Here is a 144,179-nt window from a genome sequence, read left to right on the forward strand (position 1 = left end):
CAAAGTTTGGATATAGTAAGCAGGTACAAAATACCTTTCTAGAGCACATAAAAAATACATGGAAAAGGAGACATAATGTGTTTGTTAGGGAAAAAATGAATATTGAAACATTAGCAATGTACTCTCCATCCACATCAAGAACTATCAACCTAATGAGGAACTTTGAGAGTTATTGCTCTTTCCCTCTTCTTTCTTCTTCCTTGGCTTGATTTTCTCCATCATCCATTTCCTTCTTTGCCTTTGTTTTCTCCCCTTCCTTCTTATTAGTCCCCTCTTGAATGATGATAGTCCCTATAGGCTTTCTTGTGGGGGGGAATGCTGAGGATATTGTAGGCCCTTTTATCGATAATATGAATCACAAGTCGTGTAAAAAATTATACTAGATAAGTTTAGATATGTGTATATACTTGTCCATTAGGGTGACTCTTTGTGAATGGGTATCACACACATAACTATGTGGAATGAAGTTTGTAAGATGGCCCATAGGAACCTCTTGAAGGCAAGCCAAGCATGTTGTTTGCTACTTTATTTTCAAATTTCATCTATTGCAAGTAGCCTTAATAAGTTTGAAAGGTCTTGCCCTATGTATGAGCCTATGAATAAATTTTGTGCATCTTGATCTCTGTAAGAGCATGTAGCTACTAATTCATACTACTTTTGATAGACTACTAACTCATCAAGGGCTAATCTTTTGCATGCGCCAAAGTACCTTGCTTTTCCTTCCCTAAGTTTCCATCCTTTGGGGTTGCTTGGGTAGTTGTGCTTGACATAGGAGGGGAACCCTCAATAGAGGGTTGGGATGCTTCTTTACATGGGAAACACCCCTTACTTTCCTCTCCCTTGATTGCCTTGTTGTTCCTAACATGAATGGGTCTAAAGCCACAACAAGTTTAGGGACCTTGTAGGAGGAAGGTTTTTATAAATTATGATTAGTTGATTATTTGTGGAGTAGACATATTCTAACATTTCAAGAGAGGATGATATATGGTAGGTCTAACAATCACACTAGAAGGTTTGGGACACATGTTGGAAGCAACCAGGTAAAATTACCAAAAAAACCATAGACTAGTCTTTATATACCCTTGTTCACATGTGGAAGGTGCCATATGGCAACATATTGTTAGGCGGCTTGACAAGGGCCAATTCTAAGGGCTAATCATGCATTCATGGTCATGACAATTGGGCATACATAAGGAGTTTCACTCTTAGAAAGCCTCATGATCCTTAAAATTGTCCTTGATAATCCTTTATAAATGATGACCCTAGAATCAAAATGATTAGTTGCTTCTTGGGATTTCCTTATTTCCTTGAAGTATCTTTGCATGTAATAGTAATACCATCTTTGAGTTTCTCTTCCTTTTCATAGGTGTAGCTTTGACAACACTTAGGCCTCCATGTTTTTCCTCCTTAGAATTTGAAGCTATAGCAATAGTGTGTTCTAGTAATATTTTCTCATCAATTGCTCCCTTAAAATATAGCTTCAATGTTAGTCAGGGGCTTTCTTGTGTTTCCTTAGGAATATAGATCTTATGGGATGTTTGCCTGGAAGATAAAAATGACACATTTTTGGGGGACTTGATGTGCTTGGAGTGGCTATATCATGCTATTATGTGCTCGTGGGTTGGTAGACACATAATAGATGAAACACACAAAAAGTAAAAAATGCATGTTTTTTTGGGTGCTTGACTATGATGAATGTGCTAAATCATGTTGTTATCACACTTTCTATGGTGGGAGTTGGAGAGGTCAAAACGGTGTGTGTTGGGGGGTTTGGTAACCTACCATGAAGGAACACTATTAGGAATATTTGTATGCTATGGACATCACATATTGCATTGCTACAACTCTTTTTATGGTGGGAGTTGGAGAGGTCGAAAGGATGGACTTTTTGGGATTTGATGGCCATGGACAACACATATCTTGCGACTTCTTGCCATTACAATACTTGTACTTGCAAAACAAGGCAAGACAAGCAGAGATGACCTTTATATATCTTGATCCACTCAAGGACACATGTTGTCCACCTATTCATGTCCTACTAATGGGTGCATTCACCAGTCACTTCTAAGGGCTAGCCCATATCCACCTGCTTTCAAATACTTTTTAAAAATTCCCCTACCTTGGGTGCCCTCTTTTAAGGCTATTGTACTAATCATATGAGCCGTAGTTTCTCTCTTTATTGGATTTTTTAGAGGTTGTAGTGGCATGATATAGATTTTCGAAGATCTTGTGACCCCCAAAAAGCCTGATGTTTTAACCTATTGGAGGATAAACCTTTTATGCCTTCCTAATACTTTTTCCAACCTTCAACATGAAAACCTCCCAAGTTCCAAACCCTAAAGTCCACCTCTAGACCTTATAAAAGGTTCCAATACAAAAATATTTTCAAGTGCATGGAAAAGATAGAGACAACCAAACCCAAGGCCTCTAAAAAGGGTATAGAGCACTAGATTAGTCCCTAGAGTAGCAAAGCTACCCCCTCTCCTAGCTCTCCAATAGGTGCAAGAAAAGAAAAGAGAAAACCCAAGAAAGTGCATGCCTCTCCAAAGGTCCTAGAATTCTCTCCATCATAGAGGCTTCTTGAATCCTTATTGAGCTTGATATTGACTTGTCCTTTTCCCCAATAGCAACGGACCTGCTTAATATTGAGTGGGACCTTGACCAAATGATAAACCATTGCAAGGAATTTTGCAAAGAGGATTACGTTGAATTTGAAAAATTGGTGGGAACTATTGAGTAGGTGGATTCCAAGGATCTTCTACACATACCAATTGGAAGCTTCCATATGGACAAGTCAGCATTTGTAAGAAGACGTAGGTTCTTTTCCCTTGACAAGTTTTGTGCATAGGATGCACTTTGCCCTCTTCACTCAAAGAGATGTAAGTTCATGAATAAATATGTTGCATTCATTGTTTTTGATATTGTGAAGTATCCACTTAAAGGTGAGGAGCTAGAGGAGGTGATGTAGTCTTCTAGTTCTTGTTTAAGATATGGAGGAGATCAAGGACATAGAGGAGGTAGCTATTACCAATGGATGGGGAAAACTTCAAATCTCACACCATTTTTATTGATGGAATCATTGATGTTGAAAACGATTATGAGGAGGAATTCCTTAAACTAGATACCCAAACTTTAGATAATAAGTTCATTAGTGCATCTAGTGTCTTATCAATTTGTATGAGCAAAGCTAAAAAGAAAGAGAGCTTTTGATGCCAGATGAGGAGTACAACCAACTTCAAGAGAGGCTTGAAATTTCCAATGTTGGAAGGAAGAAAAGTGAACGTGAACAATTGAAAGGTACCAAGAAGATAACAATAGACTTGTTTGGATAAAATATACTTGAAGGTGTTTAAAAAAAATATAATATTGTGTTAAGTAGAAATACACAATTATGTCTACAATTACAATTACATTTTTCTTACACTTTTTTTTCTAGTTGGAGATAGCACATGTTGAGAACTTCTTAATAAGAAGGTGAAATGTATCAAGGAGTGGTGCTACTTCCAAAGACAAAGCTCTTGAATATTAGTTGTCCAAAATTGATCAAGATGTTTTCCTTATACTCCCGAATAAGCTACTTGAAAGAGGCAACTTAACCTATACTATGTATATGTTGGAAATGTCACATGTGCCTAATCGCCTACATTTACTCATATAATGTACCCGCACACTTTTACATTGCAAGTGGTGGGTGCCTATCACTATCACTTTATTATTTATTCTTTTAGCAATAGAATAAGGGAAGGCATGTCACATATTGTGATTGTTGGAGTTCCCACAATGCCGGTCTCTCTCCTCTTGCTTGAACCTCCATAGCTCTTGCTTCTGCTCATCCTTCCACTTCCGCTTCACCTTTCAAGTGGCTTCATGATGGGAATTCAAAGAGCTTCATCATCATTTGCTTCAACCTGTGAAGAGGAGCTTCACTTCAAGCTTTCATGCCTGCCCACACCCTTCATCCATTTGAGGTACATATTGAGTCTCAACTTGCTCTAGGCCTCTCAAGGCTTGTTCTAGGACTTCAAAGAGATTTTTTAAATCCCCATTGTAGTCAAAAGCTTTTGCCATTGCCCTAATTTTCTCAACATGATTTGTGCATGTTGGAAAATTCTCTATCTTTCACACTCCAACTGCTCTAGATCACTTCTTATTGCTCTTCAACACTTGGCAAACTAATTGCTAATCTCCCTATCACTAAAGGACTTCATCTTGAGCTCTATTTGAGGATTTCTTGCTTAGTCATACACTCATAGTTTGGAATAGACCTGCTGTACACATAGTGGACAACATACTGTGAGCTCCATAATGCTTATTTAATGCTTTGATGATGCTATTTTGATGCCCGAATGTTATGGGGACATTTTGTGATGCTATTTGGATTTATCGAAATGAGAGCTCACTACATTGGTCATTAGCCTACTAAAATATGGTCATTCACTACAATTTTATGGATAGCAATGGTGAATACTGCTTATGAGAAGTTTTTTTAAGCACATACAACTTGTTTGAGCACTCTATTGTTGCCTATTCTTTGTGGAAAGCTATATAATTTTTTGTTCCCCATCTCTTGCCCTCTCTTTTGCCTCAATTTTGGGCTATTTTATTGTAATTACAACAACCCATACTCTTGTACTTTCCAGTCATTTGTAGACATAATGGCAAATACTTCCAATGCATCAACCTAATAGTACTATTTTCAACATTGAAAAGATAGACGGAAACAACTTCCAATTTGGCAAGTATTGATGCAGAAGAAGTAGATTAGGTCATTGAAAGCTAGAGGCATAAATCTAGAAAATTCACATAGAGATGATTAGGATAAACTAGATGAGCTATGCAAGTGTAGGGTCATACTCTCTTGGTCCAAGCAAGTGTATTTCAATGTTATTTCTACTTTTGGTGGTGCATATGATTTATGGAAGAAATTATGTGACCTCTATGAAAAATAGAGTCTTGCATCTTAGTTGTATTGGTTGAAGAAGCTTTTGGAGTTTCGTTTGAAGGAAGGCATCACTATGTCTACTCAATTGAATGAGCTCCACTCTATTTTTAGTCAAGTTATCTTGTAGGGCATTAAGTTTGAGGATAGCATAAAGTCTTTGTCCTTGTTTGTCATACTCCTAGAGTCATGGGATACATTTCATACCACTATGGATGCTAATTATCCTAAGGATAGTTTTAAATGCAATGATGTAGAGAGTGCTTTACTTATAGAAGAAGTAAACAATAAGAATATTGATATAGTCCACACTTCTCATGCACTTACAATTAGAGGAAAAAATGATGGAAATGGTAATAATAACTATGGTAGAGACTCATAGGGAAATCGGTGCAAGTCTCGGTCTCATGGGAAATCACATAATAAGTGTCACGGCCATAAGTCCTCTTTGACATGTCATTATATTGGATAGTAGAGTTTGCATTAAGTTATAGTACCATAAAATGCATAGCATAGGGGCAATGAGAAAGGAAAGGGGAAAGTATAGGAAAATGCAAAGTCCATTGAGATCATGTTTAAGTCTAGTGTGAAGATAGAGGAGATAAATGCCTTAGAATACAACTCCAATGAGTACATTCTTGCTACTCTATCTCTTGATGCTACTCACACGATGCATTGTCTTCTTACTCTTAGTGTTGGCTTCTTGATTGGAGGCTTGATTCCATGTTACCGTGCATTCCCATTGGTTTCATGGATATCATATTGTTACAGGTTTTGTTAGACTAGGAGATGACACTACATTGGATATCAATGGCATAGGTGATATTAGACTATAGTTTGATATTGGTGCTTCTTTTGTGCATAATATCCTAGCTTTGACTAAAAGCCTTATTTCAGTTAGACAATTGGATCATGACACGTATCATATATCTTTTGGCAATTCTTCATGGAAGATCATATGTGGCAGTCTTTTTTTGCTAGAGGTGTCAAGGTTGATAGCCTTTGCTCTTTGCTAGTTTCTAAGTATGTTGACCATGTTTTGAATCTATGAGGCCGATTTTCCACATGTAACTTTATGGTATTATTGCCTTGGGCACATATCTTTGAAAGGAATGAAAGTATTGATTCGTTTGTGATATTTCACACCCTTGGATCGTTCTTGTGATCATTATTTGTATGGTAGGGACTTGTAATTTACATAAGAAGTTTGGTTCTATGCATGTGGGTGAGCCTTTGGCTCTTGTGTATTCTGATGTTTGTGGCCCCATGCCCTATCAGTCCTTGGTTAGTGTGAATTACTTTGTTATATTCATAGATGATTATTCACATAAGGTTTGGGCCTATTCTATTAAGAAAAAATTGGATGTTTTGCCTACTTTTCAACACTTTCTTGCCATGATTGAGAACTAGTATGGGTATAGGCTAAAATGCCTATGGTCTAACAATGGGGATGAATATGTTTCTAAAGCTTTTGAGCAACTTTGTGATGAGAGGGATATGAAGCATTAGTTGATTGCCTTGTATATCCCACTCGAGAATGGTATTGTGAAGTACATAAATAGGACTAGTTATGAAAGAGTGCATAGTATGCTTAGTCAGATAGGCTTGCCGTATAACTTTTGGGTTGAGGCAATCATCAGTATTGCTGTGCATCTCATTAATACATTCCCATGTGTTTCTCTTGGTGATAGAGTTATAGAGGAGGTATGGTCTAGTAAACCTCCCTCATATGCACACTTGCAAGTCTTTGGATGTGAGGTTTTTTTTCATATTCCCAAAGACAAGTGCAATAAGTTGGGTTCGAAGTTCGTCAAATGCATCTTTCTTAGTTATGGTGATGCAAGTGAGGTGGACTATCATCTTTGGGATCCACAAGCTCGAAAGGTTATCTGCAACTATGATGTTATTTTCCATGAGGAAAAGATGCATATGAGACAAGAGTAGGTGCATTAAGGTACACATTGTGATCTTTTAGGAGGAGCCTTTTGTTACAATATATCCAGCCCTAGTGAGACAACCTACTATAGTTGTTGATGATGTAGTGGCCAGGATTGCTGTTCGTTATGTAAGATCATGATCTTGGACAGGAAGGACATGCCATATAGGCCCCACAACGAGCTTTGAGATGCTCCATTAGAGCTTAACATCCTCTTGATCTGTATGAGACCTTTATGGATTGTGCCATGGTGACAGACTTTGCTAAGCCACTTATGAGGATGCAATGTGTAGAGGCGATTCTCATACTTATGAGAGAGTTATGTTGTCTAAGTTTGATTTGTTGTAGAAGAACCATACATGGGACTTAATTTTCTTACCTCATGGAAAGCATGCCTTGCCATGCAAGTTGATGTATAAGTTGAAGAGTACCCTTGGTCACTTTAAGTCAACATATAAGGTCAGATTGGTTGCTAAGTGTTTTAAGTAAGAAAAGGAAGTTGATTTTGATGAGATCTTCTCTCTTGTGTGGGGTCAAGATAACTACATTACCCTAGGTCTTGGCCTTGATTACTTAGTTGGATTTAGATATTTATCAATTGGATGTTACGATGGCTTTTCTATATGGGGACACACAGGAGAACATTTATATGCAGCAACCTAAGGGCTCTATGGAAAAAGGCAGGGAATACCTAGTGTGCAAACTAAAGAAGAGTCTTTATGGGTTTAAGAAAGCACTTAGGGAATGGTACCATACGTTTGATGCTTTCATGCATTCCTAGGATATTCCCATAGTGATATGGATCCGTGTTTATATATGAAGAAGGTTCATGATGGCAATATTATTATCTTGGTGCTCTACATTGATGATATGCGTATTGCTGGGAGTGCTCATATTGAGCTAGATGCTATAAAGACTTAGCTCAAGAAGATCTTTGAGATGAAGGACATGGCGAAGGCCTTGCATATACTTAGTATGTGTATTATACATAATCACTTTAAGGGACTTCTCTATTTGTCCCACAAGGAGTACATTCATAGAGTACTTAAGCAATTCCATATGCTGGATAGTAAGCCTATTGGTTGTCCTTTACTTCTCATGTAAAGGTTAGTTGAGCAAGTTGTCTCCATTTAGATGATGAGAGGGATAAGATGGACAAGGTTTCGTATGCATTCACAGTGGTCAGTTTGATGTATGTTATGATAGCCACTCACCCTAACATAGTATTTGCAATGGGAGTTGTGGCATGTTATATGGCTACACCTAGGAGGCAACATTGGAATGCTATGAAGGGTGTCATGAGATATCTTAAAGGCACTACATATATATGCATTTGCTATGGTAGCCAAGATGTAAGAGTCATGGGTTCACTAACTTGGATTATGCAATACATGTAGACAGTAGGAAGTCCACCTCTAGGTATGTCTTTACCTTTGCTAGAGGTACTATCTCTCGAATGTTCAAGGTGCAAAAATGCACAACCTTGTCTACTACCAAGGTTGGGTATATTGTAACCATTGAGGCTTGCAAGGAGCTCCTATGGTTAGGCCATCTGGTTGCAAATCTTGATATGACTATGATTTCTACACTGTATTTGGATTTGATGAGCGGCATTCAGTTGAATTGTAATATAGTATTCGATGTGAAGACAAAGCACATTGAGGTGCACTATCACTTCATTAGAGAGGTAGTAGAGGACAAGTCCATTTAGCTTGTCAAGATCCTTATTGATATAAATCCTACACAAACCTGCTCACTAAAAGTCTCTAAGTGGAATGATGTGCCTTCCTTATTAGGAAGCTAATGGGTGTAGGATGAGGTGCTGTCTTTCCTCATCTTGTTGTAATCTATGTACATGTTGCACTTTTCTCTTTTTTCTTTTACTCCACACTTAGGCACATTTTCCTTTAAGTAGGAGGTTATTAGGGGTTAAATGCTACATGTGCCTAGTCGCTTACGTTTACTTGTATATTGTACTCACACACGTGTACACTATAGGTGGCAGGAGCCCATCACTATCACTTTATTCTTTATTCTTTTAGTGGCAATGTACTAAGAAAAGGCAGATCACACATTGTGACTATTTGAGTTTCCACATATCGGCCTCTCTGTTCTTGCTTGGACCTCCATAGCTTTTGCTCCCTTCTCACTTCCGCTCATGCTTCCACTTTTTCTCTACCTTTCAATATAAAAGTTTTCGGTAGGCTTCTTGGCTACTTTGTACAATTTAGCACTAAAAAATTCATGCTACTAGAGAAGAAAATTGCGATGGGATTTTTTGGTATAATCTTAGCTACTTTACATGAGTTAGATTTTTCATGCATATTTATATTCTCTCATACCTCCAATTTGAAAGGCCAAATTTGGAGGGTCCATTCTACTAGAACCTAATTAACTTTATTATACTAAAACCTAAGCTAATTAAGACCTTAACTATTTTCTTTGAGGGCTCTCTTTTTTATAATTTGGCTTTAATCTTAATCGAAAAATCAATAACATTACTCAATAGATTGTTAGTTTTTGCTTTGACACGTCATGTAACATATGTGCCATGAGCTAGGTTAGGAGAGGTAATGTTTGCCAATCACTTGAACACCTTTTCATAAGGGGATGCCATCTAGATTTGATGATAGGACACATAGACTTAGTTAGGTGGTTTTTGAGTCTATTTTGCAATGAAATATCAAAACCACAATCCAAAAGGATCGGTCTATGAGTTACTATACTCCTATGGTCACCCTAAGAACAATTTAATAGGTATTTGGATAAAAGCATGGTTAGGTGGTACCAAAATTTTGCCATAATGGTGGTTCTGGGAAAGTGCTATGCATGGTCAATGATGAAGGTGAACTAGAAAAAAAAAAGTAAATAAAATATTATCACTATACAAATTTTCAATTTTGAACCTCAATCTTTTCAAATGGTGGTTATTCTAGTCATGATTAGTGAAAATACAACTTTTCTCTATCTCTTCTTTCTAGTTTGGATTGGATGTCATTCTCTTTGCCTATCGTACTTTCTTGTGCATGGGAATTGCCTTTGTTGCTTCAATAGGTAAAGCTCTCTCTCTCTCTCTCTCTCTCTCTCTCTCTGAGGGACAAAATCAGTCTTCTAGCAAGTGACACTCTCTCTTCACTCTTTTTTTGTGCATTCAAAAGAGCTGCAGAGCTTTCTCTCTCTCCCCCCCCAACCCACTTTAGCATGAGGATCCCACGCAAAAAATCTATAGATTCCTTTGCCACTATGAAGTGAGACTTTGAATATCCCTAGCTTATGAGGTTTTGCCTATTTGTTGAGGAACTGTATGCTATTTACGCTTTAACCCTAAAGGATAAGCTCCCACAAGAGATGCCTCCAATTAAAGATAGTGATTGGTTTGTGTCAATGTTCATTGTGGGGCATAAATGCAACATGAGGTTGTTCTTCTATATGCTTAAAGAAAAATAATTGGATGAATGCTGATTGCTTTACTAGAAAATATATTGGGACATCCATGGTAATGGGAAGATACACATAAAAATTTCTAGGTGCTTTGTTTACGAGTGAATGCATTTGGCAAAAGGAGAACCCATATGAGCATAAGGTGCCTAAGCCCAATTCAGAGCTAATGGCAGGCTTTTGATAGGGGGACTTGACCAAAATATTGCTAAGTGAAGGAGGGTGAATGGGCTTACCTGTATAATTGGTAGTGTTGTGTTAAAGTCTGGGAGAACTTAGGCTAGAAGAGAGACAATAAAATTTTGGCTAGGGTGAATGGGCTTACTTGTATAATTGGTAGTGTTGTGTTAAAGTCTAGGAGAACGTAGGCTAGAAGAGAGACAAGAAAATTTTGGCCATTTTTTGTGGATTCAAAGCTAACGCTAGTTAGAAGTGCTTCTAATATTGAACAAAGTTTCTACACATCTCAAAAGTTCTTTACCATGTCTAAAATTTTCCTTAAATTTTCTTTGAATCTTAGAGTTTTCTGAAATGTTTAAATGATTCAAAAGCACTTTTAAAAATGTTTAAAGTGATTTCTCTACTTAATTCTTCTTTGATTCTTAAAATGCTTTTAAAATATTTAGAGTGATCCAAAAGAACTTTTTGAAATGTTCAAAGTGAATTTTCCACTTACATTTACTTTGAATCTTAAAGTGCTTTTTGAAATGTCTTAAGTGATTTAAAAGCACTTTTCAAAATGTTTGAAGTGCTTTTATAAATTCACCTTATAGCTATTTGCTTTACAATATTTCCTTTACAAGAAATACAAAAATTAATTGCTTTTTGGTATTTGCTCATAGAATTTGTGAGAAATGACATCTATAAAGTTGATGATGTAGCTCGATTTGTCGAGTTGGTTAGGCCATAGTAGATCAGGTGAGGAGTGGTGTGGTGATCTTGGATGCTTCTAGGGCTAATGTTCATTTGGTTGGAATATGTTCTAGGCGTGGATTTTTTGTAGATATGCTACATGTCACTGGGATGTACATGCTTGCAGCACTGTAGCTATGCCCAGGAAATTTCTAAAATTGCAAAAGTGTGGTTCCCCACAATCGCAAAGGATAGTAAGTATTCAAAATGTCTAGTTTTTAGGGTACTTCTCATTTTCTTGTAAGCAAGAGAAAGACTTTAGAAAGGAAAAAAGCTGGGACCTCAAGGTAGGCATTTTTTTGGTGAATTTTTATAGTGGACTTGTATGGTGAGAAGAAGCAAGCAGTCCCTAACAAAATCTTAGTAGACTTGTGTGGTGAGAAGCTGATAGTCTTTGAAGAAATTTCAATGGTGAAATCAACTCAATAAATCCCATAAGGATATATGGGATCTACATTGGAATCAAAGGCTAAACTAGTATACACATTCCATTAAATGAGAGCACACAAATGGATAATGGAGGAGGAGAACACCCACCTACTCCTAGGACACGTGGTGTAGATGCAAAAGAAAAAGTTGGAATCAATGAAGTTGTAGAGAATGTGAAGGGTGCACAGAAGAGCATTGCATAGACCAAGGGGAAGGATACAAATGAGAATTGCATAGTGATAGAGGAAGGCTTAGATGTAGACATGGATGGCAATTGCACGTTGATGTAGACGAGAAAGAAAGTCAAAAGCATGTTGGGGTAAACAAAGACTTGGATGACCCAATAAAGAGGCCAAAGGTTGCAATAGACAAAGTGTGAGGGGGTGTTGTTGCTAATGAGTAAGGAAAAGTTGATGTTTCCACAAAGCCAACCATGGAGATGCCCTACCCAAAAAAAAGTAATGCCCCAACTCTTTCATTGTCCACACCCTCTCATATGCCCAAGTCAAGGGCTTTTATGAAGCTTTCATACTTCCAATTATTATTATTGACTTCAATACCGAGATCGTTTGTGTTTGCATGGCTCTATCTCCCCTCAATCATTTTAATGTTTTTTATGCCATTGCATTATTATATAAATTTGTAGTGATTTGTATTGATTTAGGGATTCGAAGGGTGTCCTTGGTGAGATTCATAGAAGATATATACATTGATAAGAATGTTGGATTCTGCATTGGAGGAATGCACGTACACAACTTGGAGAAGAAGAAGCTTGAGAGAGCATAACTCAAAGTGTATTAAGAGATATCCATAGATAAGAGTTACATGATTAACTATACCCTAAAAATGAATAGGCATATATACAAGGTTAGGAAAAAGAAACCTCTTGAAGAGAAAAAAAAGTGCCCTGGTGGTCCTAAGTATGTTCACACACTATTATCAAAACATAGTAACAAAATCCCCTTGTGAGTGATGTAGTGAATGGGAACTGGCACTCATGTGTAGGGAAGTGCCATGCTTAGTGGACTAGATCAATCCATAAAGGGGATTAAGCCCAAACCTTTGTGGAAATCTTTGAATTTCTCAGAAGGCAAAGCCTTTTTGAAAAGAACTACAAGGTTGTCTTGTGTTGGCACATAGGCCATATTGATCTCTCTTAGAGTCTCTCTCTGACAGAATGATAGTGTACCTCAATGTGCTTAGTATATACATGGAACACTAGATTCCATGCAACTACCAATGTGCTCTGACTATCAATGAAGATAGTGGTGGTAACAGGGCTGTCCCAACACCCAAATCAACCAAGAGGCATATGAGCCTAAACACACTTAACTCTAGTTGTTAAAGCTGGCATATACTCAGCTTCACAACTAAAAGTGGCCACAATGAGATACTTCTTTCTCAACCATGATATGCATAAGCTACTAAGCATCAAGCAAAAACCACTTGTAGATACACGAGTATCATAACAATCAACCTAGTCAAAATCTAAGAAGACATGTAAATCTAGCACTAATAATTCCCCCTTGGGATAAAATAGCCTAAGGTTTTAAGTACCATCGAAGTAATGAAAGATTTGCTTTAGTGCTTGCAAACACTTAGTACATGGGCTATGCATAAACCTACTCATATTTGAGATTGCAAAAATTGAATGTTAACCCTCATAACAAATCAAGCATTCAACAACTTGTTGATATAGAGGAAGACATCAAAACTATCTTTGGCATCATGAAGGCTCAACTTCAAACTTGTGTCCATAGGAGTAGCAATAGGCTTGCAATGTTCAAGACCAAATCTTTGCAATAATGTCTCAACGTACTTTGTTTGACACAAAAGCAATAGCAACATATTCACACTACTTAAATTGAATGGCCAAATAATGATGCAATGGCCCAGATCGGCCATATCAAAAGCTAAATTTAGCTTAGCCTTAAATTCAATAATATTTGTCTTATTAGGACTAGTGGAGTAGCTTGTCATTAACATAAACCACAATTGTCAAAGGCACATTACCCTCACATAGTAACATATACTATGAAATTAGTGGGACTATTTAAAAAACCATGTGCAGTCAAGTATTTATATGTCTTCTCATACCAAGCCTAAGGTGCTTTCTTTAGACCATACAAAGCCTTTTTCAATATGTACACTTTGTTTTCTTATCTCTTTTGTAGAAAATTATGTCTGAGAAATATACACTTCCTTATATAAATTACCCTTCAGAAATGAAGTTTTGCTGCAATTTTTGTATATTCAACCATTATAATATACAGATGCTACGAATAGTTATCATATGACAAGTGGGAGCAAAGGTCTCATCAAAATCAATGCCGCAAGTCTAGCTTTGTAGTGATTGACACTAGCACCTATCTTATGCTTTAACTTGTAAACCTACTCGGTACCAATGGTGTTCTTGCCGAGAGGCAAATCACATAAGAACCAAGTACCCTTTTTGATAATAGCATCATACTCAGATTGCATAGAAACTATTTAATTTTCTAAGTTTTGTGCCTCTTCACAAAAGTCACAGGCTCGTTCTCATCAACAAACTAGAAATAGCCACATACATAACAATTTGATGCATAAGAGGCACTATAAGAGCCCGAACGAGTAGCAACTATTCGATTTTCTAAATTTTGTATCTTTTCAAAAGTCACAAACTCATCCTCATCAACAAACTAAAAAGAGCCATATGTATAATAGTCTAATGTATAAGAGACACTATGAGATCTCGAATGAGTACAACTAGTCAATATTATATCCAAATTAATATCACACAATATTATCTCTAGTTTCTCATCAAGAAGTATATTATTCACATCTCCATTAGAAATATGCAGATCTGCATTATCATGAGATACTTGCATAGGTTGAAAAAGCACCTCATTTGGCTATACATGTGACTTCACACCACTTAAAAAGAGATAATAGAGTGTCATAGATAGTGTGTGAACGTATATTTACCTCTTTTTTACATGAGAGTAAAGGTTGAATAATGTCTTCCACAAAGACAACATCACGATTGACCAAGATACACTTACTTTGTGGATGATATAGCTTATACCCTGTGGTTTCATCACTATATCTAACAAAAATACATTTTACCACCTTGTCATCCAACTTCTTGCATTGTTACATTGAAATCAAAGCATAAAACAAGCAACCAAAACCACAAAAGTGAGCCAGAGATAGTTTTTTACCATGCCAAGTCTCATACAAAGTTATAGACTATAAAGCCTTAGTGGGATACTTGTTAAGTACATAGACTACACATAAAAAACTTCAAGCCAAAAACTATGTGGCAAAGTTTAACTCTTAATCATGCATTGTACAATTTTCATGAGTGATCAATTTTTCATTTTAGCTATACCATTTTGTTGTGGTACATATGGAACTATACATTGGTGTTTTATCCCACATTCAACTAGATATGCATTATATTCCTTAGACATATACTCCCCTTAATCAAAATGGAGGATACCCACTTTACATCTTGACAAATTTTTAGCCATGATAAAAAACTACTTAAAGTACAAAAACACTTCAAACTTTGATTTTAAACCATATACCCATGCATGCCGGAGTAGTCATCAATGAAAGCCATGAAGTACATGTAGTTGCCAAAAGATGTTATTTGCATTAGATCACAAATATCATTGTATATAAGCTGTAATTTACAAATGGCTCTCACTAAAATAACTTTTAAAAATAAATTACGCTACATTTTACTCAATATATAGTCTTCACATATGTGTTTTCTAGATGCCTCAAGACTAGGCAATGAAGATACCATATTAGATTTCTACAAACACAGCAAACTAGCAAAATCTAGATGTTAAAAACAGATGTGCCAAAATTGTGCATCTAAAACTTCTTGCAAGTCTACAATAGCATATGCCATGTCTTTCACGCATTTTTCATTGTTATCCTGCTTATATAGCTCATGACATAGTGAACCATGTGCAATAATCATATAACCATATGAGAGATCATGAACTGTACATCTGTCATCACCAAGCTTCATAATCAGAACACTCTTGGTAAGGACAAAAGTTGACATCAAATTCTTCTTGACCTTTGGTATATACAAAGTATCAGTAAGTGTGCCATTAATAGTAGTCAACACAAAATTTCCAACTCCTTTGACAAGCTAAGAAGAGCTATTGTCATATATCAAAGTACTACCCTTAGGGGTAGGCACAACAAAAGTGAACAGAGACTGCATAGAAAAGCAATATGTTTCGTGGCTCCATTATCAAAGTACCATGTGCATAAATCCACAATATACATGCAAGAATCATATAAAGAAGGGTCACGACTACATTGCATACTAAATACTTATTTTTTATCCTACACAACATTTGCAAATTTTGACTTAGAAGGAGAGGCATTTTCAATAACCATACCAGCCTCTTTCTTCTTAGTCTCTTTTACAACCAATTTAGAGCAATCCTTCATGACGTGATGTCTTGCCTTACAATATCTGTAAAACATCTAACTCTCTTTTTTATTCTCATCCTTATTAGTCTTCTTTATTTGAGCACTATTTGTAGATTTTTGCTTACTAGCGGAAAAAGAAGTTGTCCTTTACCTTTCTGACTAGCCATATAGCTTGGCCTATAACACACGTAATGGACATACTTTGTCTGGATTATTCTTATTGTAGCTAAATAGAAACCAACTCATCAAATGACAAAGCATTTGGATTTCATTTCATAATCAAATGAAGAGTACATGCAAAACTCTGATAAGAATCACAAAGACCATTAATAACAATTTGCATAAGTGAACTATTTAGCAAAATCTCATTCCCAGCAATCGATTAATCCTTAAGATCTTTGATCTTTGTCAAAAAATAGTCCATGGAGTCCCCTTCATCCATATGTTCATTTTCTAACTACTTTGCATAGGTAAGTAACACAAGACAAATTTCTTCCTTGGTACAAATGTGCAAGAGTATCCCAAGCATCCCTTGTTGTCTTATATGATCAAATATATGGGATCATGGTATGTTTAATAAATGATGCAATCAAAGAATGAGCCTCTCCATCTTTGCCATCCCGATGACTTTGCTTAGGAGTAGGTGGTAGGCCGGTGCTCTAGGAGTAAACCTAAACATGCATTAGCCTCAACATCACGTGTTTCTGTTGCTTCTATTGTACTTGCAGCTTCTGAAACCCCACCAATACTTCTTTCAATTCCATATATAATGTTCCAAAGCCCCTTTGCAACCAATACATGACGCATAGTCTAAACACATATAGCATAGCTAGTTTCATCCAACTTGTCCTTAACTACCAACATGTAGAATATTTAATTGTTTCTAGCCATGACCATCTTCTATATTTGATGGAAAAATTGCATATATATATATATATATATATATATATATATATATATATATATATATATATATATATATATGCCAAAACCAATCTATGAAATGTAGCATAGTAATAAGAGAATTGTAAGTGCTCTTACATGCACAAATTTCATATGTAAATTGTTTTTACACAAAAGGAAGAAATAGCATATGTAGTACTAGTCGTACTACAAATGAAGGCCAAAATGAACCTGAATAAAAATATGGCAACCAAGCCCTAATGGACTTACTACAATACTTGTTGACCTACAATATGCTTGTCAATTCTCATTCCAATGTGAGAAAATCAAGTAGAGGGCATTGATGACTCTGCCCAAGAGGTTGAAGTTCACTCTGATACCAATTGTTGGATTTAGGGTTGTAAAAACGCAAGTATATAGCTTGCAAAAAAAGAAGCTTGAGAGACTACAACTAACATTGCATTGAGAGGTATCAATAGAGAAGAGTTACAAGACTAAGTATTCCCTAAAAGTAAATAAGCATATATAAAAGGTTGGGAAAAAAAACCTCCTATAGGGATTCAAAAGTGCCTCCACAATTTTGTGTGTTTACACACATCACTACCAAAATATAGTAACAAGAAAGCCACTTGTGGTTGATAGACCGCTTGGGTTTTGTGAGGGTCACACAAAGAATTACCTAGCTTGGAACATGGACTTGAACGATGTGCTTTGTTATTCCAATGTTGGTAGCCCAACTTTAATTTGAATAATATAATACAAATCACACTAATATGGAGCAATTTATGTACTATGCAAGTCTATGTGCAAACTTGTTTTTATGAAACTATTCAAAGCTAACTAATGTTTTTAGGATATTGGATTAATGCATGCTGCTGAGTAGAAACTTTTTCCAAGGGATTTTTGGGCAAGAGTTATGTAAAGTAGTGAGCATTCACTTTTCAAGAAAGAAGCTAGTTTTTTCCAAAAAGTTGGATGATTTCTTAAAACATCATTCTACCTATACCAAGTGCAACACTTTGATAGTGGATAATACAATTGCAAAAGTATATGTCAATCCTAAAGGCACCTATTTGGTTATTCAAGGAATAGATGTACTTGCTAATAAGCAAGGGAAATATACAATTAGCCCTAGTCCTCTAACCCCGTGCAATCCTACGGGGGCAATGAATAAATGAGAAGCAAGTAAGGCAGATGGAGTTGGTAAGATAGGTATTAAACAAAGGAAAGATGTAGACTTATGAGGATTGATATGTAGGCCATATAGTCCTGAGATACATCAAAGGACTTGGTTATAAAGAATAACTAGGCGCTCCGTGCCTAGGCGCGCCACGGCGGGCACGATTTTTGCGGGGGCGGGTGTTGGACGCGTGGCACCCGCCCGTGCGGTCTCTTTTTTTTCTTGTGGGGAAGGTGGGGGCTGCCATGTGGCACCCACCCCCCACCTTTCCTTAACTAATAGTATAGATGAAATATACTAGATTTTCCTTATGTAGAAATTTACAAACTTGTTCACTTTTTGTATCCTAATTTGTATTGGTTGATGTAACACCTTAACTTTTTTTAATACTACTATATTACACTTGATGTACAGCTTGAAGTTGTAGATATCATAATGATAGAAAATGATATATTTTACACTTTATCCACCTTTTGGTATCCTTCTTCATTTAGTCATGTATATCTTGAAGAATTGCAAACTGAAATTGCCAGAACACTATAAAGCCTTGCTATCAAAAGTAGAATTCTTCTTTTTTTTCTTCCATAATTATGTTCTTAAGTAAGTTATGTTACCTGAAATTAACTTGTGCAACCATGAAATTGTGAATATGAAAGTTCTTATGTGTTGATATACTGTCAAATTACCTACTAAAATGCATGCTATTATAAATATTTTCTTCTATCTCTTTATCCAACATACATAGGTTTGCATGACCATGTATGGGCTCCATATGGAATTGAATGGCCTGAAAGAAGTGTGAATACATGAGAATAGGGGGATTGTTTACAAGCAATGGTCAAACATCTTGTGCACTCATTTGTAGTAGTGCATATCAATTACCTACAAGTGTGCCAATAGTGTTGAAAAACACGGATCTAGAGCATGGCAGCTATAGAGGTTGGAACTCAAAGTACAAACTCATGAAGACATAGACTAGACAAGACCAATTGTCACACAAGTGAATTAGGTTCCAAGATTGAGACTTGGACTCATAAAGACATTATTGTGTGTAAGGACAATGACATTGACACTTGATTGAAAGGACAATAGCATTACTTTAAAAGTGAACCAAGTACATGTCTTTATAGCTTTCCAACTTCTCCACTCTCCTCACTGTGCTTATGGGATACAACACCTCATCCTGCAGCATACATCATTTGTCTATTTCTCAACACCCCTCCTCAAATGATGAATCTCTACCCTTGCTGGCTTTTGCCCCCCCTTCATACAAAGATGGACCAGGAGACTTAGCTCTATGGTAGCCTAGTCAAGTTAAGGCTTGAAATTGTACATTTTTGGTAGGGTTTTTACAAAGTCAAATCCAGAAAGATCCACTATGAAAAAAAAAAACATATGAAAGATACAATAAAAATTCTTCAAAACAATCTGTAAGAGTTGTTGATGGTAGCGGAAGTATCTTCTTCTTCTTCTTGTTCATTCATGAACTGGTTCTGGTGATGATCACTTTGCACTTGTTGGGATCTTTTCTTGTGGAAACACTCACTGGCTACATGGCCAGTCTTACCACAATAATGGCATGTCATCCGACTTTTGTTGTCGGTGTTGAATCCTTGACCTCTTCCTTTGGGTCCAGTAGCTTCTCTAGTGTATAAGAGGTTTTCCCTTGAGCTGGTCTCTTTTACATCTTTGCTTTTAAATTTGCTTTCTTCATCAAGGCCAAAAGACAAGCTTTTCAAACTCCCCCAAATGTGCAAGGAGCCTTTTTGAAGGTAACACGAAAGTTTTTGGTGCTCACGCAAGAGCCAAGGGTGGAAACCCTGGCCCTTCCATATAACCCCCTCACCTCTCAACCCAAGAAGAAACTAAACCCCCCCTCTCACTTTTCACTCAAGTCACTCACCTTCCCTCCTATATTTTCTGATGGGATGCCCTGAGCCACTTAACCATGCCCAAGCGTGACGCGCAAGAGCCCCGTGCCGTGTCGCCACCAAGGAGAGCCAAGCCTCGAGTAGGGTACCTCCCATATACACTCCCCCCCTACAAAAAACTCGAAGCCCACTTCGAGTTGGCGGGCTAAGGATTGATAATATTTACACTCTTATTTCCCATATTCCTAGAAAAATTTGAAGGAAGTTGAATATACATATAAGAATGCCCCTACTTAGTTATGCTCTCAAGGGTATGTACATTTTGTACAAACGGGCCAAGGAGTGCATCTTCAATCTCCGTTGAAAAATTCGAGCATCAAATCCCGTGCCTTCTCCAGCACATCCGGTTCCTTGACCCATGTCGCCTCTTTCAGAGGTCTGCCCTTCCACTTAACTAGAAATTTAGGCCACTTGGAGACAAACCTTGATTGGAGGATTGCCTCAGCTTCAAAAGGCAAGTTCGCATGCGAAGCAAGAAGGGGAAGTTGCTGTCCAAACTTTGTATCACCATGAAAGCGCCTCAATAGAGAGACATGAAATGCATCGTGAATGCATACTCCTCTAGGTAACTGGAGCTTATAAGTGACATCGTTGAGTTGCTCCACCACCTTATACGGCCCGTAATATCTGTGATTGAACTTCGGTGTTAGGTTTTTGGGTAGAGCCATATTTTGTGAGCTCACTAGCACCAAGTCGCCTGGGAAGAACTCAAGATGACGCCGTTTCATGTTGAAACGTCTTGCCATGATGACCTTGCTTCCCTTTAGGCTTTCTTGGGCTGCCTTTAGCCTATCCCTCCACCTGTTCAAAAACTCTTCCGCATCTGGGTCTTCCACGCATGGAACTTGTTCCATTGCCAGTGCCAAGTATGTGATTACCTCCTTCCCAGTCGCGAGCTCAAAGGGTGTGAAACCCGTTGCACTATGAAGTGAGGAGTTGTAATGGTACTCCAACACATCTAGGAACAAGGCCCAATCCTTTTGAGATCAGCACGAACATAGGCGCGAATATAATCTTCAAGACCCTGATTCACCTGCTCTGTCTGCCCATCGGTCTGTGGCGGGTGATATGCAGAGGAGAACCTAAGTTGAGTGTCTAACAATTTGAACAACTCCTTCCACATATTGCTCATCAACCAAACATCCCGGTTAGAGACTATGGCGAGAGGCAACCCGTGATATTTGAAGACCCGACTGAAGAAGAGTTGTGCCAGTGTCGCTGCTGTGAGTAGAATGGATGTGGGCACAAAATGGGCTTGCTTCGAAAAGTAATCCACTACCACGAAAATTGCATTGTGCCCATGGGACTTTGGCAACTCCAAAATGAAGTCCATACTGATCACGTCCCATGGGCGCGATGGTACTGGCATAGGTTGTAGTAGACCGGCTGGTTTCAGCCGTTGTGCCTTCACTAGCTGGCAGATTGGGCATGTTCTAACATATTCTATCACCTCCTCCCGCATCTTTGTCCATAACAGATGTTGTTGTAATCTTTCCAGTGTTCTTGTCTGTCCTGTGTGCCCTGCCATCTTACAATCATGCGCTTCTTTAAGCAACGTCTTTTTGAGCTCAATGTCATTTGGAATGTAGAGTCTCTCATGTGTGTATAGCAATCCATCCTTAATCTCATACATTCCTCACGGTGTTTTTCCCTCAAGCACATCTTCCATCAGCTTTTGCATCTCATTATCAACTTGAGTGGACTGCTTTACCGCAGTCAAGAATTCGCTGCGTGTTGAGAAAGTTATAGCTTGTAGCTCGGCCTTGCGGCTTAATGCATCCGCCATCTTGTTGGCCGAGCCCGGTTTGTGCAGGATTTCCACATCAAAGTCAGCCAAGAAATCTTGCCACCTAGCTTGCTTGGGTGACAACTTTAGCTGCGTCTGAAAATATTTCAAAGAGATATTATCAGTATGCACCTTGGTGTGCTTATCCTATACATAGTGCCTCCACTTCCGTAAGCAATGAACCACTGCCAACATTTCCTTTTCATGGGTAGACCATCTTCGCTCAATGGGAGTAAACTTTTTGGACTCATAGTATATAGGGTGACCATCTTGAATCAAGACTCCTCCCAGGGCATAATTTGAAGCATCCATATGAATTTCAAATGGTTTGGTAAAATCTGGCATCTTAAGTAGTGGCGTTGAGCTCATAGCCCTCTTGAGTGTCTCAAAAGCCTCTTGCTCTCTCTCTCCCCATGAGAACTTTGTGTTGCTTCCGGTCAGTGCTGCCAATGGCCGTGATTCCACTATACCCTTTGATAAACTTGCGGCAGAAGACTGTGAAACCCAAGAACTCTCTGACTTGCCGCGGTGTTGTCAGCGGGGTTGCCAATTCTGTACTGCCTCCACCTTTCTGGGATCCACGGCTACTTTTCCCTCCTTTATGATGAAGCCTAGAAACTCCACCTCCTTCACCACGAATTCACACTTTTCCGGTTTGGCAAACAACGTATGTTCTCGAAGTCTTTCCAATACTTTCCTTACATGCTCCTTATGCTCTTCGAGGGTCTTGCTGAAAATCAAGAGGTCATCAATGTATACCACAAGAAATACATCCAAAAAATCACCAAACAAATTATCTACCAATGTGCAAAATGTCGGTAGGGCATTGGTCATTCCAAATCCCAATACTAGCCACTCAAAATTTCCATAACGAGTGCGGAAAGCTGTCTTCTCAATATCTCCATCTACTATGCGTATTTGGTGATACCCGGAGCGTAGATCAATCTTCGTGAAGTATTTTGCTCTAGCCAGCCTATCCAACAAATCATCTACTAGAGGCATCAGATACCTATTGAGAATGTGATCTTGTTGAGTGCACGGTAATCCACACACAGCCTCATCGTCCCATCCTTCTTCCTAATGAACAACACTGGTGCCCCGTAGGGTGAACGACTTCTCCTAATAAACCCTTCTTCCAATAGTTCATTAAGCTGCCTTTTCAACTCCACCAATTCTTCATTCGTCATAGGGTATGGTGGGCGCGCCGGCGGGGTAGCCCCTGGCACCAATTCTATCATGTGATCTACTGAGCGTTTTGGGGGTAACCTTGGAGGTAACTTCTTCTGCATGACATCCTTGAACTCCTCCAAAATTTCCCTAACCCTGTCATCTCCTACTACAGGCTCTTTTTCTTCCTCTTCTAATTGATCCATTGCTCTCATGATGCATAGGTGCACTGAACTTCCTCTCTGCAACTCCTTCTCTACTTGCTTAGCATTGCACCACTGTGGCGTCTTGCCTTTGTCCTTGTTTGTCTCCACTAGTGTAGTCATGACATTCTGCTTGCTCCCACTACTGACATTCTGCTTGCCCCCACTACTCTCCCCCTTAGTTGTTTTAGCCTCCATCTATGCCATCTTCCCTTTTTCTCCACTTGTCGCCTCTACTCGCTTTGGATTAAACTGCGGTTTTGGTCTATAGTAGTTTATCATCACTGTTGACCCATTCATGTCTAATACAATCTGATTTGATCCCTTCCCAAACATAGCCAAAACATACTTGTCATACCATGCCAACCCCAAAATTTCCTCAAAATCATCCATCGGCATAATCACAAAGTCCATCTTGGCTTTCCAATCTCCTAACTGTATCAATACTCCATAGGCTATGCGTACATTTGAATCTTTGCCTTGTCCAAAACTTACAGTGCAAGTCTCCAGATTTGACCACTTCTCTACCCCAACCTTCTTTGCCAACTGCGGTGTCATGAAATTATGAGTTGCCCCCATGTCTATCATCAATCTCTATTTGTGAGCATTCACTATCCCATCCACATATAAATGTTGTACTGTAGGTAACTTAGCTACCAATAAACTCGCTTGAACTTGTAGTACTCCCACTTTGGGGCGCTCTGCCTCTCCTCATGACCCCTTAGACTCGTCCTCTTCTACTTCTGTGATTCTCACTCCCTGATTTGATTCACTCCTATAGTCTTGATCCATTGCACTAGTCGCTGCCACCCGTGTTCTTCCCATTCCTTGCGTCTGTGGACAATCTCTAGCAAAATGTGATCCCCCACATGTAAAACATCCCCTTGGTGCTGCATTCCAGTTTGAGAAGCCTCTTCCTTGATTAAACCCACTCCTTTCATTATTCCACTGTGATGAAGTACCCCCACAACACTGATGGTGATGAAGCTACACTTTTTGCGCCTTGATTCATTTCTCCACCTCGACCCACTGGTGGTGTTCTCCACGAATTGGCTTGAGCTTGATTCGCCATGTTGAATGATGCTCCTCTCCCCCCTCCCGTAGACCTATGTAACTCCATGTCTGCCAACCTCTCTATCATCTCAAAAGCTACCTTGATATCTTTAGGTTCCTGCTTTTCTATCTCTCTGCAAGCCCACTCTTGCAATCCATACAAAAATCCATGTAACTTGGTCACTACGTCCATATCCTGTACTTAAAGCATGTATGCTCTATATTGCACTATGTACTCCCTCATCTTACCCGTTTGTTGCCTCAAAGCACGCCACTCATCTCTCACTTTGAATTTTTCATTCTTGGGGATAAAATAATTTCTGAGTTCTGTATGTAACTCTTCCCAACCCATCACCCGTGTTTTTCCTTGCTCTATTCTATCTTTCTCTTTTGCCAACCACCAATCATATGCTTGATCACTCAAATGTTGAGATGCCACCTCCCCCCGTCTTTTTGTGCGCACTTTTAGAATGTTCATGTATTGTTGCATGAGGTTCAACCATCTCTCAAGAACCAAAGAATCTCTTTCCCCTTTATACTTCTCCGAAGATGTCGGTTTGTATTTTCCATATTCTGAGTCTAAATCTTCAGTTTCGTATCTTGCCTCTTTTTCTTCCCTTTACTCTTCCTTTGTTGCTCTCGGTTCATATTCATCAACAATTGGGTTATTTGCACAAACGCGGCTTGAAAATCCATGTTGCTCACTCCTACTCCACCTGCCATGCTTCCTTCATCATCTTTGTATTCTGTAGGTTCATCCAAGTATGGTGGTTCCCGTTCTTCCTCTTCCTCAAACAGTCTTGATGTCCCTTCCACTTCCTTTCCTTTTTCTCTATCTCAGTCCCAGACCTTCGGCATCTTGCCGCGCTCACGCGTGATGAAATTTGCTTCTCATGAGGTATGCTCTGATACCAAGTGTTAAGATGGAACAAGCTCTCAACTCAACTTCGGGCCAAAAGACAAGCTTTTCAAACTCCCCCAAACATGCAAGGAGCCTTTTTGAAGGTAACACGAAAGTTTTTGGTGCTCACGCAAGAGCCAAGGGTGAAAACCCCGGCCCTTCCCTATAACCCCCTCACCTCTCAACCCAAGAAGAAACTAAACCCCCCCCCCCTCTCACTTTTCACTCAAGTCACTCACCTTCCCTCCTATATTTTCCGATAGGATGCCCCGAGCCACTTAACCATGCCCAAGCGTGACGCGCAACAGCCTTGTGCCGTGTCGCCAAAGGAGAGCCAAGCCTCGAGTAGGGTACCTCCCATACACTGAGTGCTCAATATCTTTGAGTGAGAGACTCAGAACATTACTTAGAGTGGACACAAGGTTCTCATATGGATCCTTGTTTACACTTGCAAGTAGTACGGCTATTGCTTCATCTTCATCAATATTCTTTTTAAGAGTTGCAAGCTGGGTTTTTAAGCTCGTAAACTTATTAATGTGTATGGACATGGAAGCACTATCCTTTATATCCAGCTTATAAAATTGCATGAGCAATTTTACCTTTGAATTCTTTGCTTGAGTACCAAAGATATTGTCAAGCTCTTCCCAAGCCTTTGTAGCATCTTTGATGCCAGAGATATGATGCAGGACATCATCATATAGTCCCCATGCAATGATGCCTAGAGCTTTGTTGTTCATCTTCTTCCATTCTTTGGTTCTTGGTGGAGCTACTGCAAGTATCTCGATTTATGTGTCTTCCTCCTTGTCATCTGTATCTTCTTCCTCATCTTCAAATAGGTCCCACAAATCCTTCCGCATGAGGTGGTACATGGTCTTCTCCTTCCAGGCATGGAAGCCTTCTCTATTGAACTTTGCTATTTGCTCAAGCTCTGCCATGTTGAGCAGCTCCAATTATTTGAGAAAAGACCAGCAAGGGGGATTTGTGAAGTGTCACAAGGAGGTTAGTGTCAACTGACACTAGTTGAGTATCAATAGATACTATTCTTGAGCTTAGTATTGAATCTCGGTGCTTGATCTTCTTCTTGCTTGTTTCTTGAAGTGTTAATCTTGCTGGGAACTGAGTTCAGACTCAGATAAGAGTGGCAGTGTATGCCCTAAGTTTAAGGGAATGAGAAATTGAAGAAAAAATGAGCTTGGACCTTGATGGCTATGGCCTCCTGGATTAGGGTTTTGACCCAGGCCTGGTTTTTTCCAGATATCTAGAGCTAGAGTTGATCATTTTGAAAACTTTTTTTAATGGAAATGTAGCTTACTCCATGCTCTACAAGAGCCCCATGAAAATCATCAGGATCGGCTACAACAGTATATGCGCGCAGATCAGTGAATCGTAAACAGGTGCAGTTATGGCAGTGACATCGAATTTCAACAATGCCAGGCTTGTGAGTGCCCGATGTCAAGCTTAGATGTGATAGGAAGAAGATCCTTGAGTGAACAATCCTCCAAAAGAAAGCGCACTGAAATATTGCCTGGTTTGAGAGATATGAGAGCTCAAAGTGAGGTATGTCGTGTAGGCCACAAACTGGGGCTATGGCAGCAACTGACAATAGTGACAATGCTGAGGTCCAGATAGCCAAATCTCATGGATTGATGTGATACAGGGAAGCTTAGGTGGGGAACACCTCTCCAGAAGGAAGCTCAGAGAGATTTGGTATGTGGAGTGAGATACAGGAGCTTCAAGATGATAGGGTGTTGTTGGCTATGGCTGACATGGAAGCTCAAGAGAAGGTAGAGTTGAGAGATGAAGTCATGGACTAGAACTGAGTTGACTAGAGTTGAAGCGGGATTGAGAGAGAGTAGAGGAGAGCTAAACCATGCTCAACTGAGCTCTGATACCATGTTGAAAAACACGGATCTGGAGCATGGCAGCTATGGAGGTTGGAACTCAAAGTACAAACTCATGAAGACATAGAGTAGACAAGACCAATTGTCACACAAGTGAATTAGGTTCCAAGATTGAGACTTGGACTCATAAAGACATTCTTGTGTGTAAGGACAATGACACTGACACTTGATTGAAATGACAATAGCATTACTTTAAAAGTGAACCAAGTACATGTCTTTATAGCTTTCCAACTTCTCCACTCTCCTCACTGTGCTTATGGGATATAGCACCTCATCCTATAGCATACATCATTTGTCTATTTCTCAACAAATAGTGGGGCATTGCACCACTTATTTGAATGTGCTTGATTAAGCTTCTCCTTGCTAGAAATCTATTGAATGATGAAAGTTTCTACCCTATTGAGACTTTCCTCTATATTCATAGCAAAATTGTCCCCAATAGGCAAGGCATCACTCAATGCATATGGATGCCCTACATACAATGGAGTAATTGTGTAACACTCGTGATTGGAGTTATTTTCTTCTTGTATATCATGAGCAAGGGGTTCAATGTTGTGGCATTCCCAATTCTGTATAATTTGATTGATTCTGCATCTTCTCTAACATTGATCCATACACTAATCAACAAAGCATGATAATGCTTGATATCTTATGGAAATTGTACTGATTGACAAACTTCCATTCCATTAAGTGCATGGAGTAGGACACTTATAATCACACTACTAATTTTCTCTGTCAACATCACCTACCTTAAATTCCTAGAAAACCCAGCACGCACCATTGTTAGAAGACCTTGCCTTCAAGAAAGCAACACAATCCAAAGCATATTTTAGCACACATTCATTTTGTTTTAGCTATTCATGTATCAACTCTCACTCTCCCTTTCCATGTCTTAAGCATGGATAACACTACCACATATTTAGACTAGTCATAGCAAAGTATCTTACCTTGCCTCTAATTGTGTTGCACAATCATTGGACCACACCCAATGACATTTCAACTTGTACCCCTTGATCCTTCAGCCACATATCATGTAAAGGAAACAATGGCAGATCAACAATGTGCCATGTATTTTGTTACTAAAAGTGATAAGTCTTTTTCATATATTTATTGTCACAATATAACTTATGTGTACCAATACTGTGGCTGGTCACAATATTAGTGCATTGACTATGTTTCATTTTACTCTTTCGAGGAGTCATTATTTGCAAACTCAATAATTGAGACAATCCTCAGGTAACCTCACTAAGCAATCTTTAAATTGCTAACTTTGCCACCTATAGATGAAGTGACACACAATGAAGCTTCTAGTAAGGGATATGAGTTTTGGACATCCCAATTTGCACCACTAAGAGATTCTTTCTCTTTAGTTTCTTTTTACCACTCTCATGGACTCCAATTATTGTGTCTTGAAAGGTCTTAACTGATACAAGAATTATAGTTTGCTAATCTCTATGAAGGGAGATGAAACCCTGAAGTGGAAACACGAGTGGGAGCAAGAGCCGTGGTGGAAGGAGCAAGAGCAAGAGAGAGAGACACACACAATAAGGAAACTCCATTAGTGACAATGTGTGACTGACTTTCCCTTTATTCAAATGTCACTAAAAGAATAAAGAATGGATAGCGATGGATGCCCATCGCCTACAGTGTGCAAGTGTGTGAGTACTGTTAGTGTAGTAATACATGGGCAGCTAGGCAAAGGCGCCTTTACCCCCAACAACCTCCCACTTAAAGGTGAATCTGTCTTAGTGAGGAGTGAAAAGAAAAAAGAAAAGACAGTACAACATATACATAGGTACAACAGGATAAGGAAAGATGTCATCTCATCCAATGCCCATCAACCTCCTAAGGCAAAGCACTTTGTAGAGAGGCTTTTTGTGAGCAAGTCTGCATGATTCTAGTCAGTTGAGATATTGACAAGGTCAATAGACCTATCCTCAATGACCTCATGAATGAAGTGATACCTCACCTCAATGTGCTTTGTCTTCACATGGAATACTAGATTCTTGGCTAATTAGATTCCACTCATAGAATCCGAATGTAGTATAGGGATAGCATCTGCAATACTAAGGTCAGTAACTAAACAACCAAACCAAATGGCCTCCTTGCAAGGCTTAATGGCTGCAACATACTTACTTGGTCTTTGTAGTAGAAAGGGCCATGCATTTCTACACCTTGGACATCCATAAAATAAAACCTCCAACAAAAGTGAACACATAGCCAAAAGTGAAATTCCTACTATCTACATGTCCTGCATAGTCAGAGTTGGTGTATCCCACAACTCCTGTATTGTGGTTGCCATAACATATGCATATATTAGTAGTGCCTTTTAAGTACCTAATGATAATCTTCACGGCATCCCAATGCCTCTTGCTAGGTGTAGCTATATAACATGCCACAACACCAATTGCAAATGCAATATCTGGACATGTGGCTATCATGGTATACATAAGACTACCCACTACGGATGCATAGGGAAACTTGGCCATCTCGGTCCTCTACTCATCTATATGCAAACAATCGGCATGTGATACCTTTGCATGAGAAGGTAATGGACAACTAATAGGCTTCACATCTTTCATACAGAAGTGCTCAAGGACTTAATGGATATACTCCCTCTATGACAGATAGAGTAGTCCCTGAGATGTGTCACGCATAATGCGCATACCAAGTATATGAGAGGTCTGTTCTAGATCTTTCATCTCACAACTCTTCTTTGAGCTAAGCCTTAAGAGCATCTAGCTCATAATGAGCTTTTTGTGTTAAAAGCATGTCATCCACTTAGAGTACCAAAATCATTAATGAGCCATTACAAGCTTTCTTTGTGTACAAGCACAGATCCATAGCACTACGACTATAGCCTTGTGACTACATGAATGCATCAAATTTGTGGTACCATTCCCTAGGTACTTACTTCAAGCTATAAAGACTCTTTCTCAATCTGCATACTAGGTGTTCCCTGCCATGCTCTGCAAAGCCCTTAGGCTGCTCCATGTATATCTCATCATGCAAGTTCCCATGTAAGAAAGCCATCTTGACATCCAACTAAGACAAGTCCAAGTCAAGCTGTGCAACCAAAGACAAGACTAAGAGTAGGGCGGTCATCTTAACCACAAGAGAGAAGACCTAATCAAAATGAATATCATGCTCTTGCTTAAAACCCATTGCTACCAATCTAGCCTTGTATGCTAGCCTAGGGTGTTCAAGGATACTTTTCAAATTGTACACCCACTTGCAAGGCAAAGCTCGCTTGCCACTAGGCAAGGAAACCAAATCTCATATACAATTCTTATGCAACGATTCAATCTCATATTGCATAGCCCTCTCCTAGGAGGAGTGATTGTCGCCTCTGCGTATAGCCTCATCATTGGTGAGAAGCTCTCCTATGTAACCAAGACATAATTTATGGAGGGCTCATAATAACGGTCAGGAGGTCGTCTATCTTGAGTAGAACACCTCAATGCAGGCTATGCTGCCTATCCAACATCTTGTCTAACATCCTGGCCCCATGCCTAGACTGATTCTCGGCGAGAGCAAGCCGATACTGAAAGATGACCAAGACATCAGATTTCTACTTAATGGAAGAAGCCCAAACCTTACGTGAATAATCGTTAATAAATGTGACAAAGTACTTCGCATCCCCTAATGACTGACAGGGCAAGGGTCCACATACATCTGAATGCACAAGAGCCAAAGGCTCACCCATGTGTGTAATACAGACTATTTATCAACAACATTATTGTGGACCTCTTCAGAGAGTGATAAAATGATAGTGGATTTTCATAGTGCATCTAAATCAACCCAGTCATCATCATCATCCATGTTCTTGGGTTTAATACCTTTGTTTCTTAGTGGCTTAATATGCAATTTTCTATACCAAATCCTGCCATATTTGAGACTTCCAATAGCCATAGTTGGTGCGATCATCCAACTTGGCAATGTTAAACAAGGCCGTACCTTTGAGATGCAAAAAACAACATGCTGTAATTAGTAGTAATAAATTGGCCAAAACAAGCTAAAAATTAGAGAAACTACTAAAATGACCAGTTGTCCACCAAATGGTACTAAAAGTACATCAAAATAAAAAGATTAAGCTCGATAAATACATCACAGTCTGCATAAAATAGCTTATTGTAATAAATCACAGTAGTGAGAAAAAGAGAACAAACATTGAGCTAATAGTGATCCAAAGTCGAGTATGATTGCCAGGTCGGATCTTGCATAAAGCGGGCATGTAACAAACACTATAGTAGCCAAGAACGATGAGCCTAACACCCAAATGTGTCAGAGCAATCGATATCAGTAGAAGGATACAAGCAGTGGCATAAAGAACTTAGAGAGTAAGCCAAGCTAGGTGTATGCCTAACTAATAGGACCTGACAAATGATGGTGTATGCTCAAAGAGAAGATTGATCAAATCAGCCCAAAAGCATCCAATGCAAACAAGTATCTATCAAGAGCATTGACATGTAAGAGATCCCAATCTCATCAACTCAAGAAGCTCAACTGCATAAACCATAAGCTCTGCAATATTGAGAGATAGCATGAAGCTCCCAGTGGCAGAAAGACCGATGTCGATCAAGCAACCAAGCTCAAAGATATCATGTGAATACATAAGGCATCATGGAGCCAAGACCGTATATCAAGGGAGCATCCAGAGCAAGGGATCTGTCAAGCATCACCTATAATATCTAGTACATCATATAACACTCAATCTCAAATCTCAAACAAATCTCTAACAACCCAAATAAGCATCCAAGAGCTCCAAAGTATGCAAACGAAAGGCCAATTGAAGCTCTAAGTGGCAGTCAAACACATACAATATAAGAAGCATGCATTTCTAACATATGCATCAAATCATGTATCGAAGGGCATAGACCATAGGCATGCATTTCTAACATATGCATCAAATCATGTATCGAAGGGCATAGACCATAGGCATAATCACTATCACAAGGCATGCCACTGTAGACCAATGTCAATCAAATGCCAACCAAGATGGAGCTCGATCAAAGCTTAATAGGAATTCCAGAGCAATAGAAGACATATGCCAACCTCCCTATACATCCATATAGTCATATGAGTCACCAAGGAAGCACCCGTCACCAATAGGTAGAGTATACATTGACCAAATAGGCTTCAATCCTAGTTATTACAATAGTAAATTCACTATCAAAATTGAGCAAATCAATCCTCAAATAAAGCTCAAATCCACCTCAAATCATGGGCATATGATATACCAATGTACTAGCATCAATGGTACACATTGGTAGTGCATATAGAACACCCAAATCATGGCCGAGAGCAATAGGCATATAAAATCCTTGTTAAAAGAGGTTTATCCCTATTGTATATAGCAATGAACACATTGTCAAACCAAGCTATTTTGGTACCGAAATCAGCTCCAAATCCAATCCATAACATAGGCATAGCATTCCCATATATGTAGACATCACCCTAGCATAACCGAGCATCATAAGACCGACAAAGCTGCCCATAGAAGCATCAAATAGAATGTTGCCCTATATTTTCAACCAGCAAACCTCAACCAATACATAGTAAATGAAGTGATTAAATCAATCCAAAATCAACTCCAAGCAATGACATAGCATCCCCGAATATATAAGCATCAACCAAGCATCATCCAACCAATGGCAATGAGTATGGACATCAAAGATAAGTGATGCCCTGTGGATTGTTATAACAATCCAAAACTAAAGCTTAGCACTCAGGGGAAGGATGAATGCCAAACATCAAAACTAAGTGTATAAGTGCTTGTATAGTTGCCTAATGAAGAAGATATGTTGTAGGAGATGAAAAACGTGAGCTATTGCAAAAAAAATGGCATGTTTCACACAACATGATGCTGCACCAACATGGCGAGGGCTATGGGGGGCTACTCCAACTTACTCGAGAAGGCTCAAAGAGTGCCCAAGAAGAATGCAACCGATAGGAAGCTCGAACGGAGTGGCTATGGCTGCCAGCAAAGAGATAATTGTTGTAGGTATTCGAATGGAAGCTGAGAGTGTGCCACCAAGATCGAGCTTGCGAAGATGAAGGCTCTGATACCAATTAAAGGGAGATGAGTCTTGAAGTGGAAGCACGAGTGAGAGTAAGTGCTATGGTGGAAGGAGCAAGAGCTAAAGTGGAAGCACGAGCAAGAGTAAGTGCTATGGTGGATGGAGCAAGAGCAAGAGAGGGAGACACACACAATGTGGAAACTCCAATAGTCACAATGTATGACCAGCCTTCCTTTTATTCAAATGTCACTAAAAGAATAAAGAATGAAGTGATAGTGATGGACGCCCATTGTTTGCAGTGTGCAGGTGCCGATATTGTCTATGTAGTAATACACAGGTGGCTAGACAGAGGCGCCTTTACCCTCAACACTCTATTGAGCATAATGTCAAATTTTCAGTGCCACGTTGAGAACAAATCCCAAAAATGCATTTTCTATCATGAAATCCCAGCCCTTGAGCTTAGAGGCAAAGCAAAGACTCCCAAAGAGATGTGATCCCATTGTAAACAACGTGCCTTGCTGTGCAAATACAACGCTCTATACCCTTGGCACATAGAGAGCATACACATATGGAACTTGTATGATGAAGCCTTTGGTGCATGGAATTAAAAGCATCCCTCGAAAACATCATTTGAAGTGAGCGATGCAACAACAAGTATGCTTGTCTTTCAATTATTGTACAAAGTATACTTTGTATACCTTCAAGCCCTCAAGTCATCCTGAAGATATTTAATCCATGTTTTCTGGAAAATAACAAGTGTTTTCTATTAGATTTTTCCAAGAGAAAGCTATCATTATGATTGAGCTTACTATAAATATACTAAAAATTAGATTAGAAATTGAAAAAGTAAGTATCAAAGTGAGAAAATGTTGAAGATTAAAAAGATGTGACAAGTGCCTTCTAAAATGTGAAAGTTTTTTTCTTAAATGTGAAAGTGCTTTCATAAATAGATAAGTACTTTGGGAAATAAACAAGTGCTTTTTGAAATGAAAAAGTGCTTTCTAATATAAAGAAGTGCTTTGTGAAATAGAGAAAGGATTTCTCAAATAGAAAAAATCTTTCTAAAACATGCAAGCATTTCTAAAATAAACAAATGCTTCCTAAAATAGACAAATGCTTATTGAAATAGACAAGTGCTTTTTGACATAGAGAAGCAACACTGCTTGAAATAGAAAAGAACTTTCTAAAATAGGAAGACCAATAGCCTTTAGTGCAAGGAACCTTTAATGTTTTTTAAATCGGTCAATAATACTTGGGATATTTGTGTGAGAAAAGATCCAATTCAAAAACATATCTCTCATTAGCCACTCATATCTCACCTACCTAGTATAAATCATTTTCAGATGAACGTGTGGAGCCCCCATCTTCCATGGGTAAAACCATTGCATATTACAGTGCTATGTTAATGAATTCAATGTTTATATACTTCTTTTTGGGTATCTTAATATTTGTGTCTCATCTAGCTTTATCATAAAAATGAGCTTTTTATGATTTTCTAGAGTCATATGATAGGCATGCATCATTCCCATTTGTACTTTTCTCAAATTCATCAAGGTATTGGTATACTCAATGTATTGAAATGTCTTTGTATCATCTCAATTTTTCCCCCTCAATGGCATATATTGATGTACTCGTAGTCACTAATAGCTTCGCTTCTACTGATAGGTCTTATCGACGTCTCTCTTTTGCATCAATGTATGGTCTTGGAAGAGCAAAAACATACATCATGTTGGTTAAGATTAGTTACTAAAATTTTGGGGATTGCTTGATAGCCTTTCCCACTAAAATTGAAGCATTGTTAGCTGGGAATAAGGATTTAGTGTAAAAATAATATTGATGTTATGCCATGTCACATTGACATTGGTATAAAAGGAGAGGACATGTAATTTTTCATATCTTTTGATACATTAATATAATTATTGTCATTCTCTCCCATCTTGCTCACATCTTCTATGGCTTCTCTCTCTCTTTCCTATCTTTCTCACTCCAATTCTAGTCTTTCTCTCTCCTCGTCACTCTCTTTCTCTCTCTTCCTGCAGTCTTTCTCTCTTCTACAGTATTCTCTCTCCTCTTTCTCTTTCTCTAGTTCTCTCTCTGACAAGTGGTATCAGAGCATTGGTCTTTGATCCATTTTTCCTTCTATTTTCAGTCCTATTTTCTTCCATCAAAATCAATTTTAGACAAGTATTGTACAAGACAGTGACTAATGGAGTGTTGCAGACCATCTGCAGTTAGTAAGAGACTACATCTGGAGATCTCCAAGGTCAGATATGGCGGAGGATGGCTAAAGTGGTAGGTCGTCATCAAATTCCATGCAAAACTGGAGGTAGCTAGGGTAAAGGAGAGTTAACTGGGCTTTGTTTGGGGTTAAAGTGTGGTTACTTTGAAAAGAGAGGGTTCTCTTTTCCTTTTCTTGGAGCTTCCTGCAAGTTTCTTCAGCTTTCATGGTGGAATTCCTTCAAGATCTTTCTTCTCAGGCATCAAGAGTATCAACCATGGTTCTTTTTGGATTCCCGTTCAGAAGTCACAATGATTACCATTGTTGCTGGAGATTAATGCCACATGGACAATAGACTGCTGGCGCATTTTGTGCTGATTTTCAGCCTAGGAAAACTTGTTGAGGTGTCATCCTTTTTCTCTCTTGAAACCCTACATGAACAATCCATGGGCAGCCATGAAAGCTTCGATCCAAGCTTTCATTTCTTGACAATTTCTTGAGGATTACTCATCAATTCAGCCCGTGGCATCATGTGAGCGAGGATTCTTCAACAAATTGCAAAGATTTCAGCCCATGGAGGACATTGGAGCTCATATTGAATGTTTATTTTGGGGCTTTTCTTCAAGAGGCTTGAATATTTGGTATTCAAGTGTTCAAGCAAGCCCGGGGCATTAATTCTTCATGGATTTGAGCACTTTGGAGCTCATAGGGACTAATTTAGTGGATATTTCAAACTTCATGGTGGATTCATGGTGGATTTTGAAGAATTCTTCCATCAATGGGATTGGTACTAACATTTATCCTTCAAGCTTAATCAAGGTATTTCTCTCTCTTAATCTCTAAAATCTCTCAATAATCCACTTGCTAATGCTTTTCCACTTGTTGATGAGAGATTATTGATCAATTAATTCTCTGAATTGATCAATAGATCAGATATTAGTGTTATTTTCCATTAATCTCAGCCTATTCCATTGAATTTCAATATTGATTCAATCATAATCTCATCATAGATATCATAATTGTAAAAGGGTAAGTACTAAAGCAATCAGTGAGTCATTGAATTGCATTTGTAAGACCCTTTCCTTATCCAAATTTTCTAGATTTCATTCAATTGCATCTCATGAAAGGGGCTGAATGAATATTTTAGCAATGCATTTCATACTGGTTGATTAGAATAGAATGCCATTGCCATATTGATATACCCACCGAGGAAAAAGGTGGATACCGGGGGAGATAGTGAGACAAAAGAGAGGTGACCCTCCCTCACTATCAAAGATCCCGAAAGGGTGCAACCAACCGTCCCGGGGGGAACTTTGCCCACCTCTTGGTGATTTGGAGCTCACGTAGGGAGCTTGTCATGCCATTTTATCCCTCACATAGGTATAGCGAGTGGAGAATTGAAGATTGAAGAGTTTCCAAAGGCTCAAGTATCTTCGGGATCAAAAGAGGGTAAAACAGGGATTTTATAGGGCACTACAGGGCATTTACAAGTTGTTACAAGTACACCCTTCATTACTGAAGTAGAAGTGCAGGTACTACAGGGTACCCATAAGTCCTACTCAGACTTCTACAGGGTTTGGTAATCATTTGGGGTTAGTATTTTACCTTACAGGGTCAAAACAGGGTGTAGACCTAGACAGTTCAGACTCAGAGATTGAGTTGTAGAATTTTATATCCTAAATCTATTATAGCATGCTATAGCTCATCTTGAAGAGGGAATTCTTGGATTTGATTTGAACTAAAAAAATTTAAAATCGGAGTTCCCTAGCAAAAGTTATAGCCATTTTTCTGACAGGGGGTACTGCAGGACTGCACTATTATGGCAGGGTATAAGGGTAACAATAAGGTCCAGGATGATTATGCTTAGCAAATCAAAGATTCCATGTTGGATAATGTACCTCGAGAGAGCCTTGAAGATCCTCAAAAACAAGGGGAAATCAATATACTCAATGATACCTTATGCGTACATGAACGAAGGCATAAAGAACATCATGAGGCCCTATTATCAAGAGTGGAGCAAATGGTTTTGTCTACTGATCAAACGAAGTCTTCCATTGAGAAGTTGGTAGATTCAACAAATCAAACAAAGGCTTCTATTGACAAGTTGGTGGAATCTAATTCTCAAATTATGGCTCAATTCTCCCAATGGATGCAGATGCAAATGGGATCTAAAGAAGCCAAGGAGAAAGCCTATTCAAACAGTGAGCCTTCAATCCCACTTCAGCCATCTAACCAAAATGGTCATGGTCATGGAATTATTAGACGAAGAGGCTTTCCAAATATCCAATATGAAATAGGTGAGACTTCACAAAGGCATCCATTTGGGCAGTTTGAATGGAGCCAACTCAAGCTTTTGGGCTAAATACTCAACTTTCTAGGGGTCCTCTATCAACAGGAAGATTGCATAGTGATTCTCAACCACCTATTGGGAGATTTTCATCTCAATTTGGGGGTTCAATGCATGGTACTCATGATCAGCCTATTTTGGGACAGCAACCATTCCATGAAAGAGAGCTGAAGGACAATATCATTTTAGCCAAGTTTAATGGTCAGTCATCTTCACCATCTGATTCAGAGGAGTGGACCTCTAAGATGGAATCTTACTTTGACATATTCCCCAAAACTGATGACATGAAGATTCATTTTGCTTCTTTGCATTTGGAGGGATTTGCCCATACTTGGTGGAGGTATATAAAAAGAGAAAACATACTTGCAGAGAATTGGGAAGCTTTCAAGGCACTTATGGCTGAAGTATTTGTCTCCCTTCTTGAAAAAGAGAAATTGACACGGAGATGGTATGGTTTGGAACAAGGAGTCCTAAGTGTAAGAGAGTACACTAACCAATTTCTCAACCTAACCATGTATGTAGAAAGTATCAGTGATGAGGCTAAGCTCCACAAGTACGTGTATGGTTTAGAGCCATCTTTATCAGCTGATGTCATGGCACAAAACCCTACTTCTCTCTTTAAGGCTATTGGGCTTGCAGAGCACTATGGAAGGAAATATAGAAGAGAATCTTCATTTCAACTTGGTTTTGGACAGCCAAGGACTGTTTTTAAACAGGGGCAAGTTGGTAACACTTATGGCAGCAATCATGTGGAAGCTTAAGGGTGCCAACTTATCAACCATTCAATGCTTCTAGACCTCAAAGTAATTTCAGGACAACAAACAGTCCTAGAGTTGACTTCAAACAAGGGGACAACAAGCCTAAATCCATTTCAGCCAACATGAATCCTAGATCTATTCCTATGGATCTTTACAAAGAAAGAAATGCGAAATGCTTATGTTTCAAGTGCAGGGAAAAGTATACACCTGATCATGCCTCAAAGTGTGTGCATAAAAATATCAAACCCAAGCTTCAGAGTATGTTAGTCTTTGAGAATCTTGAAAATGAGATGGATGAAGCTAATGCAATTGCACTCAATGCTGAAAATAAAGATCTTGAGGAAGAAGTTGGACAAGAGTATTTCTATGATCCAGCCGACTCTTTTCCTTTTGATCCAGGTGGAAGTGTTCCTTTTGATCTAGGTGGGACTTGTAATGAGCCACTTGCTGCCACTAGTTGTTTTATTTCCATGGATGCTTGGACAGGTTCTGAGAGCCCTAATACACTTTGTATGAAGGGTAACAGTCATGGAAAGGCTGTGTTCATTCTGATAGATAGTGGCAGTACCCATAGTTTTGTGAATAAGTCCATCATGTACAAGATGAATTGTATTCCCACAGATTTACAGCATCCCATTAGAGTTCAAGTGGCCAATGGTGAAGGAGAAATCAACACATAGATATACCCACAGGTTTTTTTACAACTAGCTAAAAATTTTGAAGCAAAAGTAAACCTGATTACATTGGAAATGGGGTCTATAGACATTATACTTGGTTGTGATTGGTTGATGACATTAAGCAAGATCACTATGGATTTCTCATAGTTGTATATGGAGTTTATCTTCAATGGAAAGCTCATCCATTTAGAGGGAACTCCTAGTAAATTAGATTTTTAGCTTATTACCATTCAACAAATCAAAAGGGAGTACAAGAGGCGCTCACAAATATTTGTTTTGCATTTGAATAAAGAGATGCAAGATCAACCCAATAATTCAACAAACCATCCAGTCTTGACAGGTCTTCTTGAGGAGTATAGGGATTTGTTTAAGGTGCCTACTTCATTGCCTCCCAAGAGAGTAGTAGATCACTCTATTGATTTGGAGCCCAACTCAAAGACAATCAATAAGCCACCTTACAGATTATCTAAGTGTGAACCAGAGGAAGTAGCCAAGCAAATCAAGGAACTTCTTGAGATGGGATTCATTGAACCAAGTTCTTCACCTTATGCATCTCTAGTTCTGTTAGTAAAAAAGAAAGATGGATCTTTCAGAATGCGCATTGACTACAGGAATCTTAATAAGATCACAGTGAAGAAACGATATCCGATACCCAAGATTGATGATTTACTTGATGAGCTCAAGGGGGCTCAATTCTTTACGAAGATTGATTTGAGGTCAAGGTATCATCAGATTCTCATGCGAGATGGTGATGAAGTCAAGACTGCTTTCAGGACTGATGGAGGGCTCTATCATTTCTTAGTGATGCCATTTGGGCTTACAAATGCTCCAGCTACCTTCTAGAGCTTGATGAATAAGATTTTGCAGCCTTTCCTCTTTCAGTTTGTCTTGGTGTTCTTTGATGACATTTTGATGTACAATAAGACTTTACAAGATCACTTAGCACAAATGAGGAGGGTTTTTGATGTATTGAGACATCACAGGCTTTTTGCTAAGGAGAATAAATATTCTTTTATGCAGATTGAAGTGGAATACTTGGGACATATTGTCAGTGAAAAAGGGATATAGGCTGATCCCAAGAAGGTGCAATGTATAAAAGATTGGTCAACACCTACTACTACTTCCTCTCTTAGAAGATTCCTTGGTCTATTTTCATTCTATCATCGATTCATCAAGCATTATACGGCTATCGCAGCTCCTTTAACTGACAAGTTGAAGAAGGAGGCTTTCTTTTGGAATGCTTTTGATGATAGTAGCTTCAACCAGTTAAAGGGACTCCTTACCTTTGCTCCTATCTTAGTATGCCTGGACTTCTCCAAACAATTTACCATACAGTGTGATACTAGTGGCCGTGGCATTAGGGTTGTTTTGTTACAAGAGCATGGAGTGGTTGCTTTGAGAGCCGTAAGCTTACAGATAAAGAAATGGCCATGAATGTTTATGACCAGGAGATGTTGGCTATCTTGCATGCAATTAAGAAATGGCACCATTACTTGTATGGCAGCCGATTCAGAGTCCAGAGTGATCACAACATTCTTAAGTATTTCCTTACTCAGTCCAATCTTACTCCTAAGCAGCGTCGATGGGTAGCTACACTACAGAATTATAATTTTGACATCACTCATACGAGGGGCAAAGACAATATAGTGGGTGGTTCTCTTTCTTATATGTGGGCTTGCAAAGTTTCAGCTATGATTGAATTGCATAATAATTGAATTGAAGAACTACAGGAGGCTTATCTTTTGGATGAAGAATTCAACCATATTTTTCAAAAACTACAACAAGGTCTTATGGAAGAAAACTCACGTTATCAATTCAAAAATGGCCTTATTTGGTTGAAAGGCAAGATTGTCATTCCTTCTACCTCTTCTTTTACACGGAAAGTTATGGAGGAACTACATTCTTCGCCTTTAGCTAGATATTTAGGAATTTTCAAGACCTATGAGAGGATCAATAAAAGCTTCTATTGGAAAGGACTGTGGAAAGATGTCAAGGACTTTTTCATGAAGTGTATGCCTTGTCAGCAAAATAAGGACAGCACCCATAAGCCAAGAGGTTTGTTATAACCGTTACCTATTCCTACAGGTAAATAAACTTACATTACTATGGATTTCATTATTGGCTTGCCTACTACCAAGAAGGGATGGAATAGTATATATGTAATGGTAGATAGACTCACCAAGACAGCCCATTTTATTCCAACCAAGATCTAGTTTACTACCTCTCAAGTGGCCAGTCAATTTATGGAGCAGATTTTTAGACTACATGGATTACTGCAGGTGATTGTTCATGATAGAGATCCAAATTTTATGAGTAACTTTTGGCAAGCAGTATTTACATCTATGGGTACTAAATTGGCTCCATCTACAGCCTATCACTCACAAACTGATGGATAGACAGAAAGAGTTAATAAATAGTTGGAGACTTATCTTTGCCATTTCTACTATGATGTCCAAACTTCATGGGATTCTTGGTTACACTTGGCTGAGTTTGCTTACAACAACTCTACCCATGCTAGTATTGGAGTTTCACCCTTTGAGACTCTGTATGGCTACAAGGTGCCCTTACCCACAGTCATCTTTAATTAAAGAATCAACCCTCATGAGAAGGAAGAGTTAGAAAGGATGCAAACCCTTCTTCAGCAATGTAAGATGAATCTTAGGAAAGCTCAAGACCAAATGAAGATGCATGCTGATGAAAAGAGGCGGCCTTTAGAGTTCCAAGAAGGAGAGTTGGTCTTACTGAAGGTGCCCAAGTATAGGTACTCTACATTAAAAGATGGATCTAGTAGTAAGCTTGCTCATATGTTTTATTTCCCCTATCGGATCCTAAAGTGCATTGAAGACTTGGCATACAGATTAGAGCTCTCTTCTTCCACAAAGATTCACAATGTCTTTCATGTTAGTCAGCTCAAGCCTCTCTATGGTAATCCAGTGAATATAATTGATGAGCTGCCACCTATTGATGAAGAAGGTCTTATTCAATACATCCCAGAGGCTGTTATAGGTCAGCGTGAGAAGAAGCTTCGATCTCATTCTATCATGGAATATTTGATCAAATGGAGAGGTTTACCACCTGAGGAAGCTTCTTGGAGGTATGATTCTATATTGGATGAGTTTCCTTTCTTAAGGAATACATTAGTGGCTGAAGCCTATTGATTATGGAGCTAGTTTTGGTGCAGACAGGATCAAGACAACACACTATTTTAGAACAGTTTTTATTGTGCTTAATTTTTCAAATTAAGCTATCTACATGAGCTTAAAGTACTCTTCAAGAGCTACATTTTGATATATGGCACGCCTCATTTGGACGTCTCATTTGGACACTTTCACTAGAAGTTATTACAGATTTGGTCTAGCAAGGTCCGTTTACATAGCAAGCTATCTACTTCATTTTGACATTATCTTTTGAAGATTTTACAGCTCCATATACTTTTGAAGTATTCCAGATCATGTATATAGCTGAGACCTACTCTTATTCTTCAATTCTAGTCTATATGTTAATCATTTTTCATTCATTTTTTCATTTGTAAAGCTGTAAAAACAGAGTGGCACTCTATTCTATCCATCCTTTTCTAGTCTTTTAAGTTTGTTTTTTAGGGCAAAAACTTTTGGGAAGAGATGGACTGTAAGAAGATGTGAATAAGGATTTAGTGTAAAAATAATATTGATGTTATGTCATGTCACATTAACATTGGTATAAAAGAAGAGGACATGTAATTTTTCATATCTTTTGGCACATTAATACAATTACTGTCCTTCTCTCCCATCTTGCTCACAACTTCTATGGCTTCTCTCTCTTTCTTGTCTTTCTCACTCAAATTCTAGTCTTTCTCTCTCCTCATTACTCTCTCTCTTCCTGGAGTCTTTCTGTCTTCTACAGTCTTCTCTCTCCTCTTTCTCTTTCTCTAGACATGTAATTTTTCATATCTTTTGACACATTAATACAATTACTGTCCTCTCCCATCTTGCTCACAACTTCTATGGCTTCTCTCTCATTCATATCTTTCTCACTCAATTCTAGTATTTCTCTCTCCTTGTCACTCTCTTTCTCTCTCTTCTTGTAGTCTCTCTCTCTTCTACAGTCTTCTCTCTCCTCTTTCTCTTTCTCTAGTTATCTCTGACAGTTACATGTTTCAACAACTTGATCAAGATAGCTTCTATTATAAGGAGTCTTATATTCTTTAACACATCATCTTTCAATGAGCTTGAACTTGGATCCTTTAGTATAAATCAAGGATGTGTCTTCTATTTTGGCATGCCATTTTCTTCTTACAATGCATACCTTCAAGTTCATTTTACCTACTATTCCTAGATACTTAATGCATTCTTTTATTCTTTGTTTGAAGTTAGATCCTCTTAATGTGAAGTTTTCAAGGCCTTTTAATTTTCTTTATTGTAATCTATTTCAATAGAGATTTCTTAAACTCCCCACTAAGAAGATCATTTTGTCACTTACAGTCCTTCAAATTCTCTCTTGAAACTTCAATGGTTCCAACTTGCTCTGTAGCTTTGTTAATTTACTTTCTTCCAATCTATATTTCTATTCCTAGACATGATGGCTATATCAAATCAGCTACCTAATCTTGTGAGTTTATATTCTTACTCAAGATAGAAGTGATTGCAATATCCTAATAAGCCACTATTTACATTAGCACTAAATCTAGTTACATCATGAACTATATGAGACCCAAGTGGCTCACATATTTGTAAGTCTATTGGATGTAATCCTCCATTAATCCAAAGATGAGCATGTTTCTTACCTTCATACTTGAACATCTCAGTCTCAACTTGATCTATAAGTATCTTATGTTTCCTTTCTCTCCATGTTGGATACTCTTCCTTCACCAATAACTAATTGTATATATATCTACTTTGTCAAAGCTTTGTCCATGTCTCCAAGATTTGTTTCTCCATAAAAATATAGGCTCTTTGTTGCAAGAAATAAAATACCTATAAATCTAAAATAAAATTCGATTCAAGACTTCTTTACAATAATGCAATCACAAATACAAAGTTGAAAGAATGAATCTTTGCTTGAAGAGGTTCTTGTAAAAGGCATCTAGAAAATTTAAGAATAAGTGCTTTAGAAAATCAAATGGTAAAGTGTCTTGCACAAAGGAAGAGGGAGAGAAAAGCATTACAAATATGAGAAAGAGAAAAGAGGAAATCAAATGAAAGCTTCTTTCAATGTCAAAAAGGAAAATCTTATTTCAAATCATGCACACTAAGTAAGAAAGAGAGTAACTCTGCAACCTAAACAACACCTTACTAGTGGAATTCACTACTACTCAACCCTCTTGCCAATGATATGTGTGATTACCCAAAAGAAAGAAATGATGGACAAAGAGAAAGGACTACTTGGGCTTGAGAAAAAGAAAAAAGATACAAAAGAAGAGAGACAACAAAAGGGAAATAAGAGAGAGATGCAAATGAAAGGTTCAAAGATGTTGAGAAGCTTGCATAGTTTTAGCAGCATTAATTAGAGTTATTGAGATGTCAAATCACGTGTTTTGAAAATTGGTCTCTTTATGAAGAAATGAAAGAACGAAAGAAAATGAGTGAGATGGATCTATTATTTGTTGTGAATTTGGCTCAAATTTAAAAGGAAACAAGCATTTAATAGGTTGGGTTATCTCCTTTTAGCTAGAAATTGATTTGTGGTACCAAGACAATTCAATATATTAGAAGGCTAGGTGAATAAAAATTTGCGCTTAGTGGTAGGATCTCAAAGGCTTAACACAACCGTATACCCTTCTCTAGCCTTGGAAAACAAAATATTAATGGGAAAAGTTTTGTTATAACATGGTCGAAAATTCTTGTTCCATTGTAAAGTCCACAAAATAGCTAAGTGGCATATGGACAATACTATTTCAACATATTTCCAAGGCAGTTATAAGTCTAGGATCCCATCTCTCTAAATTAAGAGTTGATAGACTAAATAGTTACATGAAATCCGTGAGAGATAAAAAAGTGCAAAAGGACATATGGCCTTCCAACATGAACTGCATATAAATCTCCTAATCAAGAATTAGCACTCAAAATCCTTTGTGTAATTTAAAGGTGTAGTCATTTCCTATTGAAATCTCAATGCCTAAACTCTTTTTGAAATTCTTTTATGATGTTACTCTTTACCATGGGGTACATCCCTGAGTACTTCATATGCATACAATCAACGCATAAACTTTTCTTTATTATAAAACTAAAGAAACGTAGTAGGATGCTACACTTCAAATGCAAATGATCAAGGCTATAAGCTTTCCTTCAATATAAGTAATGATACTTACATAACCCTTTATGTGTATGTTGTGCGTGTGTCTAATTGCTATGAATAGAAATTACTATAAGCATGTGCAATATTGATGTTCAACAATATGAGAATATTAAAAGAACAATACATAGACACACACAAAAAAATTCAATCATCTCATTAGATTTTATAAAGCGACAATTCAATCAACAACTACAAGATTTTATAACAAAAGTTTGCCCAACACAATACATCATGCTATTAACTTATGATAGTCAATACACATACTTACATGATTATTATTCTTGGGTATCCACATAATAGAAGATTGTCAAAGAGTAGGAACACAATGAAGCTTTTGGAAAATAACAAACAAAGCACCTACATGTTGAATACTCATAAATTTGAGACCCCATCATCGATCTACAAATGCAAGCCATCTTGTACCAATGTTTGCGAGCATACCAAAGAGCATCATAGCAACTTTCACCTCCATAATGTCAATTTCTAGGGTTTTTGTTGTGCTTTGTGCTTTCTAATAGAGATAACCATGCTACTTTTCATAAGACTAAAGTACCATACTCTCAATACTTTTGTCAAATTCTTGTTTAGTCAACCTAACATCACAACTTATGCACTAAAAGGACGTTCTCCTTTATGTTGACTCGCTTTTTTACTTGTATACTTTGGGTTCATACGTGTTATAATCTTCATATAACTTATGCACTAAAAAAACTAATTGAGATCAATATCAAGCTATGATAAGCCTTTTCTAAAGGAGGAGGTTGTTTTAATTAATATGAGAGATAGAGAGAACGAGAGAGATCCTTTTTTGCATTTCTTAAAACCATACAAATAATCATTTGATCATTTTGAAAAAATTGTAGCATTTTGTGTACTTTGATTGGCTTGCCTTATGTTTACATGCAGATTAGCTTGTTTTGCAAAAGTTTGCTTTCCAAAACTCTTATTTTCACCTTCATCATTGCTTTTCATTGTGTGGAAAAGTACTATTTGGCTATGTGCCTCTACAAGGCATCTCTCCAAGCTTTCATATACCTTCCAAAGAGAACTTATGAAAGTTGGGCTTTGATTAATCAACATTCCTTTAAACTCATCTTGATTGTGTTCTGCACCAAACTATAATCATAAAACAAAGGCTTTACTATATTTGAGTTGTGCAAAATTTCAAAGTGCTTTATCTTAGTGTTTAAAAACTTCCAATGATTTTCAAACTATGGAAATGAGTTAGGGAACATCATATGTTTCATCTCATGAAGCATTAGAAAGGGATGCTAACAATGTATGTAGGCCAATAAAGTTGTGTACTCGCAATTTAGATATTCCATAGATTGCGATAATAAGAACTTATCATCCTAAAAACATATTACACCATTTACTTATTGGAATCTTTGATGTTATCCACACACGTGCATGCACACATATGCCCATACATATTGCGCCCCCCCCCCCCCCCCCCCCCCCCCCCCGCTCTTATACAGATAATTTACAAATATTTCATCAATATACTAAGGAAAGCATAGAAGCTCAATCAAGTGGTCCCCTTTCTAAACATAATAATAACACTTGTTTTTGGGAATTGATGCTTACTCTTGGTGGGCACCAACTTTTATGGAAAAATGAAGTTTAATGCAAAATAAATAGATATTTTTTTGAAAAGGCCTAAAATTTTGAAGGAGGTTTAGAACCCTAAAATTCACAGAATCTTGGTTATAAAACTGAGAAAGGGGTGTAATTTGGTTCAAAAGTTGTGTCACACCTTGAAGTAAAAGGTTCTAGTATCTACTACCAAAAAAACTCTAGTGCATATTGTCAGGCACTTGGTTCGAGAGCTAGTCCAAAGGCACTATTGGATGGTTCTTCAATGTAAATAGTGTTGTATAATACCACAAAGAGGATCAACTATTATTGGATCTCGATTGGACCATAGCCTCCACACAATTGGCATTATTCTAGAAACATTATTTCTCGATTTAACCTTTTAATTTTTGTAATAATATGAGAGATAAATATAGTTAAAATTGATTTCTTTTTCTTTTTAAGGCCATGAGGTGACACCATCAAATGAGATCTACTTTTGTGTGTGTGTGTGTGTGTGTGTAGAGAAGCGAGACGAAAGAGTTGGGCACTTCAAATCCATGTGGTGGGATGGGCCAAGAAGGGTATCCCTCAAGAAGATGCAATTGCTCTTAGTGACAAATGGGAGTAGATGAAACAATTGTCCTAGATGCATGGTGCATGGGAGACCCAATGGACAAGAGAGTGTGCATTCTCATGTTGAAATTTAAGAGTTTGGATAAGAAGAGAGCTTTCATTACAAAATGTGGGGCTCTAAAAGGGAAAAAGATATGAGGATTTGACACCTGCCTAGCTAGAACATAGAAGAGCAAGCATGCCTAGTATATTGGAGGCATGAAAGGAACAAAAATACAATGTAAAGGGATGGCAAAGTGATTATTACCAAATGTCGGCCACAATGACGGTGCACGGCCTATGAGACACTTAAGATGTTAGTATAGAACTGCAATGGAGCATTACACCCAAATGCTGGATATTTTGAAAATAGTTTTCAAAATATGGACATGGCCATGTATACAAAACACATCAAAATTGCAAGATGTTCATGGTGGGTAGAGATGGGAGAGTGCATTCCACCCGCAAGCTAGAAAGCCTAGTAGCATTGGGGGTTCTAGGGGCGTGGCCATACTCTTTCATAAAGGTCTTAGAGATGTAGTGCAAGTGACACAAAAAAAAAAAAGATGCACAATACATGCAGGTTAGGATATACCCAAAACGATCACATGACATTTTCATTGCTATATGCTATTTCCCCCTGCAAACTCAGAATATGCATCACGGGATGAACACCATTTGATGTATTGTACAAAGATATCACGAAATACACCAAATTCGGAGATGTACAATTGGTAGGAGACTTTAATGTACAAAATGGAGCTAGATGAAGTGACTTTTATATACAGGATGCTGCCATGTTTTAAGGAGACTGATGAAGACGAGGTGGGTCTACACATGATGTCCCCATATACAGAAGTAAACATGTATGGAACACACTTACTACCTCTGGGCAGTTCTCGCTAGCGCTGCGCATGCAGGGAGGATAGCGGGTAACTTTCCACTGGTCTAGATAAGGAACATTACAAAAGTGGTCTGCAAGCACCATCTTTGATATCTGGCAAACCAAGGAAGATGATGCATGTGTGCCCACCAAACAGAATGGTCAATAGTTATCTATCTGGCTTTTGAGCTTGTGACCTTGGTGGTGGTCCAATATCCATCATTCAGTTCACATGCACAACACACCAAATGCTGTCGAATTCCCACAAGCTAGAAGCCACACTTCCAATCAGACAGCAGGTTAAAAGTAAAAAAGAACAACTATGCAAGTAGATAATGAGGCAAGACATTAAAACAGACATCAGTCAATTGGCCAACCATGATTGCAGGACAGGACAAGTATTGAGACTTTGGGCCGGAGAGAGAAGACTTCAGCACTTCAAGGAAATCCTGGAGTGAAAATTCCCATTCTTCCAACCATTTCATTTGGCACTTCCTTAGCTAGTTGGTTTAGAGTAATCCTGGCTGTGAAGGTAGCATACCTGCAATTGCAGGATGTATTAGTCTGGGACGAAGAGGTCCTATGATTTTCGAAAGCAATGCATATGGTATTGTTACTATATATTGGCATTTTATGCCAACAGAAGTTCTAGTTATCCCTACCCGAAGAAACACATGCAAAGCAATGTCTCAGATTATATGGGGTTTTCAAGTTATGATGTTCAGAATCTTCTGAGGCTCCTCCTGCTCTCTAGACATATAACAGAACTGTGCATCCTGGTTGAATGAAAAGTGCATTCTGGGTGAATTTACAGAACACGCCTAACTAATACAGAATGAGACTTCAAATGATGACAGAACAATAGAATCATTAAGTCAGAAGCAAGGCCACAGAGGCTTGCCTGAAGGATTTGCACCAGCTTTTCCCTGCATGTTTGTGCATTCTTTTCCAACATCTGAAACCTTGTGCTGATACAAGTTGCATTCTTCAATTCCCTTTCTTTTGCATTATTCAGGTTCCAGTGATAACTCGGATGCTCTTTCTTTGAACTGCAGTCTGGACTGTTGGAGTTCTGGTTTGAGAAGGCAATCCTCTTTGATGCTAAATTTCGGTTTCCAACAGCACTCCCAGCAGACATTTTTTTGCACCTATCTTTGTCATCATGAATCGTCTGACATACTACAAGCGGTTTTGATGTAAAGACTACCTTCTTTGTATTAGTAGATGTATTTGTAGCCATGCGATGCAACTGACCATCTTTATTATGCAGTTTGTGATCATAAAAATCTATTTCTGCAGAGTTTGGGGATTTTTGTAAATTTACTGGCAGAGCAATTAGAGGTCCCCTCTGCAAACGAGAGCATGAACATGAGCAAGGGGTCGAGCAAACTGTGCAAGTTTTAGATCTCTCTCTCCGTGATTGCAACAAGTAGCGTAGCCAATGGAAAATCACCCTAACTAATGCCATCTTTTGCAATTTCTTCCTCCTCCATCGTGTTAAAACACTAAGCAAGCTATCTATGCACCTGTTTTGAGCTGATAACTGCTTTTCCAAATCTGCACTTTTAGAGGCGGTTTTCCAAACTGATTCAAGAAAAGGAAAGACATTCTCAAAAGTAACAGGAACTTTATCATTTCTTTCAGCCTGTAAGGTCTGCTTCTGCAGATTATGATACCCTATCCTCTGCATGGAGGATCTGAAGTTCTCATGACCTACTGTTCTGGAGGCTGGCAAAAAAGGAGCTCTCCTGTCTGCTTTTGACCTACAACGCGATTTTAGAATCTGCAATTCCCTCGATAATGCTTTTACCTGTGAAGCTGCTGAGGTCCAACGCCATTTCCAACATGTGACTTCAAACAGGTTTGTCATTTTCCTTCTTGCTGTGGATGGTGTCAAATCACCCCTTCTTTCTTTCAGCTCAAGTGAGCATTTTGAAGAAACTTTACCACTTTTTTTCTGGTCTTTTGTCATGGTGTTGATAATATCAACACCATTTGTGCTGCCATTAACAGCAATGCCAGCATGTATTGGAGTAGCATCGCTCCTCCTAGGCATGTGACTGTTTGCATTATTGTTGGGCTTGGTAACAGAAGTCTGTTTTGCTACGTCAGGACAACAGTCTTTTCCTGCTCTTGTGGTCGTCGTATTTTCTTGACATTCCAAGTGACTGACACCATTTTTTTCTTGTGTTTCTTTTCGTTGAAGAAAAATAATAAGCTTCTGTAAAAGCTCAAAAATTCTTGAGGCGATGGATTCAGATGAACTCGTATGCCTTTGCAGAAGAAATTGAGTTTCTGTAAGTGGTTCCTAAAACAAGCAAACACCTTTACTTTTTTTTCCCCTAGAGATTGAAGAATAGGCTGAAAGAAAATATCTACATGTATACCATACCTCCACTTCAGGCTTGGCATATTTTGGTTCTCCAGAGTTGTCCTGTAGTTCTGACTTTGAGCGTTCAAATCCTTCTCGGGAAAACTTTATACAGGCTACCATGGATTTGAGACTCTTAGTCTCTTGTACTAGAGAGATTACCTCTTCATCTTTGCGTGCCAGCTACAAAGACCGATATTAGTTCTTTTGCATAGTGTTTCAATTCTTCCTTTCATAACAGGCTGTAAAACATAAATATTTTGACCAACAGTAGATACTAGCAGTAGCTATGCAGTTACTTTTAAGCGGCCTGTAGAGCATAGACACTTTTGACCAACAGTAGGTTCTATACTGCAAAACGTACATATTCTGACCGACAGTAGATACTAGAAGTAACTACACAGTTACTTTTAAATAGCCTGTAGAACATGGATGCTTTTGACCAACAGTGGACTCTATATTAGACCTGTAATCCAGGATATTAAATTACACGTAAAAGTGATATGATTTCACAAGAGTCTCAGACAGCTTTAAAGCCCCCTCTCACACCAAATGATGCAAACCTGCTCAATAAGGGGCTTTAAAAATGCCAACCAATACTTGGCTAGGTATTAGGACCATGAAGGAGAAAAGTGTATTTCTAATACCATGTATTTCAAATCTTCTGCCAAGAACAATTGCCACTCATGGAATTTCACAAAAACTTCGCATATCTTAAGCAAGATTCATCGTAATTATGTTGCAATGGAACACATGTTGTCTCTTAGTTACTTCCAGTAGCTCATACATTCTAGTACACAAAAATAATGAGTCTTTTCTGCTGTAAACATGGGACTTCTCATTGAGGCTAATCTATGAAAATCATATGTGCTGCTCAACAGTACTAGTGAAGCAAACTACTCACAAGATCAAGGCTGGGGGTTGTAGATCCAATGGACTTTGTGTCCCTCTAATGCAGAGGTCATTGAAGCTCCTGTTGGTGGCATGCATCCCCCTACTGATGCCAATGTAATGCGTAAGAGTGAATAATAGACACCCGCGAGCGTCTACTTTTCTTACAGGGAATGTGCAACAATGGTGGACAAATCTTTTGGTTCTAGAAAAAGCATCAAGTGGAAAGAATTCCAAAACTGCAGCAAATAGGCAGTGTGAGATGTAATGGCAGCAATTTTAATACACAGAATATGACTGTCCTAAAAAGAAAAGAGCAGCTCAAGGAAAAGAGTAGCACCAAGGCAAGAAGACGAAGAATTTTGTCGGATTGGTTCTTGGCATGGTTAATATGAAGCCCAATTCAGATGCTATAGAGCTATGCAAAGCTTAGGGCAAAGTGAGAGACCAAACCAATTTGATCTTCTTAATACGAGACATCCGAATGGTGTTTGAGACCCCTTTGAATGAACTTGTGAATGCTAATGCAAAGAGGACCAAAGGGAGAAGGTCTGGCGAAAGAGGGAAGAGAAGTCTAGGAGGGAAAGGGAAGTCCAGAGAAAAGAGGGAGAATGCTGCAGAGAAGTCAGACAGAAGTGTGGAGACAAGAAGTCTGAATACAGGAAAGTATGGGGATGAGGAAAAGCCAGCAAACAAGTCTAGAGACAGAGAAGTCTAGGGAAGAGGAGAGACTGGGTAAGTCTGGAGAGAAGAGCAAAGATAGAGAAGTGAAGTCTAGAGACAAAGATCTAAGTTTGGAGAGAAGTGAAGAGGTATAGAGGTCTCAAAACAAGGGGTTGAACATAGGAAATCTGGAGGAAAGAGGAGAGAGAAAGAGAAGTCTGGGGAGAAGAGGGGAAAACTAAAGTTTGGAGACAAGTCCAAAAACAAAAGACGACTTGGAGAGAAAAGGAAAGAGAAAAGCTGTCATGAGGACATGTATTTTTGAAACCTCACTTAACATGTGGATTAATTTTTAATCACATGATTAAGTAAATGTTGCACACGTGAGGTGTAACTGGGGTTAGAGTAAATTTACAAGCCCAGGACCTGAGCAAATTACGGGATGTCAAAGGCAAAAGTTGCTATAAGTTATGTCGCACAGGTACTTGGTGGTATCTAGTGTCAATTATTAGCCTAGGTTATTCATTTGGCCATAAGTGTGTGTTTGGTGACATTAGACAAGTGGCGTTTAATGGTACCTAACACCAATCTAATGGTCAAAGATGGCACAGAGACACTCGAGAATGGAAGTTGCCAAGTCAATTTAATTATTGGCCAATCAGATTATTTTTCAGGGCACTAAAATAATTATTAGATTAATTTTCAGTATTTAAATATTAAAAATTAGTATTTAATTATGAATAATGCTAGAAAAACCATTTGGGAAGGCTACCACTTGTCAAAAATGCCCGTGCAAGACTGAAAAACGTCTTTAGAGATTGGAGAGAGGCATTTTTAGTGTCTTCAGCTTGCAAGAGAGAGGGAGGAGATGCTGCTGGTCTGATTGGCTATTGAGACAAGGCAGCAAAAATAAATGACTGATTTTCTTCAGTTCTTTGCATCTATAAGCTGTTGTGGTAGGGCAACAGCTGCATTTGACTGATTTTCAGTCATTCTTCACGACAAAACTCTGAATTTTCTCTCTCTACAGCTTTCTCTCTCATCTCTTAGCCATTTCACAACCTTGCTCCAAAGATCTCAGCATTTGGACCCTTGGAGGCTGAGAAATCGCAAATTTTTCTGTTGTAAACCCTAATTTACAGCAGAAATTAGGGTTTAGCAGCAGCCTCAAGAAGCGTGCTAAAAATTGGAAGCTCCAAGACTTGGATTTTTCAGGGCTGAAGGTGTAATTCAAATAAATTCAGGTGGAGGACTAGCCAACCATTGAATTTGGGGCATTTCCATCGTCTATGAAGTGGGTAAAGGCCAATTAAGTGCCTGAATCAAGGAACAAATCAAATTGAAGACTTGCTGGTCACTTTGGACAGCAAGGGAAGTTTGGATTGTGAAGGGGATCAGGAGAATCCCATTGTAAATCAACTTTTTCTTCAATAAAGCTAAAGAAATATCGAAAGGGGCACCAATTTTGGGGCCAATCAAGTGCGCATTGTCCAAGATTAGTAGATAAATTTGTATTTTCAGATTTGCATTTATTGTTTGTTGCTGTAATTAAGTTGTAATTAGGGATTTACCACCCATCCACAGAAGGAAGGATGGTTTCAAAAGCAATGTCTAAAGACAAGAAGTCTGGAGGAAAGAGAGAGGAAGAGAAATGTAGAGAGAAGAAAGTGAAGCCTGGAAAGAAGAGGGAAGAGAGAGAAGTCTAGAGATAAGGGTGGTAGAGTGAGATGGTGATGCCTTGAGTGGATGGAGACAGAAGTACATAGATTTACAAAGACTATACTTCTATTAGCACAAAATGATTGCTCTCTACAATGGTTGCCTTCCCTCTCTTTCTATAAGGGGAGGGCAAAAATATCTTCATATAATATTTGGAGACCTTGGGGGGGTGGGAGGAGAAATTCTCCAGACCTATCGCCAAATCTCTAGTTCGGTAATAGCCCTTACAGGTTGGGTCCAGTCTACCTTAAAATGTCTCTAGAAAAAAAGTTTGGAGGAAAAATCTCTAATGGGGAGGTCCTTGAGGCAGGTTCTATTGAGAAACGGTAAACCACTTCTCAATTTTCACACTTCATTTAGGGTTTTCCACTAACAACCCCAAAAAGGGCTAGTGTCCACATTTTTGCCACTTTTTCAATGGGTGCCCACAGAGTGGTGCACCACCCTAGATAGCTTATGCCTATAAATAGGTAGTCACTTCATTCATTCTTCACCACACCACCCCACCACACTCTCTTTAGTCAGTATTCACCACGTTCGTCGGTCACCACCACTTTCCTTCTCTCACCAGTCCTTCCACTGCTCTCACACCCTTTAGGAGGACATTGCAATTTGTGGCTTCTGGCTGCCCTCACTCTTCCTCTTCTGCTTTAAGCGCCTCGTTACATCATCAGGCCTTGCATTTGGAGCATCTTCCACTTGGCATCAACATCATCTACTTGCCGTCCTTTTCCACTAGGCTTCACCTTCACCTACGTTTTTCAAGTTGGAAACCTTCTCCTTGCTTGGCATCATCATCCCTAGGTTGGCATCATCATCCTAGCCTCTAGCCACAGTCTCCATCATCGAGCGTCAATGATTTCATCACTCTTCTTCTATCACAAGCATTGCTGGGACCAGCATTTTTCCAGCCTAGCTCCTCTTCAATCACTTGGCGTCACTTGTCTATCACAAGGGCTACTGGGACCTGCGTTTTTGTAGCGTAGCTCCTCCTCCATCACTTGGCATCACTCGTCTATCACAAGGTCTGTTGGGACCTATGTTTTTGCAACTTGGCTCCTCCTCCATCACCTAGCATTACTCGTCCGTCACATAGGCTGCTAGGACCTCTGTTTTAACAACGTGGTTCATCTTCCATCATCTTGCGTCATCATTATCCACCTGGCATCAGCATCTGGGCTGCTATCCCTGCATTTGACAGCTTGACACTCTAGGATTTGCATTTTGCTACCTAAGTCACTCCCCAACATCGAAGGACTGCAGTTCGCTTCCTTGAAAGCTAGTGATCACCTTCCACATCTTCGATAGCATCAGAGGACTGCGGTTCGCTCCCTCAACACCTGTCCTTCACCTTCCAATGATTACTTCAATAGCCCATTGCCTAGAGGACTACATTTCGCTCCCTTCACTGTGCAAATTCCCACAGATATTGCCACCTGATTCAAATAGGACATTGCAGTAATCTTTTGAGCTTTGGGTTAGTTGTATCACCTTTTCTTCTCATAGCATGATCCAGTGCTTCATCACCATATTCTTCTTGTGTTTCTGAGTTTCAATTCTCTCTATACCCTTGCTTATTTTGACATGGTATCAAAGCATACTTGTAATTTTTTACAAGTCCTCTACATCGTCACTTATTTTGACATGGTATCAAAGCATACTTGTCATTTTTTACATGGTATCAAAGCACACTTGTTATTTTTTACAAGTCCATGTCAAGTCTACCTCAATCCAAAGTCTTCATAAGGACCAAGAAGTCTCCAAAAAAAGTTTGGAGAAAAGTTTTTCAAAAACTCTCTATAGAGAACCATGTCACTCAAGTATAACAATAAAAGTAAACCAATAAACTACCTTGTACATGATGAAAGGTTGTTCCTATGCTATATGATGCCAGCCGTCCTTATTGGATAGGGTGGTAATAACCTAATTAAGCACTAATTAGCAAGTATAAAATTCACATAAACTAAAAATGAAAATGTCACCACTTAATATTGGACAATGGACAGCTTGTTGGCCCCAAAACTAGTGCCCCTTGCATCGTACTCTCTCCTGAATTGCAATCTAGATGGAATACAATGAGACTCCCTGAATCTCCATAGCTCTCCAATCGTCTCTTACTATCATAAATGACCAGCAAGCCTTCAAACCCATTTGCCCCTTAGTTTGATTAGGAATTGGCATACAATCATGCTCCTTAGGTAACAAAGTCAGCCCCAAATAATTACTAGCTCAATGGCCACTCTGAAATTGTCTCAATTTCAATGACTAAAGTTCAAGTCTCTAGACCTTTAACTTTTTTACACAATTCCCGAGATGGCTATCAAACCCTAAATTAGGGTTTACAACAGAGATCAATTAAAATCTCCACCTCCAATGGGTAATTTTTATAGAAATTACTGAAAAAGCATGAGAATAGGTTGGACAATGAGAGAGAATGCTGAAGAGAGAGAAAATTCAGACTTCCATTGTGAGAAAATGGCAAAAATCAACGAATGCCCCGTCTAGACAACCATGCAAGCTGTCTCCATTGATAGAATACCCTTAATATGATATTGCTTGGCTGAAACTGAAACAGCCCTCAAACTACTATCACCTACTATCGTAGTCTCTTTTGGGCATGTCACCAGCTCCTAGTGGGTGTTTCCAAGTTTTGGCCTCTTCTCAGCCCCACTTTCAGATTTGCCCCTCTTTTCATCCTTTGAAAGCTTCTCGCATGGCTCCTCCTCATCATCTTGGAAGCCTAAATCATCTTGGAGGCCTAAATCCTTTCCGCAAAGCAAAGCATCGAGTGTATTTGCCGTCTCTATGATTTGTGACATGATGGTTACAATGGTCTTTACGCAAAAATTTCTAATTGCTTTCAGCAGCCCACAACAATATTGTGAAGATATGCTAGGGTTTGCACTAAGGAAACACAGCATGTACGACCAAGATTGAAACACAAAGACTCAAACCCGAAATGCAAAATGCAACAACTCAAAACTCTAACACAAAGATGAACACAAAGAGAAGAAACTTTGAAGTGAATGTGTTGTAAATGAATGTAAGAGTGTACAAAATGCCCAAGGGCAAAGCAATGTAGCGTCGAAGAGTGACATCCACCGGAGACAAATCCTAAGTGGTGTGACCACCAATCGAAGTGTGAAGTGCCGAGTGCTGGAAACACCAAACACTGATCACCAAAGTGTCTAGGAACTGAGGCGATAGTTGTGGATGATGCCTGATGATGAGGGTGGCAGCAAAAAGTCGCAAACAGAGAAGTAGAAGGGCTGCCTACAAGAGGAAAAGCACAACCAATTGTTGCCTACAGGCAAGAGGGTCAAACAAAGGGCACAAAAGGCCACCTACTGCTGTGGAAGGGAACTACCAACTATCGCCTAGTTGTTGAGGGTCAGACGCAAGCTGGAGGAGGCACTTTGATCGCTAACAATGGCTGATGGAATCGAACGCAGCAAGGGAAGGGTGCTAGACAATGGACAATAGCTGTGAAAGAAGGCCCCAAGCACTAGAAGGATTGATGGAGTGGCAATAGTCGAGAAGGGTAGACCACCACATGGATGAAAGCTAATGGCTGAAATTTACACTGAAACAATAACTTATAAGGCTGCAACCTATCTGTTTATAGATGTGGAAGGGTGCCCCAAAATTAGTGTTGGGTTTTACTCATGCATATGCTCACACAGGAGTGTTGGTGATCAGTAGAACACTGGGGCACTTTTTACTCTCTGTACGAGAGGTTTTTTCCCGTAGATTCATTCTCTTTATTTTATGTGCCTATGTTACACATTTACGGACACTTATCATATTGCACACACTTTTGGGTGTGAACACCCTTTTTAAGGTTTAAGAGTTGTACCTTGTACTTTTATCTTACACTCTTTCAGTCTATTGCATTGGGTGTTGTGCTTCACTCTCCACACTGTCTATTGTACTCTCAGCTGAGCTTTGATCCTCACCACCTTCTCACATTTGGTATCAAAGCTGAGTTCAGCTCTCCTCTGGCCTCAATCTCCAAGAGTCCACACCAGGTTTGCAACTGCTACCTAGCGCCTCCACCAATTGAAGACCGCCTACGCCAATGTTGCCCGTCGACAGTACTGCATGCTCACGCCCTGTTCCAACGCCCCTTGCAGCAATCCGCCTCCAGTCCGCTAGCTGCACCTGACTGTCTCCAATCCTATGCCTGCCTGCTCCGCCCCTATGCCGCCTAGCGTGTGCCACCTCCGCACCTACGCCTGTGTTGCCCGTCGACAGTACTGCATGCTTATGCCCTATTCCAACACCCCTTGCAGCAATCCGCCTCCAGTCCGCCAGCTGCACCCGACTGTCTCCAGTCCTATGCCTGCCTGCTCCGCCCCTGCGCTGCCTGGCGTGTGCCACCTCCGCCTGGTCTGTGCCGCTCCCTTTTGCAGTGGCACCTGCTGCACACCGCCCCTAAACTGCAACGGCACTGCTCCACACTCACCCGCCTACGCCCTGTGCCAGCACCACCTGTCTGCCACCAAATCTGCGATGCCCCTACATGCCTCAGCAGCACCTCACCACTTTGGTCCAGTGCATCTGCAGTTTGAACGTGCCCGACAGTCCAAATTGGGGTAAAAGAAAAAAAAATTATCAATTTTTTATTTCAGATCTCATTCATAGGAAAAGGCTTGTGCCTGGGCAACATTTCTTTGCGTTTGCAAGTGTCTGGGACACATTTCACGCAAAGATTTTGTGAAATTTTGGGGCTTTTGTTTTCAGTTCAGAGATTGGCAGATGTACTGTAGTTTCAGTCTGAAATAGATTGTTTTTGAGCATTTTGGGGCAATAAATTTTGGGGCTTTTGCTTCTATAGTGTTGCTGAGCATTAAATGTACCTTGGACTGCGTGCATTACAGACAGTTTTGACAGAGTAAACTTCAATTTGCTAATTGCAGCAACCTGTTTGCTGTAATTTCTGGCAATTCTGAGATTTCCAAGTTGGTCCAGCTTGGACATTGCTCTTTGTTGCTCTTTTTGGCATTGATTATCATGGCAAATCAGGGAGGTCATGTATTTATCTATGTATCGAAGGAGGACAAGTTGGATGGTAACAACTATTCACTTTGGTCCTTCATGATCAAGAATGTGTTGATTACGAAGAATCTTTGGGACTACGTAAGCGGAGAAGAAGTCAAGCCCAGAGTTGTGGCTCCTGCTACTCCTCTAGAAGGACGTGGACAATAGGCACCTCAGCCTGTTCAACTTACTTCACTTTAGCCACTTCCCCAAAGATCAGCAGCTCAAAAGGCATGGGATACACGGGATGCATAGGCTTTGTCGCTGATTGCATTGGCAGTTTAGCGGTCTATCATCCCTCACATTTGGTTTGTAGCTTCTTCACGAGAAGCCTAGTTGGCTTTGAAGCAGATGTTTGCTGGTAAGAATGAGACTCGCATCTCTTTCTTAAAGAAAGAGCTTGAGACACTGAAGATGGATGAGGGTGATTCTATGCAGGATCACTTAAACAAAATTCAGGACTTGCATCAGCAGCTTATGAATATTGATGAATATTACTCAGATGCACACTTGATATCTACTACGTTGAACTCATTGTTGCCCTCGTACTTGGCCTTTCATTCGGCCTTGAACCTCACCATGAGGATTGCCCCACAACCCATTACTTTTCTTCAACTGGTCAGTTTGCTCTTAGAGGAGGAGCAGACAAGAAGAAACAGTGGTGTGGATGTTATAGCCTTTGAGCAAGCTTTTATGGCACGACAGAAGGGCAAGGGCAGCCAAGCAAAGAATGCTCCGTAGAGCTCTGGGACTTCAGACACCTCGCAGGGTAATAAGAAAAAAGGAGGCATTCAAGCTAAGAAGGGAAAATGCCATTATTGCAAGAAGCCAAGCCACTACATTACTGAGTGTAGAAAGCGTATAGCCAAGGAGAAAAATGAGTCAGGAATGTCTCTTTCTGATGCTCCTTCCACTGCTACTGAGTCAACATCCTTTGTTGCAAACAAGGACTATTGTTTTTACACATGCAGTTATGACTCTTCTTGGGCTGATAGAGCATTTAGCTCTACTGAGGATGTAGGCACTTGGCTTTTTAACAATGGTGCTTCTAAGCACATCACATCTCGCAGAGATTTATTTGCTTCTATTGGTGTAGCTCCAATTGGCAAGTTCTGTACAATGTGCCAACAATGCATCATACCCTGTTAGAGATATTGGGGAGATTGTGCTCACAGCCATTGATGGCTCTATTCTGCGCCTACAAGATGCTTTGTTTGTGCTAGGTATAAAGAAAAATTCGCTGTCTATTTCTTCCTTGGCCCGATATGGATTGCAGATCACCTTTGATGATGACAAATGCATGGTGCAAGATAAGAAACACATGACTTTGATCTTGACTGGCACATTATGTCATAGGTTATATAAGTCGGATGCTCTTTTAGTTGATCGGTCAGCATATTTAGCGTCCACTCTTACTTCTGCTATATTACAAGTGGAGTTATGGCATGCTCACATGGGGCATGTGAACTATAGTAACTTGATGCTCTTACAACATACACAGATGCTAGATGGATTACCTCTTTTGGAGAGACCTCCTAAGCACTTATGCGAGGGATGTATTTTGGAAAAAATGCATCGATTTTCATTTTTCCTTAATGTTGTTTTTAGGGCCACAGCGAGGTTACAATTAGTACACTCAGATGTATGTGGCACTATGCAGACAAAGTCACTGGGTGGATGTTACTATTTTGTGACTTTTATTGATGACTTTACTTACTTCTGCTGGGTCTATTCTTTAGTGAAAAGGTCAGAAGTGTATGATACATTTTTGGCTTTTGTAGCACTTGTCAAGAACCAATCCGACTGTAAAGTGAAGACTCTCCGTTTGAACCAAGGAGGGAAATATATGTCCTCTATGATGAATTCTTTTTTGAAGCAGAAGGACATTGTTCATCAGTTCACTACTACTTATACTCCACAACAGAATGAGGTTGTAGAAAGGAAGAATCGATCACTCATGGAGATGGCCAAATATATGTTGAAAACAAAGAGTTTGCCACAGTTTTTGGATGGAAGCCGTTATATGTGCTTGCCATGTTTTGAACAAATGCCCCACCAAAGTATTAAAGAATGTCATGCCTTTTAAGGCTTGGAACACCAGGAAACCTTCTGTTGGGCACTTTTGTACTTTTGGGTGTCTTGCATATGCACACATTCCCAAGGTACTTAGAAAAAAGTTGGATAACAAGGCTGTCAAATGCATTTTTGTGAGATACAGCAGTGAGAGCAAAGGATACACACTATATGATCCTGTCTCTGAAAAGGTATTTGTCAGTAGGGATGTACTTTTTGATGAAAAATCAGAATTACCCCTTGCTGGTTTTGACACATATCAAGCTGCCAATGATGTATTTGAATGGCTGCTGCCCATTTCATTTGGTGATTCAACTGGAGATTCAGCAAGTGAGCTTAATGTTCAACCAGCTTCTCCATTGAAAATGCAGAAAATCAGCCATTGACTGATCTGAATATTCAGCAAACTGCTGAATCTGAAATTCAGTAAGAGCTTGTGCGCAGTCAGGAGGCAAGACAAATGCCTAGATGGTATTTACAGACAATGAAAGATCGTCATTTAGATGTTCCCATGGCTAGTCGTACTAGAAGGAAAGCTCGTATGCATGATACTACACACATACCATGGAGTTTGTTATGGCAACAAGTACAGTTGATGATGAGGAGCTTGAATGTTTGGAGGATACACAACATAGTGTGCATTGAATGGCAGCAATGCAAGTTGAGTTTGATTCTTTCATTAAGAATCAAACATGGGATTTAGTGTCTTTGCCTATTGGAAAGAAAGCCATTGGAACAAAATGGGTCTACAAGCTAAAAAGGAATGCAAATGGATCCATTGACAAATATAAAGCAAGGCTTGTAGCCAAGGGCTATGCACAAAAGAAAGGCATTGACTATGAAGAGACATTTGCTCCTACCTCCCGCATGACTACCATCAGGTCTATGGTTGCTTTGGCTGCCCATTATGGATGGACTGTGCATCAATTAGATATTAAAACTGCATTTTTACATAGGAAACTTCATGAAGAAGTATATGTACACAGCAGCCCATTTGCTTTGCAGCTGAGGGATCCAAACACTTGGTTTGCAAGTTGAAAAAGGCTTTATATGGTTGAAACAAGCTCCTAGAGCTTGGTACGAAAAGATTGATGCCTTTTTACTCAACCAAGGGTCTATAAATAGCTCATCAGGGTCTACCCATTACGTATGTAAAGAGGGGGATCCATGTTGATCATTTGTCTATATGTTGATGACCTTTTGCTTACAAGGACACATGCTGATCAGATTTCAGCATTTAAACAAAATTTGTAGCAATCTTTTGAGATATTAGACTTGGGGTATTTGCATTATTACTTGGTTGTACAGTTCATACATGATGCTAGAGGTATCAGTTATCATAGTCAAGATACATTGGTAAACTCCTTGAGAGGTTTGGCTTACAGGATTGCAAGCCAGTCTGTACACCAATGGAACCTGGACTGAAGCTGTCATTGCATAATGACAATGATTTGTTTGAAATACACACATATACTCCAGCAATTGGATGCCTTATCTACCTATGCAACACTAGGCTGGACATATAGTTTGCAATTTCAGCCCTCAGCAAATATATGCATCAGCCACACATGTCACATTGACAAGCTGTCAAGCGTGTTTTCCATTACTTGCAAGGTACTAGCTCTCTTGGATTGCTTTGTGCCAAGGGGGGACCACTACACTTACATGCTTACAATGATTTAGATTGGGCTAGTGATTATGATTTACGTCATTCTACTAGTGGCAATTGTTTCTTTCTAGGCTCATCTTTCATATCTTGGCTTAGCAAGAAACAGTCCACTGTTGCCACATCATCATGTGAAGTGAAATACAAGGCATCTTTCACTACCACAATTGAATGTGTATGGCTTAGTATCTAGATGTATCTATCACGGAGCCTACTCCTTTGTTCACTGACAGTCAGAGTGCCATTGCAGTGGCATGGAACCTAGTGTTTCATGCACGCACGAAACACATTGAGATACATTATCACTTTGTCAGAGAGAGGCTACATGAAGGTGATATCAGCCTTGTCTATTGCCCTACCACTAGTAATGTGGCAGGCATCTTCACCAAAGCTCTTCCTCATGAAAACTTTGAAGCATTTTGCAATGCTTTAAATTTGATCTCCTTTGGTAGAGGATAACCCTTGTATCTTAATTACTCTTCACTCCAGGGGAGTTTGTTAGGTTTCACTCACGCCTACGCTCACAAAGGAGTGTCAATGATCAGTAGGACACTGGAGCACTTTTTACTCTCCGTACAAGAGGTTTTTTTCCCCAGATTCATTCTCTTTATTTTATGTGCCTATGCTACACATTTATGGGCACTTACCATGCTACACACACTTTCAAGTGTGAACACCCTTTTACAACCCTAAGGTTTAAGGGTTGTACCTTGTACTTTCATCTTACACTCTTTCAATCTATTGCATTGGGTGTCATGCTTCACTCTCCACACTGTCTACTACACTCTCAGCTAAGCTTCGATCCTCTCCACCTTCTCACAATTAGGTTTTTGGGGAGCACTGAAACTCTCTCAAACCACACACCAAATTTGTGTTTTTCATTAATTAAGCATATTTTGAGGCTGTTTTAAAGATGCTAATCAGCTGTAAAGCATGTTTTAGCTCAACAAATACTTCTCTACTCACTCATGAAGAGGGACAAGTCAATAAGAAGTAACCGGAAACAATACATTCCAAAACTTCTTAGTATATTGCTTCAAATTTTTGCATTGTAATGCATCCAACTTATTCCAAGGAGTCATAATATCCACTTCAAAGATGCTTGTCAATCAATTAGAAGCATACATTTGCTGAAATTATACTCATATTGATTGTGTTGTACCTTGCATTAGAAGTGCGAACCACCACTGCAATGCATTTCCCTTCAAGAAAGTGGTTGCCTTTCGAACCTTAAAGGATTCGATGAAATTGCCTCCCGAATAGCTATATCAAACTATTGAATGGAAGGCAAAGCTTTCAGCCTATCTTGTCAACCACTGAAGGCCTCAAACTTTACCCCTTTTCCACCCTCATCATAGTCTTTTGTTGTCCCCTTAGGAGTCAAATTATCATAAACTAGTTGCAAAAATTGTGCACTTGCTACCTTGGCATCATAGCCAACACCATAAGAAGCATTTGTATGACCAACATTCATTCCTTGAGCCCCATACATGCCGTAGGGTGCAGATATATTACCATACATGTCACTTTGTGTCCCAAGCATCATGCCAATACTCCCATACATGGGGTTTTGCATTCCACTTTCCATACCCAAACACATTGGGCCTTGCATTCCATGCATTGGTTGTTGAATACCACAAGGAGTTGTACCATTCATCCCCATATGTAGTCCTTGATCCACCATAACATGATTGCATGCATGCCTTACTATCCAAAATATGCTTCTTGTAATTAGTGCTTAGTCAAATTATTACCACCCTATCTGAGAAGGAAGGCTGGTTTCATGGTCCCATTGCCGGGACATCATAAACTCCCTTGAGTAGGTGGGCCCAAGGCACTTGTGTGCAAGTCAATGAACCTACATATTGCTGAAATTGTGATCAGCTGAGTGCATTTACAGCAAGCATGTCATCATACAATGATTTGGGTTCAAGTCATGATGATGCTTCACCATCAGAAGGTACACAAAGCAATAGAGAAAATGCAATGCCTAATCTTGGAACCAGCATGCAGCTTGGGCAACAAGGAGAAAATGTGGGCTTACGGCAAGAAGCAGGCCCCTCGAGGCCACAAAATGCTGATTATCATCAAAAAAAGATCGTTGTAGGAGAACAGTTGATATGTTTGCATAATTGGTAAAGGATCCTCAATTTACTCTTGTCAAACGGCTCTGAAGAAGACGATGAAAGCCAGAGGAAAAGCAGTAAAAAATAGATGAGTACGAGTGATCGTTTCACCTCCCAGCCTTGCCTAGTTCATTGCTGGCCAGACCCATTGTGATCCGATTGCCAGCCGTCAAACCTTGGTGAGTCCTACTATTCTTGGACTCTCTTTGGTTCTAGGCTCCCCTAAACCCCGTTCGGGCGCCCAAGACCCCGGACGGTCATCCTCGTGCATGTTTCCCTTGATTTACCTTAATGTCACATTAATGTCACATTTCCTTCCCCTTAAGAATCGGTTTCGTCCTCGAAAACGATACTTGGAAGGTCTAACTGTAAATTGGAAAACCTTTTCTTTAAAGTACTTACTCGCTCCCATGTTGAGCTTTCTTCTGAACAATCTTTCCACTTAACTAAACATTCCTGATAAATAGTATTCCTTGTTCGTCTATTACGAACATTTAATATTCTTTCTGGTTCATGTGGATTAGATTGGTCATTTAATAGCTCCTCAATATCATCATTTAATATTAGATTATCCAAATCACCCAGCTTTTTCCTTAATTTACTTACATGAAAAACTGGATGTATTTCACTACCAGCAGGTAGTTGGAGCTTGTAAGCCAATTCTCCCACCTTTTTAAGTATTATGAAAGGACCACAATATCTTGGTGAAAGCTTTGGAAATTGTCCCTTTTTCATAGTTTTAGTTTGTTCAGGCACCCTAAGATAGACCAATTCTCCTTCTTCAAAGCACGTCCTTATTCATTCTAGGCCAATAGAACTGCCTTTTAATAAGACTATAAGTATTATTAACTCCTGGATGTCCCGCGCTAGGGGTATCATGACACTCAAAGAGTATCTGGCGTCTTATTTCTGTATCTTTCGGGACACATACCCTACCCTTGTAGAGTAAATAACCATTATCAATGGTAAAATTCTTCCACTTGAATCCGGTTTGGGCAACCCCTGATGCTCCATTTCATTGTTGAACATCCTCAGATATTCCTTCCTCAGTAGAAGTACTTTGATTTAGATCCCCATTTTTTATTGCTTCCCATATGTTGGAATATGCCGGATCAACCTGGCATTTCCCTTGTAAAGATTCAAGCAAGTTAGAAGTGAACTGAGTAAAACTCAATTCATTAATGATGGGCATTCTGCTGAGTGCATCAGCTACTATATTATACTTTCCTTTTCTATATCTTATCTCATAGTCGAACTCTTGGAGGAGTTCGGCCCATCTGGCTTTACGCCCATGTAAATCCGGTTGATCATTAAGCCACTTAATGCTTTCATGATCCGATAAAATCAAAAGTTTGGAACCATACAGATAGTGCCTCCATTTCTTCATTGCATGTACTATTGCATATAGCTCCCTCTCATAAACAGAATAATTCTGTTTTGCACAGTCTAATTTCTTGCTTTCAAAAGCAACTGGTCACCCTCTTGTAATAAGACCGCGTCTATCGCCTTATTACTGGCATCAGCTTCAACCACAAATGGTTTATTGGGATCCACTATTAATAATACTGGAGCTATAGCAATAGCTACCTTAAGTTTTTGAAAACTTTTATTTTGATCTGTTCCCCAATTAAAGCTCTTTCCTTTCCCTTTAAGTTGGTCTGTCATTGGAACAGCTATTTTGGCATAATCTCGAATGAATCTACGATAAAATCCAAATAAACCTTGGAAGATCTGCAGCTCTTCCAGGTTCCTTGGAGATGGCCATTCAATAATTGCCCTTACTTTTTCTGGATCCATGTTGATTCCCTCTTTCGAGATAATATGCCCCAAATATTTGACCTCTTGTGCAAAGAATTCACATTTAGTTTTCTTCGCATAAAGGGAATGTGTTCTTAACAGTTGGAATACTAATTGTAAGTGTTCCAAATGTTCTTCTCTTGATTTACTAAAGATTAAAATATCATCCAAGAAGACTACTACAAAATGTCCTAGATAGGGCCGTAAAACACTATTCATCAGCTTCATAAAGGTAGCTGGTACATTAGTGAGGCCAAAAGGCATCACCAAAAAATCATAATGCCCGTATCTAGTACGAAATGCTGTCTTGGGGACATCTTGTGCCCTAATTCTTACTTGATGATAGCCTGATCTTAAATCTATCTTTGTGAAGAATTTTGCCCCTTGTAATTGATCAAAAAGATCTTCCATTCTGGGCATAGGGAATTTATTCTTCACCGTTATTTTATTAAGTGCTCTATAGTCAACACAAAGTCGCATAGAACCATCTTGTTTCTTTACTAATAAAATTGGTGAAGCCCAAGGTGAATTACTGGGTTGTATAAACCCTTTATCAAGGTAATCCTTAATTTGTCTTTCAACTTCTTGGTGCTGTGTTTCACTTAACCTATACGGTGGTTTAGAAATAGGGTGTGTATCCTTATTTGTGTCAATTGGGTGATTTATATCACCCCTATCTGGTGGAAGGCCACTTGGTAAATCAGAAGGAAACACATCTTTAAAATCATCTAACAAACTACTTAATTCATTATTTACATTCAACTCACAAACAGAAGAAAATTGTTGCTTTATATTACAAAAAGTAAAAGTGTTTTGTATAGGAAGAGAACATAACATGTATACCTCACAAACTTCCTTCTTTATCAGCTTCTGAACTTCAGTAGAACACAGCAAAGGATTATCAGATACTTCATGTTCACCTTGAATGACAAAAGTCTTACCATCCCTTTCAAATTCCAATGTATTATGGTGATAACTACGTTTTAAGGATGGTTCCAATCCCCATAGCCACTCCCTCCCTAGAGCAATATCCGCTCTTTCCATGTTCATAATTTGGAAATCAAGTTTATCTTTATATTCTTGAATCTCAATTTCCAAATTGGATACCATTGTAGCCCATATTTTATTGTCTTGGCCTTGCATCATACGAACAACATATTGATGCCCACTCTTTTGTTGGGGAAGTTTCAATTTTTTGACAAGTGCATAATTTATAAAATTATGTGTAGCAGAGTCATCAATCATGACTCTAACTCTCTTTCCAGCTATTAATCCATGCACTCTAACTAAATCATGTGGCCCAAAGGTAGGCTGCCATATAGAGGTTGACATACAACACTTGTGTTGTACATCCATGTGCAAGACCTCTAAAGATTTATACCTTTCATGCCCCTTTAATTCTAAGGTCTGTACTACATGGATTTGTTTTTCTTTTCCCTTGCCCTTGTCCTTATACTTTCCTTTGTCTTCCCCCTTTTTCTTTTGAGGGCAATTCCAAGCAGCATGGTTAGGGGATAGGCAGTTGAAACACAACTTTTCTTTTTTAGCCTTATCAAAGTCATCAGGACTTAACTTTGGCCTCACATATTGTTTTTTTTCAAAAGGTTGTCTTTTACCCTTAAAAAATGGCATTTTTCTTTTAAATTTGCCCACAAATTTTGAGGTTTCCAATTCCTTAGACTTGGGCTCCGTATTAGTGAGACTAGTGAGTGTACCTAGACGCATACTATCTTCATTAATTAATGCAAATTTAATTGCCTCTTCCAGCGTCTTAGATGAACTCCTTTTTACTTCCTTTTTACAGGCTTTATCTAGTCCCCTAATGAATCCTCTTGTTTTTTGAAATTCATCTATTCCTTCCAATTTGAGGATTATCTCACGATATTCCTCCAGATATGTCAGTAGGGGTCTTCCCTTTTGTCTGACATAATCCCAATCTTCCCAATTTCTTTCCATTTCATTTTTAGGAAGGAATTCTTTTAAAAAGACGGATTCAAATTGAGCCCAAGTTTCAGGTATTTTATTTGCCTCCTTTAAAGTTCGCCACCATTTATATGCTTTGGGCCCCAAAGTTAAACTAGCCTCCAGTGCTTGGAGATGTGGTGGAGTATTTTTAAGTTTATGTAAATCTTCCCATTTTTGGAGGAAATTAAAGATTGTATCTTTATTTCTATCTTTTTCCTCCCCGTGAAACTGAGGGGGTTTCATATCCTTTAGAACTGGATTATCCCTCAACTTGTGGTGGGGTTCCTTAAGATCTCGCATAGTCACATCTAAATCTTTCGATGAAGATGGGACATCCGAGGTTTCTGTCTTATTTTTATCTCTTTCTAACAATAAAGTTAATTGAGATTTTATTTCAGTGAGTGTTTGAGTTAAAAATTCCATTTGAACTCCCTGAGCCTGTACACGAGCAGTAAGATCATTAAATTGTTCTCGTGTAGCAAAAAATTATTCCCACTGTTCTTCTTGCATCTCTAGTTCATGGGGATCTACCATAGGGTGGTCCCCAAAACTAGAACCTTCCATTACTCTCTCTTTCCCTTTTTCTGCCATTAATACACTGGAATTGGAAAGCAAAGATAAGAAATTTGCATACAAAATAAAGTACTTCCCTGGTTTTAATGGCAGGCAGCTGTTGCTAGTTTGTAAATAAACCCGAAGAGTAAGGAACAAATTTTATCTTCTGAACTAAACCGGTCACGTAGGAAATGGAGCAGCTTTGCAGAAACGATTAGTATTCAGCCTCCTTCTTAATGATCACGTAGGCCATCAATGCACCTTTCCTCAACTTGTTCTCTACTCAGCCTGTACTTGTTATACAAGTGCAGTCGGAGCTGGTGAGAGAAATTCCAGACAATAAAAGCTAGCGTGCAGTCGGCTGGTCACAGGGAGACCAAAGAGTGGCGTCAGTTGTTTTTTTTCTGTTTGCGTCTCACGGAACTGGAGGGCCAGCCTGCGGAAAAGGAAACAAGGTGGTCCGTTGATGCGCTTTAAGACGGGCTCGAGCCAGGATTCGGCGCGCGATTCAGAATACGACGTTAGACATAGAAGATAGCTTCCCCGCCAAATGATAAGTGACGTGGTGAAATTAAACGTCACGTCAAATTTTATATGACGTGTCACTAGGCGCCGGAAACGAACAGCTTCACGAGACCCGTCGGCTCTGTCTTCTCGTCGAACAGCTTCACAGATCCACAAAACGAGACCCGTCGGCTCTAATACCAATGTCAAACGGCTCTGAAGAAGACGATGAAAGCTAGAGGAAAAGCAGTAAAAAATAGATGAGCACGAGCGATCGTTTCACCTCCCAGCCTTGCCTAGTTCATTGCTGGCCAGACCCATCGTGATCCGATTGCCAGCCGTCAAACCTTGGTGAGTCCTACTATTCTTGGACTCTCTTTGGTTCTAGGCTCCCCTAAACCCCGTTCGGGCGCCCAAGACCCCGGACGGTCATCCTCGTGCATGTTTCCCTTGATTTACCTTAATGTCACATTAATGTCACAACTTTGTTTTTGAATTCTTCCAAGAACAACAGCAAGGGCGAAAAGAGAAAGTCATCCTCTAGAGCTTCGGGACAAAAGGATGTACTAAAGGAAATGCCAAAACTATCTCAAGATGCTCCCAAATCTTATTAATGAGCAAAAGCAACTAGTGCCAATCGGGCAAGATATGCAAATGCAAGACCATCTTGGTAGTGCCAATGGAAGGATTGGCCTTATGTAGACGTTAATATATATTTCTTTCTTCCTTTCTTAGCTTGCACATCCCAATGGTAAGATAGCACCTAGATTTTGATAGTTACACAAAGATGTAGCCCTATGCAATGTTTGGTTCCACCAATCTGCCTCTATCTAGTTTGGGAAAGGCATTGGATGAGCACAAGGTGCTTTCAACCTCATAGAACTCAGAGTAGATTTTGAGAATAACCACCAAGTACTATTGGAACCTGTCCTCTACTCAAAAGGTGTAGCACTTTCATAGAACATTCCCACCATTGTGTTTCTAGAGCACTATATGCGTCATTGACCTATCTTACAGGAGGTGATAAAAGTCTTCTTTGACCTCTCCCAAAGGATATGTTTAATGACTACATGCTAGGATGAGAATGGACTCTTTAGGGGTATTTTTTCCACGTTTTCTAGATAAGAGGAGTTTGCATCTATTAAGTATAGAAAGAGGAGATAATCATCCAATGAAAGTTGGGAAATTTAGTTATAAATTTTCTTATAGAACATAAATGGAAAACATATTTTCCAATATGGAACTAATCTATAAGTATGTTCCAATGCAGTATGACATGACTATTAAGGAATGAGCAATACCATAAGTTCTCAAGAATATGCACCTGTTCAAGTAAGACTCGGTTTTCTGCAACAACTCCCTCTTTTTCCTTCTGCAAATGTGCCACACTGGCCTTAAGTTCCGTGTCCAATCTATTTGCTTCATCTTCCATAGACTTTAGCTTTTCTCTAAGCTTTCTTATCTCCCTATTGTACCGCTCAACCTCTGATTCTGATGAACATGCTCTTTCTAATGCTTTTGACAACTCCTCTCTCAACATCTCTACCTTTTCATAGACAATTGAATGCTCTACATATGAGTTAAAGAAATGTACTGATGTAGCATCTCTTTCAAATGCAATACATAACATTTTTAACTACAGAAAACTATTTAATCTGAAGTGTTGGAAGCATGAAAAAAGAAAAGTGACAACTGAATTTTCCAATTTGTTGTACAAATTGCATTTCACTCTTTCAAACATTATCAGAATAATTTCCACTGGTTGAATGATTATTGAAAATTCGGTGCAAGGGATGATTATTAAGTGTAACTGCAGTCCATTACTTATAACTTCAGGCCTTTCATATGGCCTGCCACACCTGCCATTGAGAATATGATATTGGCCATATGGCCTGCAAAAACCTGCCATTCAGATTATGATACAGGACCACAGTTTGACATCTTATGTTTTCCAGATATTTGGTAAAACCTGACACACCCACCATTCATCATCATCCTAGAGCCAATTGCTTCTATTGCTCATCATCTTCATTCCTTGCCCTTTGTCACCCTCCAAAATGTGAAAAGTTTCCTCTGCTCTTCATTCATCTCCTCTTCGAAATTCCATTTTTGGGTTTCTTAAATAGCAGGTGTCAAGATTGACGTTCTAAGTTTCCCTAAGATATAGGATCTCTATTTTTTTCCTTGATCAAGAATTTCACAGCAAAACATGATGTGCCATTGTCATTTGTTTCTTCATCTATTAAACTTTGTATCTAGAGATATTGAAGCCTTACAGCTCAATTATCGCTGTAAATTATGTTCACCCCATAGAATATAAGCTGTTACCTCAAACTTACAGTTTAACCAAGATTAATAGCTCGATCTGGAACAGAGGGAAAATTCGGGATGTTATAAAGGCTTGGCATTACCACTTCATCACAAGTCAGGAAGCTCTGCAAAGAACTATCCCTCATTAAATTTCAAGAGAACAGTCGTAGTAAGGCCCAACCACCTAGTGAGATAACCAAAGGTCTAAGAAACCCCAATAATCACCTGCATAATCATACAGTAACACACACAGGAGCAATGAAAAAGCCACAACTCACCATCCAGCTATGATATTCTCTCTCCACCTAGTGAGATAACCAAAGGTCTAAGAAACCCCAATAATCACCTGCATAATCATACACTAAAACACACAGGAGCAACAAAAAAGCCACAACTCACCATCCAGCAATGATATTCTCTCTTTGAGATCCTCCATTATGTCCATTGAAATTTCCAATCTCCACACTGAACTCGCAGCTAGGGTTTTGACATCCTGTGAACTTATCCCTAAACAGTTGTGTTCAGTACCCCAACCACCCATCTGTCTCATATTCTATCACAAGAGAATACGCTCTATCACATCCCACACCAACATATCCTCACACGAATATGCCATCACATCTTACACAAGAATCTATCAACCATATGCCACACTGGAATTTCATCCATCAGCTCATATCTAGACCTTGGTCTTCTTTTCTCAGACCTTTTCTAATAACACTCATTCCAGCCTTGAATGAGCAATCTCTTCGCTCCAAATTTCCATCTCATCAGGCCAAGCTATTATCAGTTGCATTTCCATCAAGCCATTGATTTGCTGCCTTACCTTTGACATGGAAAATCTGCAGCATCATTGTCATCAAGCGATAAGTGTATTCTATGGAGCCATTGTACTTGGTTGATTCTGAGCTCTAGATTCTGACCAGGGTTGGAAGAAGAACTCTTTATGAGATTATTCTAATTTCCTCTTCAATGTTTGAGAAGTTTAGCAGAGCTGCCCCACATCTTTATTGAGAGAGCCAAGAAGATTTGCTCCTGTGACAGGGAATGGACCTTTACAACTACTATTTGGATCTTTCCATTTCAATTATTATCTTTTAAAGTAGATTGATGCTCTGTTTCCACCCAAGTGAGGCTGTCCCTTCTTCATACAGGTTGATCAGGCAAGATGATTTGACAAGACTAAGCAGCATTGTTCTTATGAGAGTAAGACTACTCCTGCCTCCATGTTCAAGTGGACTGCATGTGGAATCCTAAGGCTTGATTGTCTGTGAACAGTTCATTGGGGAAGGTCCTCTTCATCAAACAACCTTTCTTGCTCGCTTTCCTTGGTTTCAAATTCAAGAGCAAGAGACTGCCTAGTCACTTGTAGTAAGAATAACCTTCCTGTGGCAGTATGGATCAGGCCTGTCACCACTCAGCAGCATAATTATTGTTTTGATAAATTTACTTCAAGTTCTCTCTTAGTTGGTTTTCTTAGAGCAAGCAACTACCTAGTAACTTGTACTTGGAATGACCTTCTTGTGGAGTGGGCCTTGTTGAGAGACCACATCATTCCGTACAGTTTCCCTTCTTCATTTCCAGTTTTGGTTTCCATTTCCAGCCCCAAAAAGGCTTTCTAGGGGCTTTTGAGACAATCGGAGTGCCACTCGAGAGACTTCTGTGGGCGAGACTTCAAACTATTTGTGCCTAGGCCCTATATATTTGGCACCACCCATTCATTCGACACACTGATTCATTCACCCAGTCACTCCCACATCACTCTCCAACACCCTTCTCTCTCCCTGCCACTACTGCTCATACCCCTACCAAAGGACATTGCAGTTCATGGTTACCATCCACCGTCTCCACTCGGTGTTCTATTGCTGCATTTTACTATGACGTTCTACTGCTGCATTCTACTACATCATTCTACTACCGTGTTCTACTGTTGTGTTTTGCATCCTGGCTGCTCCCCTTCCATCAAGCGTCACACCTCTAGTTGGAGTCATCATCATCATCAGAGGCTATCTTCATTTGAGTTTTCAGCTTCTAGCTCATCATCACCACCTAGCATCACTCCCAACAGCTGGCGTCAGCTCATCAAGCCTATGTTTGCAAACTCAAAAGCTCCTCATCCTTCGATGACAGCCCCTCTACTCCAAGCATCACCAATCTTCATCCATGTGCTGTAGATTTAGAGGGTCCTCTTCAACAGAAATTTCCCTGCTCCAAGCTACACCTCATCATCCCTGCATTTGCAAACTCGAAGGCTTCTTTGGAAGCCTCCTTGCTCCAGGACATCTTTCATGCTACACCCTTGTCTCAAACTCACTTCATTATTTCATTCATCATCGAAGGCAAGGACAAGTTGTAGGATCAGCATCAACATCTGATTTCCTTACCATTTATGTTGCATCATTGGAGATATCCTTCTTCTCCCTCCCACCCTCCCTTGTATAGGTTGCCACTCCAATACCATGGCATCTCCATTGTCAGATTGCCTATCTATTAGGTGTTCCTACTGCGACAAGAACAATCACACCACTGAAGATTATCGACATCGACCTTTGCTCCCTACCCCACTGGAGTATATGCATCTTCTCCTAGGTAGTCCTTGTTGGGTATTTGACTCACGCCTCACTTACGCCTACGCTCGTATGGGAGTGTCGGTGATCAGTAGGACACTGGGGCATTTTTTACTCTCGCTAGGAGAGGTTTTTTCCCCTAGACTTATAGTCTTATTGTCGTATGTGCTTATGTGCTTATGTTACACACTTATGGGCACTTAGTGTGTGTCGGGTGTGAACACCCCCTACAACCCTAAGGTTTAAGGGTGTACTTTGTACTTTCATGTTACACTCTTTCAGTCTATTGGATTGGGTGTCGTGCTTCACTCTATCTCTCTCACTCTCACACTATCTACTGCACTCTCAACTGCATTTCGATCCTATCACCATCCTTACATTTGGTATCAGAGCAGTCTGCAGACTGTAGCCCCCACTGTCTGCGGCCCTCGTCAATTCTGCAGCTCCCGTCAGTTCTGCCCCAGAGTCGTCAGTCTACAGTCGACTGTCAGCTGAAGGCGCCGCCTATCCCTGCGTAGCCTCCCTGCGCAGAGTCGTCAGCGCGCAGCTCAAAATCGACAGCTCCAACACGTCTGCCACCAGACCTGGGCGCCGCCTGCCTCCAGCACGTCTATCCTAGCAGCGCCTCATCCTCGTCAGGCTCGACCTGCAGCTCGTCTGCCTACTCCTGTTTGTCAGCTCCACCCGTCCTACTCGTTAGCTCCACCAGCCTGTTCGTCGGCTCCACCCGCCTGCCTGTGGCCAACGCCACTTGTCTGGTCGCATCGTCGACGTTGCAGCGCCACATCGTCTGCCTGCGATTTGACTGTCCGCCCTGTCCCATCAGGCGTCCGCCCGACTGCCCAGCCTACCTGCGACCTGACTGTCCGCCCTGTCCATGTCAGGTAATTTAGAAAATTAAAAATATATATTTTTTTTAATTTTATTCCAGAACAAAGTTCTGGAAGAGGAGGTTCATACGCAGCAGGCACAGCATACAGGATACATGTGTGGGACAAATTAGATGCAAATTTCTGGGCACATTCATCAGAAATTTTGGGGCTTTTATGTATTTTGAGGGCATTTGCATATGAACTGCACTTATAGTCACAGAAAGACTGTTTTGAACACATTTGAGGCAGAAATTTTGGGGATTCTTGATATTACAGTGTTGCTGAGCACTGTTTGCACCTTGGGAAGCATGCATTAAAGACAAATTTTGACAGAGTACGCCCTTGCACATTAATTGCAGAAGTGTGCTTGCTGCAATTTCTGGAAATTTGCAGATTTCCAGTCCTTACTGCTTTGACATTGCTTTTTTGTCTTTGGAAATTTGTCATCATGGCAAATCAGGGAGGTGATGTATTTACGTATGTATCCAAGGAAGACAGATTGAACGGAAACAATTATTCGCTATGGTCATTCATGATGAAGAATGTATTAGTGACCAAGAATTTATGGGATTGTGTCAGTGGAGAGGAAACTCGACCGGGAGTTGTAGCTCCCGTTACTCCTCCTCAAGGGGCACGTGGACAACAGGGACCTCAGCCCGCTCCACCTCAGCCACTTCCTCCAAGAACTGCAGCTCAAAAAGCTTGGGATACACGTGATGCTCAGGCCTTGTCGCTGATTGCTTTGGCAGTTCAGCAGTCCATCATCCCTCACATTTGTTCAGCATCTTCTTCACGAGATGCATGGCTGACTTTGGAGCATATGTTTGCAGGAAAGAATGAGACTCGGATCTCTTTCTTGAAGAAAGAGTTAGAGACTTTGAAGATGAATGAGGGTGATTCTATGCAGGATCACTTGAATAAGATTCAGGACTTGAGGGAGCAGCTCATGAATGTAGATGAGTACTTTTCGGATGCACAGTTGATATCCACCACCTTGAATTCCTCACCTCCTTCGCACTTGTCTTTTCATACTGCATTGAACCTCACCATGAGGATTGCCGAGCACCCACTCGCTTTTATTCAGCTGGTTAGTTTGCTTCTAGAGAAGGAGCAAACAAGGAAAAATAGTGGTGTGGATGCTATAGTCTCTGAGCAGGCTTTTGTGGCAAGACAGAAAGGCAAAAACGGCAAGGTGAAAAATGCTCCACAGAGTTCTGGCACTTCAGGCACATCACAGAATCAGACACAAGGGGGGGACACAAGCTAAAAAGGGAAAATGTCATTATTGTAAGAAGCCAGGCCACTATATCACTGAGTGCAGGAAGCGCATTGCCAAAGAGAAGAAGGAGTCAGGAATGTCTGTTTCTACTACTCCTTCCACTGCTACTGAGTCCGCGTCCTTTGTTGTGGACGGGGACTATTGTTTTTACACTTGCAGTTATGACATCTCTTGGGCCGATAGAGCACTTAGCTCTACAGAGGATGCTGACACTTGGTTCTTTGACAGTGGTGCTTCTCGACATATTACATCTCACAGAGATCTATTTGCTTCAGTTTAGTGCACCTCCCGTTGGGAAATCTGTACAGTGTGCCAATAATGCATCATATCCTGTTCGCGGTATTGGGGAGATTCAGCTCACAGCCATTGATGGCTCTATTCTCCACCTGCAAGATGCTTTGTTTGTGCCTGGAATCAAGAAGAATTTGCTTTCTATTTCTTCTTTGGCACGTTATGGTTTGCAGGTCACATTTGATGATGACCGTTGCATGGTTAGAGATAAAGAATGCATGACTTTGGTCTTGACAGGATCTTTGTGTCATGGTTTATATGAGTTGGATACTCTTTCAGTAGATCAATCGGCATACTTGATATCCACTCTTGCTCCTGCTATGATACAAGCGAGTTATGGCATGATCGTTTGGGGCATGTAAACTTTGGCAGCTTGATGCTTTTGCAGCGTACTCAGATGCTGGATGGCTTACCTCTCTTGGAGAGACCTCCTGAGCACTTATGCGAGGGATGCATTTTGGGAAAAATGCATCGTTTCTCATTTCCCCGTGATGTTGCTTTCAGAGCAACAACCAGATTGCAGTTGGTGCATTCAGATGTTTGTGGGCCCATGCAAACAATGTCATTGGGTGGTTGTTACTATTTTGTGACATTCATTGATGACTTTACACGTTTTTGCTGGGTCTACTATTTGAAAAAGAAGTCAGAAGTGTATGATGCATTTTTGGCCTTCAGTGCACTCGTTGAAAATCAATCTGGATGTAAAATTAAGACTCTCCGTTCGGACCGAGGGGGGGAATACATGTCCTCTATGCTGGATTCCTTTTTGAAGCAGAAAGGCATAGTCCATCAATACACTACTGCCTATACTCCACATCAGAATGGGATAGTAGAGAGGAAGAATCGGTCACTCATGGAGATGGCCAGATGTATGCTGAAGGCAAAGAGCTTGCCTCATAGTTTTTGGATGGAAGCAGTCATGTGTACTTGCCATATTTTGAACAAATGCCCTACCAAAGCCTTGAAGACTATCACACCTTTTGAGGCTTGGAACAGTCGTAAACCTTCTGTTGGCCACTTCCGTACCTTTGGGTGTCTTGCCTATGCCCATATTCCACAGGTACTTAGAAAAAAGTTAGACAACAAGGCTGTTAAGTGCATTTTTATGGGATATAGCAATGAGAGCAAAGGCTACAGACTCTATGATCCCATTACAAAGAAGGTTTTTGTCAGCAGGGATGTTGTTTTTGATGAAAAATCAGAATTATCCTTGGCTGGTTTGGACACATATCAGGCTGCCCGTGATGTTTTTGAAGGGCTGCTGCCCATTACTTTTGGTGATTCAGCTAGAGCTTCAGAAAATGAACCTAATGTTCAGCCAGCTACTCCTATGGAAAGTGCAGAAATTCAGCCATTGGCTGCTCGGAATATTCAGCATAATGCTGGAACTGAAATTCAGCAAGAGCTTCCACACAGTCAGGAAGCTAGACAGTTACCTAGATGGTATTTGCAGACTATGCAAGATAGTCCTTTGGATGCACCCATGGCTGGTCATACTAGAAGGCAAACTCGTTTGCATGATTCAGCACATACCATGGAGTTTGTTATGGCAGCAAGTACTTTTGATAATGAAGAGCCTGAATGTTTTGAGGATGCACAACACAGTGTGCATTGGATGGCAGCAATGCAAGCTGAATTAGATTCTATCACTAAGAATCAAACTTGGGATTTGGTGTCTTTGCCATTTGGAAAGAAAGTCATTGAAACGAAATGGGTCTACAAACTAAAAAGGAAAGCAGATGGATCCATTGATAAATACAAGGCACGGCTTGTAGCTAAAGGCTACGCACAGAAAAAGGGCATTGACTATGAGGAGACATTTGCTCCTACTTCCCGTATGACAACCATCAAGTCTATGATTGCTTTGGCTGCACATTATGCTTGGACAGTGCATCAGCTGGATATCAAGACTGCATTTTTACATGGAGAACTTCAGGAGGAAGTTTATGTACAGCAGCCCATTGGTTTTGCGGTTGAAGGCTCAGAACATTTGGTATGCAAGCTAAAAAAGGCACTATATGGTTTGAAACAAGCTCCTAGAGCTTGGTATGCAAAAATAGATGCTTTCTTGCTTGGTCAGGGGTTTCTAAACAGCTCATCTGAGTCTACCCTTTACGTATGTAAAGAAGGGGGATCTATGCTGATTATATGTCTTTATGTTGATGACCTTTTGCTCACTGGAACACATGCTGATCAGATTTCAGCATTCAAACAAAATTTACAGCAAACTTTTGACATGTCTGACTTGGGAGTTTTGCATTACTACTTGGGCATCCAGTTCATACATGATGCTCGAGGTATTGGGCTATCACAGTCAAGGTATATTGGGTAGCTGCTTGAGAAGTTTGGCTTACAGGATTGCAAGCCAGTTTGTACCCCCATGGAACCTGGACTGAAACTGTCATTACATGATGACAGTGATTTGTTTGATATACATACATATGCTCCTACAGTTGGATGTCTTATCTACCTATGCAACACTAGGCCGGACATACAGTTTGCAGTTTCAGCTTTGAGTAGGTATATGCATCAGCCACGTATGTCACATTGGCAAGCTGTCAAGCGTGTTTTTCCTTACTTGCAGGGTACTCAATCCTTAGGTTGCTTTATGCCAAGGGGGGACCACTGCAGTTACATGCTTACAGTGATTCTGATTGGGCTGGTGATTATGATACACGTCACTCCACTAGTGGCAATTGTTTCTTTCTTGGCTCTTCTTGCATTTCTTGGCTTAGCAAGAAACAATCCACTGTTGCCACATCGTCATGTGAAGCTCAATACAAGGCAGCTTTCACTACCACAGTTGAATGCGTATGGCTTAGACGCTTGCTAGCTGATCTGGATGTATCTGTTACGGAGCCTACTCCTTTGTTCACTGACAGTCAGAGTGCCATTGCAGTGACACGAAACCCAGTGTTTCATGCCCGCACGAAACACATTGAGATCCATTATCACTTTGTCAGAGAGAGGCTACATGTAGGTGATATCAGCCTTGTCTATTGTCCTACCACCAGTAATGTGGCAGACATCTTCACCAAAGCTCTTCCTCGTGATAAATTTGAAGCATTTCGCGATGCTTTAAATTTGATATCCTTTTGTGGCGGATGATCCTTGTACTCTTGATCACTCTTCACTCCAGGGGGGTTTGTTGGGTATTTGACTCACGCCTCACTTACGCCTACGCTCATATGGGAGTGTCGGTGATCAGTAGGACACTGGGGCACTTTTTACTCTCGGTAGGAGAGGTTTTTTCCCCCAGACTTATAGTCTTATTGTCGTATGTGCTTATGTTACACACTTATGGGCACTTAGTGTGTGTCGGGTGTGAACACCCCCTACAATCCTAAGGTTTAAGGGTTGTACTTTGTACTTTCATGTTACACTCTTTCAGTCTATTGGATTGGGTGTCGTGCTTCACTCTGTCTCTCTCACTCTCACACTGTCTACTACACTCTCAGCTGCATTTCGATCCTATCACCATCCTTACAGTCCTTGTGCTACTTCTCTCTAGGCCACAGAGATTGTTCTACATCGGTTCTCAGCTTACTATGCTCTCAAGGCAGTAAGCCACATTCAACGCACACTAAGTCCTCATGCATGGGTGGAGGCATTAGGACCTCACACAGTGATAAGTCCTCTTGGAGACCATCACTATCATGAGGACATGTATTTTTGAAACCTCACTTAACATGTGGATTAATTTTTAATCAAATGATTAGCTAAATAATGCACATGCGAGGTGCAACTGGGGTTAAAGTAAATTTACAAGCCCGGAACCTAAAGAAATCACAGGATGTCAAAGGCAAAAGTTGCTATAAGTTATACCGCACAGGTACTAGGTGGTATCTGGTGCCACTTGTTAGCCTAGGTCATCCATTTAGCTACAAGTGTTAGTTGGTGACACTAAAGAAGTGGCATTTAATGGTACCTAATGCCAATCTAATGATCAAAGATGGCGCAGAGACACTTGGGAATGAAAGTTGCCTAGCCAATTTTAATTATTGGCTAGTCATATTATTTTTTAGGACACCGAAATAACTATTAGATTAATTTTCAGTATTTAAAAGGATGAAAATTAATATTTAATAATGAAAAATGGTGAATAAACCATTTGGGAAGGCTGCCACTTGTGAAAAATGCTCGTGCAAGACTGAAAAACGTCTTTAGAGGCTGGAGATGCATTTCTATAAATTTAGCCTGCAAGAAAGAGGGAGGGAAGGTTGCTGGTCTGATTTGCAGCCATTGGAGGACCTTTTGAGGCTGTCAAGGGCACGAGAAGACCAATCAACAACAAGAGACAGCATCTACAAGCTGTTGAGACAGGGCAACAGCTGTAAATGACCGATTTTCTTCAGTTCTTTGCATCTACAAGCTGTTGTGGTAGGGCAACAATTGCATTTGACTGATTTTCAGTCATTCTTCATGACAAAACTCTGAATTTTCTCTCTCTACAGCTTTCCCTCTCATCTTCCAGCCATTTCACAGTCTTGCTTTGAAAATCTTAGCATTTGGACCCTTGGAGACTGAGAAATTTCAGATTTCTCTACTGTAAACCCTAGTATGCAGCAAAAATTAGGTTTTAGCGGTAGCCTCAAGAATCGTGCCAGAAATTGAAAGCTCCAAGACTTGGATTGAACAGAGCTGAAGTTGTTTTTAGCCTATTCAAGTGGAGGGACCAGCAAATCATTGAATTTGGGGCATTTTCCATTTCCATCAAAGCGAGTACAGGCCGATCGGATCAAGGGGCAAATTGGATTAAAGACTTGCTGGTGATTCATCGCAACAAGGGGAGTTGAAATACCGAAAGGGATCAAGAGAATCCCATTGTAAATCAACTTCTTTTTCAATAAAGCTAAAGAAATACCGAAAGGGGTGCCAGTTTTGGGGCCAATCGGGTGTGCATTGTCCAAGATCAGTAGGTAAAGTTCTATTTTCAGATTTGCATTAACTGTTTGCTGCTGCAATTAAGTTGGAATCAGGGATTTACAACCCATCCACGGAAGGAAGGCTGGTTTCATGGTTTCGTTGCCGGGATACCACTCAATCCCTTGATTTGGTGGGCCCAAGGCACCTGATTGCAAGCCAAAGCTTTGAGCTAGTGCTGATTTTTACTCTCAGTTGAGAAATTATAGCAATATGTCTTCATACAATGAGATGGATTCGAGTAGTGATGATGCCTCTCAGTATGAACGTTCACATGGGAATGAAGGAAATGCAATGCCTGACCTTGGACAAGGCTCAAACCATGGACAGCAAGCTGAAAATATTGCTATTGGGCAAGATGCACGCTCTTCAGGGCATAAGGAGTCTGATGACCAGCAAAGTGAAGAGGAATTTGATGATCAGTTCAAGAATCGGATGAGGACAGCAGCAAATCTCTTTGCTGAATTGGCAAAGGATCCTATTTTGCCCAATTTTTGAATGCTCCAAAGAAAAACAGCAAAGGCAAGAAGAAGAAGACGTCTTCTACACCTTTGGGACAGCAAGATGCACCGAAGATAATGCCAAACCCTTCATTTGAAGCTCCCAAAGATGCTAATGAAATAAAATAATTGGTACCTACGAGGCAAGGAATACAAGTGCAAGGCCATCATGAAAGTGCCAATCCAATGGATTTTAGACAGCCAAACATGCATGCTATGATAGGGCAGCCAAGATATTTTGGTGGAAGCACGATTTTTCATGCTATGGTTGGACAAGGACCACATACGGGAATGTATGGCACAAATCCCAATGGTATGCAGCAACCAATGCATGGAGTGTGAGGCCCAATGTATTCGGGTATGGCTGGAAATATGCAAAACCCTATGTATAGCAGCATTGGATTGATGCCTAGGGCACAAAGTAGCATGTTTGGTACTGCATCTGCACCCCCGAATGCTTATGGGGATCAAGGAATGAATGTTGGTCATGCCAATGCTCTGTTTGGCGTTGGTTTTGATGTAAATTCAGCAAATGTACCCTTTTTGCAACAGCCAGTGTATAACAACTTGACACCCAAAGAGGCAGTAAAAGACTATGATGAGGGTGGAAAAGGAGGGAAGTTTGAGTCTTTCAACGGTGTACAAGATAGGCTAAAAGCTTTGACTTTCATTCAGCAGTTTGATGCAGCCTATTCGGGAGGGAACTTCACGGAGTCCTCAAAGATTCGAAAGGCAGCCACTTTCTTGAAAGGAAATGCATTACAATGGTAGTCCACTCTTTTGATGCAAGGTGGAGCACCGTCAACATGGGTACAATTCAAAAAAATGTTTGCATCGAATTGGTTGACAAGTACCTTTGAGGTGGACATCATGACAGCTTGAAACAAGCTAGATGCTAAGGAATGTAAGAATTTGGAGCAATATAATAAGAAGTTTTGGGATACATTGCGCTTGTTACTTCTTATCGCCCTGTATCCCTTCACGAGCAAGTGGAAAAATATGTTTGTGGGCTACCCAAAGGAATCAGGGATTTTTGTATTAAATCCACCATGTCTAGCATGTCTCAGCTTATAGAGACTGCTGCTACAGCCGATGCTTTGCTGCATGGTTAGGATTTGGGCTTCCTAGAGAGTGGGGAGAAGCCGAATAAAAAGTTGTTTAAGGCTGAGAAAAGGGGAAGATCTGAAAATCAGCCTGAAAAGAGGCCAAAACAACAAAGAAAGGGCTCGAAAACATTGGCACAACGTAGGGAATTGATGGCTGCAAATAAATGTTTTATTTGTGAACAAGAGGATCACATTGCAAGGGACTATCCCAATAGGCAGCAAGCTGGAAAATCAGAAAATCAAGGAGATTCTAAAGGAAAGAAGCCTAAAACATCAATGGGATTGGTGCCCAATGTTGTTAGTGATCAGCCCAATGATAATGCTACTGAGTTGTGCAGAGCATGGGGAAAAATTAAGGATCAACATGCTTTGACTTTCTTTGATAATGGTGCACGAGCCAACTTCATCTTTGTTGACACGGTTGTCCGTTTCGGCATCAGAGAGGATGAGATGGGACCCATGGGGGAAGTTGGAATGGCATGTAAAGGCCATGCAAAGCCTGTCACACCGCTCATTGGAAAGCTTCGATTGCACATACAAGGATATGTGGACAATGAAGAGTTCTTCATTGCTCCACTTGAGGGTTGTGATGTATTGCTTGGTATGCCACGGTGTCACCGTATGCACGTAGTGATTGATTCTCGTACAAAAAATATCACTATTCAGCATAAGGGAAAGGTACTCACACTTGATGTAAAGTTGAAAGGTAAATCTGTCTCTGTTGTATCTGCAGCTACCATTTCTAAAGTAATGAAAATCATCTTTCAGCGTACTTGGTTTTTACTAAGGATAAAGATAATAGTGAGAATGTTGGGAACATGTCTAAGTTAGAGAAGGATCGCATGTCATTTCTGAAAATGTATGCTAATTGCTTCTCTCAGTCACCTCCAAGGCAGCTACAGCCTGAAAGGCCAGAAGATCATGGCATAGATCTTATCCCTGGAAGTAGCCCACCTAATAAGCCACCCTACAGAGTCAATGCAGCCCAACAGGAGGAGATTATGACTCAGGTAAATGAGCTGTTAGAAAAAGGGTTAATTCAGCCCAGTTCATCTCCTTTTTTAGCTCCACTATTTTTGGTGCAGAAAAAGGATGGTTCATGGCGTATGTGCATTGATTATCGTGCTTTGAACAAGATCACAATAAAGAATCGCTTTTCGATTCCTCGGATCGATGATGTTATGGATAGATTGCAAGGGGCAACCATATTTAGCCATATAGATTTGAAAAGTGGGTATCATCAAATACGCATTAGACCAGAAGATGTGTCTAAGACAGCTTTTAGGACATCTTTTGGATTGTATGAGTTTCTTATTATGCCTTTTGGACTTACGAATGCTCCTGTCACTTTTAATCAAATGATGGATCGTATCTTCAGGCCAAATAAAGGATTTGTGGGCACTTTCTTTGATGATATGATTGTCTATTCAAAGAACGAGGCAGAGCATAGAAAACACTTGGATATGGTGCTCAATGAACTGCGTGACCATAGGCTGGTTATCAATGACAAGAAAAGTGAATTCTTCTTGCATGAAATCCACTTTTTGGGGCATCTGATGGTATTCACATGGACCTTGCAAAGATTAAAGCAATACGATCATGGCCACCTTTGAGAAATGTGCATGAGATCCGCAGCTTCTTGGGTTTATGTTCTTACTACAGGAAGTATGTACACAGGTTTGCTGAAATTGCATCTCCATTGCATGCCTTGCAGAAGAAGGATGTGCCATTTAGATGGACAGCAGTGGAAATTTCAGTATTTCAAAAGTTGAAGGAAAAGATGACTTCCATCCTGTGCTTATGTTGCCCGATCTAAGAAAGTCATTCATGTAAAAATTACACGGCACAGCGAACAGAATCTGAGAAAGAGATAGAGATAGAGAGTACACAACAGATAAGAGGAGAATTAGAAATTTTCTTTAGCTTCAAACAACTGATACAAAGATGGCTCTGTCCACTCGTATGCTTCCACGGTGAAGCTTAGATAGCGATCTAGACAAAAGATAGGTGAAGAGCTTAAGGCAATCTGAAACAACTCTGACTAGGTGAAGGATAGATAATCGATGGTTGTGAAGGGGTTTAGCTTTTATAGCCCGTGAAGGCGGTTAGGTCGGCATGACCGACCTACCATATGAGTCTCCACTAGTCGGCTAGGGAATATTCCAAGGAATATTCCCTTTACCGTCAAGCTGAAAAAGATAGGGGCATTTTGAAAAGGCAGGGTTGAAAAAGATAAAAGAACCCTGGACCCTGGATCCCTATTTCAAAAAGATAAAAGGCAAGGCACATTGCATCGAGTTGCAGGGTAAGGGAGTTAAAAGAGACTCCTATTTTGGGATCCAAGGACCGCGGAAGCGAAAGATAAAAGGAAGAGAAAGATTGTATCCGAAGTTGAGCATGAGATACTATGGGCCCTTCTAGGTGTTGGAGAAGATCAACGATGTGGCATATCGGCTGAAATTACCTCTACATTGGCGGATACATAATGCCTTTCACGTCAGTTTGTTGAGGCCTTTTCATGGTGATGTGTCAGAAGATATGTCTACTGAAATTCAGCCTGAGGTTGAGGAGCTAGATGAGATTTTGGTACCTGAGCAAATTTTGGCACATAAGGAAAGAAAAGTCAAAGGTAAAGTTTCCAAGAGATACTTGGTGAAATTTCAAAATTATTCACCAATGGATGCCAAATGGATAGAAGAGGATGACCTGACAAACCATCCTTAGTTGTTGCAGCTTTATCTAGATGCCTTTCAATTAGAGCTGACTTTAGTTCGGGCTCCGTCAGGTTCAGCAGAGCAAGGGTCCGGAGTATTGCCTAATGCTCAAGGGGAAGGTAGCAGTTCCCCTCCTCCAGTTATGGACAACTCTTGTATATAGTGGATCTAGGATGTATTCAGCATACATTCAAGATACTACGCTAACAGTATGTTTGCCATGAGATCACTACTTAGTGTACTAGTCACTTGTGAGATGTAAAGAAGCAGGAAGGTTAGCAATGGAGGCAACAAGCTATACCACATACAATAAATACAAATAGTAAATGAGCTTAAAAACTAAGAAATTTGAAAAATGAATCATCAATCTTGTGATAATACAATGGGAGTCCCTAGCCTCTGTATCTCTCAAACTAGGGCTGAGTTATGAACCACAAATTTTGGAGATTGTGGAGTGGCTTGAGATGACTGCACTATCTTGGCCAATCAAGCAATAGCACCTTATGAAGGAGAAATCGTCATAACACATCAAAAAAAGAATGTGTATCCTTACAATGATTTTGTACATAGGTTATGGTAAACCCATGCAGTGAGTTAAAGAAAAGATAGTACACACGTCCACCGATATGACCTGACTGGGGGCTTGTGACCGGAGCGCAAGCATATTAAGATCAAGCTTACACACATAAAGAATTAATGCCTTGGAGTGTGGGCTAGATCCGCCAGAACAAACGGTTACAATCAGAAAGATGGAATGATCATGAGCTATTTATGCTTTGTGCATGTATAGGCTAAAAGCTTAGAATGCACATATCTTGCATGGAAAATCCATATAAAGATTTTAGCACATTTTTGTATTGTACTCGTAATAAAGAGTTTTCATATGACACCCATTTTGCACTGGAGGGGGGAGTCCCTAAATTTTAGGAGCCTTGGAATGGTCTAAAAATGCAAGTCCTAAAGATAGGGATAACATTCTAAAAATAGTAAGTTCTATGTTATAATAATACATGCTAAATTTGGTCATTTCTATTCGTAATAATACTCAACCCAAAAAAAAAGGCCATAAAAAAGAGACACCTGATACTTGTCAAACAAGCCTTTTTCTTTTTTACTAGCTCTCCCCTTTTCCTATAAAGAGAGCTTGATTTTCTTTATTCTACATTATTTTTTTTTGCTATAAACTCTTGTAGCAGATAAAGATACCCCAAAGTTATCCCTATCCATCTATATCATCATCCTTCACTCCTACACCATCAAATATCCCCATAATTCTCTTCTTTCACTACTGTTTTATGAGAAAGTAAATGTAAATTCATTACAGTTCTTCCTCTTCGAGCTTTTCTTCCATTCCAAGAATAAGAACCAAGCCATATCAATTTATTGCCAATCAATGATGGAAAAAGGCTGATTTTTTCCTCTTTCTACTTACATCTTGTTTAAAAATATCTTTTTTTTATTGCATAGTAAACGATACATATGTGTATGTACATCTTTTTATGATCTTGGGAATCTACGATTTATGAGCCCACTAGGTAAGTTTCAAGATAGAAATGTCCATCCTGCTTCACCACTAACATGAAGTCTCAATAAACCTCAGAAAATGTTCCTGCCTGAACTTCCATATAGGGAAGTTGCTTAAAACCAACCTTTCACCTGAAGATCGCATTACATTAGCAATGTTAGACCTTGTCACAGTATCAATGCAATCACACAAATGCCCATAGACATTCTGTAAGTACACACCTAAGTAAGGCTGCTAAAATACAAACTAAGAGGACCTATTGTGCAACCAAATGCAGTCACAAGTGAAAAACGAAGTCATAATCACCCATCTAAAATGCAATTGCCCAATGGCAGCAAATAACACCTCACAAGTGCAATACAATGTGTCAAGCCAGTGAGTAAAGTCCAGCTATTGCTAACTACACACTGACTACACACTGCTCCAAGTCCAGCTGAGAGTGCATCTCACAATCCAAGGAGAATTTTAAGTCATCAGATTTGTGCGACAATTTCACAATTCTGTGTCAAGTTCAGATGTATATATACCCAAATAGCCACTATGAATAGTCACAAAAACATGTGCCACAATCCACCAATTTTCCATCCTTGCAAGCCAGACCTACTATTCACACTGTATACTAACCCTTAACGTTCTTTATCTCTCTCAAGAAAAAAGTCAAAATTTGCATTATGCTGTGTTCAATGGGCCTCCTACAAGCTGCAGTTGGGTAACAATGCACCAGTATGACTGGCCACAAAAACATGTACCATAATCCACCAATTTTCAATGACTCCTTGCAAGCCAGACCTACCGTCCACACTGACCCTTAACTTTCTTTATCTCAGCCAAGAAAAAAGTCAAGTTTGCATTATGCTGTGTTCAATGGGCCTTCTACAAGCTGCAGTGTCCCTTGTAGCAGTATTGAATTCACTCTTTCTGCTTCATGATCAGGTGAGACATGTCAACCAAGCAGAGGTGCCAAGTATACAAAGTCAGCCCCTTGTTCCATTCACCAGTAGAGTTGTACTCACTTCAGACATATTTATATGGGATATATGCTCCAAATTTCTGGAAATGATGCAAGCACACCAAGAATTCAACAGTCATCACATGAGTTTACGTTATCAAAATAAGCATCCGAAGAAAAGTCATACTTCTGAGTATTCCTGTTCCTGTCTATGCACATCCTCCATGACAGTGAGCTGAGTTCGTAACTGAGCAGAGTCTGCAAGTGCATGAACTAAGTGCTGATCCTTCCTCTGGACTTCATCTTCCAGAGCGGCAAGACGTGCTTTGTGACTTTCTGCTTCCTGTAGAACCTTCTGGAGCTCTCGATTGAAAACTGTCTGAGACAATGAAGGCAAAACGAAACTTCCCTTTAAAATTATTTCAAGAAAGGGAAATTTAGTTCTCTTTTTGCATTAAAAAATGCGTGTGACTGTTTCCTCTATACTTGTTCAATCCGGTATAACAAGAATGAGCACAATCGGGTGCTCTGAAGCCATCTTAATAATTTATATAATCTCAGGATGACTCTCTCTCTCTTCCGATTAATACATAAAATTGATATTTCTCCGGATGACTCTATCTCTTTTCGTTGATACATAAAATTGAGCTCTTTCCCTTTCGATTGATGCATAAGTTTCAGATCATGTCTAAAATTTGATAGCAAAGCAGCACACCTTCAAGTGGAGGTTGCGCCACCGGTGAAATGAAATTGCTGCATTCGGCACGGACTTCTTCTTCGACTCGATAAGGACGTCCGCAGGCGGAGAGGAGGTAATGGCAGGCTGTGAAGAGGAGGGGCTATGGCTTCTGTCCTCCTTCTCCTGATCCTGATCTGTGTTAATGATGCGATACGAAGGATCAGCATTCGTATCTGTTCTGTCAAAGCTTCGATGATCGTCCTCAGCCGCCTCTTCGTCGTCGTCGTCGTCTTCATCCTCCTCCTCGTCTTCGTCCTCGTAGCTCCCTATTCTAACTCCGAGGTCGTGGACATGGCGGTTTAAAAGGCTACAAGACCTCATGGCGTCCGCAGGCGCAGCTGCGAAGTTAGGGTTGTCCGTATGGATCGGTGAAGGAGTCGAGGAAGGACAGTGAAATCTCGTGCTCGCCGCCTTCTCGATTCTGCATTTCACCATCCTCAACCTCCTGCATGCTCTCTCTCTCTCTCTCTCTCTCTCTCTCTCTCTCGCGGAATAACGGTTCCAGTGAAGCTGGCCAACACTGCAAATGCATGCAGAGGGTCTTCCAACTTGTCTTCCCCCAAAGTCTTGGTTTAATGCAAAATGCATTGCAAAAAATTAAAAAGGAATGTTCAAAAGGTGTTCCCGTGATGGGGTTTATAGGTTTTTAGTTTCAATTGAAACACGCTTTATTTACTTTTCTCAAGTGGAAACTATCACCTCTCGTTTTCTCTTTTTGTGCAATGGTTTTTGTGTATGCATGTGTGTTTTTCCCACCTGAAATCCTCTTTGATAATAGCAACCAGCCACGTGGTTGACCGTTGCTATGAGACCTTTCTAGTTTGGGGGGTTCTTTATTTGCGCAATGCAAATGGTGACCCCACCTATGGTAGGCTTCATGGGGCACAAAGCAGTGTTGCACAATGCTTTGGTTGCCCTCCCCCCCTTCGTTGGCTTTAAAAGGCAAGTTCATGAGCTCAGTGTCTCTTCCTCCTCTATTTTGTGCACTACAGCTACATCATGGTGTATATGTGGAACCAATTCCCTACCTGCTCCATAGCCACTATGAGTAATGCTCAAGAAATAGCTTCATTGGCTCTTGCCATTGCCTGCATGACCATGGTAAGCATCTAAGTTCGGATCTTCCACAATGCTCAATTCATGATTTTTCACTCTTTTTAAGATATTGCACATATAAAATTATTTCCTTGTAAATTTCACATGTCCTCAAATGTTCCTTCCCACCTCTACTTTAACCTACTCATGCTCTAATTTTCACACACATTGAATGGATTGCACTCACTACACACGATGGCTTCAATGCGTGCTTGTCTCTTTGGAATCAAGGATCATCATAGCAACACATTCTTTGTTGCAAGCAAGCATTGATCCCAACACCTAGGGTAACTATTTCAACATGCATTCTCTAATTGCATAAACTATTTATATTAATTCACACTTGCTAATTCTCACAAATTGTTAGCATGCTCTTGGTAGGTCTCTCTTTCATTACAAAGTGCCAATATCTATAGTAGATCATCTCTATATTGCACACAATCACAAAACATCTCCATGTAATCATCTCTATGCACTTGAAGTACTATTTGGATGCAAATTATGTTCCAATGCAGTATGAAATGACTATTAAGGAATGAGCAATACCATAAGTTCTCAAGAATATGCACCTATTCAAATAAGACTCAGTTTTATGCAACAACTCCCTCTTTTTCCTATATGGCTAGTCATTTGAATACAACTTATAAATGGAAATTGCTACATGCATGTTGAACATTTTTAGAGCTGATTGCCATGGAAATCAATGCACGTATTTTTAGAGCTGACTACCATGTTTCATGGCCATCAATGCATAGTATGTGGCCACACCATTTTCACGTAACAACGTGTGCACCATACATGCACTATCATTGTTTACCTTGAGCTTTTATTGGTTAAGGTAGGATTGCAGCTTTCAAATAATATGTACACAAATGGAAGCATTGTTTTGAATGTCCCATTACTTCTCTAATGGCTTTGACATTAGTCATGTATACAATCTACTATAAACTCTATTAGCTTATGTAGTTACATCACCTATGCATAATGTTGAGGATTACGTTGAATATGTCATCTAGGTTTCAACTATGAGCTTGTGAACATCATATATCAAAGCTCTTAATGTGCCCAAAGTTGTGGCTTGCATATTGGAAATATTAAAGCACTAATAAATTGTCACTTTTTTATCGATGCTCATGTTTATGTTCAATACTCATGAGGAAATGTTTTAAGATATTTTCTTCTTCTTCCTACATGATTGCATGAAAATGAACCGATTGTTTGGCATATACTTCTAATTATTTCAACTAAAATTTATGAAAATGGTAGAGATGTTTACTACAATAACTATCATGCTCTTATATAGTTGCAGTATCATCTTGATTTCATTTGTCCCTTTGTGTATATACATACCATTTACAAAAGTGAGCTTTGCATAAATATTTTAGTGATTTTGTTTGAGAAGTTGCAATTAATGACCACAGGATCCATGGAATTATATATCCATTTAAAGTAATTGATACATAAATGCTTGCATGCAATAATTGGATAAATGATTTCATCCTTTCCAACATCATGGCATTCATGTCAAGTCTCATAGTGATTCACAATCATTGTTTGGCATTGTCTTTTTCATTACTTCTTGTGTTCATGACTATGTGCTACCATATGCAAAATGTTTAGGTAACATTCATTTTTGCAAAAATAGCTTTCTTATTTTCTACTCTATCATGGAAATGTTAATTTATTATGTCCTCCCACAATACAAGGTGCTTGGTTTGCATGATTTCCATTGTTGCCATGTTTGTTATAGAAGATCTAGATGGTCATTGTTTTTGAATAATTATATAAAATATTGGCACTCTTCCATGTCATGTAGATATAAGTAGAGGATTTTGCCATGATCTATAGCCTATTTCTTATTTTCTCTATCCTTGTAAGAATGTTATCAAATTGATATTCTATTTGTATCACTACAAGGGTATAGGAGCATAGCAATGATTGCTAGCAATGTTTTCTTTCAGTGTCACTATATTTGACACATATAGCAATGCTTATAGCAACTTATATATTGATGCTTTTTGTGACTCATGTACCAACATTGATTGTGGCATGTATTGTGAGGCACATAGGACACATTACTATGGAGAAAAAAAGCACGAAACCAATTTGTAGCACGATATTTTTACAGTGAGCATTTGAGAGAAAGAGGAAGAAAGAAAGAAAGAAAGAAAGAGGTCGTAAGAGAGAGAAAGAGAGAGAGGCAAAGGTAGAGGGACGGGGACAGGGAGAGAGATCGAGAGAGAAGGAGACTAAAGGAGGAGAAAGGCCATAAAGGAGAAGAAGAAGCAAAGGAGGAGGAAGTTCGCAAAGGAGAAGAAGAGGAAGACTGCGAAGGACATGAGCTTCTTCGACCGTTGAGATAAGCCCTTTCTATTCTTTGAGGAAGAGAAAGAGAGAGGAGAAAGGAGATGGAGACAAAAAGAGAGTTATGAAAGTAATGAGAAAGGGAGAGGGAGAGGGAGAGGTAGGCCATTTCTTTTCTTGTTTCCTTATATTTTAATGTGCATTGTGCTTATGAGAGAGAGAGAGAGAGAGAGAGAGAGAGAGAGAGAGAGAGAGAGAGAGAGAGAGAGAGAGAGAGAGAGAGAGAGAGAGAGAGAGAGAGAGAGAGAGAGAGAGGGTTTTGGAAATAGTGAAAGAGGGGGAGGGAGAGGGAAAGAGAGAGAGGAGAGGAGAGGGAGATGGAGATGGAAGGGGAGAGTGTGAGAGAATATTATTTATTTTTTGCTAGTAAAAAGAGGGAGAGAGAAAGATTTAAAAAATATTGGAAAAAGGAGAGAGGGAAAGTAGAAATGAAGAGGGGAAAGAGAGTTTAGATGAAAGATATGAAAAGAGAGAGAGGAGCTAAGAGGTTTATCCTTGTGCTTATGAGAGAGAGAGAGAGAGAGAGAGAGAGAGAGAGAGAGAGAGAGAGAGAGAGAGAGAGAGAGAGAGAGAGAGAGAGAGAGGGAGACGATGAGAGAAAATTATTACATTTGTGTTAAAAAAGAGAGGGAGAGGGAAAGAGAATGAAAGGTGGAGGGGAGAGAAAGAGAGAAGAGAGATATTAATTTAACATGGAAAGAGAGAGGAGTAGAAGATTTATGAAGTGACCAAAAAAAATTGTGAAAAAAGAGAGGGAGAGTAGAGAAATAGAGGGGAAAGAGATTACATATGAAAGATAAGAAGAGAGAGGGGGGTCAAGAGATTTACAAATAAAATTAAACAATATTGGATAAACAAGAAAAAAATAGTAGAAATAAAGAGGAAAATTTGAGAGATAAAGAGGGATATTAAAAACATAGGAAAAGAGGGAGAGGGGCAAAAAGGTTTAAGAAAAAATTTAAAAATAATAGAAAAAAGAGGAAGGGAGAGTAGAGATGAGAAGGGAAAAGAGTATAGATGGAGAGAGAGAGAGAGAGTAAATGAATATGATATCCTTATACTCAATGTAAGTTCTCAATTTGTTGAAAACTTAGTTTGTCCATAGACCATGTGTGATGCTACTATGAGTTTTAGACAAATCATTGGTCAAGAAAGCTTGGAATATGAGTTTGCAATCAGCAAAGTGTGCACTAATTGTGTTGTACAATCAAAGCTTTAATTGAAAATTTATTCAATAATATGGTTCATCTATGAGAATCTTCATAGGTGGATGTCAATACATTGCAAGCAATGGATGTTTTGCATCTAATAAGAAGAGTTCATGAGTGCATTGTATAAGGATTACACAAGCATATAAATCCTTCAAAAGACGCTTCATCTAGTGCGTCCTCGATTGGAGAAGAGATTGGGGACCAATCGGACCTCCCTCAGATATTATATTCTAAGATGGAAACAACGATTAAGGCACTACTACCCATGGATACCGAGTCATTTGATCCATTAAAAGAGGAGATGTTGATACCATTATGTGATGGGTGACGGGTTATGTGCTTTAAGATGCATCTTACACTCCCCTGACTATACAAGCAATATATAGATGAAGCGATGCAAGTGTGACCTAGCTATTCAAGTGTATAGTACACTCATTTTTTATTGTTTAAAAAAACATTTTAATTTCTTCAACCTTTTTCAAATTTTTAGGAATATTGAAATGTTACATGTTACCATCCAAAAACATGATACTATAGTCTCATGATGATGTAAGACAAGTGTTGCAAAAGTCACACATGGATTACAATGATATACATGCTTGTATCAATGATAGTGTGCTCTTTTGAAGAGAATATAAGTCTATGGGTACATGTTTGAAGTGTGTTGCTTATAGGTACTGACAAGACTTGGAGGGTCAAATGGTTCCTTAAAAGATTCTCAAACACTTTTCACTCATAGCACATGTCTGTCACATGTGTTGGACATCAAGCACAGCAAGCTTGACAACATGGCATATAAAAAATAGATCCATGGATGGTATCCAATGTATACTAACAAACTCATAGACATGACATCACATTGATTTTCCACATTCGTACTTTGCAAGAGAGACAATGAATTTTTGGTTTGGTCTTGCTATGGATGTTGTGAATCCATTTGGACTTTGCTCAACCTCTTATAGTATGTGGCTAATAGTTCTTGTTAATTATAGCATTTTGTCATGGCTTTCTACTAAGAAAGGACACATGATCCCTAGCTTACTCATGTTTGGACTCTATAAAGTCATGGATGTCTATCTCCATCCATTGGTTGATGAGCTTAAGATGTTTTGGGAGGAGGAAATTATAGTGGAAGACACAAGCAAGCATTTTGGAAGGCATTCTACTAATATAAGGGCCATTCTTATGTGGACCATGCATGGATTTTTGGGTTTTGAGGAGTCACTCAAGAAAATGAGTCTCCATTCTCATTACTTTCTATTTTGCACTTTTATGCTCATGTTGACTAGATACAAATATTTGTGGCAAGGTTGATAACCTCAGGTTACCATGCATGTCATGTGTGTGACCAAAGTTGGACTTTTGAAAGGTCATGGATGATAAAGAAGATAATTTATCAAGGGCATGCAACATTCTTGTTGAAGAGCCATGATTTGAGAGAAGGATTCCTTAGACAACCTCTTGTAAGGATGAATGCCAAAAGTTGGTACGAGTGGAAGATGGTCTAAGTGAAATGTGATGGTTCTTAGTTTTCTACGAGTTGTCGTATTTGACTCATGTATAAATCAATCATCTTTTGAATTTCATGCATACTTTCATGAATGTTGGGAAGTTTTTGTGGGACCATATCATAGGAAAGAGTGATACTTTGGGAGCAAGGATGGACTTGAAAGAGATAGGTAAAATGGAGGCGTATTGGCCACAAACAAGCTCTAATGATTGTGTGCAAGTACCTCATGTCCCTTGGGTCCTGTCCATTAAAAGAGGAGTGCATGGTGAAGCAAATCATCAAGTTTATATGCACATCAACATGTATGATGTGTTCTCTCAAGTCTACATTTTCTAAAGATAACTAGCTAACAAGACTCAACTCCCATGATTAGCATAAGATTTGCTAGGTTTCTACCATTCAAGATAGTCACTCACTTAATTAAGTGATATTTATATTTTCTAATTTGCATTGATCCATAATATATAATGCATTAAATTTATGACAATTCATACTACTAATTGTGATCATGAGTTGTCTTACTCTAGAGATATATTCAACCATTTATAAATTGTTAAACTTAATGCAATGGATCTCGCAAAAGGAGATAAGGACATACTCAATTGAATCCACAAGGCAAGGAGCAGTGGAGACAATTTGCCTCTTTGAAAAGTACTTATCTACAAGCATGCTCACAATACAGACCCACCTCCTAATATATATTGTGGATGAAGTGGAGTTTATAAGATTGGTGCATAGTTGGTGGATGTTCTTCTTGGAGCGTTTCATGAAAACCCTAAAAGACTTTATGCGACAATAGGCTCATCTAAAGGGCAACATGGCTGAAGGCCAGTAGTATCAGAGGTATTGGTATATATTTTTAAGTGGCTTCTTGTGACAGTGGATAAGACAATATAATGCTATGGACCCTAAAGAACAAAGACATACTGACTAGAGATGTGGATATAGACAATAGAATGCTATGGACCTTGAAAAACGATTGACTAACTAGAGATATGGTAGTTGGAAATGGGATAGAGAAGCAGATGGATGGAACCATGGAGGAGAAGGTGAATAATTTTCTATGTTGCACCATGCATCCATGGAGAAGTAGGCTCATAAATATGAGGCCACCAAAAGGCAATGAGAGGTAGCATGATTAAAAATTTTGACATAGTATATGTCGATAACATGTTTGATACCCCGAGGGCTTGGAGGAGTTATCATTGTTCATGCATGCAAGGTGGTTGCATGATGACACATTGACAACAACATTACATGAAGGGGAGGTAGCCACATTCTCTAGGGGATGTATTCCAAAGATAAATACATGCTTTTGTCATTGTTCTAACAACTGTAAGTGACAAATAAGCCAAAATTTTCACTATAGAATACAAAATCTCCAATGCAATGTAGTCATATGGGTGATATTTTTTAGTAGCGCACATCAATAAATTGTGCTCAATGACAAATTGTGGTATCATGGCAAAGTTCGAGCAAAAAAGTTGATGAAAGGCCATAGATTTAAATATTATCGTAGACAAGAGAAAGTACTTTGGCAGCTTGCAAAGTGTAATTTTAGTAGATTATTATAGGTTTTCCTTGTCAATTGTATTTGATGTACAATGGTTCAAAGTAGTATTGGAAGGAACACATGCAATTCTTCAATGAGAGCTATTTGGCTTCTTGGAGTTATGTTGACAACTATGCAAAGCTCAATCCATCTTACCTTATCCAAACCCTGACATGACAGTTGGGTCCTTAACTATCACTAGTGCGTGCTTCGCAAATAAGTCAGGTTATAGGCTAACTCCAGTTATTATAGAGCATGGTCACTTTAGACCTAGTTGAGTTGTACTTTGACTTTGTGTGTCATAATGAAGACAAGAAGAGAGTACACTGATCTCTCTTAGCTTCTGGCCTCTCTCTCTCTCTCTCTCTCTCTCTCTCTCTCTCTCTCTCTCTCTCTCTCTCTCTCTCTCTCTCTCTCTCTCTCTCTCTCTCTCTCTCTCTCTCTCTCTCTCTCTCTCTCTCTCTCTCTCTCTCTCTCTCTCTACTTGAACATGGTATCAAAGCAGTTGTTGTAGTTGTAGCAGCATCCATGTTTAAAGCTAAACTCTCTTGAATCTTCAAGTTTTGTCTTTTGATGCTTTAACACTTTTGACTTGAATGTTCCCAGCATCTCAAATACAAGATCATTCACCTTTGAGAAGTAGAGATAATTTGGGCTAAAGCGAGTGCAAACTACTGGACCCCAACTTCGTTTGTTTTCTTACTAGTAGTATATAAGCTAGCTAGATGATCTATTCTATCATCCTCTAAGAAGGGAACCTTGGTGTTGAGGCCATAGACATTGGAATATGATGCATACACAAAGGCCGGTGTGGATCGTTATTCTTGTATTGCTCCACCAAAGTGATGAATCCACCAATGTTGTTGTGCATGTATGCAAGAGGCTTCTTCACTGCATAGCAAATGCCAGCTTGAGCTACTAAATAAAGAATGTGTGCAAAAGGAACAAGCTCAAAGAGCTTTGCCACCAGATGTTGGTCATTTAAATCTCTCTCTGCAATGAATATGTCAAATTTCTCTGCAGATTAGAGGCTCTTGCCCTTTTCAAAGAAATAGCAAATCTGTCTTGAGAAGTTCAACTTGCAATTTTAATGCACTCACAATCTGTGGAGTATCCTTGATTCCCACAGATCATTGAGCAATATCAAGCATCAATACTACTTAACGATCTCGATTGTTATCCAGAATAATGTTGTCCTTGCTCAAAAGTAGAGAAATCTAGTTCTCTGATTCCTTCACTTCAAAATTAGCATGTTGCATGTCTTGTGAGAGAGAAACAATGACTGCATTCGTGTTTGCATGACCTTGTAGTGGATGACTAGATAGATGTGGCTTTATTGCTACATCTCTTGATAACATTATGCACACTATCTATCTTGTGTATCAATGCCTCCAATCTCTCCCTTATCATAGGTGAGCTAGGGTAGATTAGCAATGTTGGGTCAAATTTGAATGTATGTAAATAGTCAGTTGAAGGGATAACTCTTGCATGTATTTGATCTTGTGTAGTCATATAAGCTGAAATTTTTTCAATTCTAGAATTGAATGTCCTTTGTGGAGCCCAGGGTGCTGAATACAAATGCTAGTATGGCACTAAATGGTCAGTGATAGACATGTGCATGTTCAAGAGTATTGTTTGCTTAAGCTTGACTTCTGTAAGGCTAATATGACAAACTATAAACTACTACTAGTCTTACTGGATTGGAGGTTGGAAAATGTATGAGTAGTGATATTTATACATGTATGTATTAAGGTTCAGTGAAGGTAATACATGTCCACAATATCATTAAGTTAATTGGGATATGTCATAGAGGCTTATTAGGCCTATTCACTACTGTACATCTTGGCTAAAAAATGATTATGCAGAAGATAATGTCTACAATGGTACGATTTTTATTCACCAATGTTATGTCACAAAGTTTAGTGATGCAAAGTAGGGTATTAAGCCAACATACTTCTAATATAGCAGAAATACTAGTGCACTTACTTGAAAGCTGAATTGTCTCAGTTGAGAGAAAACATACTTGTGCTATGCAATTTGGATTTTGAAATGTTCTTGATTACCTGATATTTGATTGATGACTGAAATGAGTTGAATTAGAATAAGTTTAGAATGTATAAGTATTGCTTGAATACATGCAAGTAGTGACTCATTAAAAAGACTATTGGTTTGCATGGAGTCAAGCACTATCTATTTTAAGACTACATTGAAGACATAGAGTTGCAAAGATGGCAAATGCTAATAGGATTGACAACATCACTCAAATAGTGGGTGAGAAATTGGATAACAACAATTATGCTATGTGAAAGTTCTACATGGAGAACTTTCTCATTAGAAAGGCTATTGGGATCTTGTGACATGTGATAAAGCTAGACCTAAGCTTCCAAATAGACATCCAACTCCTAAATAGCAAAAGCAACACCATGCTTGGCTTGAACATGCTTGTAGAGTCTTGCATTGGCTCTCATTGTGTATTACAAATACAATGGACATGTAGATAATGAACTGCAAGTCTGCTAAAGATGCTTGGGAAATCTTGATGAGATATTATGGTACTACCACTAGTGCTAGAAAAATACAACTGAAGCAAAAGTTTCACGATGGACAAGAAATGGCGGCCCATTTAGGACTATGTGATTGAGATAAAGACTATTATAGATAAGCTAACATCCATTGAGACTAAGGTAGATGATGAGGATTTGGTGACTATGACTCCGAATCGTCTAGGACTTGAATACAAGTCTTTTGATACGTTAATTTTAGTTAGGGTTGAAGTGCCTGACTTTAATGAATTGGTATTCTTGCTTATCTATGAAGAAGTGAAATTGGGTTTGACTATGAGCTTGAGTAGCTCTAAGAACATAGATGTAGCTTTTTACTCTAATCAATGAGGCTACAGTCATCATGGCAAAGGTTCTAGCCGTGGTAGGGGAACCCAATAATATGCTTCTTAACATGGGCAAAGTCAGCAAGGATGAAGATCTCAGTCTAGGGGCAAAGGATCCTTGCACACTCTGTCTACTCATGGAAATGCAAACAAGGATAAAGATTACCATTACTATGGCAAGTATGGCCACATTGCAAAAGAGTGCTGGAAGAAGCACGCTAATTAGAAGGGTAGACAACAAGATCACTATGCATCATCTAGTCATGTAGAGCCTAAGATTGGCGAGAGATTGTTTGTAATTACATGTAGAAACAAGGGCAAGTAGCAGGAAAAGTTTGATTATATTTGATATATAGATTCTCGTGCCTCAAATCATGTGACACCACATGGCAAGTGGTTTGATGAGCTGAAAACAAGTGCTAATGGCTATGTATCACTGGAGATAATTCTCACCATGACATAACACACAAAAGAATTGTTCCTTTAGTTATGCTTGATGTGGAAAGAAAAATAAATTGCATGATGTCTTGCACATTCAGTTGATCACCAAGAATTTGTTATCTATTGATTAGATGGTTGACCAAAACCTGCATGTATGATTTAATAGAGATGGTTGCTTCATAGAGGAGTATAGAAGAGGATGTAAGTTTGTTGCTAAAGACCAGATATATGGTAGGATGTTTACACTAGATGTGAACATCCTTAAGTTGAATGCTACTATGTTTGCTCATGATAGGGCAAGTTCAAGACATTGATATATGGCATAAGTGAATTGGATATATAAATGTCCAAAAGCTCAAAACTATGCATCATAAGGACCTGGTTATAGGGCTACCAAGGTTTAAGTATGCTAATATGGGACAAGTATGCTCAACATATCAGTTTTGAAAACAAGCTAGGTTTCTATTTGCAAAGAGTACACAGAATCGCAGTAGGCCATTACAACTTGTGCACTCAGATGTCTAGTGACCCACTCATAATGTATCACTTGGTATACATCCTAAAGCATAAGGATGAGGGTTTGGATAGCTTTATGGATTTTAAATCTCATGCAAAAAAAGAGCTTAATTGTTATGCCTCATACTGGTTTGATGGTGGTGGAGAGTATGTGTCAAAGGAGTTTAACAGATACTTAGCAAAGCATGGGATCAGGAGGCAGTTGACTTGCAATTATACTCCTCAGTAGAATGGGATGGTTGAAAGAAAGAACATGGTGATTATGGATACAACTAGGCTATGTTGAATGAGAAGAAAATGCATTTGTCTTATTGGGCTGAAGCGGCACTTACGACTGTCTATGTCATGAATCAAATACCTACAGAAGGAATACATGAAAAGACACCTTATGAGTAGATCTATGGCTATAAGCACGACATCCAACATTTGAAAGTATATGATAATATTGCCTATGTTTGTGTTCCAAATGACAAATGGAAGAGACTTGACCCTAAAGAAGTGAAGTGTGTTTTCATTGGGTACTCACAGAGTAAAGGAAGACATACAAGTGATATGTTTTGACTACATGAGAGATATTGCTAAGCCGTGATGTACTATTTAATGAGTTAGCATCTTAGTATGGTGCTAAGTAGGTTACAGTACATGATGATCCTTCGTAAGGCATGTATGCTAAAAATGGACACCAAGACACTATTTCTACCAATGGACCTTCTCAAGATACATTTGGCAGTGTCAATGAATGAGGGGGATAAGTAAAGAAAAAGAGAAGGTTTTTGATGATGTTACATGCACATTGACTTTAGGATATGACTCTACTGAGAGTTTGGATAGTGAGTTTGGCATGCCTGCAGTGATTACACTTGGTGTTAAGTAGAGATATATATATTGCCTCATGAGAGAGCAGAATCTAGTTCACCTCAGTTTCGAAGATCGTAGAGAGAAAGGAATCCTATGGATAGCCTTTCCTATAGTGGATACTCAATGAGACATTATGCATACATGATAGAAGTGTAGAAATACAAAGAGCCTACATCTTTTGCAAAAGTGGTTAAGGATGAGAATTGGTGCAAGGCTATGGATGATGAACGAGGCTGTTCTGAAAAATAGAACTTGGGATTTGGTTGAGTTCTCTGAGGGAAAAATGCCAACTAGATGCCAATGGGTCTACAAGATAAAATGTAAGTCCAATGGCTTACTAGAGAGGTACAAAGCTAGGTTGGTAGTGAAAGGATATGCTCAGGAATATGGGCTAGATTATGAGGAAATTTGTAGTCTAATTACTAAGATGAAAATATTATAGATTGTTATTGCATTGGCAACATACAATGGCTACATACAAAGGCTATATGGGCATTAAAAATGCATTCTTGAATGGTGATTTAGTGGAAGAGGTTTACATGGATTAGCCAGAGGGCTATGTACATCCTAACTATCAGTCATATGTATATAGATTGAAGAAAGGATTGTATGGCTTGAAGCAAGCCCCACGGGCATGGAACGCAAGGGTCAATTCCTACTTGAAAACATTTAGATTTCAGATGGGCAAAGCTTATCAAAATTTATTTATCAAGAAAACAGAGACATGATATGTGATTTTGTTGATATGTGTAGATGATTTGGTGATCACAGGTGATGACATATAGGGCATTGATGACATAAAAGCCGCGCTACAAAAAGAATTTTAGATTATGGACTTGGGATAAGTGAATTTTTTGTTAGGGATTAAAGTTATGTGTAGATCTCATGGAATCTAGATACTACACAAACAATATGCACATAATATGTTAGAGAAGTATGGCATGTTGGAATGCAAACCCATGGACACACCACTGCAACAAAATGTAAAGCTGGCTATTGATATAGAAAATGTGATAGAGAATGTGATTATATATAAACAAATAGTTGGTAGTCTAATCTATCTTATTGCTAGACTAGACTTGAGTTATATAGTTGGGTTGTTCAACTAATTTGTGTAGCAGCTAAGGAAACCTCACCTAGATGTTGTGATAAGGATCTTGAGATATATGAAGGGTACATTGCCTTATGGATTATTCTATGAGCATGGTAAGCCTCTTGAGCTTACAACTTATAATGATGCAGATTGGGCTGGCTATGTATATGACAGAAGATCAACTAGTGGATATGTATTTGGTCTTAGAGGTAACACAGTCAGTTTGAGTAGTAAGAAACAACCTACTATAGCTCTCTCAAGTACAAAAGCAGAATACAGGGGTGCAACATTAGTTGCATGTGAGGCTACTTGGGTGGTTAAGTTGATGGATGACTTGGGGATTTATGTGGATAAACCAGTCAAGCTATATTGTGATAACATGAGTAGTGTGCTTTTAGCAAGTAATCCAGTTTATCATGCCAAGTCAAAGCACATAGAGGTACATTGCCATTTCATAAGGGAAATGGTGCTTGGAGGTAGGATAGACCTCATTCATACAAAGACTAAAGACCATGTGGCATATATCTTTACCAAATCACTTGGTAATTTAGGTAAGTTTACTCATTTTAGATTACTACTTGGGATACAGGAAGTGACTTGAGCTCGAGGGGGAGTGTTGACAGCTATGCAAGCTCAGTCCATCTTACCTTATCCAAATCCTGACATGACAGTTGGGTCCTTAGCTATCACCAGTGTGTGCTTCGTAAATAAATCACTTTAGACCTAAGTCTCTCTATGTTATAGAATCCGAGATACATGCTTGACTTTCTTATATACTTAAAATATATATGGCGAATATTATGTTGGCACAGAGGGAGAATAGATGAGAGAAAATAAATATGTAGAGAGAGAGGTAGAGAAATTGGCAATACACTAGGGACTGGAAGATGGGCCAATCCCCCCCTTGTGGAGTTATATTATTGACAATGAGCAAGCTCCTCTGTTACACATAAGCCAGTTCTTACTTGTAGATCTTGGAAACAAGATCACGGTTCCTTGCACGGTATACAACCGACTAACACTTGCACAACTTCGAAGTTGGGACCTTTTGATCCTTCTTGAGTCTCCTTCTCTCCTACACAATATGTGTAGGGCTCTCCTTTTGGCGCTTGATTTTAGCAGAGCTTCCGCAGCACTTGCACCTTCTATTCTCCTCTTGGAACTTGATTTCAACAGAGCTTCCGCAGCACCTGCACCTTCTCTTCTCCTCTTGGAACTTGATTTCAGCAGAGCTTTCGCAGCACTTGATTTCATCAGGGCTTTTGCAGCACTTGCACTTTCTCTTCTCCTCTTGGATACATGCAAAGTGATGCTTCCTTTACCTCTCCCTTACACCCAAGGAGAGCCTCCTCTTTTATAGGCTTTCAAGAGTTTCTCTTCTTGGAGAAAGAGTTGAGTTGATCTTCATGCAAGATGTGGTTGTTCCACTCTACAGTACTAATTTTGAGATATCTCTTTGTGCGTTGTTTGGATGAAAAAACGTCAAACACGAAAGTTGTAGATCTCATTGTTTTCGATAACCCATGCAGCCCGTTTTTAGAGATTGTTTTTCTATTGCGAGATATTTTAAAAATGGATTTTCCAAAAAAACAGCTTTTTAAACTGTACTCTTAACTTGTGATCCATGCAACCACCTTGAGTCATAGATAAGGAGAGTTCATTAGATTGCCTTGGGCCTTAACCCTAAGATTGAATTCCACACAAAAGCTTGTGTCATTTTAGAACTTAGAAAGAGAAAAATCACTTTCCTTCTCACTTCCAGAGGATCACGTCTCTCATCTTTCTTAGTGAGAGAATTCCCTCTCTCGTCTTTCTTAATGAAAGAAAAGACCTTAAACCTTTACTTGTAGGGGAGAGGATGATCCCAAATGAATGCAATGCTCATTACACACAAGTAAACATTCCCTGGCATCCCTTGATGCACACATAAATACATATACACAATGCTAATGCACTTCCTCTTCTTAGAACTCAATCCATATTCATTTATGTGTAACTCCTTGGTTCTTGTGTACACTCTTACACTTGGTAGACACTTCTTTCCCCCTTCATAACTTGTGTTGCCTGTACCAGATATCCTCGTCACAGTGCTTTGATCACCCCATTAAGTGATGCACTAGGAATATTGGTCTCTAAATGGTCTCATGGCCATGCTAGATCATCATCAACACTTAAAGAAAAGTGAGTCATTAATTTATTGACATGAATTTATTAAATAGAGAATGTGTAATAAGCAATCAATTTAGTGACACTCTACTTGAATAAGGTAGACTCTAAGAAAAAGTGGAATGATTTGTGAGACACGTTCATCTTGTTAAGTCACTACGAGTATATCCTTTTTGTTCTACTTATTTAGCAAAATGAATGCCACGAATATCGTTTATCATTAGGGCCAAAACGCTTTAAAAATGACACTTGTAAAAATATAATTAAGTTGCTAATTAGTTGAGGTTTTAAAACAATAAACCCTCTAAATTTGGCCATTCAGACGTGATTAATGAGAGAATATATTTTTCATTATTCTTTCTTTTTGAATGGCTAAATATTCTACTATCACATTTTCCACCAAATCATGTTTATTTTTTCATCTAAATTCATTTGAACCATTGTTCTCTCCTATTCTCTTTGTTTTTTATTTCTTAAAGCATATTATACTATGTTGTAAATTTTCTCGCCTTTGTCTTCCTTGTCTTCTTTCACAAAATCTTGAGAAGCTGATCAACAATCAAAAGAGTCTCTATCTAGAGGACCAATGCCACTTAATTGCCAACTTAGCTATAGAGATATGGGCCTCCATGGACTTGAAATGAGACCAGCTCGTCATTAATTTTTGGTAGATCCAATTGGGTTGGGACATCTAAGTCTCATCTTCACTTCATCCCCTAAGTCATTTGTTCGATAAGATTTATTTCAATCAAATCCAAGCTTTTCCTTCTATCTCTTCAATTTGATTCATAAGAAATTTATTAAAATAGACTCATTGTGTTGACACAAATTGGATCTTGACACTTAAAAATAAAATATCTTCATTATATAGTGTTGTAATATCAACTTTTTTGCAAGCATTAATGGATAAGACAAGGGTAACATATCATAATTGGAAGAAATGTAATTTGAATTTTAGGAGACAAAAATATTTATTCCAAAAATCTTCTTACTATTGATAAATATTTTTTCTTTTTTAATATTTATTATTTACTTTTTAGTCTATTAAAAAAGATTTCATGTGTACAGGATGCTTCAGAGAATATGAAGAATACAACATTTTACTTGATATTAGCTATTGGGAGTTTTTATCTCATCATACCCTCAACTGTGATTCTTAATAGCAGTATCGGGCTTTAAAATCCTCAACTACAATTCTTAATAGCATTCTCTGATTTCAATACCTAGATGGTGGCTTGATGTCATGGGATGATGGTACTTATGTTATCCTATCCTTAGCAATCTCTTAAGATCTCCCCTCTTGATTTGTAGAAAGAAATAGAAAGGACTTGACTCGACTTCTTCCTCTCAGAACTCAGATTCTAATATAAACCGATTTTATGATTGAAAGCATAACTATACTATTGATGTCTTATCCTTGTATTTATCCTTGTATATCTTTATTCAAATGTAAAATATCTTACATTTCACAAAAAAAATATCCATCAAAACAATCCTTATGATTATAAATCCCCTTTAGTCTATAGCATTCATGATCTTATATTTTTTGAAAATGATTTAAAGAGTATTATACGATGTTATATAACAAAGTTCACTACATGAAATATTATGAACTTTTGATAAGTTAAGGAAGTTAGATATATAAATTATTAGTAGTCCTTTATATAATAATATAAACTTTTGATAAATCAACGGAGTTAAATAAATAAGTCATTAGTAAACAAATTCTTACAAGAAACTCATGATGAGAGATATAATTATTCAAATCTCTTTAATCTTTTTCTATATCTCAAAATGATAGAATATATTATTTAGCAAAGACAAATTATATTCCATAACTCTTCAAAAATATACTCTTTAAAATAAAAATAATCTAGTGAACTAAAAGAATAATTACTTAAAAATGGCAAAAATAATATATTATCCCAAAAATATATAACTATTTAACACCTCTATATATTTTTAAAGATCCTAAAGAAGATCAAATTTATATATTAAAGGTGTACTAATGCAATATTTATTTAAAAATGTAGCCTCTTCTAGATCCAAATTATGTAATGATAAGTAGAAAAAATAGTAAAGGAATAGCCCCAAAATTTCCAAGCCTTATTATGCTTAAGATACTTTGAAAAATAAATAAAAAATATTTTCAATATTTTTATTTTAATTTCTATTTTTAAAATAATTTAAGACTAAAAATAAGTTTTAAAATGATAAAAATCACAAAAAATAGGACTTACCCATGTGACATGCTTAGACGGATTGGTGGTACCGCCAACCCTTGTAATCGTGCCATATGTATAAGTCTTATTTTGATCAAGTTTTCTTCAACAATAGATAAAATGTTTGATTTTTAAAAGATTTTTTAGCTTTAGGGTAATGGTCACAACTATGTGATAATGCTATGATATTTAATTTTAGTGAGATGCTAAATCTATTTATTTTTAAAAAAATCATAAATATCCTAAGCTATGAAAAAAATGGATATTTTGAGCCTGAAAATGATTAAATCCCAAATAAATCACAAGAATAGGGCATCACAAAACGACGCAAATAGGGGGGTTGTATGACATGATAGCACTCCATGTAGCCCCGCTAATTGTCCCACTTGCATCATGATAGCCGTCCCATTGCATGAACTACCCTACGGCACGATGAGGGTTGGTCGAGCTCCATGAACTATCTCCCTCATGCTATAATGACAATCACTTCTCACTCTTCAAGGGCGGTTGCTTAGGCTCCACAAACTACCTCCCTTGCACCATAATGGTAATTTCTTAGAAGCCTTCCCCAATGGTGCAATAAGGGTTTCTCAGGCTCCATGAACTACCTCATTTGTGCCATAATGGCCATTCTCTTAGCAACTTCCCAAGTTTCTCATCTTGCTTTTCTTACTTATGAGAGCATAGATCAAGCAAATTGCAAAAAGAAAGGCCCTTATTCGATAGGCACATCCACAAGCTTTCAATATTTCTTCAAAGTAAAACGTTGATCAAACTATCTTAGATCTTTCCATAATGCCTTAGGAGGTCCCCATTGAAACTCAAGCTAAAGCTACATCTTTAAATGATAGTCAAACAACTCCAAGAGCATGGTGAGCCTTTAGTTGTGCCACCTATTGCGTAACCTTCCAAACCAGCTCCAGCTAAGAGGAAAAGGAAGTTAAGGTGGTTTTACATCTTTTTTTACATATAGAGGTGCTTCAAAGAAATCAGGAAAACCCAGTAAGCAACTAACCATATTATCCCAAAGACCAGATTTATCAAAATGGTATATCTCAAATATATTATCTAGGGTTGCCACAATTGATAGACTCGATAAGAAGTGGCTTCTTTTAGCTATACTTTGTTTACATGAGATAATAGGGGACTTCATCATTGATTGTATAAATGGTCTTTATACTGTTACTACCCGTGCACACAAGGTTACATTGATGAATGAGGACTTCAGTATGACGAGCATACTTAGGTATAGGTTTGACAAACTATTGAAGCCCTTGGCCGATGCTAATTATAGATTTTAGCCTTTAAGATCCTCAATATTTCCTTAAAGTTGAGAAAGTGACACGGTCTATCATTGAAGATGTTAGTCACTTATTTGCCCAAATGGTTGTGAATGTTTCTCGAGATGCATATAAAGAGGATTACGTTAGTATATCTTCAAAAGACAAGAGTGAATTAGAGAATAAAGGTATTCAACTATTAGATTTTGTTGTTTGAGGTGAGGTTTGTTGTTGTTTTTATTAACTTTTGCAAAGTTTCTTGCACCTTCATTCTCTTCTGCTTGAGTCTTGGGATACATTTTTCATTGCTACAAGTACAAGCCCTCTTGAAGGTGACTTTCAGCTCACAAATGTAGAGGGTGCTTTTGCTTATAGAGAAAGTAAATAGAAAGTAATTTGATACAAGCACTTCTCATGTATTTATAGCGAGATACAAAAATGGTGGTAAATAATAATCATGGTAAAGACTCACAACCCAATAGAGGCAAGTCTAAATCTCATGGGTAACCATGCAATAAGTCCTCTACTTCCAAGTCTTCTCTTACTTGTCATTATTGTGGACAATAGGGTCACATAAGGCCATAATACCATAAGATGTGTTATGATAGGTGCAAAAAATGCAAATAGAAAGCACATGATAATGCCAAATCTCATGATGATCGTAGCATTATTCTTAAGTCCCATGTTAAGATAGAAGAGATAAACACTTGGAGTACATCTAAGATGATTACATGCATTTGCTTCATCACTTGATCCTACCTAAATTACTTAATGTTCAATCTTCTTATGCTCATCAATATTGGCTTCTTGATTTGGGAGATTCTTTCCATGTTACCCCACATCTGAGTGGTTTTATACCTATCACACTATTACAGGTTTGGTCATTCAGTAGACTAGGTAATGATCATGTATATGAAATTATTGGCATAGGTGATGTGAGATTATAGTTTGGTGCGGATGCTCCATTTTCACTTCATGATGTACATCATGTCTCGACTTTGACTAAAAGCCTTATCTCCATTGTACAGTTGGATGATGAAACGTACTATATCTCTTTTTATGATTCTACTTGGAAGACTACTCGTGGTGGCCTTGTTTTTGCTGTAGGTGCTAGGTTGTTAGTCTATATTATTTTCTTGTATCGGGACCTATTGACAATGTCTTGGCTATGACCAAACTTCCTCATGTATCTCTTTGGTATCACCATCTTGGGCATATATCCTTGCACTATTTGCCACCTCTTGACTACTCATGTTTTGACTCTTATGATAATTGTTTATATGATAGGCAAACATATAACTCTCAAAAAAAGTTTGGCTTTATGTTTGGGATGCGCATTATACATGATCTCTCTAAGGGGCTCCTCTATTTTTCACAAAAGGAGCACATCCAGAAGGTCCTTAAGTGGTTTCATTTGTAGGATGTTAAGTCTATTGGCTATCCTTTACCTTCTCACGTGAAGGTTAGTCAAGATAATTGTCCACAATTTGATGAGCAAAAGGCCAAGGTGGCAAAGATCCCTTATGCATCCATAGTGGGGTAGTTTGATGTATGCCATGATAGCCACTCGTACTGACCTAGCATTCGCAATGGGAGTTGTGACATGCTATATGGCTATAGTTGGCAGCCTATGACAATGGAATGCTATCAAGGGTATCATGAGGTACGTGAAGGGCACAACAACTATGTGCATTTGTTATGGTGACTAGGATACAGGAGTTGTGGGATACACTAACTCTAATCATGCATAACATGCACACAGTAGGAAGTCCACCTTTGACTATGTCTTCATCTTTGCTGGAGGTTATGTTTCCTGGATGTCCAGGGTGCAGAAATGCATGGCCCTATCTACTACAGAGGCAGAGTATGTTGTATCCACTAAGGCTTGTAATAAGAGGCTCTTTGGTTAGGCCGTTTAGTGGTAGACCTTGGATTATTGATTTGGTCCCTACACTGCATTCGGTATCTATGAGTACTATTTAGTTGGCCAAGAATCTAGCCGTCCATGTGAGGACAAAGCACATTGAGGTGCATTATCACTTTGTTTGAGTGGTCATTGAGGACAAGTCCGTTGAGCAAGATCCCAACTTATCAAAATCCTACAGATCTACTCACTAAAAGTTACTCAGTGGAGCTCTTTGCCTTCCTTAAGAAGTTGATGGGCATTGGATGAGATGACGTCTTTCATTATCCTATTGTACTTATGTACATTTGTACTTTGTCGCCTTTTTTCTTGTTATCTCCTCACTAGGGACACATTTTCCTTTAAGTGGGAGGTTGTTGGGGGTAAAGGCGCCTATGCCTAGCTATACATGTATTAGTTACACTAATAGTACCTACGTACCCTAGCACACATGTACACTACATGTGGCGGGCACCCATCATTGTCACTTCATTCTTTATTCTTTTAGTCACATTTGACCAAAGGAAAGACCAATCACACATTGTGACTGTTTGAGTTTCCACACACACACACACACACTCTCTCTCTCTCTCGCCTTCCACCATAGCTCTTGCTTCTACTCCATGCTTCCACTTTAGAGTTCACTTTCTTCAATGAATGTGGTAGTGATGTCCAAATGTGTTTGCCAAAGACGCTTCAGGGATTGTGAAATTCTAGCATGGACTATCCACGACTTCCCTAGATATTTATCTTCCATAAGTACATAGTTATGCTTGACTTTGATGCAATCGAAAGTTTTCCTTGTGTTGCATTTATATATAGATTATAAAAAAAAATTCTCGTGTAAGTTTATCTAAGCTTGTCCCCTTGTGGTGATTGGTTGAGAGCTTCAAGAAGCAAAAGTCCCAATAAGAGCATCTACCTCCAACACTATCGCTTTTAGCCTAAAGACTACTCTTTTTGTAGTTGAGCACAAGCAGGTGTGGGAGCTCTCACTCAACCGCCAAGACCCACGGACCGCTTACTGCTTCAAGCATTCCAAGCCAAGCACTAATGGCTACCTCTCACATAGCCGATGCACCATCCATCTCTACGGGTGTAGTGAGCTTACCTCCATGCCCAATCAAGTTACCTCCTCTCCCAAGCACTCCGATAGCTCCACGATCCAAGTGCAAGCTTCAAGTGAGCTCCATCCTCAAGCTCTCTGCTCCAAGCTCCATTTCCGCAAGCAAGACAAGAGAAGAGAAGAGAAGAAGAGAGGAGAAGATGGAGAGCTTGTCCTCCCCGGTCCCTCACCCTCACACTCTCACATTCCCTCTCTCAAGCACAAGCTCAAGCAAGCAAGAACAAGAAGAAGAAGAAGAAGAGGAGAGCCACTTTTGGCCACGCACAAGAATGAGCTTCTCATTTACTTTTCAAGTTTATATACAAAACCCTAAATCCCTTTTGGGCGGTCATCCCCTTATCCCCTTTTTTACATGGCTGGTCATAGCCTAGGCCCTTTTTCCCATTGTCCTCCTATCTTCCTAGCTTCCTTTCTATCGCCCATCTACCTTTACAAATCGCATGGGTGAGAGCCCGGCACTCTTAAAATAAATCATGGTGCGCCCTATGCCTTTTTTACAAAAGTATTGACTTGCACTTTTTCTCTACGTCTTTCTCCTTGCTTTAGGACTTTTCTCTGCACTTTTTATGTTTCCACATTCTTATTGGCGCGCCTTCATCTTCTATTTCACTTTTGCCTCGGCCTTGTCTTTTACTTTAGATTTTTCAGCTTTTCCACCTTGTTTGTTTGAGGGTTAACATTACCCCCCTCCTAGACGAGTGCCAGTCCCATGGCACTTATTGGTGGTGAGGGGGACATACCGCAGTGGGGGTGTGTTCTGGATTTGTTAGAGGGATTTATGGAATTGAAAAGCCCTTGGGCTAGGTAGGGGCCCTGGTATTGGAGGGATGTTTGGAACTAAGAGGCCTTGGCATTGGATATGATCCCTGGTGTTGGAGGGATGTTGAGGGGCGGGTCCATCTTTGAAATTCAAAATGGTGTTAGATGGATCCGTCATTTAACTCTCCGTAGCTGAGTGCGCATGCACTGTTCCAAATGAGCTTCGTCATTCACTTTCTGATCATGGCTGTTGCGTTCGCCCCTTGGTTGGTTGTGCTTTATCTGATGGCACATGGCATAGGATGGGGAGGGCATTGCATAGATGATGGGGTCTTTGAAGCTTGTAGTGGGGCCTTTGGGGCCTTTGATCGTACCTGGAAAGAAAATAAAGGTGCACTACGTGTGGCTGTGTCCCACTGTCGTGTGGTGCATTGTGTGCGTGCTAGTGGGATAGAGCTTAGGGTAATAGGTCTAACCACAGGCGAGTGTTACCTCCTTGGGTGAGTCCTGCCCTTGATGTGCCCTAAGCAGGAAGTGGGGGATCAAAATGAGGCAAGGGGGTTAGGAACAGAGCCAGCTGACCAAGGTCACTGAACGTACCTAATTTGAGGACCCCTAGGTGTTGTGCTGTTATCGTGAGTGCTTTTTTTTCTTTTCTCTTTGTTTTTTATAAATGTAGATGATTAGACCCCAGGCTATGTTAAAGATTCAAGATGTAGAAGGTGGAGCATGGTAGCATGGGACAAAATTTCAAGTTTCCCTATCTAGTTTCCATATTGTAGAACTTCAAGTTTCTCTATTGTAGAATTTCACGTCCAAGGCTCCTACCCATGCATTGATAACCTCGCATGGTTGTCACATCCAATGGTGTCCAATTAGGACCATTTGATACTAGAAGGTACTAATTGGACTAATAAATCTTGGACCTATGTCTGATGCTACGTTCGATGAGAAAAAGTTCTACATATAATTTTAAGACCTACACTTAAATGTTGGGACTTCAAATAATAATCTTAAGGCCTATACTTAATGTTCACCCATGTGCACATTAAATTAATCTAACGCTCAAAAAGGACAGGCGTCCCTGTCAACTTTTTGCACAAGGAATCCACCTTGTGTACGAGTCCCAGCAAATACATATAGTTTTACGAAATCCACCAAAAAACCTCACGCAATCCATAGAAAAACCTCACAACCATAAAGGAGTAGCAACACAAGTAAAAGCAAGAGAAGTTGTAGGAGCAATAGACCCATTGTGTAATCTAGCTTTCCATATCTCTCTCTTAATCAATTAATTGGAGACATTCATTCCACCAAACAATTTCTTTTCATTAGCCATAGCTTCCATAGCTTTAGTTGTTGCGTTCTTATACTATGCATTAGTCTGCAATTACATATGCTTCATTATTTACTATTGATATGCATGTTGTTATCATTGCATTCCTACTGATGTTGTTGTTATTGTTGCTACATATACATGTTAAAGCCTTGCAAAAGTTGCCCCATATAATTCATAGACTCAGAAATTCATGTAAGGCCCAAAGAATCTCCCATCTTGCAATCTTGATGTGGCTTTTTACGTTTGTCTCACCAAATATGTTGAGGGCTTTTGTGATAAGCCTCAATCTATAGTAGGGAATCAAAAAGAGAACTTACAAGATAAAAGAATAGCTGTTTAAGACCAAGAAAGGCCCCGTATATTCAATGCCATGCTTCTGTAAGACACAAAACACTGATCAAGACAAAATTTAGTTCACTATTTCCCATGCTTCCTTTGAGAGAACAACTTTCTTGATTTACCCTAGATTGTAGTCTTGATGAGAACCTTACTTTTTGAGTGATGATCTTAAGTTGTGTTATCATCATATAAAAAAAGTGTCATGTTATCATTCCTTTTCCCACTAAATATTCAGCTCTGTGCTGCTCATTCCACACTTCCAGCATTTGGGTCTTCTCTTTATCCTGGTAGTTTAGCTGCTCTTCTGCTATCCTCCGACCTTGCTCACTCATGGAGGACTGCTGGTGGGCCGCTACAATCCTCTCAAGTAGATTCTTTAGTAATTTGCGCACAACTTTCTAGCTCTGCCAGGTGCAGTTTTCTTTTGGTCATGGCCATGCCCATGAGTGCTTCCACCTCCTACTTCCAGGTTGTCTTGCAGGCTTTTGGTAGCTCCCTCTATGGCCTCTTCCTTCTCCCTCAACATGACTCCTATGTCTCTCTCTATCCTTCCTTGCTCCTCCATTGCTGACCACATAGCTTGAATGAATACCAGGGAATCCTCCTGTTTTTGGCGTCATTAGAAATCCTGAATGAATACCACGGAATCCTCCTATTCTTGGTGTCATTTTTCTAATGCCTGGTCTCCTTCTTGTTGGCTCTCCCATAGTTCTGCATACATCACTTCCACCCATGTTATTCATTGTTGGAGCTCAGTGTATTGTTGGATGAGCAACTTGTGGCCCTGCTACTCCACCACTAGGTCTTGGTTTTCATTCTCTAGCCTTTGCCTTAGGCAATCTTCATTTTCTTGTGCCTCCTTTTCTTTGGCACTAAGTTGCTCTTTCAGGTTTCGAATTTCTTTATGATGCTTTGTGGCTTGTGTGTTATCTCTAGCCTTAGAGCCATGGAAACTTCTCTTTTGGCCTCTAGTTCTACAGCCACGGCCTTCTTCTCTTCCTCAGCCTTCTCTAGTTGGGGGCTAGGAGTTCAGCTATATAGGCATCATAGTTCGTAGCTGGTTTGCAGCCGAGAGCATTGTTGGCGATGCTGTGGTGGTGGATGCTTCCAACCTTTGCCTCTTTGGGTCTTGCCTTGACTCGGTGTCTGCTCTACTGGTGGCTTTTTGGCTCTGCCCCTAACACCATCTCTTGTACTTTCGTGACTAGGAACTGCATCATGGACATGAGCTGAGTGGTGTCCATGGCAAGCGCTGGCTCTATGTTGTGGAGGTGGTGGTGGCGGTCTGAGGTGTGAGAGTCAAAGGGAGGGGGTGCAACCAGGCTTTGCCCTTTCCTACAACAATTGGGGATGCTTTAGCACTGCCGCTTGGGCTCAAGGTGGTCATTTCTTTGGCACCATGGGTCTCCTCTACATGCCTGTGCATGACCTCTGCCATGTCTTTATCCTCTTTTCTCCTTAGCTCTCCTCAGCCTCCTCTTTCACTCTTCTTCTCCTCTCCTCCTGAGCTCTTTGTGATTCTTCTCTCACTTTCTTCATTTCTTCCTCCTCCTTTCACCTTCGTTCTTCTTCTGCCCTTTTGGATTCTTTTGACCTCTTTTCAGCTCCACCCGTTCTTACTTCATCATCTCCTCTCTCCTTTGTTGTTGGGGGTTTCGTGGCCTTCTTCTTCTCTTGTGCCTTGACCTCCTTCTGGGTAGCCTGCACTTCCTACCCATTCTAGTCCGCTAATGGTTCTCTCACTAGATTGCTCTACATCAAGGCGCAACGGTTGCTAGGGTGTCTCTCCTACCTCCTCTTCAACTCCTTTTGCCTCCTTTATGGCCTCTTGGATGATAGTCATCAAGACTCCGCCGAATCTGATCATGGAGGACTTGGATGCAAGCTTCTTAAACCAACCCATTCCAATCCCCTTCTCAGGGGACCTTGTGGCTATGCTCTCCAACAGTGGCATGCCAATCTTGTTCATCAATGCATTGTACCATTGTCTTGAGAAGAGGGTGTGGGCCATCTTTGCCTGCATCCTCACTTCTGGGTTTGGGATGTCTAACAAACTTATCCCATCCACCATGTGCACATCATGCTTATTCACTCCCAACATGGCTTATACGCCTCTTCGAGGGTGTCTTTATGTCTTGATGGCCAAGCCCAGGGCCTTCTCGATCATTGCAGCACTCACTAGTACCTCCACTTGATGCTCTTCTTCTCCTCTCATCCTAATTGTTACTATCCCATAGTTCCTTGCATCATCAAAACTTCTCAGGACTTCTGCGCACATGCTATAGTCAACTGCTTGCCCTACTTTCTCCACGTACTTCGGGAGGACCCATTTTTCCACCAGCTTCTTTACAGCCAGCTCCTCTAGGATGGCTTCATCCAGGTTCAGTGTATGTTTGAATGTGAAATGGCTAAAGCCCCTTGTCTCAACACTCAGGCCGTGCTCTTCTTCTGTGAAAGGGCTTTCCGTCTTTATCATGCCTTGCCATTGTGGGTACCTATCATTCATTATAATCCAACATTAGCATCCCTCAAATGACTTTTTGATAAGTAGGAAATTGATTTTTCTTTCATGAAGAGAATGAACAACTAAAATTTATGAACGGTGTTGCCTATTCGTTCCAAATTTTTTTTGGCATTTTTGACATTTTCTTTCCAACCCCATTTTCTTTCTCTATTCTTTCTTGTGTTTAACTTTGATTAAGGCTTTTTGTTTCCTTCTTGCCTATTTTTCTTAATCACCTTACCTTGGACATGGGAGGGGCAAGACATTTGAGCACAGTATGGTGCTATCTACTTTGGCATAAGCCAATCATAGAAATCAGGGTTGTATTCCAAGTGGGCATGACGATCAAGATTACGAGGACTGACACATACTTGGGTAATGTAAGTTAGGACATCGGTTAGAAAATCACCCGAGTTGATGTGGCTAGCCACATGTAGCTCCTCTTCTGTAAGGATGCAATCAATGTAAGGATGAGCCAAAACCTGGTCATCTAGGTGTTTGTTTCGAGTGATGGCCAAGACCCTAAAAGAGGTTGGTGCTATGTAAGTCGGGTCATACTCACTTGTTTTGATGGCACGTCATTGCTCTACATTAGTCATTACTTGGCAACCTTGTTTCTCCCATTGGAGACATAGGTTACACCATCTTTGTAAGAACGATGAGTCAGAGTCAACGAGGTGAGTGAGTTCTCAAGCTCAATGGGTGATGCAGGCCTTTGGGGCTTGCAGTATGATGTTATTAGTCATTTGATAAACATGCTCTCTTTTGAGATTTCACCATTATCGATCTTCTCCTTTGAGACCTTGGGGGATATTACGGTCATGAACTTGTATTCTTCCCAAGTGCAAGACAAGGAGTGCACCTTAGAGGCAAGGCGTTCATCAAGCAAGCCCAGGTCAAGTCTTTCATAGCTCCTAGCGAATGTGGTAAAGGTGTTATCCAAGAGCTTGATGTAAGTCACCAAGTCATCTCCCGTACTCTCAGCAAGGTCCTTGGAGACCGATAGAAATGAACGTCACTCGTAGGAAGGCCTAAGACCTGTTGGTGGTTGGGGTGGAATTGAGCTAGATAGTAGTGGTTCGAGGGGGGCGGACTAGGCAGTGTTGGATCTAAGGATAACTCCATAGTCTGATTTGCGTGTCCAATGCTGCTTTGGGGTATTAAGGGTGGCTCAAGTGGCATAGATGGTGCATTGCTTCCCTCTTGTGCAGCCACTGGGATGCCAAGTTCTCTGGACTTAGATGATTTCGGGATATCAAGATGTTGTTTTGGTCGATATATTGGTTGGGTTTTTTTTACCACAACTATTGCAGGTTCTATGGGCTTTGCGGCTCAGATTTCCTAGGTGTTCACTGCCTTAGTAGGAGTGGGGCTTCCTTGAGATGGGGTGGCAAGCGATGGTCGTGGTTCGGCTATGCTTCTAGGATTTCTCTTCTTCGGCACCCATTTCCAGGTGTTGCCTTCGTAGTGTCCTTGGGCTTGCAATAGATCTTTGGGTATCCATCGCGGTTGAATTGTGTGCCTATGTCGATAGCGTCGGATCAGTTGCTTAGGTTTTGAATGATAGTTGCTAGCCCTGTAGGACTGTGTTTGCTTGTTGCGTGTAATCTACTTTTGGTGCCTTGGCACCCATTTAAGTGTGGGCTCTGCAACCTTGGGGATGGCCTTAGTTGGCGGTGGTTTTGTGGTCTAGGTGGGTTGTGATGACTCATGACCCCCCTCCTTAGGCTTAGTCCTAGGTGACTCTATCGGTGGCATGGCAAGCTTGGGTGGAGCCTCGATGCCCTTTCTGAAAGCCATCACGATTCAAACATTGCCAATTTGCAGATCGTAATCTACATTGCATTGTGCTTGCTTCTTGAAAGTGCATCCTAACAGCAACTCTTGACCTACATCCTTCGTATTTGGCAATACATAGAAGATAACTGATAGGCTCTCAGACTCGATAGAGATTGCAATCTTGCACTTCCATAGGAGTGCATATGACTTGCCCCCGAATGGGTTGAGTTTAGCGTTGGTGGCGTGTAACTGTGGTTGACCAAGAGGGTCCAATGAGCGTGAGTCAAGACATTGAAGTGAGCTCCCTCATCGATCAGAGCATCAAATGCATGGGTGCACCGGGCGGTGGTGACTGTGATATGCAGGTATGCTGGTGCTACTACCTCCTCATCCTCATCCTCTAATTTGGTAATGGTGGCTACACGGACATTGACAAGGGCAGCGAATGTGTGGGAGGGTATTACTTCTTCATGCGACTACCATTGAAGGAGCCCATGCCCTCACCTTCGAGGATTTCAAGTTCTACGTTGCCCGTCCTACTAATGGTGCATACTCGAAAAGGTCCTAATCCTCGAAATTTCATTTTTTGCTTATGGTCCTTTACCAAGTAAAGCAAAACAAGGTCTCCCTGCTCAAACTTACGTTGTTTGACGTGCTTGTCGAACCACATCTTTTGTCACGCTTTCTCATTAATGGAGTGGCAGTCCTCATACTCATCATCAGAATTAGCTCCTCCTGACTGCTCGTCATCTCCTAGACTCTTGTCTCTAGCCTATCGGTGACTAAGGCCCAATCGTACAATAAGTTCAGATTTTGCACCTTAGTCCATTTCCACTTAGGCTCACCCAAACAGATATTTGAGAGGCTTGAGATTAGAAGTGGGGTTGCCAATCAATTTTCCTGTCAGATACTCAAGGATCTTGTGAAGTTCTAGCCTATTGCTAGGGATATAGAAAGAGATAGGCCTTGGTTGGTTGCTTAAGCTCCTGGCCATCATGCAGAGTAGCACTGTGGGCTCCTTCTTTGACACGCTCATGGTTGTAGCTTGATGTTGTTTCATTCCACTTTGACTAGATGCAGTCCAAATGCAATCTATACATGTTTTTGTGGTATGGCCTTTGTGCCCTTATTGGCTAGATTGGCCCATTGAGGTTCTAGGGTCTCTGCTTTGTTCGGGTATGGGCTTTTGGTTGATGTTTTGCAAGTGAGGATCTATGCTTGTGCAAAGCCTTTATTACCCTATGATCTAATTTGGAGGACGTGTCGTGGCACGAGTTTTCTCTCTAACCTACTTGGGAGAGGTGCGGAGGGGGCAGGGAGCAAAGCCCCCTCTACGAGGGTCCGGGGGGGTAGTCCCCCACGGCCCGCAGGGTCGTTATGGTAAATGCCATGCGCAATTTGAAGGACTGTTCATAGCCTAGTTTTGAACTACTTGCTCTAGATTTTAGTCTAGTAATAGATCTATGATGTGATTTTGGCTCTATGTGGTCTCTGGTCAGTTTCAAAATCTACATGTTAGAATTTTGAAAAAATCCAAATTCGGGCCAACATGTCCAAATTGCAAGGGCTGAATGTCCGATTCGGCCCGTCCAAATGGCTGAGGGCTGAATGAGAAAGGGCCGAATGTAACTGGTTCAAATGTCTAATTCGTCCAGTCTGAGTGTAGGTGTTCGAGGGCCGAGTGGTTGAGTGGGCCGAGGGCTGAATGGTGAATTCGACCGAGCCAAATGGCAACTTGTCCGAGTGAGGTTGGGCTAAGTCAACAGGGCTGAGGGCGAATGGTTGATTCAGCTACCAAGGGCCGATTCTGGGACTCAGCCCAAAATCATTGTCACTCAGACAATGGGTCGAGCACGGCACGATTTTGGCCGGTGCAACAATAAATCACTCGAATCACACGATTTAGGTCATGGCCTATCGGTTGCACCTTCAAATCAATGGTATGGGTGAAGGGGAAGAGTTGTATATACCTGGAATAGCAAATAAACTCCAAAATGCAAATCGGCAAGCAAATCAAACCTTCTTGCCCTGTTATGATAGCAGAAACCCCAATCTTGTTTCTCTTATTTTTCTTTGTTTGTTCCGACCCTAATGCATCCAAATCACAAAGAGAATACCTACCCTACTCCAACATACTTTTTCAAATCCAAAACACCAAAAACCTACTTGCTAAGGAGATCGAATACCTCTTCAAACTCCCTCGCTTCCTACCTATCTACCTCAAGTACCAGTTTGGGAAAAACCCTACTTCAATGCTTGATTCGAAGCGTGCAAGCGCTCAAGGCTTGAATCTATTGGTCTCGGCAATGGAACCAAAATGTGGGAGCTCTTGCTCAGCCGCCAAGACCCACAAACCGCTTATTACTTCAAGCGTTTGAAGCTGAGCACTAATGGCTACCTCTCACATAGCCGACGCACCATCCATCTCTATGGGTGTAGTGAGCTTACCTCCATGCTCGATCGAGTTACCTCCTCTCCCGAGTACTCCGGTAGCTCCACGATCCAAGTGCAAGCTTCAAACGAGCTCTATTCTCAAGCTCCCTGCTCCAAGCTCCATTGCCGCGAGCAAGACAATAGAAGAGAAGAGAAGAGAAAAGAAGAAGAGAGGAGAAGATGGAGAGCTTCTCCTCCCCGGTCCCTCACGCTCACACACTCACTCCCTCACACTCTCACACTCCCTCTCTCAAGCACAAGCTCAAGCAAGCAACAAGAAGAAGAAGAGGAGAGATACTTTTGGCCACATGCAAGAATAAGCTTCTCATTCACTTTTCAACTTTATATACAAAACCCTAAATCCATTTTGGCCAGTTATCCCCTTATCCCCTTTTTAACATGGCCGGCCAAGGCCTAGGCCCTTTCTCCCACTATCCTCCTATCTTCCTAGCTTCCTTCCTACCACCCATCTACCTTTACAAATTGCATGGGTGAGAGCCCGACACTCTTAAAATAAATTATGGTGCGCCCTGCACCTTTTTTACAAAAGTATTGACTTGCACTTTTTCTCATGCGTCTTTCTCCTTGCTTTAGGACTTTTCTGCACTTCTTATGTTTCCACATTCTTCTTGGCACGCCTTCGTCTTCTGTTTCACTTTGCCTCGGCCTTGTCTTTTGCTTTAGATTTTTTGGCTTTTCCACCTTGTTTGTTTGAGGGTTAACAACAGGATACTCCAATGAGAATATAAAAATTTGGATGTCCTATATAATAGATTTTTGTGGACCAGTATCACAAAGGGATGGTTGGACCCTCCTCACATGCCAAAACAACAAGACAAGTGTAAAGCTCTTATTGTTTTAGGAATTTTAACCACTTGAGGTTGACTAGCTCTCATTTAGTCACTCGCCCCTCTTTTCCTAACCATTAGCTACTTTGCTAAATAAGAAAAAGTAATCAATAGCTTCAAGACTATAGTAGACATATCTCAAAATTTCTCATCATTGTAGCTTCATTGCAATTCCAAAGGTGGTTTCATGATCCTCGTATTGACTATTCGATCACCAAGAGCTTAATTTGAACATCCTAACCTCCTCCATGCTCATCACTCTTACAAGGAGACACTCATTCCTAATGCTCTCACGATCACTCTCATTTCCTCACTACCTCTCTCAATAGCAAGCAAGAATATGGAGCAAAAAGTAAAAGGTAGAGATAGAGAGCTTGACACCAAAATGAGTATTTTTGTCACTTTTTAGCTTTGAAACATGGGTTTGGGATTTATGGTTCCCTCCATAGGTTGTGTACCCTATCCACTTTTTTGGGATCTTGATTGGTCTTTTCTTAATATATGCATATGTCTTCTATTACGTGCACCACTTCAACGAAAGTGAATAGAGGATCTATGCTTGAAACCTCTCACAACTATGGATCTCCCAATCAGCTTTCAAATGTTTTAAATTTTTTACAAGTGCGAGCCCAGCTCTCAAACAATATGACAATAATAGTTTATCATGAAATTGTTTGTATTCATGTGAATAATGGTGCCTAAAATATTACTACACGAGCCAAAAAAAAATAATATTTTCTAAAATTAATTCTAGCACTTTGCATGACTCTTTCTTGACCTACATTCTTATTGATATTTGCACTCAACATTCCCCCCTCCTAAACAAGTGCCGATCCCATGGCACTCATCATTGTAGGTAGCAATGCTTTAGTGTGCATTAGAGACATAGAATGATTGGGATGTCAGGATGTTGACCTTGGAGGACTAATGGTACTCATAAATGAGTGTTGATTGGCACATTGATACTTGGTAGTGATGGTCAATGTTGAAGCTGTTGAAGAGCTTATAGTTGTTGGGTGTACCTTTGATTGATATTCCCTTTGGTTGGATAGTTTTGAGTGGGTGTTGGAATGGAATTTCAAAAGATGCAAGAGTTGGGGTTGAAGTGTAGGTGATGGTGCAAGAATCTTCACTGACATCTATAGCTGCAACAGAAAACCTTGTGCATTCTCTCCCTAGGAGAAGTGCTAGTTTTCTTTTTCATGTACAAGACATAATTTATTGTTTGGGAGATGGGTCAAACTCCATGAAATCCTAGAGCATTGCTCCGGACTTGAGGACCCAAATCATGCATAACTTTTCATGCAAATACTTATGTGAATCCATGTGTATACTTAGGCAAGTACTTAGCTAGTAGATAGCTATGTTGGTTCTTCATAATGATTTGGCCCGATAAGGCAATGAATCTTAGGATCGGGGAATATTTATGTTGATGAGGAGAGAGTAATTGAATAAAATCATGAGATGACCTTGGCTATTTGGTTTGGGTGATCTCTTCTGGCCACAACCATGAGGATAGTTGTGACTATCAAATTTCCTTTTCTACCCTGTCCATGTTGAGCTGCCACCACACTGAGGTGGGTGAGAAGTAGAGAGAGAATGTGCAAGTGATAAAAGAAGATAGGTCTAATTATAGGTGAGTTGAGCTCCCTACGTATTTCATACCCTTGATGTGCCCTAAGCAAGTGTGGGAGAATGGGGAGAAGGGCTAGAGGGTTCGAGACAAGTAGACCGATTGAGAGCATTGGGCATACCTTACTTGATTCCTAAGTGCAGTGCATGATTGTGCGTGCATATTTATATATTTTTTATTTCTTTTATTTCTTTTTTCTTTTCTCCTTTTTTTTCATTTGAATATATTTACAAGTTTCATACAATGAGGCTTCCATCTTGATGCAACTAAATGAAAGAATAAGGATTGGGAAGCTAGTGTTGATGGAGTTGTGGACTTTCACAATGGAGGAGTATTGTGTTGAGATGCTTGAACTACAAGCCTCAATGCTAGAATTTTTTTTGTCATGGATGAAGTTTTGAATCTTTCAAAAGAGTGGTCTGGTAGACAAGGTGCATCCTTCTTAATAAGGTCAGGGCCTTAATGTTAATGGTGTCTTGTATGTTGGGTAAGATTGGTTGAGGCTTTTACATACCCTTGCATCTTTAGTGTTTTCTACATACCCTACCTTCCCCAGCATATTGGACACCATCAACATGTTATTGATGCAAGGGTATGTAGAAGAGATCTATCAATCCTTCTTAACAAGGTTACTTATTGATATATTTTGCAAAGTGTGTCATGGGAAAGTAAAGTTCTTAGGTAAAGATCAAGGTGCATCCTTCTTAATAAGGTCAAGGCCTTAATGTTGGTGGTGTCTTGTATGTTGGGTAAGATTGGTTGAGGCTTCTACATACCCTTGGATCTTTAGTGTTTTCTACATACCCTACCTTCCCCAACATATAGGACACCATCAACATGTGCAAGGGTATATAGAAGATATTTATCAATCCTTCTTAACAAGGTTACTTATTTTGCAAAGTGTGTCCCCTAATTTGTCCCGCATTCACTTGATAAAACTTGAGCGTACATATATAAATATAACTATTTGAAGGATAATCAATTCAAAATTTATGATGAACATTATTTAATAATTTTAAATATAAATAGAATCATTTGAAGATTAATGATTCTAAAAGTTCTTAATTAGGATTAAGATTAATATTGGGATTATTATTTTATTAAAACTTCTTAAATAGAACTAGGATTAAGATTTTGATTTTGATTTCAAAAAATATTATACGTTCTAGGATAACTCTTGAAAAAGTTGGTGAAAGCTACACCTACACCTAGAGTAGAGATAAGCTAGATATAGGCTAGGGCTATGCAAGACTAGGTTTATAAATTGATTAGGTACAAGCTAGAATCCAAGTTAGGTTAGACTAATCTACATGTAAACAAAATCCTTGCTTACCCCCCTAAAGTAGATTTGCACTAAACATAGACCAAATAAATATGTGCCTACATATATACATTCAAAAATCCTATTTCATATAATTTTTTTAAATAACAAATATATAAGCTAAGCTTGATGACTTAGATTAATAGATATAGGTTACAATAAACTTATGCTTAAAGGCTTTATAACTCACTAACTCAAGCAAAAAATCTTAGCTTAGACTAAACATTTATTAGTGTCATGCATATACATTGACACCCAATTCAGAAGCAGCTCAAGCCAATGTTTCGAACAAGAGATTTCTCAAATCAGAGGATACCTTGCCCATGCACCCAATGCAAGACAGGTAGTACACAATGATACCAAATAACCTTAGAGTATGTGCAACATAATGGGATGTTTGATACATCCTAGTTACATCGAGTCATGTGAGAAGTTAACTTGTCTTTGATGCAACTCATGACTCTATCCATTGTACAAGCATTCAAGGATACTTAATCAATGATTATAACTAGAATTTTCACAAACTATATGATGAGTTCTCATGAAGAGCCAAGGCCTTTCAAACAATGAGGTGCATTTCAAGGTGGGGGCAAGTGCAAAGACTAAAATTAATGCAATCCAAAGGGTTACTTATAGGGTTGCCTGCTTTTAGAATTGTAAAATTTTATAAAATGTGTGAAGAATGCCTATTTGGTAAGTAGATGAGACAATTTTTTTCACATAATAGAGATGTGAGAAAGAATATACTTGATGTTGTGCATACAAATGTTTGGGGGCCTACACAAAACATATCTTGGTGGCAATAGATAATTTGTCACATTTATTGATGATTATTCAAGAAAGCTATGGATATATTTCATGAAGGAAAAGAATGATGTATTTGAGCACTTCAAAACTTTCAAGGTTGCTGTTGAAATAGAAATAGGCTTGAAAGTAGCTGCTTGAGGTCAGATGGAGAGGGAGAGTACCTCTCTAATAAGTTCAATCGCTTCTTAAGGTGTCATGGAATAAAAAGATAGTTTACTTGCAAGTATAGCCCATAGCAACAGCAAAATGGGATTGTAGAAAGAAAAAATAGGCATATTGCAGAAGTTACACAAGCATTGGTAGCTAAAAAGAATATGCCGAAATATTTTGGTTTGAAGTTGTTCATATTGCTATCTATATTATGAATAGAACTTCCACAACTGCAGTTCATGGGATGACCTCCGAAGAATGCTTTACATGCAAGAAGCCTAATGTGTCACACTTGAAAGTGTTTGGTTGTATTGCATATGTTCATGTTCAAATGAGCTGCAAAAGAAGCTTGATTCAAAGGCTAAAAAATGTATTTTTATTGCATACTCTTTAAATTAGAAATTATATCCCTGTTATAACCCTATAATAAGTAAGTTCTGAGTGAGCAAGGATGTTATTTTTTATGAGATGAGCAATTGATATGCATCTAGTAGTGATGCATTGGATGATGATCATGATCATGATAGTTATATGCAAAAAGAAAAGAAAAAATCACAGAGTCTTAGTGGAGCAGAAACATAATCTAGTATTGCATCTACAATTATCCTTGGTCTGGGAGTCTAAGGAGCAGTCTCACATCTTCAAGTGCATCTATTAGTATTGTAGGTAAAGACAAAGGAAAGAAAAAAGTGTTAGATGGTAATGATGCATCTGCTAGTCATTTGGGGTTTGATGGAGTTTCTAGTCATTAAAAGATTTTAGACATGAGCTTGGTATACCTTCAGTTAGGACACCATGTGTACAGAGAGCACATGTAAAGGCTTCACTATCTAGTGGTACACATGTCTGAAAGGGTCAAATGCCCTATTAAAAGATTTGGTTTTTGAAGATTATCCAACTCACCATTATGCTTATATAGTAAAGGTGGTTGAGGATGTTGAGCCCACTTGTTTTGATAATGTTGTTTGTCATGCTCATTGGGATGTAACAATGGAGGAGAAGATGGCTGACTTAGAAGCCAATAAGACTTGGAATCTAGTACCATTACCTAAGGGCAAGAAAGATATTGACTGTAAGTGGGTCTAAAAAGTAAGCATAATGAAGATGGTTCTATTAGCAAGTATAAGGCTAGTTAGTTACAAAAGGCTATGCCCAAATATATGGCATAGATTATGAATAGACATTCAATCCAATTGCTAGGATGGCAATTGTTAGATGCGTGATTGCTTTGGTAGCAACCAAAGGTTGGAGTTTGCAGCAAATGAATATCAAGAATGTCTTTTTGCACGATGAGTTGTAGAAAGAGGTGTATATGGAGCAGTCAGCAGTTTATGAGAATTTAGAGCATCCCACATATGTGCGTGTATTAAAGAAGGCACTCTCTGGGTTGAAGCAAGCACCCAGAGCATGGTTTGACAAGATCAAGAAGTATCTTCTCAACATTGACTTCTATGTTTTTTATGTTGATCACTCACTTTATGTGAGAAAGGGAGATGTAGGCTTGGTCATCATAGTCATCTATATGGATGACTTGATTATTACAAGTGACAGTGATAGTGACAATGGGATTGCTGAAGTCAAGGAACTTTTGAAGAAGTTTGAGATGAAAGATTTGGGTGAGCTAAGATACTTTCTTGATATTGAGGTGATCAAATGTGATGATAATAAATGGCTATCCCAAGGACAATATGGCTTGGATATGTTATCTAAGTATGATATGATAACTTGTAAGCCTCTTTTAGTGCCATTGGAGCAAAATGTGAAGTTGAATGCTAATGTTGGGGATGAGATAGAAGACCCTACTATATTCAAGAGGATAGTAGAGAGTTTGATTTACATGACTATCACATGGCCAAACTTGAGTTACGTTGTTGATCTTGTTAGTCAGTTTATGCAGATGCTTAGAAAGTCTCATTTGGATATAGTTAGACACATATTGAGGTATGTGAAGTTCACTTTGCATTATGGACTTTTTTATGAGGTAGGTAAGGATATACATGTATTTGGATACACAAATGCAGATTGGGTTGGTAGCGTGTTTAATAGAAGATCTACCAACAGATTCATGTTTTCCATTGGTAGTGCACCAATTACATATAGCAACAAAAAGTAACCTATGGTTGTTCTATTAAGTACAAAGTCTAATTATAGAGGTGTTACTATGGCAACATGCGAGGTGGTATTGCTCCAAAAGTTATTAGGTAATTTGGATATGTAAGGAGACAGTCCAATTTTCATTCACTATGACAACATCAATAGCATATATTTCATGCTAAAACAAAATATGTTGAGATGCATTACCACTTTGTGAGAGAGAAGGTATTTGCAGGTGAGATTAACTTGATATATGTCAACACATAGGATTAGATAGGTGATATTTTTACAAAGGTGATGGATGTAGAGAAGCTTCTATAGAGACGAGCTCAAGCTCAACAACCAAGTCCACAAACAACTTATTGTTCAAGCGTTCCAAGTCGAGCACTAATGACTACCTCTCACATAGCCAATGCACTATCCATCTGTACGAATGTAGTGAGCTTACCTCCATACCCGATCAAGTTGCCTTCTCTCCCGAGCACTCCAATAGCTCCATGATTCAAGTGCAAGCTTCAAGCGAGCTCCATCCTTAAGCTTCACACTCCAAGCTCCATTGCCGCGAGCAAGAGAAGAGAAGAGAAGAGAAGAAGGAGAGCTTCTCCACCACAGTCCCTCACCCTCACACTCTCACACTCCCTCTCTCAAGTACAAGCTCAAGCAAGCAAGAATAAGAAGAAAAAGAAGAAGATGAGAGCTACTTTTGGCCACACACAAGAATGAGCTTCTCATTCACTTTTCAACTTTATATACAAAACCCTAAATCCCTTTTGGGCGGTCATCCCCTTATCCCCTTTTTTACATGGCCAGCCATGGCCTAGGCCCTTTCTCCCGCTGTCCACCTATCTTCCTAGCTTCCTTCCTACCCCCCATCTACCTTTACAATTTTCACGAATGAGAGCCCGACGCTCTTACAATAAATCATGATGCACCTTGCGCTCTTTTACAAAAGTATTGACTTGCACTTTTTCTTATGTGCATTTCTCCTTGATTTAGGAATTTCCTACATTTCTTGTGTTTCCATATTTTTCTTGGTGTGCCTTCGTCTTCCGTTTCACTTTTGCCTTGGTCTTGTCTTCTGCTTTAGATTTTTTGGATTTTCCACCTTGTGCACCTAACATTACCCCCCTCCTAGACAAGTACCAGTTCCATGGTACTCACCGTCGTAGGTAGCAGCCTTCGACATGCACCGAAGATGTGGGTGAAAGGGACCAATGTGCTTTGCCTTGTTAGAGGAGTTTTGGCGGTGGTGCGGATGAAGGTGGTTGGTGGCACTTTATTGACCTGATTGGTTGGTGATAGGGTTATTGAAGTTGGTGATAGAACTGGTTTTTGATGGGAGTTGCAGTCATGGGTTGGAATAGGTATTGATGTTCTGGGGATTCTGCGAGTGATGATTCTTTGGTGGGCTTGCAGTATGATAAAGGATAAGAATTCAAAGTTGAGTGTTGATGAAGAGCTGACGATACTTTCGTTGGAGTCTTCAATACCTGCAATTGAAAAACCTCTCATATGTGGTCTCTCCCTAGGGGTAGTGCTAGTCTTCTTATTGTGCACAAAACATAGTCTGATTAGTTTGGGAGACAGGTCAAACTCTAAGCAAGCTGAGAGTATTGTCCTGCACTTGAGGACCCAAATTGTGTATAGATTGTGGTGCAGATATTATGTGAGTGCACATGCATACTTAGATATTACATAGGTAGAAGATCGCTGGTCTGATTCCTTGTAGCAATGCGTGGATGAAACAAGGGTTCAATGGGGTGAAAAAATTTGTCATTGTTGAGGAGAAGTACACTTGAAGGCTTCTTGAGACATCATTTGTGATTTTGACAACATGATGTAGCATAACTGAGCTCATAGATGCTGAGATTACATTTGATCAAGCTGTGGGGGCCTTCAATGTTGATGGTGGTTGATCACCATTGTTGAGTATACTTGGAAAAAGAAAAAGGAAGTGTGTTACTTGGGGGTGCATCTTCCTCATTGTGCAGTGTTGCATGGTGTCCATGTTAGTAAAACTGGGAGTTGGGTCAAACCTTAGGGAAGCCTATGGTGTTGTCCCACGCTTGAGGACCCAGTTTGTGTACAGGGAGGTGTTGTGGATGTCACTTAGGGAGATAGATCTAACCATAGGTGAGCACAAACTCCCTAGGTGTGTCCTTCCCTTGATGTGCCCTAATTGTGAAGTGGGGGGATAGGAAGGGCTAGGGGGTTAGGCACGGAGCCGCTGACCAAGGCCACCAGTCATGCCTAACCTGAGGACCCCTAGGTGCAGTGTTTATGGCACTCTGATATACATGGGAAAGCTCATTGTTTCTTTCATTTTTCTTTGTACGAGTCTTTGTTTGTTTGCTCTTTCTTTTTTTCTTTCTTTCTCTTTTTTTTTCCTTTTTCCTTTTGTTTTGGAGATGCATTGGGAGGGGGCACGCTAGACATCTTTACAGTAGTTACATTCCGAGGGGGCTAAGAGATCTACCAAGGAATGCATGGCTTGGAATGGATCCCTTTTCTCTTCTAACAATACTTGTTGTGGCCACGAAGGGGCTTGGTTGTTGCACTCGTTCTTTCTTTCGTTGATTTGATTTAGAGTCACGCCCTTCTTTGTGGACCAGCTTCGGTGGCTCCTATTGAGGTGGCTACATTTGCTATTTTGGCTCCCCGAACCGCTAGCAAGGAGAGTTCCTATGAGGTTCATCTAGTTGAGATTGGGGGGGATATTGCTCCTCTATTCCTACTCCACTGTTAGTCTTAGGTATCATGGTATGGAGTCCATGTTGTAGCGATGTGTTAGCTTGTAGGCTAAATCTTTGATTCCCTCTTCATTAGAGTAATCTCTTTCTCCCTTTCGCCTTTGTAGTTCTTCCTCCTCTTTTGGCATTTGCTTGCACCTTTTTCTAATCTCTTCGATTCCTCCTCCACCCTTTGCAACTCTCTATTTTCTTTGGAGGTGGATTGAGTTCTTCTTATGGGGGTTTTGAGAGTGTGATCTTTCCTTTCTGCGTGACTTGACAATTTTTTAGCCTTGTTGCTCACAGATTGTCCTCTTGCTCTCTTGCTATTGAGATGGTTGGTCATTCTCCTTCTTATTAGTAACTCTCTCCATGTTGTCATGCTGTTCCTTGTGGACTTTGTCTCCCTCTTGTTCTTGGATTGGTGATGGCTCACCCCTAGCATATTATACACATCCCTCCTTGGGTGTTTCTCAGTCCTGCTACTGTCTAATAAACCTAGGGCCTTCTCCACCATCACAGGGCTCAACTCCACCTTCTCTACATAACTTTGTAGACTGCACTGATCCAAGAGTTGTTTTACAGTTGGCTCCTCCATGATGGAGTCTTTTAGGTTTAGGGTAAGCTTGAATGTAAACTAGTTGAAAGCCCTCACTTCCACCATTGAGCCGTACTTTGCTTTCTCTTCTACCATGAATGAGAGTTTGCCACCTTAATCTTGCCCCGGATGTAGAGTTTGGCCAAGAAAGAGAGAGAGTAGCCAATGACTATGCTTTGGGCCATGCTCAAATGCAATGTGTGCTTTCTATAGGGGTGACTTTCTCTTCCAACAGGGCTTCTGTCATGGCTCTTTGTTCTTAGTATTTATGCCACTTTCCCCATAATGGTTCTTTGTGGGGTTGGTGGTCTTGTGGTGACTTGGACATTGAACGCTTTAGTACAGAGACATGTGTCGACCTACATTCACTTGACAACTCGTGAGAATACATGTAAGTCATATGCTTCAACCACCATAATGAACAAGTGTAGCTCAAAGAGACATCACTTATATGAATCCCATGGTGTTGACTTCGATTCACATCACCTGTGCTTGATTATCATTGCTTGTGTGTGTGTTGGCTTTACTTTTTTGGTATTATTTATACACAATCACAAAACTCATTGTTTATTTATGTACACATTTATGAATCCATGTTACTTCATGAGGATAAAAACCAATTGTAAAACTCAGGATTGTAATGGAGTGTGGCACACACATCTAGTACTTGTGGCAGCCTACTCAATAACAACAGATATTTTGCAACATTGAGTAGCATGGTATCTTGTCCGTGCCTACTAGCAACATGTAGCTCCTCCTCGGTGAGAATTTTATCAATCAAAGAGTTCTCTTGGCTAGCTTCGGCTAAGTCCATACCCCAAACGGTAGTTAGTACTCAAAAGGAAGTTGGCGCCACATAGGTTGGGTCTCTTTAAGACCGCTATTTGGCCAGTCGCTCCTCTGAGATTGTCATAATCTAGGCTCCAAGTTTGACCATTGTAGCGCAATTTTTAAACCAATTTTTTTCAAATTGACTTCGACCCTTTGATTGTTGCATTAGTTGCTCTATCTCTAAGATATTTGATTGCCAAAGCACTTCGTTGAATGTCACAGTTAAGCGTAGCTCTTTGGCTTCCTCCTCAAAGATGAGTTGCATGCATTCATGTAGGAGCTTGTCATAGTGCTCGCTAAGATATTCTTACTATTCCCAGGATAGTGGATATGGCAAGTATTTCTCAAGCTACTCCCTAAGGAATATGCCCATGTCCAGAAGGACATAGATACGTGTGAATAATTTGAGTTTAGCCTCCCACTTAGTCAAGGACTCTATGACACTTCTATGTTCTATGAAGGCTTGCTCTGTTGCTATCTCATGCAAGGTTCTAGGAGTTTTCCTAGGCTTTAGCATAGCTCAGGACTCATGCCTAGATGAGCAAGATTGGTCAATGCTAGGATTACTTTTGTCCTTGGGGTTTTCATGTTTCTCCTGAGGCTTTGCTCCTATTGTGTCATGGTTCTCCTCAAATGTGACTAATATAGTTTCATTAACCTATTGTGACAGTGTTGTATCCACTCTTGATTGGTCAATGCAAGTTTTGTTGTCAATGGATTGAGTGTTGCAAGCAACTGTTGATGATAATGGTTTCTTTAACTTATCAGAACACACGGATGTGAGGTTTCATCACCGTTAGGAGAGATGGCAATGGGCTCATTCATCGGTGGACTTGATGCCTTATTCCTAAGCTCTTCATCACTCTCTTGGTCTCAATCTTCTTGGCATCTACATCCACTTGCAACCGTCGTTGTTTTCTCCTCTTTTTCTTGGGCAATCAAGGTGTATCCTTTAAAGACTCATGACCTTGAACTAGGTTAGACATTGATGTGCTTCGTTGGGCCTCAGCATTTTCTTTCTCGAGTGTGTCCTCATGGGACATAGTTGCGGCCTATTGAACAGCCTTGCTAGGTTGTTAGGGTACAACAGCCTCTCTTTTTGGAGAGTCTATCTCCTCAACTAATTCCCCTATGTTTAGCCCCTTATCCAATTGCATTGGCAATTGCTCCTAGTCAGGTGTCTACTCTAGACTCTTGTCCTTACCCATTGGAACATGCCTCCATTGCTTCTTATCAGTGAAGGGGTTGTTTTTAGAGCTTTTTTTTATCTTTCTCAGGACGTTTGGGTGACTCTAGTGTAGAACCAAGAGACAGTTTAGGATTCATGTCATGTAAGTTTGGACAAAATCAGCTCAAGAAGTCAGGGTTGTATTGATGGGAAGCATAGAGATCTAAGATTCCAAGGTCTCAAGTGAGGCAAAAGACATATGCGCTAACATCAAGTACCATGCTCCCTACTCCCAACCTGCTAGCCACATGTAGATCTTCTTCTAGAAGTAGTTTATCGTACAAGGGATGTTTTTGGACAATGGGCAAAAAGCTCGACCTCATGGACCATTGCCAACACTCTTAATGAGGTCGGGGCAACGTACATGGGATCATGTATTGATGTCCAAAGGGCTTTCCTTTGCTCAGTGAGTGTCATTAGTCAGTGGCCAATTTTGGCTGCCAAACTCTAGTTGGAGTACCATTTTTGCACAAAGTTGCCTTGTCCTTTCCCTTTTTGTTTGATTGCTTTGAGATATTCCTTGTTTGTCTCACATTGAGAAGCATAGAGTGAGGGTATCAAGTGCAATTCCCTTGCCGTGGCTTTTGGGATATCCTTTATGACTTCCTCAGCAGCAATAGCTACATAGCGGAAGCAAACATATTGTTGCTCGTCCCAAGTCAAGGGTTCGGCTATGAGCTTTTGTATGCTCTAGTGTTGGCCTTCCAATGTCCACATGGATATACACACGTGTGATGGCTATCAGCTTTTGATCAAGCTCCATCAAACACTTCATCTTTGGTTCATTGGTCAAATATGCTATCTCTTTGGCAAAATCTTCAAGAGATTTCTTCTCATGCCTAGGCTTGAGGTGCTTCGAAAGTGCTAGAGGTGTCAAGGATGTTGGTTGCAATGCCTCTTCCCCAAGTGAATTGCCAAGGACACGTTCCGCAAGGGACGTCATCACAGCCAAAGGCTGTGACTACTGTGATTCCTTATTGGAAGTAGTAGCGGCTATTTCAGTAGACTGGCCACTATTGGTAGACTGCGATGTCAAGTTCTCAAGCAGATCATAAGTGGTCATGTCTTTTTTTGCCCTTTGCACATTCCCTTGTGCAGATCAAGCATCAGTTGAGGTAGTCACAATGGATTGCACAAGCATATCCTTAGGCTGAGAGCTAAGGATGGTGTCATGTCCCACATCTTGGACATTTGGAAGCTCAAATGGAGATAGAGATTGGGATTGAGCAGCTGCACTTGACGACTGCTATTGTGCTTCCTGTGTCTGTTTAGGAAAAGAGAGTGTAGGAGATTTGGGACTCCTAAGTGGACTTGGCACTGGTTGGAAGATTTGCTCATAAATTCAAACCTTCTGATACATGCCCTTGAGTCCCCAATTGCACAACCAGATGTGGATTCTCCACTAATGTCTCGAGTCATTTGTGCAATGCCATTCAAGGTGCATCTATCATCAAGATTGTCATGTCTAGTCATCCTCGTTGTTATAGCTTAATGTTGTTGCATTCCGCTTTGACTAGATGCAATCTGAATGTAACCTATACATGTTTTCATGGTATGGTCTTTTGCCCTTGTTGGCTACATTGGCCCATTGAGGTTCTAGGGTCTCTGTTTGTCTTTATTCGTGTATGGGCTTTTGGTTGTTGTTTTGCAAGTGAGAATCTATGCTTGTGTAGAGCCATTACTACACTAGGATCTAATTTGGAGGACCTATCATGGCACGTGTTTTCTCTCCAACCTACTTGGGGGAGGTGCGGAGGGGGTAGAACCCCCTCTCGAGGGGGGAGGGGGGGGATAGTCCCCCACGGCTTGCAGGGCCATTACGCTAAATGCCACGCATGATTTGAAGGACTGTTCGTAGCCAAGTTTTGAATTACTTGCTCTAGATTTCAATCTAGTGATAGGTCTATGATGTGCTTTTGTCTCTATATGGTCTCTTGGTCGATTCCAAGGTCTACATGTTAAAATTTTGAAAAACTTTCAATCTAGTGATAGGTCTATGATGTGCTTTTGTCTCTATATGGTCTCTTGGTCGATTCCAAGGTCTACATGTTAAAAATTTGAAAAAATCCAAATTCAGCCCAGTAGGTTCGAATTGCAGGGGCTGAATGTCTGAATTCGTCCGAATGGCCAAGGGCCAAATGAGAAAGGACCGAATGCAACTCGTTTGAATGTGGTTGTTTGAGGGCCGAATGGGTGACGATAGTGGGCCGAATCAACCGGGCCGAGGGCCGAGTGGTTCGTCTGAATGGGTTCAAGCCAAGCGGCCAAGGGCCAAGTCAAGTGGGCCGCCAAGCACAAAGTTGAGCCAAATGGCGAATTCGGCTGGGCCGAATGTCAGCTTGTTCGAGTAGGTTTGCCGAGGGCCAAATTTTCAAGTGTTCGAGTAAGATGGGCCGAATGGTTGATTCGGCTAAGCCGAGTCCTAAGCATCCGAATGGTGCTGAGCGTAATGGCTAAACACAAGAGGGTCGAGGGCCGATTCTGGGACTCGGCTCAGAATCGTCATCACTCGGACGAATTGAACACGGCCCGATTTTAGCCGATGCAACAAGAAATAACTCAAATCACATGATTTAGGTTACGGCCTATTGCACACACCTCCAAAACAAAGCTATGAATAGAGGAGAAGAGCTATATATACCTAGAATAGCAAATAAACTCCAAAATGCAAATCAGCAAACAAATCAAACCCTCATGCCTTATTATGATAGCAAAAATCCTATTGCTTATTTTCCTTGATTTTTGTCCATTTTTTCCTACCCTAAGGCATCCAAATCACCCAAAAAAAACCTACACTACTCTAACATGCTTTTCCAAATTTAAAAAACCAAAAACCTCGATTGCTAAGGAGAACGAATATCTCTTCAAACTCCCTCACTTCCTACCTATCTACCTCAAGCACCGGTTCGGGGAAAACCCTACTTCGATGCTCGATTTGGAGTGCACAACCACTCAAGACTCCGTTGGTCCCGACAACGGAATCAAAATGTAGAGGCACGAGATCAAGCTCAACCACCAAGACCCACAAACCGCTTATTGTTCAAGCATTCCAAGCCGAGCACTAATGGCTACCTATCACATAGCTGACACGCTATCCATCTCTACGAATGTAGTGAGCTTATCTCCATGCCTGATCGAGTTGCCTCCTCTCTTGAGCACTCCAATAGATCCACAATCCAAAGAGAAGAGAGAAGAGAAATTAAGGGAAGAGAAGAGAAGAAGGGGAGGGACATTCCAACTCAAGCAAAAAGCTTCTCCACCATGGTCCCTTACCCTCACACACTCACTTCCTCACACTCTCACACTCCCTCTCTCAAGCACAAGCTCAAGCAAGCAAGAAGAAGAAGAAGAAGAGGAGAGATACTTTTGGCCACACGCAAGAATAAGCTTCTCATTCACTTTTCAACTTTATATACAAAACCCTAAATCCATTTTGGCCGGTCATCCCCTTATCCCCTTTTTTACATGGTCGGCCATGGCCTAGGCCCTTTCTCCCATTGTCCTCCTATCTTCCTAGCTTCCTTCCTACCACCCATCTACCTTTACAATTTGCACAGCCGGCGCTCTTACAATAAATCATGGTGCGCCTTGCACTCTTTTACAAAAGTATTGACTTGTGTTTTTTCTTGTGTGCCTTTCTCATTGATTTAGGACTTTCCTACATTTCTTGTGTTTCCATATTTTTATTAGCGCACCTTCGTCTTCGGTTTCACTTTTTCCTCGGCCTTATCTTTTGCTTTAGATTTTCCACCTTGTTCATTTGAGGGTTAATAGCTTCAAAAATGTTGATGCTTACTTGGAGTTGTAGAAATACAGTTGAGCTTAGAGGGGAGTGTTGAGATGGAAAGCTCAATACATGTGGACATTGATGATGGATTACCTAGTTAGATGGGTCCGCACATCTACACTGTATGTCGATGGTCATTATGATCCTCACATAGCCACTAACTTATCACTTATTATATTTAGTTTGTTACACTTACCTATAGCTGGTATAGTTGTAGTGCCAGTCAATTCGTATAGTTAGTTATTCATTGTTTGATTTAATAGGCCACTTTACTTTAGGTTGTATCTTATCTATACATTGTGTATATAGTATTTTGTGTGAAAGAAGAATAAGAAACTAGCAATAAAATGTTTTAGCCTCCATCTCTCTTCTTATGTTCTTGAGTGAACTTCCTCTTGTGTGTATGGTATGTGTTTGGTATAGCAACTCAAGCAAGTTCCTCCATCACATGATTATTGACTTGGTTGAGTAGATTTGAGTAGGCAAGGAAACAAAATTGTAGGTTGTGGAAGATGGAAGAGTTGTGGTTAAAGTGTAGATGCAATCGAAAGCCTCTTATATGTTCTCTACCTAGGAAAAGTGCTAGTTTTCTTTTTCATGCACATGATATACTTTATTATTTAAGGAGGTAGGAAAAACTCCAAGTGAGCTTGGAGTATTGTCACACACTTTAGGGGCAAAACTATGCATAGGTTGTTGCACAAACACTTATGTAAGTGCAAATGTGTACTTAGGTAAGTACTTAGCTAGAAGATGGCTCTATTGATTATTCATAATGACTTGGCCAATAAGGTTGGGAATCTCAAGGTTGGGGAGAATTGTCATTGTCGAGGAGAGAATACTTAAAGAAAGCCACATTGAGACAACCTTGGTAGATTGGTGTGGTTAGGGTCTCTTGTAGCCACAACTATGAGGGAAGTTTTAGTGGTTTGTTTTCCTTTGCTACTTTGTTCATGTTGAGTTGTTGGCACAATGGGGTGGGTGAGAAGTAGAGAGGGAAGGTGCAAGTGACTCAAGGAGATAGGTCTTTATGTGCCCTAAGGAAGTGCAAGTGAATGGAGAGAAAGGTTATGGGGTTAGAGTCAATCAACTAAGGCAATTGGACATACCTAACTTGAGGATCCCTAGGTGTGGTGTCATGATCGTGCATATATATTTGTTTCATTTTAGTTTCAAGGTTAGGGCCTCAATGTTGATGGTATCTTGTATATCATAAGGTTGGTTGAGGTTCTTATGTGCCCTTGCATCCTTAGTGTGTTTGTACTCTAGGGCTCTTCTAAGGAATTATTACTTGTTGACATCTTTTGCAAGGTAGAGCTTTGTGTGTCACCTATTTTATCCTACATTCGCTTGATTAAACTTGAGAGTACATGAAATTTGATCTTTATACAAAAGTCACAAATCCAAGTTTAGGTTTTTTATAGTTGTACCACTTACCAAAATTGTAGCAACTCATAAATAATTTATATTGTTATGGTTACTATCGCTTGCTCCACACATGTAAGATGATATAACCAACACTCAAAGGGGCATATCTTGTTTTAGCAATTTATATCCAACATTCTCATTTTTTTCCAAACTTGATTCCATTAAGTTTGTTTTATTTGTACTATTCTATTCATTTCATACTCCCTCTTTCAAACAACAATGTCTAGATTTGTAGCTAGGAGTGGGCTGTATGATTTTTATTTGCGTGTGAGCTTTTTTTAAAATTAGATAAACAATTTGAAATAAGACGTAAGGATAAGGATGAACACTTATTTATGTATATGAGAATGGAAGCTTATTTATTAATCATTGGCGATCCTTGCAACAACAATTTGAAGAAGTGAGTATTATATTCAAGTGACACATAATTATCCATATCATATGATCTTATGACACTGTGGGTGATATAGGTCATGATGTCTACTAGGAAGTCATAAAGCCTAATATGCTAGCCACATGAAGCTCTTCCACACTCATCATTCTATCCAAGTATGGATGGAGCATGTGATTTTCTAATGGTCAATTTTATGTTAACGCAAGTACTCAAAATGATGTAGGAGTAACATTGGTTGGATCATACTCATTTGTCTTAATTTTGCATAATTATTTAGCATTGGCCATGATCTAGGAGCCAACTTTTTCTCATTATGCTCATTGCACTCACTCTCTGAACCACTCTTGCAAGAATTGTGATTCAAACTTGACTAATCTATCCAATTCCTTTAGATCTTTTGGCATTGTGTTTAAGCAATTAGTGTTAAAAGAAGTGACCAAATAATCATGTAGAGATTTTTCCTTGGCCACTTATATTGCTATAAGCTCCTCTGCTATTGTAGCACATTTGTTGAAATGAATTCATACTTCTCCCATAAGCATGAGAGGGCTTCTACTCCCCTGTCGTTTTGCTATCAAGAAGACCTAGAACTAGTCTATCATAGATACATGCAAACAAGGCAAAGGTGTTATCAAGAAGCTTAATGCTTATAATTATAATTTCGTAAGTAGCAGTGACTATGTTGGTGGCGAGTTCTAGGATTGATTATCATTTTTAGGATGGATATAAACCTAGTGATGGTTTGGGTTTTTTTGTGCAAATTACATGGTTACAGGTATGTTTCTTTTTGGGGAGATAGATGTCTAAGAATTAGAGTATTCTTCCGTTTGGAAAATTGTGGTCTTCCTCTAGTGGTTGTTTGATATCAATAGCCTTTAGCAATTGTGACTATAGTGGAGTTTGGTTGATTGCATGGGTTGTTGAGATGGTCATAGTAGATTGAGAAGGTTTCGAGGATGGTTAGTGAGTCCTATAGGCCTTCTCTTTGTTGTTGTTGAAGTTTACCACTAATAATGCAATGGCTAGTGGCTATGGTGTTGCTCTTTTATGCATGTTAGGGGCCTTCAGCGGGATTGTGACTATTGTGGAGTTTTTCTGATTGCATGGGTTGTTGAAATGGTCGTGGTAGATTGAGAAGGTTTCAAGGATGGTTAGTGAGTCATGGTAGGCCTTCTCTTTGTTGTTATTGGATTTGCCACAAATAATGCAATGGCTAAGAGCCATGCTATCGCTCTTTTGAGCATGTTAGGGGCCTTCAGCGATTGTGACTATTATGGAGTTTGGCTAATTGCATAGGTTGTTGAGATGGTCGTAATAGATTGAGAAGGTTTTGAGGATGGTTAATGAGTCCTGATAGGCCTTCTCTTTGTTTTTATTGGAGTTGCCACAAATAATGCAATGGCTAGTAGCTATGGTATTACTCTTTTGTGCATGCTAGGGGCTTTATCAACAACTGAGTTAGCTTAGCCCAAATTTTGATTCAAAGTCTTCCTTTATAAAACAAAATTTGGTTTGAATTGATAATACTACTCATGGTGCTAACTACCTCTTTATTAAAAAACCGCATATAAATCAAGCAAGTATACAATTAGACATTAAAATTTGAAAATATTGTAAAAGTGAAAACTTCATTTTTTTAATGTGTGGTACAGGACTGCAATGATGCTCTAGTGAGGAATCATTCCAAAGTGGTATTCAACCAGCTTTTAGATTCTCTAGCACTTAAAAGTGGTGTGCACTTACTAAATGTAGAGTGTTGGAGCAATACTTTTGAAGTATTGGGACACCACTTTTCAAGTGGCAAACTTTAATGAATTATGATATGTGGTAGCTTGTATTGGTACCTACACAAATGATTGATTATCACAGTAATAGAATTCTGATAGAATACTTGTTATTGGTGGCATGGACTCCTTTTTGTACATCATTATTGACTTAATGGTCTCTTTTCTTTTGTTCTTAAGGACTTTAGCTTGTGGCGTGTTGGACTATGGGGGTTGTTGCCAATGGTTCTTGGGCCACTAAGCTATGGTCAAGTTTGTTTATGTAGTTTGGGAATAAACTGATGATTTTGAAAACTTGGGTAGCCACATCCATTTTGGTATAATAACTTTGGGCATGCAATAAGGTCTTGGAGACCCATTGTGGCTTCATGTGAATTGTTTGCCTATGTTGATGGAATTTTGGTTTTCAATTGTGAGCAATAGGTCTTGTTGGTGGGTTCTAAGGGAATTAGCCCATTTGATACTAAGCTCTACTTTGGGAATACACTATTGCTTATTATCTTTTGGCTTTGATATATCACTTATTGGTTGTTCCTAGTCCTTCTAAGCTTTGAGTAAGATTGCGGATTCATAAGATTGATGTTATGGTGAGAGATTTTGTTAAGGTCTCATGTGTGCATTATTCCTCTGTCCACTCAAAGACAATGACAAATTTGTATCTATCAACACAAATTTCTTTTAGTACCCTATGTGGCCAAGAAAGCATTGGACACCCTTATAGTTTCTTGGTAATGGAAGTTCGTCAACTATTACCTTAACTTTCAAGAAGTCTCTAGGAATTCTGTTATTTGAGACAATGTACCCTAGACTATAGCCATGTTTAACCAAAAACTAGTTCTTTAAAGAGTTTGAGGAGAGATCGTATTATCAACATCATTCAAGACTTGCCAATGTTTTTTAAAGTGCTCAACCTAGTTGATGTGAACCCAAAATTCATCTATGAACACTTTGAGCCACTTCCACAATATTTCCTTGAAGATTGCACACATGAGTCACTAGAACATGGGGGGTATTACTCAAGCCAAAAGGCATAACTACGTGATAAAGTGCTCCCCACTTAGTGACAAAAGTTGTTTTGTGTGTATTGCTTGGGTGAACTTTTACTTGATTGTATTTGGAGAATCCATCAAGAAAACTATATCGCTTCTTGCCCACCACTCTTTCTAGCATGCACTCAATATATGGTAGAGGGAAACTCTCTCTTAGTAATGGTATTAACTTTCTTATAATTAATAGATACTTGAATCTTACCATTCTGTTTTAGTACTATCACATTTGGTGATATCATGTCTGTATGTTCAATATCATAGATGACTTTTGCATTCAACAGTTTATTAATCTCTTCTTTAATAGAGTGTGCATGCTTAGGATTCATTACATATGGTTTATTGGTGTGGTACCAGTGACAATGTTGGGATCAATGTCCTTGAATTCCTCCATCTACAATGCAAACACATATGAGAACTTCTTCAAGAGATTCACAAGGTCTTTCTTTTCATCCTATATCAAGTCGTTGGCTATGAGCATGGGTTAAGGCTTTTGCCCTTCACTAGTCAAGTTGACTTCCTTTACCTTGGTAGGTCCTTCAATTGGTTCATTGGCATGTCGGTTTTTAGCACCTAGCAATACAACTATTTGATCTCCTTTCTTGAACTTTGAATAATTCTTGGGGAGATCTTGAGGTTTCCTCCATCACATAAACTCTAAAACTTTTTTATTTTTTCACTCTTCTCGGACTTTCTATGACTTTAGCTTGTTTGTGGATACATGGTAGGTCATGAAAGATGTTTTTCCTTGGTTGTACTTCTTACAATCATACAAATCGAGATTGAGGGTGGGGTTCCATCAGAGGTATCATTTGTAGTTGTAGCCTTTGCTTATGTACTTGCTTTCTAAATCCCTATTTTATAGTCATCTTCATCATCAGATAAAGTCAAGTAGATGGTTGCCAATATGTGCAACCAATTGTACTTAACTTCTAGGAAAAGAAATGGGCTTGTTGTTCGAATTCCCTTTGAGCATCATATGTAAATAAATTGAGGATGCATGACTAGGGTGGATCACTAATAATGAGCAAGTAGACAATCATAATGAGACATAAGTAATGACAAAAGAGAACAACTGATATTACTCAAGCATAATGCAAGTACAACTAAATGAGAATGATAGATAAAATAAGTGTGGGGATGAATGCCTTTTATAAACTTAATAGTAGGTGGTATTGCCAGGTGGAAAAAGGTGAAAAGGGACCATGGTATTCACCAACTATGGTTTTAATCAACCATGCATACATGACCTAGTCTAAGGCTTTACTTGCAATGTGATCATTTGCCTTGCTATTCATTACAAAGGGGCTATAGAGTGGGTGTGATTGCACATTTGTCAACACCCCTCCTTAATCACAACTAAGAAATGCATTGAGTATACAGAGGTTGTCATGAGTAGAACCTTACTAAGTGTAGGCATGGAAAAAACCAACCATATAAAGCTAGAGGCTATCATAAGGCCTCACTAAGTGTGTAAAGGCTATAGTGCAAAGGTTACATGAGTACAAGAGCTTGTGGTAAGAACATTTGGCAATTACACATTCAAAACCTAAAAAAATCTATCAGATAATGAATTGCAAAAGAGGAACTGGTGAGTCCTATCTTTTTGCTCTTGGGTGTATTCTTCTTCTTGTTCTTCATTTTGTTGTCTTCATCTTCTTTGACCATTGCAAGTTATGCTCTTTGAGATTTTATTTGCAATGTGATTCTTTGCCTTGATGTTCACTACAAAGGGGCTATAGAGTGGGTGTGATTGCACATTTCTCAACATCATAGAGATGACATTTAGGTCAACAAGTGAAGTTTCTCATGTGTCCATTTTGACACAACTTCCTCATTTTGACTTCCAAAGAAAATGAATCCATTAGCCCAATTCTCAATTGCTTGCACACTCCTCATCCATATTCTATCTAATAGGATGTCATAGCCTACTCCCTTTATGACGATAAATTTCATCAAAAATTGGACTCCTACTATCTTGATTGGCAAATCTTTTAGGACTCCAAGGGTCTAAACTTTATTTCATTGGTGAAGGTTACATTAAAGCATATAGTCCCTATAGGAGGACTATCCCATTCTTGCATGATCATGTGACCTAGGATGCTCACACCTGCACCAATGTCTATAATCCCTATTTGAATTGCATTGCCTAATGCCACTATTAGGAGGACCGCATGCATATCCATTCCTTCCTAGAAGGCCTTAATTTGTAAGGTTATTGGCATTGTGATAAGTGTTAGGCTTGGTATGTGCATCTCACAATTAAGCTCTCATATATTTTTATTAGCAATTGGCTATGCAAATCCATTAATCCATGTTTTAAAGGCTTAGTGCATCACAAGATTTCGCTTCATGAATAGACCTAGTGGCAATGACACTTGATCAAGACTAGGGAAGCTAAAAAACCTATGTCTATATCCTTGTACTCATGCTTCCTAGACCTTTAGGATTTGGACTCAAGTCAAGGCTAGGGTAACCAACAAACCTACATCTAC

The 144,179-nt window shown here is 39.6% G+C and overlaps 2 protein-coding genes and 1 long non-coding RNA gene across 7 annotated transcripts; 1 reads left to right on the plus strand and 2 right to left on the minus strand.

Annotated features, from left to right (window-relative positions):
• Positions 1–20,398: 20,398 nt before the first annotated feature.
• Positions 20,399–20,962, minus strand: LOC148035975 (uncharacterized). The gene has a single exon (XM_087678872.1). It carries the CDS (start codon positions 20,960–20,962, stop codon positions 20,399–20,401), a length of 564 nt encoding a protein of 187 aa, XP_087534998.1.
• A 25,224-nt stretch (positions 20,963–46,186) lies between these two features.
• On the minus strand, positions 46,187–90,155 carry LOC148035976 (uncharacterized). 4 transcript variants are annotated; one of them, XM_087677967.1, is made up of 6 exons: positions 89,607–90,155; positions 89,079–89,270; positions 71,180–71,227; positions 50,878–51,039; positions 49,387–50,793; positions 46,187–46,528 (listed from the first exon to the last, which is right to left on the minus strand). In XM_087677967.1, exons 1-6 carry the CDS (start codon positions 90,063–90,065, stop codon positions 46,256–46,258), a joined length of 2,541 nt encoding a protein of 846 aa, XP_087534093.1. In that variant the 5' UTR covers positions 90,066–90,155; the 3' UTR covers positions 46,187–46,255. The 4 variants fall into 4 exon arrangements, with proteins under 4 accessions (XP_087534093.1, XP_087534092.1, XP_087534095.1 ...); XM_087677966.1 differs by having other exon boundaries at positions 71,180–71,401; XM_087677970.1 differs by lacking the exon at positions 46,187–46,528 and adding an exon at positions 48,775–49,026 and having other exon boundaries at positions 71,180–71,401; positions 89,607–90,154.
• LOC148035977 (uncharacterized) lies at positions 48,654–72,390 on the plus strand. Of its 2 annotated transcripts, XR_015690880.1 has the most exons (5): positions 48,654–48,784; positions 49,541–49,681; positions 49,785–49,914; positions 50,130–50,346; positions 71,126–71,242. It is a non-coding gene; the product is annotated as an uncharacterized LOC148035977 (long non-coding RNA). The 2 variants fall into 2 exon arrangements; XR_015690879.1 differs by lacking the exons at positions 48,654–48,784; positions 71,126–71,242 and adding an exon at positions 71,811–72,390 and having other exon boundaries at positions 49,555–49,681.
• Positions 90,156–144,179: the final 54,024 nt, after the last annotated feature.

Source organism: Lygodium microphyllum, chromosome 5 (assembly GCF_053477565.2).
Source record: "Lygodium microphyllum isolate KBCC chromosome 5, Lygodium_microphyllum_v1.1.10, whole genome shotgun sequence".
NCBI lineage: Eukaryota > Viridiplantae > Streptophyta > Polypodiopsida > Schizaeales > Lygodiaceae > Lygodium > Lygodium microphyllum.

Bases quoted from the DNA above. Each gene is read 5' to 3' on its own strand.
- LOC148035975 (XM_087678872.1), bottom strand. From the start codon at position 20,962: ATGGAACAAGTTCCATGCGTGGAAGACCCAGATGCGGAAGAGTTTTTG.
- LOC148035976 (XM_087677966.1), bottom strand. From the start codon at position 90,065: ATGGTGAAATGCAGAATCGAGAAGGCGGCGAGCACGAGATTTCACTGT. The intron at 71,402-89,078 runs GTATGACTTTTC...GTCTATGAAAAG, and splicing joins AGGAACAGGAATACTCAGAA to GTAGAGATGTTGAGAGAGGA. The intron at 50,794-50,877 runs GTATGGTATACA...TGCTTGTTTTAG, and splicing joins ATGCCAAGCCTGAAGTGGAG to GAACCACTTACAGAAACTCA.